Source organism: Carya illinoinensis, chromosome 11 (genome assembly GCF_018687715.1).
Source record: "Carya illinoinensis cultivar Pawnee chromosome 11, C.illinoinensisPawnee_v1, whole genome shotgun sequence".
Classification (NCBI taxonomy): domain Eukaryota; kingdom Viridiplantae; phylum Streptophyta; class Magnoliopsida; order Fagales; family Juglandaceae; genus Carya; species Carya illinoinensis.
The window spans coordinates 2412506-2533170 of NC_056762.1; the positions used below are offsets into that span (position 1 = coordinate 2412506).

Genomic DNA, 120665 nt, shown 5'->3' on the forward strand with positions numbered 1-120665 from the left:
TGTTTGACAATTTTCTTTTCGTCTTAAAGAATTTTGATGGACACATTCAAATCAATAAGATGAACTTTGATCATGTAGATCTGTGGATCCAGATGCATAATTTGCCTCTAGGAGCAATGAACAAGGAGATGGGAGAAGTGATAGGAAATACGATTGGAAAGGTCACTGCATTCTATGTCTAGGAAGATGGATTAGCAAGGGGGAGGATGCTTAGAGTCAAAGTACAGTGTGAGCTTAAAAAACCGTTGGCTAGGGGGAGGACTGTAACAATGGGAGGGGATAGGCTCTAGATTCCCTTCCAATATGAGAAACTCCCGAGGATTTGTTTTGACTGTGGAAGGATAGTGCATGAAGTGCAGGAGTGCAAGAAGGATGGACAGGGGGAGAAGCCATACGATACTTGGCTAAGAGCTAGTGTGGATAATCGCAGAAGGTTATCGAGAAAGGATCTTAATAGACAAGAAATTGTAGGTGAAAATAGTGCTGAGGACTTGTATACTTCAGAGAGTGGGAGGGTGAATAAGGAGGGAGAAGGAGGAGGGATGGAGCTACATAGTGAAGAAGGGGCGAGAGAGGTTAGTGCAGGTAGGGAAGGGGTGGTGATACTTGGTGAGGGGGTTGAGTCTGTAAGGGTAGGGGCTGTCATTGGGAATGAGAAAGAGGATGGAAGTGAGGAGGTAAGCAGCATAGGTGTTTGTAAGAAGGCCTTATTGAGTCCAGAAGCTAGGCTTATCATAGAGATAGTGGAGGGTGAGAAGGAGAATGTTTTGGAAGAGGAGGTGGTTGAGTGTAGGGAACAAAGGGTGGTTAAAGGAAATTATAGGAGAAGTTGGATGAGAAGGGCAAAGGGGAGACCTAGGTGTGATGTGGTTTTACCTATTATGGTGGGTACTAAAAGGGGACTGGTTGGGGAAAGTGTGAATAATGAGAGGAAAAATGGTGAGAAAAAAGCAAAAATTGGAGGTCTTGTTGAAGGAAGTGATGAGTTGGGTATGGCAGAGGCTGCTAGTTAGCCCCGCTAGGTATTATGAAAATGATAAGTTGGAACTGCCGAGAGCTTGGCAACCCTCGGACAGTTCAAGACCTTTGCTTTATGGTAAAGGATAAACAGCCTGATTTGGTGTTCATTATGGAAACAATGGTCAGAGGGAGGAGGTTAGAGAGTTTAAAAAGAAGAGTAAGGATGGAGGGATGTTTTATAGTGGATCCAGTAGGGAAAATGAGGGGATTGGCAGTGCTGTGGAAAAGAGAAGAGGAGGTGGAAGTGGTTAATTTTTCTTAATGGCATGTTCATGCTTTAATCAAAGATGGAAGAACGAGGAGGAAATGGTATTGGACTGGTTTCTATGGTCATCCTGAAACTGGGAAAGGAGAGAGTCTTGGGATTTGTTGGGTAGGTTAAAACCTATGGATGGGCGTGCTTGGTGTGTGGTTGGAAACTTCAAGGAGATTGTTAGAAAAGAAGAGAAAATAGGGGGTAGGCAGAGAGCTGAAGTACAAATGAGTATGTTTCAAGAGGCTCTTGTGGGAAATAATCTGTCTGATTTAGGGTGTCGTGGTTATCCATTCACATGGGGCAATGTAGTGACAGAAGAAAGGTTGGATAGATGTGTTGTTAACAATAAATGGAGGGAGATCTATATGATGTCCAAGGTGGAAGGGATTGTTGCCAGAACCTCTGATCATACCCATTTGGTTGTGTCATTTACTGAATCATTTCAACAGAGGATTTGAAGATCCTATTCTTTTAAGTTTGAAACCTGTTGGACTACTGAGATGGGCTGTGAGGAAGTGGTAAGGAGAAATTCAGCTATAAAGAATAAGCTATCTGAGCCTATTGAGAGAGTGCAGAATCTATTGAGGATATGTGGTGGTGAATTAGGCAGATGGGCTAAGGGGAAGGATAAAGAGAGAGTTAAGAAAATTGATCTGTTAACAAGACAGATTAAAGACTTGCAAGAAGCTGAGGGGTTACTAAATAGTGACAAGATGAGAGACTTGAAGAAGGATGTGGGTCTTCTATTGGAGCAGGAAGATATCAAATGGAAACAAAGGGCCAAGAATGATTGGTACAGGTTGATGGATAAAAATATGAAATATTTTCATGCTTGTGCAAATCAAAGAAGAAAGAGAAACCTGATTAGTTCTGTGTTGGATTCCCAAAATAGAATGCATGTTGAGTATGAGGAAATTGTTAAAGCTTTCTTTGACCATTATTCTGAAGTTTATAAGAGTGCAGAACCTATAAAAGAGGCGATGGACAGATGTTTGGAGGGAATGGATAGGAGGGTTACTGAACCTATGAATATGATGTTGTAGAAAGACTTTACTAGGGAGGAGGTAGAGGTGGCAATGAGGATGATTGGACCCTTCAAGTCCCCAGGTCCAAATGGATTTGGGACTAGTTTCTTTTAGAAATATTGGAGGATTATTGGTGGAGATGTGAGTGAGGCAGCGCTTAACTTCTTAAATGGTGAAGGTATGTTACATTCCATCAATCACACTTTTGTTGCCTTGATCCCAAAGATAAAAGAGCCTAAAACTGTTAATGATTATAGGCCAATAAGTTTGTGCAATGTGATGTATAAAATCATTACTAAAACTTTGGCTAATAGAGTGAAAGGGGTGTTGAATGACTAATAATAACTGATAATATAATTGCTTCCTATGAAGTGTTGCACACGATGAATACTAGATAGAGGGGAAAAGTTGGGAGTATGACACTGAAATTAGATATTTCAAAGGCATATGATAGGGTAGAGTGGTCATTTATGAAAGCTGTTATGGAGAGGCTGGGTTTTGGGGAGAAGTGGGTCAAGCTGATTATGACATGTGTGACTTTAGTTTCTTATGCAATTTTAATTAATGGCCAACATGGGGATATAATTTATCCTACAAGGGGGTTAAGACAAGGGGACCCTTTATCCCCTTACTTATTACTCCTGTGTGCAGATGGGCTAAGTTCTCTGATAAGTAAAGCAATTTCCAGAAACAAATTAAAAGGAGTATCAGTAATGAGGGGTGGGACAAAAATTACCCATCTCCTCTTTGCTGATGATTGTATCATTTTTGGTAGAGCTAATTGGGCTGAATGGTTGAAGATTTGTGGAATTCTTGAGCTGTATGAGAGGGCATCGGGTCAAAGTCTAAACAAACAGAAAACTACTTTGTTCTTTAGCCCAAATGTAAAGCAGGTATTCAAGAACAAGTTAGTATAAGGAAAGGGGGCTCGAGTGCAGTCTGATTGTGAAAAGTACTTGGGTTTGCCTACAATGGTAGGGAGATCCAAATATAATTCTTTTAGAGGGATCAAGGACAGAATTTGGTAGAGGGTCAATAATTGGAAGAACCATTTCTTGCCTCCTGCAGGAAAGGAGATTTTACTAAAAGCAGTAGTTGAAGCAAGTCCTAACTATCATATGAATGTGTTTAAGTTGCCAAGGAGATTGTGTAAGGAGATGGCTTCTGTTATGGCAAGGTTCTGGTGGGGTTACAAGAATAATGACAGGAAAACTCAGTGGTGTAGTTGGTACAAGATGGGAAGATCTAAAGCAGAAGGGGTTTGGGGTTTAGAGAATTTGACAGCTTGAGCAATGCATTGCTAGCAAAGCAGTGTTGGAGAGTTATGACCATGCCTCAATCCATTGCAGCTGTGGTGCTAAAAGAAAAATATTTTAGGCAGGTTGATCTGCTTAAGGTACCTCTAGGTCAAAAGCCTTCTTTGATTTGGAGGAGTTTGTGGGGATCACTTGATTTATTAAGGGAGGGGCTGGTATGGAGAGTAGGGAATGGACACAGTATAAGGATATGGAGGGATAAATGGATACCGAGACCTTCTTCTTTCTCAATTCAATCTCCTATTAAGGGGATGGATGCTGCAGCAAGAGTGAAAGAGTTAATTGAGGGAGTTGGAGGAATATAGAAGGCAGACTTGGTGAAAGCAAGTTTTAATGAAGAAGATGCACAACTGATCTGTAGTCTACCTATAAGTAGAGCAGGTCTACCTGATAAACAAATATGGGCTTTTACTAAGAATGGTATTTTGAGTGTAAAGAGTGCATACCATCTTGACATGTGCAGGAAAAAGAATATAAAGGGGGAAATGTCGAGAAGAGATAAAGACGGGTGGAAGGTGCTATGGAGGCTGAGGGTTCCAGGTGTTGTTAAGATGTTTATGTGGAAAGCCCTCTTGGATTGTCTACCAACAAGAGTGAACTTAGTTAAGAGGAAGATTGCAGTAAAGTCAAGCTGTCCTCTATGTGGAAGGGAAGAGGAATCTGTTGGCCATGTCCTATGGAGTTGTGTAAGTGCTAATGATGTGTGGGCTGGGAAGGAAAGTCCTGTACAGAAATGGTCTAGCAATGGGGAGGACATGTTTGAAGTATGGGACAAAATGGTTAGAAGATTGTCAATGAAAGAGATGGAGGTGGTAGTTTCTGTTATGAGACAACTATGGTTAAGGAGGAACAAATTTGTGTTTGAAAACTTGTTTGTTAATCCTACAGACCTTTTTAAGCAGGCCTTAGCAAGTTTAGAAGACTTCCATAAAGCTAATGAAGAGCCAGTCAAAGAGATTGCAGGGGGTGATGCAGCAAGGAGGATGTGCAGATGGAAGAAACATGTACCTAACCTAGTTAAAGCTACTTGGGATGCAGCTGTTCAAGAAAAGGAAGGGAGGATGGGGATGGGAGTAGTGATAAGAGATGATAAAGGGGATGTGCTTGCTTCACTTTGTAATTCTAAAGAGTGGGTGACAAGTCCAGAAATTGCAGAAATTCATGCATTGTGGAGGGCATTGAAGCTTGGAGCCGAATTGAACTTGGCAAAGGTTGAATTTGAAAGGGAAGCCAACTGGGAGTGGAATGCTCAAATGATAGAAGGAATTAGACTGATCCTAGAAAATAGACCAGATTGGTCTGTCAAGCATACTTACAGAGAGGGTAACAAGGTTGCCTACAATTTAGCTAGATATACACTCAATATACATGAAGAATATGTGTGGATAGAAGAAGTACCAAAGGAGATTTTTAGTTTTGTTATTCAAGATAAACTTTGTAGCAGTGATCAATGAATATAAGGGGAATTTGCCCTGTTCCATTCAAAAAAAAAAAAAAAACGATAGATGAAACTTGACTAGCTAATAGTGAGTCATGTGCCATGTATATAATATATATATATATATATATATTTGTAAGACTACCAATCTATTATCTAGATTCCAATATAGTCGCATGTAACTAGAAAAAAGATTGTGTGTAATTGTGTGTATATAACAATTGTTAATAGTTATAAACTACACATAACTCAATACTAGTAAATTAGTAATTATTAATGATCCATTATCAATTATCAATTATCAATTACTCAATACTAACAACTAAATTCTATTTGGTTTGAAGTGTACTGTGATCAACTCTATTCAGTTTAAATTTAAATTGAGTCTAACATTCAAATACACAACTCTCGAATAACTAAACTTATCTCCATTCGAAACCTTCTTACACATGGGATCCGCAACCTTTTCGGGAGAATACTTTAATTTTTTTTTTCACATAAAATTGTTATTTAGTTTCTTTTTACAACTTTTAAAAGGCTAGCAAAATTCACATTTTATTAAAGTGAAAATATAAAATATGAATTTGTATAGGCCAATAAAATTCAGAACTCTGAGAAACAGAAATGTGAAATCAACCCACACCTAAGTTACATAAATCCAACTGTATTATGCAATGATCATAATAAAACAACTCAATAGGACCAAAATTCATTTGAAAATTTTAAGAGACGTAAATAAGGAAGACTTATAAACTAGATTAATTCTTTTTTTGTTTTTTGTGTGCATACATTATAAAAATAAATAGAAGGTGACTTTTACTTTTGATAGGGCCGGACTTAATTGTTTCCCAATTGACGAATTATATACTATTAACTATTTATATTAAATAGTTTTATCTTATAATTTAAGGACTTTGCTAGACGTAGTCGGCAAATGCAGTCGGCTGTACGGAATAAATAAAAAAAATTATAAAAATATTTTTTTTTCATGGTTGTACAGAATGAATAAAAAAAAGTTATAAAAATAATTTTTTTTATATAGGTCCCATATTAATTCATTTTTTTCAAAGCGACTGCACGCTGACTGCATTTGCCGACTGCAAAAATTATTTCTCATAATTTAATAATCACGAAGGCCAAGACTCCTGCGGGTCCGTTGTTAAATCACTATTTTTCTAAAAACTTTAAATCGAATAGAAGATGTAGATTATTATATAATATGAAATTCGGATCCGGTCATGGCCGGATACTCGGATCCGCATGAGCACCCCTAATTATATTTATAATTGAGTCTAATATATTGAATATTTAGTTCGTAAGTTGAAGCATAGAGTTAAAGCTCAAATTTAGAATTTCTGTTTTAATATCATATGAAATCATTATTAATTTTAAAAATTTAAATTAATAAAAAAAATATAGATTTAATAAATGAATAAAATATTGAGACAGGACTCAAACTCAAAACGTGACTTTGATATTACTATAATTTAACATTTATCCTAAAAATTTAAACTGAAATAGATAAAAGAGAAAAGCTTGTATGCCGCCCATGTTGATCGCTGGTTAGTTTTTTCTTTTTTTACTTAATAATTAAGGAAATAATTTTAAATATATTGGTGTATTTTTTTATTTTTTAAAATATTTAAATATATTAAAAAATATGAAAAGAAAATTAAAATTTTTTTTAAAAAGTAACCAACAATCAAATAAAACGACATTATTCAGGCGGTAGAGTAGCCCGCTCCATGGATAAATTATTGTATTTATTATGGACGGACTACATGCATCAAGGATAGCTATCAAGAAGGTTACCAATCGTTGCTATATTTTTTTTTACTTTTTTTTTTAATGTTTGAAAAGCATTTTTATATGTAATTTTTTTTTTTAAAAAAATACTAAAAAGATAAACCCACAAAAATGTTTTAAAATAAAATAACTAATGAATATATTTTGTCGGTACACTTATCATTTTCCATTTATTATATATCTCAACATTTTAGCTAATAATGTTGATGAAGAGGGGCTAACTCTGTTCCTGATATTTTAGCTAAAAACGCTCTTAGAGCCAGTGAGGATATTGTTGACTTGGAAGTATGTCCCTCATGTATTGTTTCTGTCAATTGAGGTTATCAATGAAATGATTCCTTTTATCAAATAAATTACACTAACGAATTAAAAAAAAAATGATAATATGATTGTCAAATATATTCATTAAATGTGTCTATTTATATTTTTTATTTTTTATTTTTTTCTTAACATTTAAAGAAGTGATTATTAGTTATTTTTTCTTACCATACTCTCTCAATTGTATACAGCTCAAGTTATTCACAATAAAACTTAGAAAAATCATATATTCAATTGCCCAGGGTAAACGCCGCTCAAGCGGCTGCTAATGTGGATTCATTTAATCGAAACGCACCGTTTCAATTTCAGAAATTTCACTCAAAAAATTTTCCTCATCGAAATACACCGTTCCTTTGCAATTTCACAGCCGTCTCTCAAAATTTCTTTCCTTCCACTGCGTTTCCTCTCCTTAGTTTAGAACTCTCTCTCTCTCAATCCTTCCATGATTACCCTTCTGTCGAAGATAGCACGTCTCTTCTCTCGAAGCCGCCGCCCTCCCTCCCTCAATGTCGCAATGGTTCTCTGTGTGGGTACTGTGGGTGTTTATATTTTTCCCTTCGTTGGGTCTGAAGTGCTTTGTGTTCTCTCTAATTTCGCTCCATTTCAAGATTAAGCCAATCAAATCTAATGATGTGGGAGTTTATTGTTGTTGTTGTTGGGTTTGGGAATTAATCATTGGTGGAAAAGAAAGGAGTTGAAGTAGTTCAAAAGACCTAGCCCACCGGATCGTGAAGGATTTGGGTACTGGTGTTTGTTTCTTGATCTATAAACAAGTATGGGGAAATAGCTAGAGCAAAAGTCTGCAACTTACTTGGGAAAGTAGAACATGTTACTCTCCTGTGATCAGAATTGATGTTTCAGCTTTAAATACGAGTTCTAAGAGCATAGAAGCAAACATTGCTACAAGAACTCTTTCTAGTGACATCCATCCTCAGTCTGGTTCAGTTCCGTGTTGCTTGTTCTATGTTGGGTTTTCTGCATTCTTGTTTATTTTTTTAATGCTTTTTTCAAATAAAATATTTTGGAATATGAAAGGTTTTTGAATGCTCTGTTATGAAGTATTCTTTGGACAATAAGCAGATACTCTGGATTACAAAGAATGCTTTGGAGAATATTCTTTTAGAAGAATGAACTAAAAGAAATTCCTTAGCCAAACTGATGAAGAGAAAAGAAAAAGGAAAAAAAGTAAAGCTTTTCTAGATTATTCTAAGATGCTTAAAAGCAGACTATATTTTCTTTTTAGCGATAGAGGGAGTGAGTCTCTTCTGCTAGTTATGCTGTAGTCGCCGAATGAACATGGAACTAAAGACCAAAGAGAGAGAGAGAGAGAGAGAGAGAGAAAGGAGCGAGTAGTAGTAGTGTTCTATTATTGATGAAAACGAGACCCACAAAGATCACCAAAATTATCTCTTGAAGCTCATCTACCCACGAAGATCATGAAGGGAGACCCCTCCCTTTGAAGATGAAGAGCTCGTGCACTTGTCGTTTGTAAATTTTTTTCTTTCAGATGCCTAGTTTTTTCCTTCTATTTTTCTCTGTTTTTCGTTTTCTTTCTTTTTTTTTCAAGTGACAGGTTGATGTGGCAGGCGACTCCCCCGCTATTGCAACTCCCGACTGTACGTGTTTATATAATTTTGTTTTTCCAATCTCCTAATGATTTATTTTTATTGATTTCTTATGATATATAATTTTGTAAGTTTAATCTTTGTTTTATTCTCCTATGAATTGAATTGTTTATTTACTAATGTCACATTTATAATGTTATTTGAGGTGCATTTACAGTTTCAAATGTGGTATAGTTTTTTATTTTTTTTTCTTTTTAACCTAAAAGAAGAGATTTTTTTATTATAATTATAAGATCAAATTATGTAATATTTATCATTGTATTTTTGGATTTTAAAATTTAAGTATTATATGTTTATTCTGTAAATAACAAACATACAACATACGCTTTCGATTTTAGATGTTAAGAGTAGTAATAATAAGTGGAATAGTATATTTACAATTTTTCATAAAAAATAAATTGTAACTTCTTAATATTTTAAACATATAAAATTTGGTTTTTACTATTTTACATAGACATGTGTGAGAATGTTAAATCAATTACTTTTTTAATTTTTAATATTTCTTATACTGTCATAGAAAATTGAAATCATTAAGAAATTTTTGAGGATTTTATTTTTGTGTCTTAATAATGCTAAAAAATGGTTATGAAAATTCTTGAAGTAAATTAAGATGATATGGTTTTTATTATTAAAGTAAGAGTCAAACAGCCTTTGGAGAGATGTAATGATGAAATTATTCTTTGTAGTACTAAATAACATGATGTAGAATATGTTAATATATATATATATATACTATAACATTTTTAATCGTTAATTTCTTTGAAAATTTATATAATGGTGAAATTTATAAATAAATGTTTGATAATTACTGAGAAATTATCTTCTCACAAAGAAGAGAAGATTTAATAACATTCTTCGATAATCTGTTAGTATAGTCCATAATTTAAAAATATTTTCTCCCGTATAAATATGAAATAGATTCATTTTTTTAATATAGAAATATAATAAAATTACCATCAATATTATTTCTAATTGGGCACACGTGCACTACACGTGTACTATTTTTATTGAATTTTTTGCTTTTAAATTTCTTTTCTCACATTCTTATTTACTATTTTATACTATTTTTATTTTTATTTTTTATATTTATAATCTGGGTGCACGTTGTCCTTGTTAGTAAAACTTTAAATACATATACTAGGTACAGAGGCATGTGGTCATGATCACTAGTATATGGTATAAATTATAAGGAGGTGATGGAACCTTATTATTTTTATATAAATAAAAGAAGAAGCCATACGACTTGTTGATGACAATGCTCCCTCCTCTGTGTTTTGTTTTTCTCTCCGATCCTTAGTATAACTTGGACCCACCCATCCAGACGTGAGACGACCATCTTCTTCTAGCCAAACTCAAAAGACCCCCCGACAAAGTTGGGTATAGCACAGACAAAAGTAGTTTTTATCCAAGCTAGTTTCTGTAGTGACAAGATCTCACCAGACTCTGGAGGCCGTTGTGGTACTCACTCCTCTCAGAAATTCTTTTCGGATTTAGCGTATAAGGGAATAAGATCAGGACATCTTCATTCCAACTCCATTCCTATATATAGCTTCTAACTAATTTAGGGTTTGAGTTCATACGAGTTAAAAACAGGCTAAGTTGGATAACAAAACCATCTCAATTCAACTCGTTTAATCATTATAATTTTTATATAAAATATAATAAATAATTTAATTTTTTTAAATCTTAAAATAATAATAATATTAAATAAATATTTTTTCAACTTTTAATTTTCATTTACAACTATTTCATCTCATCTCACTATCCAAATCCTACCTAATACTCTCATTGAAGTTTCCTGCATGGAATTATAGTAAAGTCCTCCTCTTTCCGGTATGCAAATTTGCCTGGTTTGGTTATCAAGACATTTCATTTCATATAATTATTACAACATTCTTAAATTTTTATACAAAATATAATAAATAATTTAACTTTTTCAAATTTTAAAATAAAAATTATATTAAAAATTATATTATAATAATATTTTATTCAATTTTTAACTTTTTATGTCATCTCATCTTATTTTATCTGTATAACTAAACCATACCTTGATTGGATACAAGTCTAGAAAGTATGAATCTCATATCAATTCTTTAAATACAAGTGAGATCTAGAGTAAAAAGGTGAGCTTTATCAAGGGAATTCATTGTTTCTCAAAAGAGTTTGAGCCTTCAGCTTTCTCAAATCATTTTCCTTAACAATTTTTTCCTTATAAAATGAGACTTCATTACTAACCAAGATCTTAGAACAAATAACAAACCAGAAATTAAAATCTAATTAACAATGAGCAGCTACATTAGGTGGATATTGCCTAAATCACATATGACGCATGCAAAAGAGTCTTCTCTCTATCGTCTTCTAGAAGGCAATTCTGGTGAAGTTAGTTTATCTGCTCTATTTCCGAGGGAATATGAGGAAAGTGCGTTCGTTGGTGATGGAGGGAAGGGTGATGGATGATCTAGAAGAGATTTGTGATCGTTTGAACTTGAATGAAGAAGAAACTACACCAACCGTAGTGGATATTGGAGATCTGGAGGAGTTGAAGAAAAAAGGAGATATGAGTGTGGTGGGGAAACTCTGTTCGGAAAGAGCAGTAAGGAAGGATGTAGTGAGATCAATGATGCAGAAGTTGTTGAGAGTTAACAAGAAAATGAAATTCTATGAGATCGAGGTGAACTATTTTGTTTTTACATTTGATACCCAGGCGGATAGAAATAAGGTGCTCGATGGCTGTCTTTGGTCATTTGATAGCTTTTTGTTGGCACTCAAAGTGTTCGATGGAAGTACTCAGCAGCATTTAATTGATTTCTCCAAAGAAAAGTTCTGGATTCAACTGTTCAATTTGCCATTAGGAGGGATGAACCGAAGACTGGGGGAGTTGATTGGAAATTCAATAGGGAGAGTGGTGGATGTGGACACCAAGGAAGGCAGTATGGCATGGGGCGATGCTTAAGAGTAAAGGTTGAATGTGACTTATCGAAAGCCCTGGCCAGAGGTAGAACTATATTGTATGAAGGTAAACAAATGTGGATTCCACTCAAATATGAGAAACTACCAAAAATATGTTTTCATCGTGGATGTATTTGTCACAATAAAAAGGGATGCAATGGTGGTGAACAACTGGGAGGGAAAAACCAATTTGGTTCATGGCTGAGAGCCCTAGCAGCAAATCGAAAAAGAATAGAGAGAAGGGGGGAGGGCAATTCACAGAGTTTTGAATCTAGGTTTGAAGAAGTTGTAATGGTGGAGGGAATGGAAATTACTAAAGTAGTTGAGGAGGGGGAAAGAGCAGAAGAGAAGGGAAAGGGATTGGAAGAAAACACTAAGGGAGGGGGTGAAAGAACAAAGTGGGGGAAGAGGAGGGGTGGAATACTGAAGGGGAGAGACTAGTAGATAGGGTGAATACTCAAAAAATGATCATAAGGGGAATTAGGAGTAGAAAAAAGTATGATGATGGGTAGTGAAGTAAAAAATTATGAGATTAAGGTAGGGGTAACTAAGAGGAGTGTTAAGAAAGAGACAAAACAGCGGGGAAGTGGATGGAAGAGAAGGGCAAGGGGTAGAGGAATAGGAGTTGAACCAACTAGCCTTACTTCCTCATTAAAAAGAGGTGTGGAGAGTTGTAGACTGGAGGAAAGGGAAGATTGTGGCAGAGAGAAAAAAACAAGAGTTGAAAATGAAAAGGAGGGTATGATATTGGTGGAGGTATTGGCGGAGGTTGTGAAGCAGCCCTGCCAGCAGCTATGAATCTATTATGTTGGAACTACCGAAGGCTTGGGAACCTTCGGACAGTTCATGACCTTAGCAGTATTGTTAAGGAAAAGTACCCAAAGTAGTGTTTCTTATTGAGACAAAGGTTAAGGGGAGTAGAGTGGAGAGTTTAAAGCATAGATTAAAGATGGAAGGGTGCTTGGCCATAAATTTAATGGGTAGAAAATGGGGGTTGGTGTTATTCTGGATGGACAAAAAAGCATTGGAGTTGATTAGTTACTCTCAATAGCATGTGAATGTCAAAGTTCATGAGAATGATGGGAGAGTGTGGGTTTTCAATGGCTTTTACGGTCATCCAGATATAGCAAAAAGGAAATACTCTTGGAATTTATTGTCAAGAATTATGCTAGAAGAAGGGTTAGCTTGGTGTGTAGTAGGAGATTTCAATGAAATCCTAACACAAAATGAGAAGGTAGAGGGAAAAATAAGAGCAGAAAGTCAAATGAGAAACTTCAAGGAAGCTTTAGAGGTGAATGAGTTGTTTGATGGGGCTGTGTGGGTTCTGTGTTCACGTGGAGCAATGGTCATTTTGACCATTCTTTCACTAAGGAGAAACTTGACAGATATGTAGTGAATAATGAATGGAGAAACATGTTTAAAGATTTTGTGGTGGAAGGTTTGGTGGCTAGATGCTCTGATCACAAACCAATGCTTATGACTGTTCTGACGGCTGAGATACTAAGAAGGAAGAGAAAGTCTATGTTTCATTTTGAGGCAAGTTGGTTGAAAGAGGAGGATTGTGGGAAAATGGTGGAAAAAGTTTGGTTTGGAAAAAAAAAAAAAACTCATGAACCAATGAGGCAAATTCAAAAGTTACTAAACACTTACAGTGGTACTTGGATAAAGAGCTTCAGAAAAAGAGATAAGGATAAGAATGGTAGCATAGAGAAGTTAACTTTCATAATAAAAGAGTTACAAGATATGGAAGGGCCACAATACATAGCAGAGATCCAAAAGCCACAGGGGGAAGTGGGCAACCTATTAGAACAAGAAGATATAAGGTGGAAACAGAGGGCGAAAAGGAGCTGGTACAACTCAAGAGACAAAAATACAAAACATTTTCATGCCTGTGCCAGCCACTGAAAGAAGAAAAGCCAAATACTTTTTGTAGTTGATGCTCAGTCAGTGTTGAGGAAAAATCATGAAGAGATAGTTGAGACTTTTAGAGGGCATTTTTCTGAGGTGTATAAATATGAAAATCCACCTCAGGAAGTAGTAGAAGAGTGTGTTAAGGAGATGGAGGTTAGGATGACAAGCAGTATGAATGAAGAGTTGATTAAGGCTTTCAATAGAGAAGAGGTAGAGGTAGCTTTGAAGCATATGGGGCCTTATAAATCCCCAAACCCCGATGGATGTAGTGCCTTTTTTACCTAAACATGTGGTGTAAAATTGGGACAAATATTAGTGAAGCTGTTTTGAGCTATTTAAATGGGAGTGGCAGGTTGAAAAACTCTTTGAGTTTTACTTATGTGGCCCTAATTCCTAAGGTTGCCAACTCAAAGAAAGTGGGGGACTATAGACCAATAAATTTGTGCAATGTATTATACAAGTTAATTGCAAAGACTTTGGCCAACAGAATGAAAAAGGTATTGCATGCTATTATCTCCAAAAACCAGAATGCATTTGTGTCGGGGAGATTGATTGTGGACAATATTATAGTGGCTTATGAGACTTTGCATACTATGAAATGTAGACAAAGGGGGAGAGTGGGAAGTATAGCCATAAAACTTGATATTTCAAAAGCTTACAATAAGGTTGAGTGGTCTTTTTTGAAAATGGTAATGGTGAAGATGGAGTTTAGTGAGAGATGGGTAAAGTTAATCATGGATTGTGTTACTTCAGTCACTTACTCAGTGTTGATAAATGGAGAACCAGGGAATGTGATTTGCCCAATTAGAGGTATGAGACAAGGGGATCCTCTGTCCCTTTACCTTTTTCTATTTTGTGCTGAAGGCTTAAGTACTTTAATCAATGGGGCAGAGGCTAGAGGTGAGTTACAAGGTGTAGCTGTGGCAAGAGGAAGAGAAAGAATTACACACTTGCTCTTCGCGGATGATTGCATAATTTTTTAGAGAGCTTGTTGGAAGGAATGAGAAAAAATCAGTAACATCTTGAAGAAGTATGAACAAGCATCCAGCAGTGTTTAAACAAACAAAAGACATCCATAATGTTCAATTCCCCTGGCAGGAATGTAGACTGTGACATAATTGTACAAGAGTTGGGAGGAAGGGTGCATAATAACTATGAAAGGTACCTAGGTCTACCTACAATGGTGGGTAGATCTAAGTACAATACTTTTAGAGGCATCAAAGATCGAGTCTGGCTCAAGATCAACAACTGGAAGAACCATTTTCTCTCGCCTGCAGAAAATGAGGTACTTTTAAAAGCTGTTATACAATCAATCCCTACTTATTATATGAGTGTCTTTTCATTACCAAATAAATTGTGTAAGGAGTTGGCTGTATTAATGTCTAAATTCTGGTGGGGTCAAAAAGAAAATGATAATAAGATAAAATGGATGAGTTGAGGAAAGTTGGGAGCTTCAAAATACAATGAGGGACTAGGGTTTAGAGAGTTAGAGAGCTTTAATCAAGCTCTGCTAGCTAAATAATTATGGAGAGCACTTAAGGATCCTTGTTCTTTAGCTACAATAGTTTTGAAAAACAAGTATTACAAACAGTCTACTGTATTGGAAGCAAGGCTGGGAAACAACCCCTCACTGATATGGAGGAGTTTATGGAGTTCTTTAGAGTTGCTCAAGGAAGGATTAGTGTGGAGGGTGGGTAATGAGAAGAAAATAAAAATTTGGGAGGATCCAAAGCCATCCTCCTACAAAATTCAATCAGGAAAATGGAGGGAGGAGTTAGTGAGGGAAGTTTTTAGTGAAGAAGAAGCTGGTCTGTTTTGTACACTACCCATTAGCCAATTTGGTAGGGAGGGTAGACTGATTTGGGCACCTGCTAAAAAAGGTATTTTTAGTATAAAATCTGCTTATCACTTTCAATTGAGTAGAAAAAGAAGAATCAATGGGGAGTCATCTGTGGGTTCTGAAGGAAGTGAGGGTTGGAAGAAGTTATGGATGCAAAATGTTCAAGGTGTAATAAAGATGTTTGTATGGAGGACACTAAACAATTGCTTACCTATAAAAGGAAACCTATTCAAGAGGAGAGTGGTGGAGGATCCGCTATGTCCCATATGTGAGAAAGAAAATGAAACAAGTTGCCATGCTATCTAGAGTTGTCCTGTTGCAATTGATGTATGGGCTGAGGAGGGTAGCCCGATTAAAAAATGGGCATAAGGTGAAATGGATATAGGGATGATATGGAAGAAAATGGTGGAGAGGCTGAATGAAGAAGAACTGGAATTAATAGTTACTGTGATGAGGTATATCTGATTGAGGAGGAACAAATATGTGTTTGAAAAGGGATTTACTAGTCCAAAGGATATTCTTATACAGGCCAGGCATAGTACTACAGAATTTCAGTAAGATCAAACCAACAAATCAGAGACTATTATGCGAGTCAACAGAGACATGGTAAGATGGAAGGCTCCTAAGGATGCTGTTGTTAAAGTCAACTGGGATGCAGCTTTTGACAAAAACTCTCTACAGATGGGGCAGGGATAGTAATTCGTGATGATGAATGGGAAATCCTGGTGTTTCTTTGCATGTCAAAGTCTCATTTTGGCTCCCCAGCTACAACAGAGATAATAGCATTGTGGAGAGCATTGACTCTATGTACATAATTAAATATCTCTACAACAGCCTTCGAAGGTGATGCTTTGGGAATTATTAAGGCTGTCAATAGCAAGGAGGAGACTTGGAAGTGGAGTGGCCAGTTGGTTGAAGATATCAGAGAGTTGTTAGTAAATAGACCTTTGTGGAAAGTTTAACATATTTACAAAGAAGGAAACGGGTTTGCACATTTTTTAGCAACATTTGCTTACAATGTAAATGAGGAACAAGTTTGGATAGAAGACGGCCCAGAAGGCTATTTTAGTTTCTTTTTACAAGATAAGAATTGTAATGAAAACAACTGATGAATGACAGAGGTATTGTTTTGATTTCAAAGAAAAAAAAGGGGTGGATATTGCCTATGTGAAAACCTAGTGGACATGGTGGGATTTTGATTCAGGCCGGCGGTATGCTTCCGGTTACACTGTTGGATGATGCCCATTGAGCATTGGCATGCGTGCATCAATGTGGAGAACAGTGTATTTTTATCACTTCCCAACTCTCAAAGTTTCGCAACATTAATCTTGTATCTCTTATAATAACTTCTACAATCAACTCTTGAGTTCCTTGATGTTCCTTTAAAGTTGATATAGCTCTTTGAGAGTCTCCCTCTACTATGATATTCTTTAAATACTTGAACTGAAATTCTTTACTCCTATGAACTCTGCTATAACTTCGCATTGATTTGAATTCCAGCTCCTTGTGCTCAACTACTATGAATATAATTTTTCCACCATGTGATTAGTATATTAAAGCAAAGGTGTTGCCATTTGGTCTGACTACTACATAAAATGCGATTGAAAATTTTTCTGTAGGAGGGGACCATCTGATTTTGTTATTCAGCTCTTTCCATTCTCATGCATTATAGTAATCCCTATATGAATGGCTAACTCTTAAAACAAATTGGTCTAAAGATAGGATTTGAGACTCATGGACACTCTAATTTATGTAAAGCCACATATTATCCATTGCAATTACAGCAAAAAGTTAGAATTTGTGGATATTAGCTGCCAAAATTTGAAGGTTATCCCCAAGATCTAAAATACACAAAACCCAATTATTGATATCTTGTATTCCAATGGAGGAGATGTGAAGAGGCCATGTGAATTGTCTCCAAAACAATTTTAGAGTAGGAGCACTCTAAGAAAAGGTGGGAGGAAGTTTCATCTGCAGATTTACAGATTGGACATAGCACTTGATCTTCATTAAGAGAAATGCAACTTTTCAATAAGGATTTTGTTTGAAGGATATTATAAAAGGCTTTCCACATGAAAGAGTTTAAACATGTCTTGAATTTTTAGAGATCGTATTCTTTTTCCAAGTTGAGGTATGCTGGGAAGGGTAGTGCTACTGTTTTTGTTTACTAAGATAGAGTATACAAATTTGATTGATAGTCTAAGGTGAGATTTGGATAATGAGATGAGATGAAATAAGATATTTTTAGATAAAAATTGAATAAAATATTATTAAAATATTATTATTATTTTGAAATTTAAAAAAATTGAATTATTTATTATATTTTATATAAAAATTTAATAAAATTGTAATTATGATATTAATATGAGTTAAGACTATATTTGTATCCAAACCTAGAATGTATCCTTACCTATTATAACGAAAATGTGGGGGCATGATTTTAGCAACAAATGATTTTTGGCATCAGAACTTACAAAAAATTAATGTGATGATCAGTCATCTACCGCCATCGACTCGGAACTTAAATTTGGTCCCCAACAAGTGTAAAGGATTTTTTTTTTCATATATTTTTAAAATATTTTTAAAAAATATAATAAAATTTATAATATCAATAAAAAATACTTCTTTATTATATAAAAAGAATAAAAATAAAAAATCGAGAGAAATGCATCCATCATTTCTCTTTCAAACACTTTCAAATCCAGATGCTTTAAAAGGGATTGTCGAGGATTCCTAGGAACCGACGTTAGCTGACAATAGAAAAGGGTATGGAAGCAATCTAGATTCTAGATTCCAAATGCTATAAAACAAAAAATATATTATATTGGAGATACAAATTTAGAACCGAATGTCTATATTAGTGTAGGAGCTTGCAGCTGCAAATGGGCCAACCGGATTAGAACGTAACATACCAGGTGTCCTACAATTACTCATTAATAGTAAAATTTTATTACATATAAATACAGTTACGTATTAATCTATATATTAATACTGATTTATTCATATTTAAAATTTAAATTAACACTATTTTCAATAAAATTTATTTTTTGACCAATCACATCATATTAGTGTATAGATTAATGCATAATTATACTTGCAACTATATTTTTTCTTAATTATAAATCAAGCAAAGCAAATCCTACATTAATTATTACATGGTAACCCGTATTCCTGCTTCTTTGACTAGAAATGTTTTAACTATAAAAGATTATATAAAATATAAAATAAATCTAACGGATAATAATAAATTCTATTAATTTATAAATATATTTTTATATATCTTCTTATTATACGGAGTGCTCCACTTCCCTTTATTGGACTACACAATATTTAAAAAGCATCAAAGATATGGTACTGCCTAGGTAATATTAAAAGCCAGTGGCTTAGCCACCAGGAGAAGAGGAACCTTTTTGTGCATTGTAATCCCAACTGCTTCTTCCATATCCAGTTCTTCCCTCTTTACCCCATCAGCCATTTCCCAATCAAAACGATGCAGCAGATTTGCCAGTGCAAGTTCAATCAGCTGGGTAGCAAATTGTATTCCAGGACAACCCCTGCGGCCAGCTCCAAATGGTAACAGCTCGAAGTGTTGTCCTCTAAAATCCACTGAGCTATCCAAGAATCTCTCGGGTCTAAACTCTTTTGGATTCTTCCAATATTTTGGGTCTTCTCCTATGGATTTAGCATTGAAAAACACCCTTGTTTTTGCTGGAATATGGTACCCTTCAATTGTGCAACTCTCAGTTGTTTCCCTGGGAACAAGTAATGGGGCTGGAGGATGAAGTCTAAATCCCTCCTTTACAATTGACTTTAGATAAATGAGTTTCAGAAGGTCGCTTTCTTCCACCTTTTGTTTTCCCTTCACAATTTCTCTCACCTCAACTTGCGCTCTTTGCATTACAGATGGGTTCCTTATTAGCTCAGACATTATCCATACTATTGTGGCTGAAGATGTATCTGTGCCTGCAATAAACATGTCCTGTATTGGCCATAAATGGTAAATTCTAGCAAAAGTTTATCAAGCAATTGGATAAATGAAAACAATAGGAAAAAGTAAAGAAAGAAAGAGAAGCTGCATACAGTGAGGACAGCCTTAATTTGGTCAATATGGAGCGGGAGTTCTTGATTTGAGTCTTTCTGAATTCGGAGCAGTACAGCAACAAGATCTTCATCATTTTCAGGTTTAGAGCTTCGGTGCTCCTCAATCACTTTTTCATAAAACTCATCCAGTTGTCTAAAATTCTTTTCCACCCTTTCTTCCAGACCATTAAACTTGTTGAGCCAACCCATCCATGGAAAGAAGTCTGCTATGCAGAATCCTCCCAATAAATCCTGTGTCTCACGAAGAGTCTGATGCACTCCACTCTTGCTGTCACTTTCTCCACCATCATATTTCTTCCCAAAAGCCACACGGCAAACGATGTTATTTGCAAGCGAAAGTGTCAGTTCACTAAGATTGACAGGGCCAGAAGAAAGAGATACAGAATCAAGCATATGTGCAACCTCTTCGTCCCTCACAGACTGAAAAGATTGGACCCTCTTAGCACTAAGTAGCTCCAAAATCACAATCTTCCTGACCTCTCTCCAGTAATTACCATAGGGAGCAAAGGACACAGCGGAGAGATTATAACTAAGGCTCTTTGCAGCGTAAAGAACTGGTCTTCCTGAAAAGACACGATCATGGGTTTTGAAGATCTCTCTTGCCATGTCTGCTGAGGAGACTATTATAGTTGGTATGAAGCCCAGTTGCAAGAACATGAGCGGTCCGTACTCAGCAGAAAGGCGTTGAAGAAATCGATGCGGCATGCCACCAAGCTGGTGCAGGTTCCCAACCAGAGGCAGCTTTCTAGGACCTGGAGGGAGCCTGATCTTTGCCTGATCAGGTTTCTTCCTTTGCCTCAACAATAATAAATACAGAGAGGGTAGAAGGAAAACCAAGAATGGCATCAAGAAAATTTGGGTGCTCATGGTGTTGCAGCTTTGGAACAATGAAAGAGGAGGCACAGTCAGTTCTCAGTATAAATGGATTTGTGTAAAGAATACACCTACACTTATAATTTTAATTACTTTTCTTTTAAAATTTAAATTTTAAATATCAAATTTCATAATTTTGAATATATTTGCCACGTGCAAAATAATTTTTTTTGTTTTTTCTAAGTTTTCTAACTACAAGTATTTTTCTTGTGTAAATGTGGCCTTGGGACCTTATGGAACTGCGCACGCATCCTCCAGCTTTCCCCATTGAATAAAACGTTTTTGTAGCCACATCCTCTATTTATTGACTCTACTAGTAAGGCGCTACGTGCACGGCACGTATGCCCCTTGCACGTGACGCCCGGTTGAAGCAAAAAAAAAAAAAAAAAAACCTGTCAAAAGATAAAATCTTCTCACAAAAATAGATTATAGTAGCAATTTATTTAAAAAAATGAAAAAGTTAAATAAAATATTCTAAATAAAAAAACAGCATCATCTCATAACAACATATATATCAAAAAAATGTCAAAAAACTCCTTAAAAGACAGATTATGAAGAACAGTAAGGCTCTACACCAATGGGTTCAGTGTCAGTATAAGTGCCAAACCGAGACACCACTGACGTATGCCATGTGTCTATTAAACTGGCCGAAACTGAGGATTTAGGAAGAGAAAACCGATTATATAGGTCTCAACGTGCGTCGGTGCGGTCTTCAGTCTACCATCAGCGTCTTCTATGAAGGAGGAGGAACTGAGGAAGAAGGAAAAGGCGTCGTGCCATTGTCTGCCATGAAAGAAGAAGAAAGTTACAGAGATGAAGAAGACGACGCGGAGAAGAAGAAGAGGAATGGGGGGTTATTAATTCATTTTGAGACAGCACCGTTTGACGCCATTCTATTATATATATTTTTTTAACATTCAAACCATAAACAACGTTGTTTCACTTATTTAAGTGAAATAGAGCCATTTTATATACATATATTCCAAAATATATATATATATATATATATAAAGAGATCGGATTGGTCAGTTTAGCAGTTTTCCAGGGGTTCAAACCGGTGCCGAACCGTCAATGTCGGTTTTCTCTCAATTCCTCTTGCCTGCTGACTGGTTCTTTGTTGGTTTTGGTTAGTTCCGTGCTCTAGCAGTCGGTCTAATTGGTTCACTGCTGGTTTGGTCAGTTCCTGTACACCTAGTAGTATATACAAGGCAAAAGATTTTTAAAGAAAATAATTTTTTTTTATAATTCGAGGGAAATATATATCCAAAATTGATGTTCTTTATAAACTTACAAGATGGATAGAGACGATGTTGAATCTCTTGTGCCATTATTGGTAGACTTCATTTAGTTTTGCATCAAAGTTTATCATCTATTCTTCTCTCAAGCCTGCATCACAATGGTTTGTAGGTATGTTAAATATTTCTATATGAAATAAATTTAAAATTTAGAAGATCTTGGAGAAAAATAATACTATCTCAAATATTTATTTTAAATCTAATGGATGATTTTTAAATTGAGCTAAGTGTTTAAAAATATTTCAAATATTTAAAAAGTCTAAAATTATTTTAAATGAGATTTTTTGTGTATTAATGAACCAAGCCTATTTTTAAGTAAGTCTCTTTAAATTTTAGAATCCAAAAATAATATAGTTTTAAATTTTTATTTTATTTAAATGATTTTATTTTTTTAGAAATAAAAAAATCTACTTACTTAGATGAATTTATTTCTCCTAAGCATTATTTATTAAAATTCATTCTTTTATTTTTGAAGAATATTCTTTTTGGATTAAGAATACAAATTTTTGTTTTAAAATTTAGCGTATTTCCCTTCCTTAAATATTTTCTTTATTTCTTATTTTCTTATTTCTCTATGTATTATTTTCACCCTTAGATAAAAAATGGGACACATTTACAGGTAGGATCGGATTGCCCAAAACCCTAATTCCTCCTCTCTTTCTTTTCCTTCTCCATCTCTCTCCCCATGTCATCCTTCTGCCTCACTCCCTTCCCGTCTTCCATTCTCTCACTCTAGCGACCTCTACTGCCGTCAATAGCTCCATCTCAGACTACCGTCACCGCTATGCTCTGTATGTGTGTGTGTGTGTGTATGTGTCAAGGGTTGAATTTTGGGAGATTAATCTGAATGAGTGTAGCTATATGGATGATGACAATCAATTGTAGTTGATTGTATGTGTGAATGTAATGTTGTTTAAGTGTAAATAGCTGGCCATGTCGTTTTGGGTAATACGTATGGTCTCATTAAATAGAACGGCATCGTTTGATGCTTTACTTGTAATCAGTCAATATGGCGTCGTGGTATCCTAACTGTAATAACAGACTCATTTCATGAATAAATAGAGGAATGGAAGGAAGGATCCCATATCCTGAATTTGATGCAAGAATCATCTCTCTCTCTGAATTACTTCTACTTCTCTTCTTCCTCTAGTTTTCTTGGAAAGTGACTTTCTCGAATTAGTCTATAGAAAGGGCCCATTACACACACACACACACTCTCTCTCTCTCTCTCTCTCTCTCTCTCTCTCTCTCTCTCTCTCTCTCTCTCTCTCTCGTCCCCTCTACATCTCACCCCGTTAATTTCTCTATTTTCTCTCTCGGTAGCTCCAGCAACGCCATGCACCACCTACAACCACCACGAGCAGCAGGGGCGTGACCTTGGGCTACGACTGGTTGAAAGAGTATGGGTGTTTGGTCTTTGGCATCCAACAGGGGCGCTTACTTGGCCTACTACTGGTTGAGGGAGTAGGGGCATTTGGCCGAATGGTCGCTTAGCATAACTTGAAATAAAAGCAAACTTTTTTACAAAATTTTTCGACCATATATCAAATAAAATATATTTTTACAAAATAATAATAGTTTAATAAGTTAATTTATGAAAGTTACATTCATTTAAAATATAATGTATAGTGCAAAGTCTTGTGTAGTTATCCTTATTCATCCTAAATTGGATTTGGAATCCAATAGGGCAATCTTGCTAGTACAAATGGGACTACCAATTGAAGGAAGGAAAATACTAAGGCCACCGCTGGGGGCCACCACTGGCCAATTTTTATTTTTTTATTTTCTTTTTCTTTTTCTTAATGATTAAGAAAATTTTTTTTAATATTAATATAAATTTTTTATATATTTTTTAAATATTTAAAATTATTAAAAAATGATTTGAAAAAAAAAAAACAAAAAAAAAGTTTTTTTAAGCCTAACGGTGGATCCAGCGGGAGCCACCAGCGATAAGTGTAGCATTGTCCTTGAAGGAAAAATAAAATAATTTAATCAATAGATTTGAAAAGTAGTGCTCTTTATTTTTTCTTTCTTTTTGGAGGGTTTTAATATGCATTAGACTTATATATGATAATATTATTGTTGTATATGAAAGTATGCACACCATGCAAACTTGAATGAAAGGCAGAACAGAAGGCTACATCACACTCATATCTAGTAAGTATGTACTGTTAGTTATTTCATTCTTATAAATGGGATCCCATAGAGAAATTTCAAGCCTTTAAGAGGAATCAGATAGAGGGACCTCCTTTCCCCTTATTTATTCATTCTTAATTTGTTCAGAAGTTTTAAGTTGTATATTGAACAATGCTAAGGAAAAAGACCATATATCAGGGACACCTTTTGCTCGAGGTTCTTTACAAATTAACCATTTATATTTATATTTTTCCAGATGCCAACCTTCTTTTCTACAAGGCTAATTTCTAGAATGGGGCAAGTTTTTCAGATTTCTTGAAACATGAATATGCATCAGGTAAAATATTGATTCTAAAAAAAAATCAATCTTCTTTAGCAGAAACACCAGACAAGAAATCAAGGATATTATCTTGGCAACAATATGAATTAGAGCTACAAAGTCATGAGAAATATTTGGGTTTATCTTCATATGTGGGCAATACAAATCAAAAGCCTTCAATTCAATACTATACAAGATTAGAAATAAGAGGAGTAATTGGAAGGTGAAATTCTTATCACAAGCAGGTAAAGAGATCTTCCTCAAATCTGTTATTCAGGCTATACCCCCATATAGCATTGGAATTTTCTAGATATCAGCAGTTTTATTGAAGGAGATTAATAGAGTTATGCAAAACTTCTGGGAGAGACAAAAAAATCATTTGTTAAACTGGCAGCAGTTAGGAAAGACTAAGAGTGTAGGTGGCCTTGGTTTTAAGGACTTCGAAAATTTTAATCTAACCTTGCTAGCAAAGTAGGTATGGAGGCTAATTCATCATCCACAGTCATTGGCATCAATGGTTTTAAAGTCTAAATACTTTCTTTGAATAGATTTTCTCAATGCTATTATGGGAGGCAATGTATCCTTTATATGGAAGAGTATAGTGGCAACTAAATAGCTTTTAAAAGAAGGCTTGATATGGAAAATAGAGAATGGAGAATCAGTGAAGATATGACAAGATAAATGGGCTCCTAGACCCCCTTCTTTCAGGATTCAAACTCTAGTGAGGCTATTGGATGAAAATGCAAAGATCAAAGAATTGATAGACAATGACTCAAAGCATTGGAATCTTCCTTTATTGAAAGAACTCTTCTCTGATATTGATTATGAGATTATTAGTAGACTTCCCATAAGTCTATGTAATAGTTCAGATAGGTTGGCTTGGAGGTGTACTATAGATGGTAAATTTTCAATTAAAAGTGCATACCATCTACAAAGAGAAATCATAGAAAGAAGGAAGTGGCAATCATCCAGCAATAACTTTAACTTAGAGATCTAGCAAAAAATATGGAAGCTAAAAGTTCCAAATTCTGTCGAAGTCTTTCTTTGGAGGGTTAGTCATGAGGCTCTTCCCATAAAACTTAACCTGTTTAAAAGAAATGTGGTGAATTCACCTAACTATCCTTTATCTTTGTAGAAACTATAGTACATGCTTTGTGGAGCTGTAGGTCAGTTTAGGATGTGTGGGGCTCATGTTCAAGAAGATTACAGAAGTGTAGTGTTGAGGATATCCCATTCAAGGATTTGCTCACTTATTTCTATTCATCCATGAAAGAAGAGGAACTAGAAAAGATAGTAATAACAACTCATCATATATAAAGAAGAAGGAATATTTGTCTTTGAAGAAAGATTCATAGCTTTTGGAAAACTGGTTCTCCATTCACACCAAGCACATGATGATAATGGAAAATCACTGCAAAAGGTTACCATTAGTGTAGGAGAATAGATCACCAATGGACCGCACCTCCCCCCAACACTTATAAGATTAATTTTGATGTAGCTATTGATAAAACCCAATGCAAAGTTGGAATAGGAGTCATTGTAAGAAACTAGGAAGGTAGAGTACTAGCAACACTAACATCATCTCGGGAGATATTTCTAGATGCACAGTTGGGGGAATCCATTGGAGCTCTAAAACTCATTATTCTTTGCAATGAACTGGGACTGCAACAAGTAATACTCAAAGGAGATGCATTGTTAGCGGTTAATGCTATCAAAAGCTTTGAGTGGAAATGGAATTCAGTGGGGTTGATAATAAAAGATGTCAAAAATTTGTTGGGAAAGGTGAATTACTGGTCTATTAGGCATGTTCCTAGGAGTATTAATAATGTTTCTCATGTGTTAGGAAAGAATGCTTTAGAACCCTTTAAGAAGAGTATTCAATTAGTGGAGATTTCTCCTTCTATACATTTTTTGGTTAATGAGAATCAATAAGATCAGTCCTTTTCTTAAAAAAGAAAAATATTATTTTCAGTTAATTTTTCTTAATTCACCTAAAAGAAAATATTCAATCCCAATATAAAAGAGAGTAATATTAAATACAATATTAGAATTATGTGTAAGTCTCACGTATTGCTTTTCAAAAAAAAGGAGTCCACAATTAAAAATAATATATATTTTTTTTCATTTAGTTTGCTAAACTTGCAAACTTTAGGATTCCAAATATTATTTTTCATATAAAAATAGTATACTCACAAAGTGACGTGCCCTTATGTGATTTGTTAAATCTACTTTAATATAAAAGTCATTTTATAATTTAACCTACTATATCTAACCACATTATTTTATAAATTTAATTTTATACCATTCCTTTATAGTTAAATCATATTTTTACATATAGTCAGTATTAAAAAGAAAGGAAAGATAAAACGTTTTAGCATATAGTGCACTGGCCCAGTTGTTATAAGCCCTATTCCATAAGTTGAAAAAGGAATTATTAGGTAATCTCTAAACGCGGGTATGACAATGATACTCCGGACCCATCACAACAGCCATGGCCCATGACATTAAAGTTTACTTTTTCCATTTCCGGCTTTCCATTCTCATCCAGATCTCATTACCCAGGGTTTGACAATACAACAAAGATTTCCATATTTGAAGGCATAAACTAATTTTTGTCACAAACAGTACTACTACTCCACACACGTTTATACCATTTAATTTGGGTTGGAAAATGATACTATACTTGTTGAGTTTGTCCATTTAGTTTGATGGTTCATGTAATTTATTTTATTTTTTTAATATTTTTTACATAATAATTAAGGAATTGAGTATTAATGTATCAGTTTTTTTTTTAATATTTGGAAAAAAAAACAAAAGAGAAAAGAAAAGTGCAATTTGTACTAGGAGTCTACGAGCACAAGTAAACAAACTTAGGTGGCATAGTAGCACTATCCATTTGGGTTTGCCTTATATTTGACAATGTTAAAGTATATATTTCATCTCAACTCAATAACCACTTTACTTATAATTATTTCAACAGTGGACTTTTTATTTTATTTTTATTTGAAAAAACAACAACTATCACTACTACAGATGAAGTGGACTTATAGATAGGGAGAGTATAAAGATCCCATAAAATTTTCTTTGAGGTATTCCATTGATTTAATGAAAATTTTCTAAAATTTATAAAGTTAGGCGACTTGTGCCATGCACAAAGATAGCTAATTTATTAAATAAAACTTCTATATAACTAATAGAACAATTAAGGGTAGAGAGGGATCAAAGTAATTTTGACAATCAAGAATCATAACTAATTAATTAATTATATGCACTTTTGATTCTACATGCCTTGGCTCATGTCCCGGACATGCAGCAGGCACCCATGGAGGCTACTAGCGGAGCGTAGTCCCTGGGTGTAGGCCTGCACATTCCTTTGCGCTCCCATGCTTACCCCAGTACCACTCAGCGAGGTGATAGGCACGCCATCAGCACATAGCTCGAACTCGTGCCTTGCAGGCAAGGCCAATGGCATACCTACTAGGCATGCCATCCAGCGCACAGGTCCAGCCCGTGCCTTGCAGCCCCAGCGTCCATACCATCAACTTGGGCCATGCATGCCATCGCCCAGGCCACCAGCCCAGGCCGTGTAAGACCAGCGCCCAAGCCACCTGACTGGGTCTCATAGTAGTAGCACGACATCGCTCTGTCCCCACCATTAGGCCTAAGCATGGCACCATACCATGCCCACCATCAGCAGGCCACGCACAGCACCATGTCGTGCCCACCACCAGGCCAACGCATGACACCATGCCATACCATTCAGCCAACCATCGGACCGAACCAGGACTAGCCCAGCCGTGGGCCATGCACCATTCTTACCCACCATGGGCCTTGCATGCCACAGCCACCATAGGGCCTTTTATCCATTATGTTTATTTTATTTATTTGTTTTATTTATCTAATTTAATAATTTGCTAAGGACCTTTTGGGAGTTTTCTATTTGTAAGTTCTATAAATAAGACCCTTAGTCATTTCATTTGCATTTTTTGAACATTTGATATTTGCCTTGTATGGCCGGTCATTGTGCCTAGGATTATCTATTCGGTGCTTAGCACTAGGGTTTCTTGGGGTGCAATTCATGAATCTCCAAGGAGAAAGATCACATCTTGTAATTCATGAATATGTGTGATTCTATTTATCTTTATTTGTCATTTGAGGTTTCTTTTCAATCTTTGTGCAATTCGTGAATCAAAGTTGATTGGATTATCTTTTGTTCTTTGGAATTTATCTTTGTTATTGTTATGGAGTGTTGTTGATTAGAGTGGCATTGTGTGGACTCGAAATCTTCATTGGGATTTTTGGATCTGTGATTGAGTTCTTCAAGTTATTCTTGTGATCATGCATTTTCTTGCATGGTCATAAATTTTCCTTGAGAATTCTTGAAGTTACCCTTTTGCCAAACATAATATTCGGCCAACCCTAGCCCCACCATTTACCTTACACGCCTACACCACTTTCCATAGTCGACCATCAATCAAAATCCTAATTACCATATTGAGCCATTCGGCCATAGCCTAATTGGATTGACCGAAACCCTACTTCCCATATTACCCCCACCATATCTTTCCATATATTATTTGATTAGTCATTATCCCTTAATTGACTCAATATAATTTCATCCCCAACCAAATCAAATCCAACCCTTATCCTTTATCCCTATATTCGATCAACCCATTACAAATCAAAATTCAAATTTCAATCCAAATAATTTAGGAGATCACCATCCATCTAAGCCCTTGCCGAATCCCATCACTACCCTTGGCCAAAACACACATCCAACCCTAGCCTCATTCACCCACCTTCCAACCTTAAACAACTCAAGTGGCGCCTAACACCCAAGAGAGACCTTGCCGTGCCCCATTACCACCATACCCGAGATCACCATAGCCTATACACCGCTATTATTCCCACCACTAAACACTAGCCTCCATTCATCAAAGCTCCCATATTGGGCTACAAGTGGTTAAGACCAAGCAAATAAGTCCATTCGGTCAATCAAGGAGCAACAAGGAGAGGATAGACCCCTTAGTGTGTAAGGGCTTGACCGAGGTCCCCAACACGGTTCCCTGCATTGCCCTTACTCGGACAGGACGGTGGACGCAGGGCGGTGGGGACATTATCCCGCGGCCCACTCCTATTTATTAGGAGATTAGATTTAGCAAGTGAGATGAGATATAAAATTCTTATCTCACTTCATTTCATCATTATAACTTTTTAAAATTTTTACACAAAATATAATAAACAATTCAATTTTTTTAAATTTCAATTTAAGTTTTTAAAATTTTAAAATAAAAATAATATTTTAAATTTTCATCTAAAACTAAAAATTCTAATTTCTAAAACTACCCAGTCTCGAGCAAAATACAATACCGGAAAAAAAAAAAATATCCTTACTTTTTTCAAGTTAGATTTCTAACAGATAAGAGCATCCCCATCCGGGTATGCATATGAGAGTTTTCCCTATAATTTAGGGAATTATTTAGGGTTTTGCTCAAAAAGCCCTCCCCAATCCGATCCCCATTTTGCGATCTCTGTTTCCAGTCTGTACAAGAGTTCTCCATCTTTATTGAAGTACTGTACATTCGTATCGTGTATTTGGCTCCAACATTCTCCCCTTCCGTCCCGTGTCTTCTTCTCTCTCGCTAGGGTAAACGGTTTGCTTCCTCCCTCGCACTTCAAGGACCATCGATTGTAGATTGAATCGCCAATTTTTGTAAGTGAAAAACGTTGAATTTCTCCATCAAGTTGTTTGTCTTCCCCAAATTTTCTTCTATTTCTCTTTTCCTCTCTCTCTCTCTCTCTCTCTCTCTCTCTCTCTCTCTCTCTCTCTCTCTCTCTCTCTCTCTCTCTTTCTCTCTCTTCCCCTTTTTCTTCCTCCTGACGCCATGATCAAGTCTGTGAAAGATGAAAATTCATCAGTAAGCTATGTGGCTTGATGAATTTAAAGTTATATTGATGAAATTTTAGGTCTTGATTATTTCTTTATCGCAGCTCTTGTTATTCTCTAATCTCGGTGTTGGGTGTAATTTGCAGGTAGTTTTTTTCAAGTTCTCTGTGTGTGTGCATGTGCGCGCGTGCGTGCTACTTTCTGATTTAAAAATGTAGCTTTAATGAGATTTGTAGTAGCATAATATACATGTCAGCCCCATTATCTCTCACATGGTGTATTTGGCATGAATAAAATGCATGGATTTATAGTCACTAAACACTCTACTGAAGAAGTTAAAGATGATGTTTTGAGATTCTTGTTTGATTGATTGATAGCAACTACTAGTGGAACCTCTTCATTTTGGATTTTATGGACCTTTGTAATGTTAGATCTTAAGTTTCACTTTGATTGGGATCGTGTACATCTTCTTTACTTAAGTGCTTGCTGCTTGTCAAACGAAAACATGACACTTTTTTAATTCAGTCTTTTGTGTAAAGCAGTTGACTAGCCATAAACTTGTATGTCTATATTACAATAATTTCTAAATGATTAATCAATAGAGATGGTGAGTTTGTAACAATAGGCTTAGCTCACTTATCAAAAGGGGAAAAAAATCTCCAGCTAAGCTATCTTTTTCTCTGTCCTCTCTATTTTTTCCTTCCTCTGTTTCAAGGTTGTATGAGTTCTGCATATCAAAACTCAAGTCTCTTTTAGAATGTTTCAAGGATAACATTCTTGGTCTCCCTACTTTCTAGAATGTAGGCTCTCCCTACTATTTCAAGGATAACTCATGTCTTTTTTGTTTTGTTTTTTTTGTTTTTTTTTTTTTTGAATCTGCAGATTTCTTTAACATTCACAGTGCTTTTCTTTTCCTTGTAGTTCTTGTTTTTTTTTTTTTTTTTTTTAAATCATGGCTGGAGATGCATGCAGTTGGTTTCCTTATTCTTATTGATCATATCTAATTGGCATAATACCGTTGCAAATGTTTTTGAGATATTGATAACGTGACAACCTAGTTTTTATTGGATTTCCAATTTTTCATTGAATTGAATCACTTAGGTTAATCACTCAGGTAATTAAACATCTTTGCTACTCTTCCCCATTTTATGTGTTTGGTTCTTTTACATTGTTATTTACATATGTTTTGTTATTGATTGTAATTTTTTTTTTTCCGGGATCTAGATTGATTTATGGGGTGATATTTGTTGCTTTGTCATGTTTTTTTGTGCATTCCTTTTACATATATATATATATATATATATATGATCTAAGAGATATGTGGTAAAAGAACGAATATATTAGCTATATATTCGATTGAGCATGGTTTCCTTATTCTGGTTTTTAGTTTACAATATCTTTAAATGTTTGGTTTTTACCTGAAATAAAATTTACATCCAATCATATAGCTTAAGCGGTTTCATGAGCAGTAATTTTAACATATATGTGCCTAAATGGCCCAAGGCACAATCACTGATAATGTAACTTGAGAAAAGAAATTTCATCTCAAAGCAATGATCAGTCATATATGCTTATCAAACATGGAAGTGGTTAAACTTATAAACTGGACCCTGGAATGAATTGACTCGTGCATGTATTGCCCCTCTCTTGATTATCATTGGAAGACCCCATTTTTTTTATATAAGTATCATTGGTCAACTGCATTTTTATTTTATTTTAGCTATGTGCACTTTCATTGCTCTTTCCAAAGGGTAATTTGTTCTGTGTTGTTAGGTCATTTGCAATATTTCGTATCTCTTGGGGAAGGGGGCTGTTATTAGGCTGTGATGATGGTGTTATTGTGCTAGTTAATTCATAAGTGTTAATGGGGCCTCATCGATATGGCGGGGTAATCCTCACCTGGATGACCATATTGCAGTTTGTGGTACATTCCAAAAAAGGCAATCGGGGTTTGGGTGGGGTTTTGCAGCCATTCGATGTTGGGCTCCTTTCTTACGCACGCTGTTAATAATTACACCATTCTGAGCCCCATTTATTAATATATTCGATATAAATTGACTAGATGGGGATGCTCTTATTTAGGCTTATTATGATTTGCATGCTGTTTGGTTGTTGTTTTGTGTTATGTTGTGATATAGAAGTAATGTGAAAACTAATGGAACTTGGCTGTGATGATGACAAAGTTTGGTGGGCATATAGGAAATTTATGGTCATTTCCTCAATGGCTAAGTAACCCGGATGGCCAACAAGTATTGACAACCGGTTGTTGCAGCCATGAGTGGGTGACCAAATTTTCAAGATGTCACCATTCGGTTCCTGAGCCGGCGACCCTGACTAAACCCGAAACTTCAAAGTTTCATGTTCTAACATTTCAATGCTTTTTTAGAGATGAGAGAAAAATTTAGAACTCAGAAAGATGAAATATACACTTTTGGAGGAGTCACGCGCTCAAGAGAAAGAGTTTTATCGTCTTCAGGCCAAGAAGATGGAGTATGACAATGAAAAAGAAGAAAAAAATTGCGTCTCAAGGATGACACACTAAGCTTGGAGGCCGAGAAGATGATAATTGATCGGGAAAAAGAGCTAAATAAAATCCGTCAAGAGGACGAAAGACTCAGTTGGAGGCGCAGAAAATAGAGCTCGAATTGAAGGAAGCATATCAGCGCATTATGATAATGGATGTGAGTGTCATGCCAGAAATGCAGCGGTTATATTTCCAGCAACTCCTGAGGGAAATTATGGTGAGACGCAATGCTCCAGTGGTTATATTAGATAAGACACTTTTTTTTTTAAAAAAAAGAGGACAGTACCCTAATTTTATTGATTATCCTCGCTTATGGCGGAGGAATACCTTGTACATATAGCGAAACTTGGGAGCTACAAGGAGAAAAATAAAGGGCCAAACCCAAGTTCCTAAAAAGAAATAAAGACCTTATATAGATATTACAATAAAAGAAGGAAAAACCTATAAAATTTAATGCCTAATAGTAGGAAGACCAACAGTGTCTTATCTAAAATATAAAATTTAGATAAGACATGAGGGATGCAAATCACTACTAAAGAATAAATCCAAGTACTGTTGGTATAACATGGAGAATGGTATTTGTTATCTCCTCCCACTTATCTCATTTTGTAGTTCATTATACTGGCAGGTCTCTAGCTGCTTGTGAGCTACTTTATAACGCCGGATACAGAAACCTTTTCTGGGTGCAAGGTGGCCTGGAAGCTGCAGAAGAGGAGGTATTTGATATGAGAAGGAGAGGCCTTCCCTTTTTATTATCGATTTGTTTCCTGCTCATTTTTGTTCCTTTTCTGTCAACCAAATATGAATAAGGGAAGATACCAACACTCATTTTATGTGGAGCAGGATCTTGTTATCGAAGGTCCTCAACCTCTTAAATTTGCTGGAATTGTTGGGGTTTCTGAGTTTCTTGGGTAACTATTTATTACTTTTCCTATTTTCCTTTGGAATTGTATAATAAACAATCGCTATGAGACAATATAGTACATGCTATAGTCTGTAAGTTACCCAGCTGTGAGAAATTATAGTACGCCTCATTCATATGGAAATATATAAAATTCCATACTACAGGTTAGTACACATTATACTACATGCAAGTTTTCCAGCACCCAGTCTCACCTGGCACTTGTCCTTTGGGTTAGAAAATGATACTGGTACGATCCACTTCTGATCTACTTCATAAAGAAAAATGCATCCACAGCTGATCTCTAGACTGCCATAGATGAATTATCCAGTAGATGCCAGTAGATCCGATTTGGCATTATTATCAGATAATGGTTCTACTTCCTCTGAACAATGAAAAGCAAGGGCTGGTCTTGTTGCTGGTTGATGTCCCATATCTGAGTACAATGGTGCTTCCATAAGAATGGAGAGTGTGGGTTTGGTTGTGGGTTGAAGACCTACTGAGGGCACGTGTTAACCTGTCAATATTTCAGAAACTTAGTTTGAATATTTGATTCAACTAAAAGAGAGCGCGGTTTGCAGTTCTGGATCACCTTTTGGAGACGAGTTTGCCAATGATCGCAAATTTTCCTTGCCGAGTACTTCAAGAAGCCAAAATACATATTTGCTTTTCAATAATGTATACCCCCATATTACATCTTTTCCGATGCGTTTGAATCGTCAAATTTCATCACTTTTTTTTTTTTGGTCTACCATGTGCTGTTTTGGAGCTAATCAAGAGTGATTGTCTATGCAAATTTTGTTGAAATCTTTGTGGAGTTGCTAAAAGTTTACATTTGATTGCCTTGTATTGTATAGCTTCTGTTAGCGCTATTGCCGGATAATTTATCCTTGTTTCCTTTATCTGAGCTCAAGACAATTTATGGACGTGTCCACTAACTCTCGGTTACATATATTTATTCCTGTGGCATCAATAGAAGATGAGAGAGAATAGGTTAGTTACCAATGCTGAGTTTATCTCTGGTGACAAGTGTGTTTATTTGCATTTTCCAATGTTCAACGCATAAGCCTTGTAAATTAGCTCTGGTAGAGTAATATTTTTCCCTTTCATGCTGAGCTCAACGCAGATGAGGTTCAGAACATGTAAATTCGAGCGTTGTCCACACACGCAGCTATTTGGGAGTTGGATATTCCCAAATGTAGGCAAAGGATAGGTAGATTATTATTTGAGATTAAAACATTACACATTCAAACACACCTATATACCTATTTGGGAGATTGGTTATCCCTAAAATATGCAGAGAGAATTGAAGATTCTCAATTGACATTAAACATTAAATGTCTTTATACGAAAATTCAAATAAAAACATCAGAGTTCATTATTCGAAAATGCTCCATGGGACGGCTGTTGATCAAGTATCATCATTTGTTTTGTCCAACTGGAAAGCGCCGTTTGGCATTGACGATTAGGTGAGCTATCCTATGCATTGTGATGCCGAAAACTTCTGACATATCCAGATCTTTAGGTGTAGTGCCAGGAGGTAGCTCCCAATCAAAGCTGTGGAGAAGTTGAGCCAGAGCGAGCTCTATAGTTGCTTCTCCAAATGCGATAGCTGGGCAAATTCTTCGTCCAGCGCCAAATGGTATCAACTCGAAATGCTGCCCCTTGAAGTCGATGGTGCTATCCATAAATCTTTCTGGTTCAAATGCATTTGGATTTTCCCAGGATCCTGGGTCTCTGCCTATTGCCCAGGCATTGACGAAAAACCGTGTTTTGGATGGAATATTGTAGCCATCAATACTAATATCTTCCATGGATTCTCTAGGAACTAGTACTGGAGCAGGAGGATGCAACCGAAAGATTTCTTTGATGACAGCTTTAATGTAGTGCAACTGGGGCAGATCACTCTGTAAAACAACTTCTCTATCTCCGACGACGCTTCGTACTTCGGCTTGTGCTCTTTCCATGACTTTTGGGTTCATGATAAGCTCTGTCATTCCCCAGTCAAGGGTGATGAACGTTGTATCAGTTCCAGCAGCAAACATATCCTGCATAAACAGTAATGATACTAATCTTATTTTAATCTGTATGACAAAAATCATTCATACTCATTAAGTTGGGACTTTTATAGCTGTAAAAGAGAATCTTCACCGACCAAGATGATAGCCTTTATGTTGTCTGTGGTAAGTGGCATTTCATCATATGAATTCTTCTGTAGATCGAGTAACACATCCACAAGGTCCTTGTGCTCCTCTGTCTCTCTTTTGGGATCACGATGTTCAGTCAAAAACAAGTCGAAAAGTTGATCAAAGCGTCGAAAATTATCTTGAAGTCTGGATTTCATGCCTGTTAAACTGTGTAAAAATTCCATGGAAGGGAAGAAATCTCCAAGGCTAAACCCTCCAAGCAATTCCTGAAACTCCTCCAGCATCTTTTGAAACCCATGCTGATCGTATTCTCCTCCTCCCGAGAAATCCCTTCCGAATGCAACCCGACAAAGAACATCATTTGCGTATAGTCCAAGGATCTTGGATAGATCGGTGGTGCCAGGATAGAACTCTGCAATTCGACGAACCAAAGGAGCTACTTCTTCTTCTCTAACAAAGCTATATGATTGAACTCTTCTGACACTAAGTAGTTCAAGTATGCATATTTTTCGAATATGCCTCCAATAAGCACCATAGGGGGAGAAGGCAACGTCGGTGCAATTGTAAAGCAGATGTTTTGCTGAAAAGATTTGTGGACGACTCGACAGCGCAAGATCGTGGGTTTTCATGGCTTCCTTGGCCAGTCGAGCCGATGAAACTACCACTGTTGGGATCTCACCAAGTTTTAAGAAAATTATTGAACCATACTTCTTTGCTAGCTTATGGAGAGAGAGATGAGGCATGTTGCCCAGCTGGTGAAGGTTTCCAATGATGGGCAGCTTTGGAGGGCTTGGTGGGAGGTTGGATCTTTTCCTTGACTTCTGCTTGAAGAAAAACTTGAGCAACACTGCTAGGAAAATGGATGCAAAGAGCAACATGAAGGGTTGGAAGCTTTCCTTTAGCCATTGCAGAGAAGCCATGAGAGTTTTCATAAGCATGAGTATATGGTTGTAGACTGGGGTCATCCATATATCTTTGTAGCTGTGGCTTTGAGATTTTCTCTAGTGATTTTTTTTTTTTGTTTCCCCTTTTTGGTGTTTACTCTTTTCCATGTTTTCCTCTCATGCCATAGGCGAAGTGCAGAGGTGACATAAGTGATCGGGACTGACAGTAACAGATGAGACACTGAAATTTGAGCAATTGAGCCCTTTTCTTCATGGGACGAGCGGCAGCTTGCATTGGGTCTAAAAAATTCCACTGTCATTCATATTTTCCAGCATTCCAGTTCAGCCAAGACTTTTTAATTTCCATAGTTAAGTCAATATTGGAATATTTCCGGTTGCGAATAAGAAGCGGGACCATAAATTGCCTGTAATTTCCAATAAGAGTTGTTTTTCTTTGTAATATTCTAAGAGTTTTCATTATTATAAATAGAGAATGTTTTAGTTGAAAAAAATTTTCAACGTAAACTCATAAATTGACATGATTTTAGGGATGTAAATGATCAATTTGTTCAATAGCTCGTTCGGTACTCATTTAATTAAATTCGAATCGAATTAGACTTGTGAAAAAAAAAACAAAAAAAACTTGCCCATAGAAGCAAATACCCGCTCGATTAATAAATGATACATACCCGACAAAACTTGACTTGACTCGACTCGACTAAGGCTCTTTAAACTCCTAATTTATGCTCAATTTGACTTGATTAAAACACATTCATATATTGATAAATACACACATGTACACACACACACACACACATATATATATATATGTATTAGCTAATAATATAAACATAGCACTTTTATAATTGAATATAAAATACATAACCTAATTACTTATTTCTATATATTAAATATACTTCATAACTATATTTTATGATTTGTACAATAATTAGTCGATAAGATTTAATTATTTCATATATTAGTATGTAGGAACCATATATGAAATTGGGAACCATAAATGAAATAAATATATGCTATCATATTATGTGTATGTATTAATAATTTATGTAGGCATATAATATATTGTTATTATGATCAACTAATTAGATATTAATTATTTATAATATTTTAAAATCTTATAATTTAATAGATGTTTTACTTATTAACTGTACAAATTCAATATTAGATTTTTTATTTTTTCTATTTATCTAATGTATTTATTATTAAATCTTATTAAAAAAATAAACAATTTGAACCGAGACATATGTACCCTGGACATATGTACTTCACCAACCTCCTTAGTCAAGATCATCAACTCAACCCCACTTAAGGTGGGCAAAGTGGAACCTCTCCGGTGAGCCTTGATAACTCTCCACCCCTACCCCCTAACAAGCCTATCGGCGTTAGGAAATCAGTCAAGGGTCCGAACTTCATCCCCGAAGAAGACAAGTTACTTGTTTTTGAATGCCTGAATTATAGTCTTGATGCCGTCTAGGGAATAGATCAAAAACACTCCCAAGTGAAGGAGGATCCAAAGCGAAGGAAGACGATGTCCCCGTCCCTGACCCCGACTCGATGTTCGAGTGCTGCAGTAGATTCAGTCTTTGATCTTGAGGCGGATAATGTGATGGAGAATGAGGTGATCAAATTGGACCGACCAATGGGAAGGAAAGTTGAGAAAGGAAAATGAAATGCCCAAGGCAGGCAGGCAGAGGAAAATTTAGAACTCAGAAAGATGAAATATACGCTTTTGGAGGATTCACGCGCTCAAGAGAAAGAGTTTTATCGTCTTAAGGCCAAGAAGATGGAGTATGACAAGGAAAAAGAGGAAAAAAATTATGTCTCAAGGATAACAGACTGAGATTGGAGGCCGAGAAGATGATAATTGATCGGGAAAAAAAGCTAAATAAAATCTGTCAAGAGAACGAAAGACTCAGGTTGGAGGCGCAGAAAGTAGAGCTTGAATTGAAGGAAGCAGATCAACGCATTATGATGATGGATGTGAGTGCCATGCCAGAAATGCAGCGGTTATATTTGAGACGCAATGCTACAGCAGATTTGAATTGATTGAATATATTTTTGAAAAAAGTTGTATTTCTTATTTTATATTTCGGACAATGATAGATGAGTAAAAAGTAATGTGAATATTTTTTTGTATTTTTATTGTGGTGTAAATTGATATTTTTGTGTAAGAAAATTGGCCATTATAATTTCAGAAACAATTACAAATTACCTCAAATATAGTCCACTATTATACTCAAGAAAATACGAGGCCAAATTTGATTACCATTAATATAGTCACTACCAACAATAAGGAAATACAAATGCAAAGCAGATTAACTAAAATATAGTAAAAAATAACATGAAGGAAATACCATACTATAATGCGACATGCCTAATGTTAGGAATATAATAGCTATTGATGTTAAATTAGATCTTCTTGGAGCTGATAATGTGCCGAGCTGTCTCTAATATCATGATGACGCTTGATGAAGTCCGTAAACTCAGTTGTATGATTGTGCGACAATTCCGAGAGATCATCATCAAGTTGATCATACTCAATGTTTGGACCCTCACTATCATCACGCTCGTCTTCAATGATCATATTATGTAGAATAACATATGTTTTCATTATATTTATTAGTTCCTTCACTTTAAACATTCGGGAAGGTCCACGAATGATAGCAAATCGTTGTTGAAGTACCCCGAATGCATACTTGACATCTTTTCTTGCGGATTCTTGTGCTTTCACAAAATTTTTCTTCTTATTCCCTAAGGGTGATGAAATCCTCTTCAAAAAAGTTTGCCACTTGGGATAAATATCGTTTGCAAGGTAATACCTCATAATATAGTCATTGCTATTGATTGTGTAATTGACTGGGGGAGCACGCCCTGGGACAAGTTCCGTGAAAATAAAATATCTCTCTAGCACATTAATGTCGTTATGTGAACCGCGTATGCCAAAAAATACATACCATATCCAGAGATCATATGAAGCAACTGCTTTTAAAATAATAGTTGGTTCACGAATGTGGTTGGAGTACATACCTTTCGAGGTTGCGGGACAATTTTTTCACTTCCAATGCATGCAGTCAATGCTTTCCAGCATTCCTGGGAATCCCTGTTGTTCCGTAACAGCAAGCAATCGGGTAATATCATTGGCATTTGGAGACTGCAGATATTCATTTGAAAAAATACTTACTATTGTCTTAGAAAATTTTTTTAGGCTCTCCATTGCGGTGCTTTCACCAATACGTATGTATTCATTCATAAAATCTCCAGTCACCCCATACACTAGCATTCTAAGTGTTGTGGTTATCTTTTGCATAGAAGATAAACTGAGTCTTCCGGCATTATCTCTTATCTGGACGAAGTACGGCTCGTAAGACTCTACCTCATTTAGAATACGGAGAAATAGGGGACGGATCATCCGAAATCTCCCTCGAAATAGATTCGAGGGATATACTGGATTTTCTATAAAATAATCGCGAAATAGACACACATGCCCTTGAATATGATCACGTAGAATAAATTTACGACGTTGGCGATTGTCACAATGCCTCGATGACTGTCTATCAGCCTCGTCATTAAGAACAACATCGCAATCATCTTCAGATGATACGTATGTCAGCAATTTGCAAAAGAAGGTACGAGTCATTTGATCAAGGGAGTGGCAGATTAGGGGAGACTATTGAATTTCGGTTCTATAGATCAAATAAGACTTGAGTTTGTAAGAATGTAAATGCTAGCAATATGCGTATTTATAGAAGAAAAAGTTATCGTTACATATAGGACAAAAAATGTTACTGTTTGAAAGAATATAAAAAAAGTTACCGTTAGAGAAAAGACAAAAAATGTTACCATTGGAGAAATGACAAAAAATATTACTGTTATAGAAATGAAAAAAAAAATTATTTTCAATATGTGACTATATATTACGATTAGAGAAAATGATAAAAAGTACTAAATAAAAAATAGCCATCACATTAGAAAATGCACATATTAACAAAAAAAAATTACTATTTTTATTATAGGAATTTCGGTTTGAAAAATAATACTGTATTGGATAGTCAAGATTGTATAAATATTTAGTAGAAAGTGATATTTGAAAAGAAGATAATAAGATAAAAGAGTTAGAAGTTAAGATTATATATGGAAGAGAGAGAAAAAGGTAGGGGTGTACAGGAACCAACCAAACCGGCCGTGAACCGATTAGACCGACGGCCGGAACTAGCAAAGAACCGGTCGGCGGGCGAGAGGAATTGAAGGAAAACCGACATCGGCGGTTCGGCACCAGTTTGAACCCTTGGGAAACCGCTGAACCGACCGATCCGGTCTATTTATATTTTTTTAAAAATATATGTATATAAAACGCCGCCGTTTCACTTAAATAAGTGAAACAACGTTGTTTAGGACATGAATGTTAAAAAAAAAAATAATAGAACGGCGCAAACGATGCCATTTCAAAATGAGTTAATAACCCCCCCCCCCCCCACCCCTCTTCTTCTTCCCTGCGCCATCTTCTTCCGTTCTTCCTCTATGCAACCTCTTTCTTCATCCATAGCAGACGACGGCACGAGTCTTTATCACTCTTCCTCAGTTCTTCCTCCTTCAGAAAAGACGCCGACGGTAGACCGACCACAGCGCCAACGCAAATCGAGACCGATATGATTGGTTTTCTCTCTCCAAACCTTCGGTTTCGGCCGGTTTAATAAAGACATGGAAGAGGTCGGTAGTGTCTCGGGGTGGCGCCAAAACAGATGCCAAACCCATCGATGTACAGCCCTAGAAAAAAGTAATAAAAAAATAATAAAGAAATATTATTTAATAGAATAAAGATAGAGATGAGAAATGAGATGTAGGAAGTTTTTAGAAGATAAATAAAATTTAGAGATAAATTTTAAAAAATATAATTTTGAGTTAAATTATAGTAAAATTTTACTGGGATGGATGGGATGCTCTAAACAATTCCAAATCCGTACTTTCAGTTTCACAGTCTCCCCCAAGATAATGGAAGCTCTGGGACTTCCCATTCTCAATTCTCTTAACATTTCATTCTCCAATTTTCAAGTCCAAAATGTTTCCAAAAGTTTGAAAAGAACACATTATTTCAGTTCCTTAGAGCTATCTTCTCTGAAACCCAGACCCTTTTGTTACAGTTCGTCAGAGCTGTCTTCTCTAAAACTCAGACCCTCAAGCGGAGGAACACACCTTTTGGCATGTAAAGATTCTAAATTTTCCAAGCCCTAATGAACGGGCTTCATTTGATTATTTGTTGGTGTTTTGCTTCTCTGTAGTTTGGTCGAGAGAGAGAGTAAAAAATGATTTTTTTTCCCATTTATATGTCTTTAACATTTTATTTTTATTTTTTTAAAATGAATTTTCGACTTGAGAAGAGAGTTTGTGGTGGCAACAATTTTATGAAATATGAAAAATTTTCTAGGATCCATTTTCGGGGTTTCTTTTCATAGAAACCAATGTAGCTTCTATGATTGATCACTCTTCGCTCCATAGTTCTAATGTGAGGGGGCTTTATGGCTCATTTAGCACTGGACTGCTGTTCGAATGCAAGTTGATGGAGAAGATTATGAATTGAATGCAAGTTGGTGTTTTGCTTCTCTCTAGTTTGGTTGAGAGAGAGAGAGAGAGACGATTTTTTCCTATTTATATGTCTTTAACATTTTATTTTTATAGAATGACTGACATTTGTTGTTTAGATTTACTTGTCTATACAATGACTAACATTTGTTGTTTTTTTCTTTCTTCGACAACCAATTCTTACCAAAAGTTCTGGAGAATTATCCAAAAGATACAGACCTTATTGTTGCATGCCAGAAGGGGTTGAGGTGAGGAGAATTTTGAAAAGTTCTTATCATTGTCTATACCAGTTGGAGGGAATTACAACTTTGATGGGCAGCATTCCATTTTTCTGTTTAAGTGAATTTATTTATGTTAAGCTGCAAAGAAGTACATTCAAGATGTAACACTTGCATTTATGTTGTCAGTTTTGCTATGACTGCAAGCTCTTTACATGGGCCTTTTCTCTCTCTTTACTCTCTTCTGTGGTAGATTTCTTTGCCTTAGTTTTTATGAAATATAAATATGTGGAATTGATGGGACCATTTGAGAGTCAAGAGATATCCAGAGAAACAATAGGCAAAGAAGGCTTTAAGTAACAGTTATGAAAGTTAATTTCCTCGAAAAATCTATGATATGGAGGGATCTTCATGATTCTTTAAGCCATGAGATGCTTGAGTCAACACTGAGCATGAAGCACTAATATGAGGGATAAACAAGAATAAAGAAATACTGCTTTAGTTTTGCAGATTTTAGCCAATTTGGTCTTAAACATGTGATATCTCTCTCCAGATAGTGGCTGTCCCGTGGCCTGTCCCGTGGCCGGGATCCATATGGCATACCCCTGTTGTTTGTTCAGGATGGAGTTTATGTTCTTGGATTCACTCCAATCATTTATCACTACAATGAAGCATGTGTTCCATTTTGGGTAGGAAAGAGAAGGGTGCCACTTGGAGGCCTGCCTGAGACAGTCATAGCTTGTGTTGGCATCCTGCATATACTGATTAAATAAGACACCTTTTTTTTTTTTACCCTAATTTTATTGATTATCCTCGCTTATGGTGGAGGAATACCTTGTACATATAGCGAAACTTAAGGGCTACAAGGAGAAAAATAAAGGGCCAAACCCAAGTTCCTAAAAAGAAATAAAGACCTTATATAGATATTACAATAAAAGAAGGAAAAACCTATAAAATTTAATGCCTAATAGTAGGAAGACCAACAGTGTCTTATCTAAAATATAAAATTTAGATAAGACACTGAGGGATGCAAATCACTACTAAAGAATAAATCCAAGTACTGTTGGTATAACATGGAGAATGGTATTTGTTATCTCCTCCCACTTATCTCATTTTGTAGTTCATTATACTGGTAGGTCTCTAGCTGCTTGTGAGCTACTTTATAATGCCGGATACAGAAACCTTTTCTGGGTGCAAGGGGGCCTGGAAGCTGCAGAAGAGGAGGTACTTGATATGAGAAGTCGAGGCCTTCCCTTTTTATTATCGATTTGTTTCCTGCTCTTTTTTTGTTCCTTTCCTGTCAATCAAATATGAATAAGGGAAGATACCAACACTCATTTTTTGTGGAGCAGGATCTTGTTATCGAAGGTCCTCAACCTCTTGAATTTGTTGGAATTGGTGGGGTTTCTGAGTTTCTTGGGTAACTATTTATTACTTTTCCTATTTTCCTTTGGGATTATATCATAAACAATCACTATGAGACAATATAGTACATGCTATAGTCTGTAAGTTACCCAGCTGTGAGAAATTATAGTACGCCTCGTTGTAACATATGAACCTAGAATAAGACCTTAGATTAATTCAGTTAGAATTTATTTATTTATGTTATTATTTTATTTATTCATTTTATTATTTTAAGTAGGTTGATTTTATAATTAGCATACTATTTAATGTGAGTTGATGATGTCTCACGAGGAACTGTATTAGTGTTTTGAGTGGGCTGTTTTACTTAAATAAATATATTAGTCATAGACTTGTTTTTATAGAAAATATTTAATTTAAGCATACCCTCAAAATATTCTTTTATATTGTTTCAGCTTATTATCTTAGTTCATATTCCAATTAACCTTTAAATAGTTTTTATAAAATTATTAGGTTATATTCTGCACAAAATATTAAGTAGTATGATAGGAGTTTTGGAATAATATTATTTTATGTAACCTTTTTATATTTGAATATTTATTAAATTATCTCTATAGTAAGATTTTAAGTAATTAGATTGCTACGACACGTTTTCTAGAAAGTTTAGTAACGTCTAGTGCCTCGTATAGGTCACGAGCTACGACGTGAGATTTTGAAAGTAGCGCTAAAAGGTAAATAGTATGATCATATAAATGTATGCGTTATGTAAATATTATAATTGGGTATGATAACATAATATGGTTTTGATGGTTATCTACGTTGCGCTAAGAGCCAAATCAAGGTTAGATCGCTTTCACGAACTTTTATGAATTACGATGATTTACATGAAAGTAAGCTTATATATGTTATGCTATTAGGAATTGTTGATTGATGGATTGAATGTTACAAAAATCACATGGAAGCCATGTTATGATCATATAATAATTTAAGATAAGTATGCTATGAATAAAAATAGCCAGATCATGCATGCTATATTCATGTAGTACTTAGACCATGTATACCATGTATTTTTCATGCAATAACTTAAGGCAAGCAGCATGCCATGTAATAAAAAGCCAGATCATGTATGCGATGTTCATGTAGTTCTCAGATCATGCATGCCATGAAATGTTATAAAATGTTTAAATCATGTTAGGACATGTCATGTTATGCTACGCTAAGTACAAGAAAATACCATGTACAAGTTACACAAGTTAAGTGAACATGGATTCAAGCGTGTTTCACTCCATGTTGTGCAAGTTAAGTAAAACACGGACTCAAGCTTGTTTTACTCCATGTTATACAAGTTAGGTGAAACACGGACCTAAGCGTGTTTCACTCCATGTTATATAAGATAAGTAAAACACAGATTCAAGCGTGTTTTACTCCATGCCATGCAAGTTATGTGAAATACTAACTCAAGCGTGTTTCACTCCACGTTATGCAAGATAAGTGAAACACAGACTCAAGCGAGTTTCACTCCACGTTATACAAGATAAGTAAAACACGGACTCAAGCATGTTTCACTCCAAGTTATGCAAGTTAAGTGAAACACATACTCAAGTGTGTTTCACTACATGACAAGTTATGTGGTGCCATGGACTCAAGAATGGTTCACCATGTAATAAGTAAAATTCAAGATAACAAAGTTACTCATGCATTCACGTTTCATGTTGCCATGATTTTGTATGTTTCCGCTCATGTTAAATAGCATGTTATGAGAATCTATGAATGTTATATGAAAGTTTTGATAAGGCTTTAAAAATCAAATTTATGCTGATATGATGTGCTATTTACTGAGTATTCAACTCACTTTTTGTTTTTGTTTTTCTTTTTTTTTTCTTCTATGTTGATTTCCACAGATGGTGATTATGATGATGTAGAGCTAGATGGCCTTAGTTTTAGTAGTTTTAGTAGTTTTAGTATAAAGGCTTAGAGATGAATAAGTGTCTTTTACACAAGGATTAAGTTTAGGATAGAAATTACCTAGCTCATGAATAAGTGTCTTGTTTAAGACTAGCTCATGTTCTGCTTTATTCAGTTTCAAGACTATTTAAATCCTTTCAATTAAGTATTTTTTAATAAATGAGGTATTTCAGAATAATGAGTCTCTTTATCGAGCATTTTGTCATGTATGTTAGTAACGTCTATATCCTACGGGAACGGGGTGTTACAATTGGCATCAGAGCCAGGTTGAAAGATTCTGTAGACTCTTTTTTTAAAAGAAATAAGTTTAGGATAGAAATTACCTAGGACGGCTCCTGGCCAGCTCGAGGTTCATGAGGATCTTTATGATTATGTTTTAATTATTGCTTTGTTTGATTGAGTGCATGATTGTTGAATGATTGTATTAGTTATACTCATTGCATGAACGATGTTGTTAGAATGGCACCGGTTACTAGGCGTAATGAGCACCCTGAAGGCTCCACAGAACCACCACCAAATGAGCTTGAGATGTTGGCTGCTGCTGCTACCAGACTTCTTTAGTACCTTGCTGATGATTAGGGTTTAGGAGTTAGGAATCCCAGGGTCGGTTGCACCCTAAACCAGTCTATGCAACAACACCCTCCGACTTTTGAAGGCAAAGTAGAAGCACTTGATGCAGAAAGTTGGATAAAAAGAATGGAAAAGATTTTCAGAGCTCTGTTCTATACTGATGAACAGAAGGTAGAGTATGCCACTTATGTGCTGGCTGATGAGGCACATAAGTGGTGGACCTCTACCCGAGAGCTACTGCAGCTTGAACTTGGTGAAGGGGTACCCATCACTTGGGACCTCTTCAAAAAGGCCTTTTTGGACTGATTCTTTTCTCCTGCACTCCAGGAGGCAAGAGCTAGGCAGTTTATTGACATAGCTCAGGGAACCATGACAGTGGACCGCTATGCAGCCACTTTCATGGCATTATCGAGGTTTGCAAGTTATCTGATTCCTGATGAGGAAAAGAAGTGCGAAAAGTTTGAGCGAGGCTTGCATCCGAGGATCTGAAGTCGTCTGATACCCCTGAGGATTTGTAACTTCACCGATTTAGTTACACGGGCCACTTTAGTTGAAGAAGACATGAGGGTGAATGTAGAAATCTTCAATCAAAGGAAACGCCAACAACCACTTCCTGAGCCCAATAAGAACAAGAAGCCTACCCCCAGCCACCGGCCACAGTCACTTCAAACTATTCCAACAAACCCAGTCTGCAAGATTTGCAGGAAAAGACATCAAGGAAATTGCTTAGTGGGTCAGAACGCTTGCTTCAGATGCGAGCAACCAAATCATATGGCTCGAGATTGTCCAAGAAGGAATGTGTCACCTCCAGCTGTAGGGGGTGGCTAGAGGGCTAGGGCACTAGCTAGAGTTTTTGCCCTTACACCAGGAGATGCTGAGGCATCCAACGACGTGGTTACAGGTACCCTTCCACTATTCTCTTGTTTTGCTACTGTTTTGTTTGACCCGGGTGCCATGCACTCGTTTATAGCAAGTGCTTATGCATGCTTGGATGTGAAAGTACCTAAGGGGCTTGATTGTCCCCTATCCGTTGTGACACCTACCGGTGAGCACGTAGTTTGCGACACCATACTTAAGAATTGCCTATAGATATTAGTGGGAGGCACCTTCTAGCAGACTTGGTAGTTTTTGATATGATGGGTTTTGATGTAATTCTGGGAATGGATTGGTTATCCCGAAATCACGCCTGTGTAGACTGTTTTAAAAAGGAAGTAGTTTTCAAAACCCTAGGCAAAGAGGAATTCAGCTTTTGTGTAAAGAGAGGAAACTCCCCACTCCGACTGATCTCAACTTTGCAAGCAACCAGATTACTAAGATAGGGATGCTCTGGGTTTCTGGCTAGTCTTGTAGTACCACTTGTAGAGGGACCCAAGATTGAAGATATCCCCGTTGTCAGGGAATTTCCGGATGTGTTTCCGGAGGATCTTCCAGGGTTGCCCCCAGACCGGGAGGTTGACTTTTCAATTGATCTCCTACCTGGGACGGCACCTATATCGAAGGCACCTTACCGTATGGCTCCAGTGGAGCTTAAGGAGCAATTGAAGGAGCTGTTGGAGAAGGGTTACATCCGCCCTAGTGTGTCACCATGGGGTGCACCAGTTCTTTTTGTGAAAAAGAAGGACGATTCAATGAGACTCTGCATTGATTATCGAGAATTGAATCGGGTGATAGTGAAGAACAAATACCCCTTACCAAGAATTGATGATTTGTTTGACCAGTTACAAGGGGCCCAAGTTTTTTCCAAGATTGATCTACGATCAGGCTACCACCAGCTCAAGATCAAGTCAGAAGATGTTTCCAAGACGGCGTTCAGAACTCGTTAGGGACACTATGAGTTTTTAGTCATGCCATTCAGTTTGACGAATGCCCCAGCAGCCTTTATGGACATGATGAATAGAATGTTCAGGGAGTATGTAGATTAGTTTGTTGTTGTGTTTATTGATGACATTCTAATCTACTCTAAAAGCCCAGCAGATCATGAAGGACATTTGAGGGTTGTGTTACAGATATTAAGGAAGTAGCAGTTGTTCGCAAAATTCAAGAAGTGTGATTTCTAGTTGAAAGAGATTACCTTTTTGGGGCATGTTGTGTCAAAAGAAGGAATTTCGATAGACCCGATGAAAATTGAAGCAGTTTTGAACTGGGCCACACCAACCAATGTTAATGAAGTCAGAAGCTTCTTAGGTCTTGTAGGGTACTACAGGAGGTTCGTCGAGGGGTTCTCTAGTATCGCAGCCCCGATGACTAAGCTGACGAGGAAAAATGAGAAATTTATATGGACTGAAGACTGTGAAAGAAGCTTTCAGGAGCTGAAGAAGAGACTAGTCACAGCACCTGTACTCACTATTCCCTCGGGAAATACAGGATTTATCATTTACAGTGATGCTTCTCTCAAGGGTTTGGGTTGTGTCTTAATGTAGCATGGGAAGGTTATTGCCTACGCTTCTCGACAACTCAAGAGTTATGAAGAGAATTATCCGACGCATGACCTAGAGCTTGCAGCAGTTGTGTTTGCCTTGAAGTTATGGAGACACTATCTCTACGGGGAGAAATGCGAGATTTATACCGACCATAAGAGCTTAAAGTATTTCTTTACTCAGAAAGACTTGAATATGAGACAACGCAGATGGTTAGAACTTTTAAAGGATTATGACTGCAACATCAACTATCATCCGAGTAAAGCTAATGTAGTGGCAGATGCCTTGAGTCAGAAATCGTCCTCTAGTACCCTCGCTTCTATGTACACCCCTCAGAAGCATATTCTTTTGGATATGGAGAGAGTAGGGATAGAGATGATTATGGACACACAGGCCTGGTTGAGCAATCTGACTTTGGGATCATCATTAATAGATCGGATAAAAGTTGCCCAAAATAGTGATTCAAACTTAGTGAAGATCAAAGGAGAGGTACGAGAAGACAAAAGGCCTGAATTTTCAATATCTGAGGATGGCACTCTGAGTTTTAAAGGAAGAATTTGTGTTCTGAATGTTAAAGAGATTAGAGATGTGATTTTGAGCGAGGCTCACCGCTTACTCTATACAGTTCACCCTGGTAGCACTAAGATGTATAGAGATTTGAAGCAACAATTCTAGTGGAGCGGCATGAAACGTGAGATAGCTAATTATGTGGCTCAGTGTCTAACTTGTCAACAGGTCAAGGCGGAGCATCAGAGGCCATCCGAGCTATTACAACCACTCCCTATACTGGTTTGGACCTGGGATGAAATTGGTATGGATTTTGTTTCAGGATTTCCTAAGGCACCAGGGGGTCAGGATGCTGCATGGGTAATTATCAACAGATTGTCAAAGTCAGAGTTGTATGTACGCGAAATTGTCAGGGTGCATGGAATCCCTTCAAACAATGTATCAGACTGGGATACTTGTTTCACTTCAGTGTTCTGGAAAAATGTACAGAAAGAGCTAGGGACATAATTGACCTATAGCACAGCCTTTCATCCGCAAACAGATGGGCAATCAGAGAGGACAGTGCAAATTTTGGAGGATATGCTTGGAGCTTGCGTGATGGACTTCAAGGGCAGTTGGATTAAATACTTACCCCTGATCGAGTTTGCATACTTACCCCTGATCGAGTTTGCATACAATAACAGTTACCAAGAGAGCATTCAGGCGGCCCCATATGAGGTTCTTTTTGGTCGCAAGTGTCGGTCGCCCCTTTATTGGGATGAAGTTGGAGAACGTAGAATCCTTGGGTAGGAAATTATTCAAGATATGCGTGAAAAGATAGTTGTCATTCGGAAAAGGCTCGCCATTGCGCAAGATCGACAGAAAAAGTATGCAAATCAAAGGCGTCGAGAGCTGTAATTTGAGGTAGGAAGCAAAGTATTCTTGAAAATTGCGTCGATGAAGGAAATCATGAGGTTTGGAAAGAAGGGCAAGTTGAGTCCTAAATATTTAGGCCCCTTTGATGTACTGGAGAGGATTGGAGCTGCAGCTTATAGGTTGGCTCTTCCACCGTAGTTGTCTACCATTCACAACAATGTTTTCCACATCTTCATGCTACGGGAGTATATACCAGATCCAACACACATATTAGAGTACGAACCCCTTCAAGTTTGCGAGGATCTCACCTACGAGGAGTTTCCAGTTGGGATCCTTGCACAAAAGACTCAAGTCCTCTGTAAGAAGACCATTCCGATGGTCAAAGTACTTTGGAGTAACCACACGGAAAAAGAGGCTACATGGGAGCTAGAGGAGGACATGAAGAACAAGTACCCATACTTGTTTGATTGAGGTACGTAATCTCGAGGATGAGATTTTTCTTACGGGGGGAGATTGTAACATACGAACCTAAAATAAGACCTTAGATTAATTCAGGTAGAATTTATTTATTTATATTATTATTTTATTTATTCATTTTATTATTTTAAGTAGGTTGATTTTATAATTAGCATACTGTTTAATGTGAGTTGATGGTGTCTCACGCGGAACTGTATTAGTGTTTTGAGTGGGATGTTTTACTTAAATAAATATATTAGTCATAGACTTGTTTTTATAGAAAATATTTAATTTAAGCATACCCTCAAAGTATTCTTTTATATTGTTTCAGCTTATTATCTTAGTTCATATTCCAATTAACCTTTAAATAGTTTTTATAAAATTATTAGGTTATATGTTGCACAAAATGTTAAGTAGTATGATAGGAGTTTTGAAATAATATTATTTTATGTAACCTTTTTATATTTGAATATTTATTAAATTATCTCTATAGTAAGATTTTAAGTAATTAGATTGCTACGACACGTTTTCTAGAAAGTTTAGTAACGTCTAGTGCCTCGTATAGGTCACAAGCTACGGCGTGAGATTTCGGAAGCAGCGCTAAGATGTAAATAGTATGATCCTATAAATGTATGCGTGATGTAAATATTATAATTGGGTATGATAACAAGATATGGATTTGATGGTTATCTACGTTGCGCTAAGAGCCAAATCAAGGTTAGATCGCTTTCACGAACTTCTATGAATTACGATGATTTACATGAAAGTAAGCTTATATATGTTATGCTATTATGGATTGTTGATTAATGGATTGAATGTTACAAGAATCACATGGAAGCCATGTTATCATCATATAATAATTTAAGATAAGTATGCTATGAATTAAAATAGCCAGATCACGCATGCTATATTCATGTAGTACTTAGACCATGTATGCCATGTATTGTTCATGCAATAACTTAAGGCAAGCATGCCATGTAATAAAAAGCCAGATCATGTATGCGATGTTCATGTAGTTCTCAGATCATGCATGCCATGAAATGTTATAAAATGTTTAGATCATGTTAGGACATGTCATGTTATGCTACACTAAGTACAAGAAAATACCATGTACAAGTTACACAAGTTAAGTGAAACTCGGACTCAAGCGTGCTTCACTCCATGTTGTGCAAGTTAAGTAAAACATAGACTCAAGCATGTTTTACTCCATATTATACAAGTTAGGTGAAACCAGACCCGAGCGTGTTTCACTCCATATTATATAAGATAAGTAAAACACGGATTCAAGCGTTTTTTACTCCATGCCATGCAAGTTATGTGAAACACGGACTTTGGCGTGTTTCACTCCATGTTATGCAAGATAAGTGAAACACGGACTCAAGCGTGTTTCACTCCAAGTTATGCAAGTTAAGTGAAACACAGACTCAAGTGTGTTTCACTACATGACAAGTTATGTGGTGCCATGGACTCAAGCATGGTTCACCATGTAATAAGTAAAATTCAAGATAACAAAGTTACTCATGCATTCACGTTTCATGTTGCCATGATTTTGTATGTTTCCGCTCATGTTAAATAGCATGTTATGAGAATCTATGAATGTTACGATAAGGCTTTAAAAAGCAAATTTATACTAAGCTAGATAATATTTTACGGTATGATGTGCTATTTACTGAGTATTCAACTCATTTTTTGTTGTTTTTTGTCTTTTTGTTTTCTTCTATGTTGATTGCTACAGATGGTGATTATGATAATGTAGAGCCGGATGGCCAGGAGTAGTTTTAGTATAAAGACTTAGAGACAAATAAGTGTCTTTTACACAAGGATTAAGTTTTCTTTTATGTCATTTCAATAACTAGTCTTGTTTAAGACTAGCTCATGTTCTGCTTTATTCAGTTTCAAGTTTCAAGACTATTTATATCCTTTCAATTAAGTATTTTTTTCAATAAATGAGGTATTTCAAAATAACGAGTCTCTTTACCGGGCAATTTGTCATGTATGTTAGTAACGTCTCTATCCTACAAGAACGGGATGTTACACTCATTCATATGGAAATATATAGAATTCCATACTACAGATTAGTACACATTATACTACATGCCAGTTTTCCAGCACCCAGTCTCACCTGGCACTTGTCCTTTGGGTTAGAAAATGATACTGGTACGATCCACTTCTGATCTACTTCATAAAGAAAAATGCATCCACAGCTGATCTCTAGACTGCCATAGATGAATTATCCAGTAGATGCCTGTAGATCAGATTTGGCACTATTATCAGACAATGGTTCTACTTCCTCTGAACAACGAAAAGCAAGGGCTGGTCTTGTTGCTGGTTGATGTCCCATATCTGAATACAATGGTGCTTCCATAAGAATGGAGTGTGTGGGTTTGGTTGTGGGTTGAAGACCTACTGAGGGCACGTGTTAACCTGTCTATATAAAGGGGAAAATAATATTTCCTGATTTCTTCATCAAAAAGATTTCCTGATGTGTAACATGTTTTTTAACCTATTTTTTGTGGCACACTTTATTGTTGAACTGATTTGTTCTACCAACATTTATAAATGAGTGAATCCAGCAAATTTGACATTTTTATTTCCAGTTTTACTGATCAACAAAGAGATGCAGCTTCCAGAGAAGGTTGGAGTTACCGACTAGTGTTCTCTGCCCGGCTGGTAATTATTCTCTTTCTGACGTTGTTGAACTTTAAACTACTTAGTCTTTACTCTGTTACCTTGGAAAGAGTATATGACGTTTGATTGTGGGTGGCACAGGTGGGGATCTTTCTCGTTGCTGATGGCTTATTTTTTGGTGCTCAGCAATTGGGCCATTATCTTCAGGATCTAAGGTCTCACTGATGTTCAGAAACTTAGTTTGAATATTTGATTCAACTAATAGAGAGCGCGGTTTGCAGTTCTGGATCACCTTATGAAGACAAGTTTGCAAATCGCAAATTTTCCTTGCCAGAGTACTTGAAGAAGCCAAAATACATATTTGCTTTTCAATAATGAATACCCCATATTACATCTTTTCCGATGCTTTTGAATCGTCAAATTTCATCATTTTTTTTTTTTTTTGGTCTACCATGTGCTGTTTTGGAGCTAATCAAGAGTGATTGTCTATGCAAATTTTGTTGAAATCTTTGTGGAGTTGCTAAAAGTTTACATTTGATTTGCCTTGTATTGTATAGCTTCTGTTAGCGCTATTGCCGGATAATTTATCCTTGTTTCCTTTATCTGGGTTCAAGACAACTTATGGACGTGTCCATTAACTCTCGGTTACATTTATTTATTCCTGTGGCATCAATAGAAGATGAGGGAGAATAGGTTAGTTACCAATGCTGAGTTTATCTCTGGTGACAAGTGTGTTTATTTGCATTTTCCAATGTTCATAAGCCTTGTAAATTAGCTCTGGTAGAGTAATATTTCTCCTTTTCATGCTGAGCTAAACGCAGATGAGGTTCACAACAGAAGTAAATTTGAGATTAGAACATTACACACACAAAACACACCTATATATCTATTTGGGAGATTGGTTATCCCTAAAATATGCAGAGAGAGTTGAAGATTCTCAACTGACATTAAACATTAGATGTCTTTATACGAAAATTCAAATATAAACATCAGAGTTCATTATTCGAAAATGCTCCATGGGACAGCTGTTGATCAAGTACCATCATTTGTTTTGTCCAACTGGAAAGCGCGGTTTGGCAATGACGATTAGATGAGCTATCCTATGCATTGAGATGCCGAAAACTTCTGACTTATCCAGATCTTTAGGTGTAGTGCCAGGAGGTAGCTCCCAATCAAAGCTGTGGAGAAGTTGAGCCAGAGCGAGCTCTATAGTTGCTTCTCCAAATGCGATAGCTGGGCAAATTCTTCGTCCAGCGCCAAATGGTATTAACTCGAAATGCTGCCCCTTGAAGTCGATGGTGCTATCCATAAATCTTTGTGGTTCAAATGCATTTGGATTTTCCCAAGATTCTGGATCTCTGCCTATTGCCCAGGCATTGACGAAAAAACGTGTTTTGGATGGAATATTGTAGCCATCAATACTAATATCTTCCATGGATTCTCTAGGAAGTAGTACTGGAGCAGGAGGATGCAGCCGAAAGATTTCTTTGATGACAGCTTTAATGTAGTGCAACTGGGGCAGATGACTCTGTAAAACAACTTCTCTATCTCCGACGACGCTTCGTACTTCGGCTTGTGCTCTTTCCATGACTTTTGGGTTCATGATAAGCTCTGTCATTCCCCAGTCAAGGGTGATGAACGTTGTATCAGTTCCAGCAGCAAACATATCCTGCATAAACAGTAATGATACTAATCTTATTTTAATCTGTATGACAAAAATCATTCATACTCATTAAGTTGGGACTTTTATAGCTGTAAAAGAGAATCTTCACCGACCAAGATGATAGCCTTTATGTTGTCTGTGGTAAGTGGCATTTCATCATATGAATTCTTCTGTAGATCGAGTAACACATCCACAAGGTCCTTGTGCTCCTCTGTCTCTCTTTTGGGATCACGATGTTCAGTCAAAAACAAGTCGAAAAGTTGATCAAAGCGTCGAAAAGTATCTTGAAGTCTGGATTTCATGCCTGTTAAACTGTGTAAAAATTCGATGGAAGGGAAGAAATCTCCAAGGCTAAACCCTCCAAGCAATTCCTGAAACTCCTCCAGCATCTTTTGAAACCCATGCTGATCGTATTCTCCTCCTCCCGAGAAATCCCTTCCAAATGCAACCCGACAAAGAACATCATTTGCGTATCGTCCAAGGATCTTGGATAGATCGGTGGTGCCAGGAAAGAACTCTGCAATTCGACGAACCAAACGAGCTACTTCTTCTTCTCTAACAAAGCTATATGATTGAACTCTTCTGACACTAAGTAGTTCAAGTATGCATATTTTTCGAATATGCCTCCAATAAGCACCATAGGGGGAGAAGGCAACGTCGGTGCAATTGTAAAGCAGATGTTTTGCTGAAAAGATTTGTGGACGACTCGACAGCGCAAGATCATTGGTTTTCATGACTTCCTTGGCCAGTCGAGCCGATGAAACTACCACTGTTGGGATCTCACCAAGTTTTAAGAAAATTATTGAACCATACTTCTTTGCTAGCTTATGGAGAGAGAGATGAGGCATGTTGCCCAGCTGGTGAAGGTTTCCAATGATGGGCAGCTTTGGAGGGCTTGGTGGGAGGTTGGATCTTTTCCTTGACTTCTCCTTGAAGAAAAACTTGAGCAACACCGCTAGGAAAATGGATGCAAAGAGCAACATGAAGGGTTGGAAGCTTTCCTTTAGCCATTGCAGAGAAGCCATGAGAGTTTTCATAAGCATGAGTATATGGTTGTAGACTGGGGTCATCCATATATCTTTGTAGCTGTGGCTTTGAGATTTTCTCTAGTGATTTTTTTTTTTTTGTTTCCCCTTTTTGGTGTTTACTTTTTTCCATGTTTTCCTCTCATGCCATAGGCGAAGTGCAGAGGTGACATAAGTGATCGGGACTGACAGTAACAGATGAGACACTGAAATTTGAGCAATTGACCCCTTTTCTTCATGTGGAGAGCGGCAGCTTGCATTGGGTCTAAAAAATTCCACTGTCATTCATATTTCCAACATTCCAGTACAGCCAAGACTTTTTAATTTCCATAGTTAAGTCAATATTGGAATATTTCCGGTTGCGAATAAGAAGCGGGACCATATATTGCCTGTAATTTCCAATAAGAGTTGTTTTTCTTTGTAATATTCTAAGAGTTTTCATTATTATAAATAGAGAATGTTTTAGTTGAAAATTTTTTTTAATGTAAACTCATAAATTGACCTAATTTTAGGAATGTAAATGATTAATTTGTTCAATAACTCGTTCGGTACTCACTTATTATGAGATTAAAAATGAGTTCTGCTGCCCGGTTAAACTAAGATTTTGTAAACTGCATAGGACTTGAATCACCTTAAAGAAAGCAAGATATTCGTGCCTTAATTCAAACTGTCTTCGTTTTAATTTTAATTTTACTGTAATTTTTATTATATTATTGTGTATTTCACTAATATATTGTAAATTAGATCTAATATATCATATGAAATAATGTCAGTTTCTTAATTTACTTTTATGAAATCTTTTTATAACCATAATACTTCTCTAATAATGTTACAAACTTGTAAACAATGTTAAAATCAATCCTAAAGATTAATATAGAGAGGAAAATTCTATACTTCACAATATCATCTCATTTTTATTCAATTATCTAAGATGTAACACATTCATCGCCATTAAATAATTTTTTATTAGATGATTATTTAACATTTAATATTAATAAATGTATCATATCTTACATATTACTGGAATGAGAATGTATTGTATAACATTATTTATATAAAAAATAAAAATTCTATACGCTATATTCTCATATCATAATATAAAATATGATATATTTATTATTATTAAATGATCATTTATTATATAATTTTTTATTATTTAAAGATAACAAACGTGTCACCTCTTCTACGATTAAAAAAAAAAAAAAAGATAACCGTATGGTGTTTAAGATTATTCTACAGAAAATATGTCACAGCTCACTAATGGTTTGTCATCCTGTCATTTTGAAGCATAGATTATCTTTAAAATATATATATATATATATATATAGCATAGACCGCTTGGTCCTTCGATATGACTTCTTTCCGAATGCTGACAATCAAAACGTCAATCAAATCCATATTGTTGCATCATCCGGCTACTATGCGTGCCAGGAATTCTCTCCTGCATGCTCTTCTTTCCGAATGCTGACAAATTATTAATAAATTATCATCATTGAGATACAGATATTATCTAGCAATAATAAAGCTATCCCCCAATCGAGAATCTTGAAGATTTGCAGCCTGATGGACACTAGGCAATTACTCTCTAATATCTTTACTTTATTTTATTTTATTTTTGGTTACGGACCCTAGGCAATCAATCTTTATTTTACTTTTGGACAATAGGGAATCACTTTCTTTTACGTTATTATTTTTTTGGTTACTTTTTTTTTTTTTTTTTTTTTTTTATGGCTGCCTGATTGTTTCAGTGATTGAAGATACTAATAAAAGCAAGCGTTATATATAATATACTAGTAGTAGAGCAACGTTGCTTGCTTAGTTTAGATATTTACAAAAAAATATATGATTTTTTTAAAAAAATATTAATAAATTATGTAACAATTTTTAACAAATATCTTTAGATAATGATATGTTAGTAAAATATAATAGTTACATGTTTGGATAGATTAGAAAACAAAAAAAATTAGTTCAAAATATACCATAGCTTAATACAAATTTTACAAATTGATCATTTTGCTAAATTTGTTTATTCCAAGTTTAACAAAAAGATTAGTTCAAAATGCTGGTTGGTTGGTTTGTCACAGACCATGCAATGCATGACACCTCTTTATGATCATCTTGTAAATTATTAAGTCAAGAAAGATGCACATATATATATATATATATATATTGTGATCAAGCAATGTGTCACAAGTACATATTAATTTGAATATTAAGTACCTAGAATTCATTTTTTTTAATCATGTTACGTCCATTACATTTTTTTTTTTTTTTTATCATAAGATTAGCTTGTAATTTATCGAGTCTGAAGAAGTCCAAGTGCAACATGTTTCCGAACATAATGATAGTCAATCTTAATGTGTTTGTTGTGGACATGGAAGACTGGACTGCAAGCTAGATGAAGAGCACTCATATTGTCACAAAATAATGTAGGTTGTTTTTGGAGTAGAACACCAAGATTACGTAGGAGGGATGCGAGCCATGTTAGTTCAACAGTAGCTTGAGCCATGACACGATATTCTGCTTCAGTGTTGGATCTAGACACAGTATTTTGTTATTTTTGCACACCAAGAGATGTAATTGGTACCCAAAAAGGTACAAAATCCAGTCGTAGAGCGGTGAATCGAAGGACAACCTTTCCGGTCAGCATTAGCGAAGGCAAACAATTTCAAGGAGGAGATGGAGTGAATCACAATGCCTAAATTTTCAATGCCTTGAATGTAGCGCAGTATGTGTTTAACCATCTGGTAGTGAGCTTCTGTTGCACTATGCATAAACTAAGAGATGAAATTGACACTGAAAGCTAAGTCTGGCTTTGTAAGAGTGAGATATTATAATGCTCCAACAATACTGTGATAATGTGAGGGATTAGAGTAAAGAACATTGCTAGTGGAGTCCTTGGTTTCTGAGTCATTAGAGTGGGCATAGGTTGACAGTCTTTCGTCTTTACTCAATTAAGAATATCTAAAGCATATTTGGTTTGTGAAAGCACTAAACCATTAGCAATATGAGATACTTGAATGCCAATAAAATAGGGTAAGGGTCCTAAATATTTCATATGAAATTCACGATGAGAAGAAATAATAAAATCATTAACCAATATTGTATTAGAACCAATGAGAATAATATCATCCATATAAAGTAATAAAAAAATCGAACCATGAGATAAGTGACAAATAAAAAGGGAGGGATTAGATAGGATGCAAAAGAAGCCAAATTCTAATAGGAAATCAAACCAAGCACGAGAGGCTTGTTTAAGACCACAAAGTGCCCGATTCAATTTACAAACATGATTAGGGAGGTCAGTTTGAATTAAACCAGGGGCTGATCCATAAAAACTTATTCATTCAATAACCCATGTAAAAAGGTATTTTTGACATCTAATTGATGAATATTCCATTTACGAGCTAAAGCTACAGTGAGACCTGTTCTTATTGTTCTAGGTTTAATGACAGTGGAGAATGTTTCTAAGGTAGCCTTTCGTCACTAATCGTGCCTTAAGGTGATCAAGTGGCCATTGGCAATAACATGCATGCTAAGGGTGTGAGGTACTAGGGTCCATGTGTTGTTTTTCTGAAGAGCCTCTAGCTCTTCATGCGTGACACAAGCCCAACCTTCATGTTTTAAAGCAAAGCGAATACTTTTTGGTTATTGGGGAATGGGTATCACATCACAAAGGTTAACATATTTTGGATTTGGTTTATAGATACCAACTTTGGATCGAGTAAGGATAAGATGATGGGAGGGCTTGGGATAGAGATGTAAGAGCATTCTCACCGGATTAGCCATTTCCAAAATTTATTGTACTTTTTGACTATTAGATATAAAACACAGCTGCAATGGATTATCTATTAACAAAATTTGTAGCTTTTAGCTACATTATCGGTAAAGAAAAACTCAAATTTGGTTTACACTGTACATATAGCAAATCTTATTTTATTATTTTTATATAACACTCTCTCTTTTCTCTTTCTACATCCATAAACTTCCACAAGTTTCTTTAAATTAAATAACAAAATGTAATAAAATAAAATAAACTAATAATTAATAATTAAAAAATGATAAAATAAAATAAATTAATAATTAAAATTTTTTTTTTTAAATTATTAATTACTCATTATTATATAATAAATAAATAGATATCCAATATAGAGATTTGATATAAATAACTAAAGTTAAATTTATCTTATATTATTTTATTATTATATAATAAAAAAATAACTATTCTAATATGAGAACTTATATAAATAAAATAATTAAAATCTAAATTTATTTTACATTCATCAAAATTTATTAATAATGCTTTAATATTAGTGGATGTCGCGAGAGATGAGATGCAAATCGGTGTTTATGTTGAAACGTAATGCTGACGGTAGCATTCAGGGCACAAGGCCCAGTTGGTGGCCGAAACACTTTTCAAGTTGGCCAACGTTGACACCTTATTGCAATTCCATCTTATTTAGTAATAATTTATATATATATATATATATATATATAAAAGATATATGAGTGTTCTTAAAATGCTGACATGATTGGGACAAGTCTAAATTGGAAGAAAAGTAAAATTTATAATATTTTATAAAATTTATGCATCAAGTTTCGGCGTGTTTATGATTTTAAAAATAAAATAAATATATCAATAAAAATGTTTTTAATATATATATATATATATATATATATTTTTAAGATTTGTATTAAAAAATATTATTAAGTTTTTCAGTATGTAAATTTTTAAAACTTATATTAATGTTATTTTGAAATATAGTTTATATATATAATTTGTCTATTTAATATTTATCTTGAAACAGTTAATTGAAATATACTGATATCGAAATATTTCATTCCAGTACTTCAATCAGAACTATGAACGAACATTCCAAAACTTTGGTATAAAATACATATTCAAAGCACTTTTCCACTCTAAGTGTGAAACAGGTTTCACATTATCCGCAACCTGATACCAAAACACATAGGATATTTAGATTTTAATTATTCAATTGTTTTCGAAAGATTGAGGTGGAAAAAACGAAGGACAGCTTTTGCTTGCAATTAGAGCTATTATTGAAAGGGAATATTCAATAATATTTTTACAAATTGAATACTACACTGTTTTATACCTTGCTCACTTTAGAAGAACAATTCGACCATCAGAAGGAAATAATAAATATAGATGCTTTTCCTCAAGTATATATAGCAACTTTATCACATCATTCTCAATTTTTTTATATTTGCATTGAATCCAAACTAGTGAAAAAAATGGGCAACCATCAAGGTCCACTTTCAGAAGAGAATATCTTCAGCCTGCTGTGACACCCCCAATAAACTCTATATTAAAAGCGTACACAAGAATTTGCAGTAGTCATACATAGCAACAAATCAAATTTTTTGTTCTGTAAGATAACTTTTGCTTTCCAACAGATAATATTCTAATGAGCACGATGCACAAAATTGTAAGAAGTTCAAGATCAATACTTGTAGATGGCTACTACTCTTCTCTGTATTACTCCTTCTACTTCTTCAACCAGTATATGATAATATTGAACCATGGACAATTAATATTGCTTTGATTTGGTTTTGTATATTGTTCTGCACCATGCACAAGTCAAGACAAACCACCATGCCTTCCCTTTTGTTTTAAAAAAATAAACAAAATTCTCTATAAGTTTAAAGCATATCTCCAACCAACGGTTCATGAATCTCTAATCCATTTTCATTCATCACTATAGCAGACTCAAATTTCCAAACACATGCAATTACAAACATTGATCCTTAGATAAAATATAGTATACAGATCAACCCATGCAGTTCACCATAAGCTGCTTTTTGACAGATCCACTTTGTATCTTCTCTGTTCCATTCCCTCCCATCGCCTACTTCCATGAGAGATAACACAAGAAAATCCCATTTGACGAGTTCCAAGCACAAAGAAGAGACTAAGTTCAACGAATCACCAGATCTACCTAAATTTAAATTCATTGTACACAGATCGAGAGAGAGACTTACCGAAAGGTTGCCGGTGAGACAGACACAACAGCAAGAGAGAGACAACGGCCGATTGTTGTGATCCATATACTTAATGAAAATAAAAAGAATAAAAGAATACGTGAATGGCAAGTCAAGGAGCCAAATTCCTCCAGCAACACAATAATTTTGGGATACAAAAGATATTTCATTTATGCTAATTCATATGTTTAAATAGTCATCGTTACCAACTGACATTTAACTGACCACGAACATAATGTCAAAACCAACCCACTAACCCACTAACATAATTGGTGATCTCACGTAACCAACAAACACACCCCACTAACATAAGACTCAATCAAACACCAAGGTCGAGTCCGTACAAATTAAATAGAGCTAACAATACAAAAACCCCCTTAGACATTTTAACAATGATCATGCCTACGTTGCCCTTGACATAAAGCTGAAACTTTCTAGAATCATAACACGGAAGCTTGAAATAGAGAGAGAAGGAGGCTAGGGTTTCACGGTTTCGCTAGAGAGAGAGGACTGAGCAGAGAGAGAGAAAGTGCCATAGAAACTCGAATGCTAGGGCTTATGTGAGAGAGAGAGAGAGAGCCGAGGGGGTGAGAAGAAAGTTTGAAACCCTACCTGAAAGATAGAGAGAATCAGGGTGGGGGAGTTTATTTTAAGAAGATATTTTATTTTAAATATAAATTTGGGTACCAGATTTTAAATCTGGAACCCGGGTTCATACCTAGACCTGAACCTAGTCCATGTTTTACATTGCAGATTCCGACCCGAATTTAATCCGAGCTAGAAACCATAACAGGAATCCGGTTATCTAGGTTCTGGACCAGGTTTAGAAAACTCGATCCGGATGAACAGTCTTGCTTAACTATTAAGTAAAAAAAAAAACTCAATTGATGGCCAACATCGGTGACCACCTTATGTGTGGGAGAAGCATTTCCGTTAACTTTTGTCAATTGTCACTTATAGGGTGTTTTGAGTTTGGCTAGAAGGAGATGGTCATCTAGATGGGTGGGTCCAAGATAAACTAAGAATCGGAGAGAAAAGAAGAAGGAAAAAAAAATAAAAAAACAGAGGCAGGAATGCATTGTCATTAATAAGTAATATGGCTTCTTCTTTTATATAATTATATAGGAAATGCTTCTCCCACTAAAGTCGGTCATCATACATAATTCGGCAGTTACGTAAACAAGCTGGACATAGCGCAGAAAAAGTACTGCAATGCATACCTGCAAAATGGTTCCGAAGCATTTTTAATATATTTGCCTTTTTTTATCCTAGCTAGTTTCGTTAGTGACAAATATCTCAGCAGACTCTGGAGTTTGGGGTACCCAGTGAGTAGTACTACTCACTCCTGCATGGAATTGTTGTAAAGTCCTCTTTCCGGTATACAACATTGCATGGTTTGGTTACCAAGATATCTCCTCTCCTATAATTATTATAATTTTTTTTAATTTTTATATAAAATATAATAAATAATTTAATTTTTTTAAATCTCAAAATAAAAATTATATTCTAACAATATTTTATTCAACTTTTAAATTTTACTTTATCTCATTTTATATGTATGACCAAACGACACCTCCATAGGATACAAGTCAAAGTATGAATCTCATTTCAATTCTTTAAAAACAAGAGAGATCTACAGTAAAATGGTGAACTTTATCGAGGGAAACCACTTTTTCTCAAAAGAGTTTGAGCCTTCAGTTTTCTCAAATCATTTTCCTTTAACATTTTCCTTCTTATAAAAATAGACTTCGTAAATAACTGAAATTACTCAAGTATCTGTTCGGCTAGGGCATGTAGAGAAAGTACTGAGTCAATGTAATATGTCTAAGTACATCACAAGTCCAAGCATCCTATCACTCACACAGCCAAAAAAATAAAATAATAATGCACTCTCTTATTTGCAACAATTACAATGGTTGGTCACATCTCATAAGACCATTAATAACGAAGTTCATGTGAGTGTGTGAGTGAGAATGCTTATTTCAATTATATATTTATACATATATATATTTTTCCCATTTTTTTTAATGTTTATTTCTTTCCATAGATACTCCCAAAAGATTGTCCATCATCTTAAAAGTCAAATTTTATGCTAAGGCTAGATACTTGAAAGAGTATCTCCCTCGAACACAAGATTGCACAACCCTTAACATATTTATTTTTTATTGCTCATATTTTTCTGCAATAATTAGAACAACATATAAGGACTTAAGGGACAAACCTTGCATGGTGTTTATCTTTTCTATAATGAATAAATACCGATTTTTTCTATATGGATCAAATATTTATATTTGACAATGGGAGATCTCTTGCTTTTCGCACTAGGTTCAACTAGTATTAGTCAATTTAAAACATGGACTCCCCCTTTTAGTGAGCACCTCTTAAACAATTATGAAACATAATAATAAAGAATATGAAAGTAAGTTCCTCACATTGCATTATAATTTGACTTTGTTAAGGTGATAAGGTTAATATATACAAAGTTGACTGCATAAAATAGAGAGATGCTTCAGCTCAAGAAATGGACTATGTGAGAATCCAAAACTTAGTAAACCAAGTATGGACTTTCCTTGACTGAAAAAAAAATTAAAAAAAAAATGTAAAATGTATATCCTAGACTAATGATGTGTAGAAAATAAAAGGCAAGTGTGTAGTGTGTCTCTCATTTTATGTCACACACTCCGATGACTTTTCTTGAGAATTCAAACCTTAACCCATCTAAAGGTTTATTAAACAAGTCATCTAGTTGATGCTCTGTAGACACATGATCTAAAGGCACTATTTTAGACTCGACCAAGTCTATAATGAAATAATGTCTAATATCTATATACTTAGTTCTAAAATACTGAACATGATTCTTTGATATACTAATAGCACTAAAATTATTATAATAAATAGCAAAAAGCATCTTTTTCATCCAAAGCGGATGTCTGCAACAACTTCTTGCTGCTATGTACGCGGCTTCAGCTGTAGACAAAGAAATTGAATTTTACTTTTTGCTCATCCAGGTTACAAGATTGCCACCTACTTAGAAGCACCCTCCAGAAGTACTCTTTCTATCATCAACATTCTCAGCCTAATTAGTTTCCAAATAGCCCAAGTTTGTGTCCTTAGAATACCAAATCCAATAGTCAACAGTTGCACTTTGATATTTAATTCTTCTTTTTATTATTGTGAGATGAGATTTCTTAAGATTAACTTGAAACCTAGCATACACACCAACACTAAAAGTTATATCGGGTCTATTAGCTGCAATGTAAAATAGACTTTTTATCATGCTTCTATAAAGAGTCTGATATAGGAGCAGCATGACGCCGAGCTGAGCCTCTCCCTGTGCAATGCTCCGACGGTGTGTGGTCATGTCGATAGGGCTCATCTGGTTTAGTATCATCTCCTCCGCCTGGAGTGGCACTCCCCGGGCTAGTAATAAGCGACTGATGATGACTCCGTACAGGAGATTATCCGTTGTAACAATGCTGGCCTCGTAATGGATTCGCTCAAATATAACGAGTGGAAAGTCAATGGGATCTCCACGTGCCAAGCCACTAAGGAACTGTGCGCAAGCCCGACTGAATGTGGTCTTATGTGCCACAGGGTCTACATTTGTTGCAACAAAAATTTGCAACATGCGAAAGAAAGGCAGCAGTTGATTCTAGTTGAAGGAGTTCAGCGTATCCAACTTCGTGCGGTCTGTGCCAATGAGGATGTAGAAATCCTGATCCTGCTCGTCATCACCAACCTCAGGAGCAATATCATCGCCCTCGGGCCGATCTCCCTGTTCACTCGGCATAGTGTGAACAGGGCTCGTAGATGAAGCAGAAGTGGCTGGATTTGCCTCAAAGGTGCCGGGAGCAAATGCAGCTGCTGTGTCACCAGCTTAAGCAGCTATCGCCTCAGGCAGTATCCGAGGAATCTGGAGTAACTTGGCTATAACATCCGCCGAGAACTCAAACTGTATACTGCATACAACGAGGGTATGGGATGATGCATCGTTAGGCATGGCCGTCATCCCAATGTAAAACTCCCGAACTATTGAGGGGTAAATCTTTCCCCTCAATATGCAAATTGGGCCCCAGCCTCTCATGACGAAGACGTCTCTGAGCATCTTCCACTCCCAACTGAGCTCATCGAACTGATGAATAAGAATTTCTCGTTCACCCATAACAGTTCGTGGCCCCAATCGAGCAATGTCCGAATTGCCTCCATCCCTCCCTCGTTTCCTGATTGTCATAAAGTGAGCCATATCCGGAGAAAAAAAAATACAAGTTAAAATATATAAAAAGAATTCCTAAATTTACATATATATACATATTACGACATATATCATGGATTATACACAATTAAAATATCATCATTATAAATTTACATAATTTCGACAGTAAATATATTAAAAAGTTTCACTATTTAAATACCCAAAATAATAATAATAAGATGAGAAAATAGAAATTAAATTAAATGGAGATACGTTCGAACGTTACTCAATTGACGTTTGAACTATAAAATTATGATAATTAGAATCAAATTATGTCCGAATGTACAATATTTTATGTTTGAACGCACATTAAGATAGTCAAACGTAAACCATTAACATTCGAACGATGATACCCAAACTAATGTTACAAATTTACGTTCAAATGTATTAAGATAAAATTCTAATGTAAATATGATCTGAACGTCTTATACATACGTTCGAATGTTTTATTAACGTACAACGTATTATCCAATGTCATCTTTAAATGTTCGATAGTACATATATTAAATTCGCTTGATTACGTCCGAACGTTACATCATAACGTTCAGACGTAATGAATTTCAAACGTCACACGTTCGGACGTATTTGCTAACGGAACAATACGAATGGTTAACGTTTGACCGTTTAATCCAACGTTCTCTAAAAACGTTGGATAAAAACGTTTGAATGTTAATATTTACGTTCGCACGTTATAACGTAACGTTCAGACGTAAATAAACTATAACGTCACACGTTCGGACGTTGATTTTTAACGTCCGAACGTTACTAGACAGAATGGCTGGTCAACTTAGCCATTTTCGAAAGCTTCGAAACGTGCATTTCGAAGGAAAAAGAAACCATAAAACTACTCTATAGGCTATGGGGAATGTTTCTACGGTGGTTGTTTACCGTTTAACAACCAATGGTGGCCGGAAAATCAAGAAGAAAATCCGGCCTTGGTGGGTTTCGAATTTTTGAAACCCACCGATAAAACTGAAAGCCTCTATATGAGACCGCCGGGGGGGGGGGGGGGCACATTACCTTTTAGTAACGGTTGCGGTGGCGTAGGGCAGCGGATGCGGTGGCGTGCGTGGCGGAGAGAAGGACGTTCGGATTGTTTTTGGACAAAATGAGTCTTCCACTGCCGTCGGGGAAGACTTTATATACAGTTAACATTCGAATGTATACATACATACGTTTGAACGTTATTAAACATTCAAACATATTGTGTTTAACGTTCGAACGTTTCACATTAACGTTCGCACGTATAACAAATGACATTCGAACGTATCCAATAAATTATATTTTTTTATATAGTTATATATATTATAATACATAATATATTATGTATTACAATAACTATAAAATATATATTATATATAATACGTATATAGTAATATATATATATATATATTATATAATAGTACTAATATATATATCAGCGGATAGTATAGTATATATATATATATATAATTTATTAAATATCAGTATATGATATATTATATAGATAATAACTATATAATATATAACTATAGTATAGTATAGTTTATATAATATTTATTAAACAAAATATTATATTTAATAGTATATAATTTATTAAATATTATAATATATAGTATATATTATATAGTATATATTATATGCTCATATATTATATAGATATATACTGTATTATAGTATATATTATATACTATATATTAAGTGAGATATATTATAGTATATATATTATAACTATATTATTACTAATATAATATGCTATAGTAGTATAATATATTAGAGTACTATAATATATAATATATATTATATAATATAGTATATATATAGTATAGTTACTAATATATAATCTAGTGTATATATAATAGTATATTATATTAATATATATACTATCTATATATATAGTATAGATACTATCTATATCATATAGTATATATAATAGTATAAATATATATACTATCTAGTATATAGTATATATACTATATATAGACTATAGTATGTATTATATATTATATAATGAGAAATGATTTTTGCAATCGGCAAATGCAAGCGGCGTGCAGTCGCTTGCAAAAAAGTGAATTAATATGGGACCTACATGAAAAAAAAATTATTTTTATAATTTTTTTTTATTCATTCCGTACAACCATGAAAAAAAAAATTTTATAACTTTTTTTTATTCATTCCGTACAGCCGTTTGCATCCCGCTTGTATTTGCCGACTGCATCTAGCAAAGCCCTTATATAATATAGTATATATTATACTATTAATATATATATCATATTTGTTTGTATAATAGTATTAATATATAGTAGTATAATATAATATGTCCATATTTACTACTATATATATACTACATTTACTATAGTAGTATATAGTATATATATTATATATAGATTATAGTAGTATATTATATAAGACTACTATAGTATGTAATATATATTATATAATATAGTATATGTAATACTATTAATATATATATATATATCATATTTGTTTGTAAAATAGTATTAATATATAATAACGTATAATATAATATATATATAATATTTAATATAATATAATAACTATATACTACTATATATATACTACATTTACTATAGTAGTATCTGGTAGTATAGTATAGAATATATATAGTACATATACTACTATATGTACTATAGTATATGTAGTATATATACTATATATAGACTATAGTAGTATAATATACTACTATATTATGAATATATATATTATATAATATATATCAACTATATATATAAATGATATATAATATACAATTAATAAAGGTTATTTTTTCATTTAATCAATGAAAATTGAGTTTACATGAAATTATATATTATTATATATAATATATATATATTTATCCCAATACGTTCGAACATACATGTTATACGTTCGAACGTATTAGAAAAATGGGCGGGATTTTTCCCGCTTTAAGGTGGAACCCTAAAACATTCGAACGTTTTATTTTTACGTTCGAACATTAAATTGACGTCGTGGGCGGGATTATAAATACGTTCGAACGTATTGTTCACAATCTGGGCAGGATAACTTAGCGTTCGAACGTAAAATATATTATGTTAGCAAGAGTGTGAAACGTTCGAACGTTCATTAATGAACGTCCGAACATTTATTGTATTAGAAGCAGAATATAAAAATTTCACGCATGGGAAAGCAGATCGATTCTACTTCATCCCGTGCGTGAATTAAGGAGACTCAGACAGATTTTTAGAGAGAGAGAGAGGAAGAAGAGGAGTGTTAGAGTGAGAGAGGATAGAGAGAGTGTTAGAGTGAGAGAGAGTTAGAGTGAGATAGATTGAGTTAGGGAGAGATTTTGTGTTTATTTTTTTTGTGTATATTTTTTTCCTCCCAAAGGAGAATGTAAGGTAAATTTTTCAACTGTAAATGTATTTACAATTTATATTATATTTGTCAATTTGTTTTATATGTATTTAACTACCTAGTTTTGTGAATTTTTTGAAGGATTGTTTGTTGTGAATTGTTGAAAACTTGTGATTTGCAAGATGAGGATATTGTGAGCACAAGGTATATTATACTAAACTCTATTGTTAAATTTTGTTGTCAATTTTGTTGAAGGATTATTGTTGTGAAATTTTTGATATATAGTTTATTGTGGATTATTTGTGTAATATGTGTGAAGGATTGTTTATTGTGTAATATGTGTGATTAAAGAATTTATATATATATTATAGTATTTATGTAGTGTGATTATTTGTTGTGCAATATATGCAATATATTTATTATATTTGAAATTATATAATAACATTAAGATTTTTTAGATTAAGAATCCCTAATACAAATTATAATCTAATATATAGTACTATTAGTAAATATAATATAAATAAGTACTATATAGTATAATATAATTATACTATAACAATTAAAATTTATTAGATTAAAAATAATATAATACAAATTATAATAAAATATATAGTATAATATTAGCAAATAAGAAATAAATAAGTACTATAATATATAATAGTACTTATATAATAACATTAAAATTTATTAGATTAAGAATCCCTAAGTATAATAAAAAAAATATATAGTATTTATCTATAATAAATATAGTAAGCCAATAGTTGTGTTATTTTGTTAAACTAGAGAGAGAGATTGTAAATATGCTCATAAGCTTCCCCGTCTTGTAGAGAAGGGTTAAGAATTATCTTGAAGAAATGTCTGTCAAGTTACTTAACTCTCAAAGTCTATCCGGCCTTGAGGGTTATAAAGGTCGAATAGTTTGTGACAGTTAAGTAATTGGACATTCTTGTTAGGCATGTTCTTTAAGGTAATTCTCAACCATTCTCTACAAGAAAGGTAGTGTGTGAGTATATTCTTCTATCTAAACTTTTGTTTAACAATATATAACACATGGGAATTCTTGTTTGTAGTTTTTAATTCAATGAACATGGTTGAGAATTTGTTTGTAGTGTTTTTTATAAAATATTGTATGACATTGCATAAATAACCTTAGACCCATTTGGGAATTAGTGTACATTTAGGTGTATACTAATTCCTGAATTGTCCAGTGTGGACAGTTTGAGATTATATTATCTGTATTGCACATTCTTGTTATTCCTACTGAACACGTTTAGTATGAAGTTTCGGTGTCCTCCTTTATTGTTCTTCGGGTATACTGTTCATAGGGTCACAATCCCTATATGTGAACATGTATACTTGGAGAACTATGGAAAGGTGCTGCCGAAATTTCTACTGATGTGGAAAGTAGTAGAGTGACGGAACTTGTGCAATATGGATAATATAATCTCTAATGGGATAGGACCAACTACCTTGAGAAAGAGTAATTTGAATGGGAGCATGACATGCATGTGTATTATAGTATATTACGTGTTACTAATAATTAGATGTTTATAGAAATGGATAAAAGTTGGATGCGGCTAGGCGATAGACTTGGAAAGGATTACATACCCTATGCATGTGGAGTAAGAACCTTTATTAATTTTGCAAGGGCCTCTGCTGATAGTCGTGGTTACATTAAGTGTCCATGTTGAGGTTGTAAAAATTTGTGTGCGATAGGGTTGGATAAAGTTGAAAGTCATATATTTGTGAATGGTATGGATTTGGGGTATACTCGATGGGTACTGCATGGTGAGCCGTATGCACAATCAGCGGATGGATTATTCGGTCATCCGAATTATTCGGGGCACGTGGATGACGATTATGAGAGAGATGAGATGGAGGAGATGTTGAGTGATATTGGAGCTGGGATGTTTATGGATGAGGTTGACGACAATGCCTCAAGTGGCCGAGGGAATGATTCTGGGAATTTTCCTGCAATGTGGGAAGATGCAAAGCGCAAGCTGTATCCAGGCTGTACAAAACATTCCAAAATGTCGTTTATTGTATGGTTGCTTTACATTAAGTCATTGTGTGGGATGTCAACCAAAACAATAAACATGGTATTAGACTTATTTAACGAAGTGCTTCCTGAAGGGTCCACATTGCCGAGAACTTTTATGAAGCGAAACAGTTAAGAAAGGGATTAGGGTTTGAGTATAAGTCCATACATGCATGCAAGAATGACTGTGTTTTATTTTAGAAGGAGAACGAGGAGAAACAAAAATGTTCTGTATGCGGAGAGTCGAGGTGGAAGGGTAAGAAAAGCCTGCCAGTTAAAGTCTTACGATATTTTCCATTAAGACCTAGGTTGCAAAGATTATATATGTGTAAGAAAATAGCTCACGATATGAAATGGCACAAGGAGAAGAGAGTTAATAATGAGGGATTTATGAGGCACCCAGCTGACTCACTTGCGTTTGGGACTCACAACCGATGGATTCAACCCTTTTGGGAATATGAGTACAAGTTATAGCACTTGGCCTATAGTGTTGATTCCGTACAACCTTCCACCATGGAGGTGCATGAAGGCACCCAACTTTTTGTTAATTTTACTTATCCCCAGCCTGAGATCACCTGAGAATGACATTGACGTATATATGCAGCTATTGATTGAAGAGCTGAAAGAGTTATGGGAAACAGGCGTCAAAACTTATGATGCATCGACGTCAACAACTTTTTAGATGCATACTGCGGTAATGTGGACGATAAATGACTTTCCGGCATATGAGAATCTTTCCGGCTGGAGTACTAAAGGGAAGTTAGCGTGTTCGACGTGTAATAAAGAAACTACTAGTGAGTGGTTAAAATATTCTCAAAAGTTGCGTTTCATGGGTCATCGACATTATCTACCAACAAATCATGCATGGAGAATAGAATCCGCTAAGTTTGATGGGCAAGTAGAGGATAGAATTGCGCCAAATGAGTTGTCTGGGGAAGAGATACTGGAACAATTGATACATGTGGTAGTGAACAATTTTGGCAAAGGTCGGGGAAAAAACAAGAGAAAACGAGGTGCAGCAAAATTGAATTAGACAAAGCGTAGTATTTTTTTTTGACTTGTCGTATTGGTTATCCTGCAATAGTTTAGATGTAATGCACATAAAGAAGAATATTTGTGATAATATACTGGATACATTGATGAGCATTAGTAAAAAGACAAAAGATACGATTAAGACGAGGAAAGATCTTGAGAGAATGAGAATTAAACATAATTTACATTTATGGGTGGAAGGTGATAGGGTGGTCATGCCGCATGCATGTTTTACGATGACAAGGGAGGAGAGGATGGAATTCTGCAAGTGGTTGCAAGGTGTGAAGCTGCCAGATGGTTATGCTTCAAATATCAGTAGATGTGTAAACCCTGATGATTGGAAAATTGGTGGATTGAAAAGTCATGATTGTCAACTATTTTTGCAGAAGTTATTACCAGTGGGAATTCGTGGGAAGCTAACATCTGCCGTACGTGTTGCCATAACCAAACTATGTATATTTTTTAAGGATTTGTGTGCTTGGGTAGTAAAGCGAGATATGCTGCAGAAACTGGAAGATGACATTGCTACTATATTATGTAAATTCGAACATATCTTTCCACCATCATTTTTTGATGTCATGGTCCATTTAGCAGTACGTTTACCCCGAGAGATAATGTTGGGTGGACCGGTGCAGTTCCGTTGGATGTATCCAGTTGAAAGATATTTGGGTCGACTGAAGCGCACTGTTGGGAATAAAGCCAGAGCTGAGGGTTCAATAGCAGATGCCTGTATACACGATGAATGGTTAACATTTTGCTATTTATATCTTTGTGGTGTTGAGACACGATTTAATAGTCAAGAGCGAAATGCTGATCTTACTGCTCCACCTCCTCGTGAGCTATCAGTGTTTTTTCAGAATGTACAACCCTTGGGTGCACAAACGGGTTACGATTTACTTGATACATAGTTGGGTAAAGTTCAGTGGTACGTGCTAAATAATTGTCGGGAGATTGATCACTATCTTAGGTATGTCGTTGTAAAAGGTTTAAATATTTCTAGATTCAATGAGGTTAACTATAACTTTTGTGACATAAAATAATATGATTTTGCATATATATACAGTGAACACATGGACAAACTTAAGACGGAAGGCGTAGATAATATAGTGGCAAGACACGAAGAAGAATTTTCTGGATGGTTTGAACAATGTGTATGAACTAAACTCTACTTGATATGTTAGATCATAAAAGTTTTAACTCTAGGTAATATTTAATTAATAACATTATTTCAATTGTTAGATTTTGGAACAACGTGCTCGTGATCCCGAATCTGTCTCTTTTGAATTATATGCATTGGCCTGTGGTTCTTCAAATAGAGCACTTCCATACACTGCATGCACGGTTCGAGGTTATAGATTCCATACTCTAGACCGTGAACGTAATAGAAAGACTCAAAACTATGGTGTGTTGGTCGAGGGGAGTCATGGAACAAATGATATTGATTATTATGATGCCATTCGTGATATTATCGGATTGAAATATTTGGGTGGGTCTATAACATATGTCTTTAAATGTGATTGATGGGATCTAGGCGGTGGTCAGGTTTCGATATATAGGGATAATCATTTTACGAGTGTAAATACTGCATATAAATGGTACGAAGATGATCCGTTCGTATTGGCTTGTCAAGCTACTCAAATCTATTACTTGATTGATCCAATGAAAAGTGCTGATGAAGATAGTGGAGAGATAACTTGGCGAGTCGTACAAAAATTTGTCCCTCGAAATATATATGAAGTAGGAACGAATGCAGATTACGATACTAGTGGAGATGAAGATGACACTTCGAATGTAGAGGCCTACCCGGAAGATGGAGGGGGTATTAACTTATTTGTTGACTTTGGTGCACTCGAGTTGCTCCCCTTATGTAGAGATGACGTCCCACTCATCCATCTCGATCCGTCTGTATTAAATGATCATTCAGTTCAAGAAAGTGAGAAAGAAGTAGAAGAGTCAGAAGAAGAAGACAAAGAAGAATCTGGAGGAGAAGTGGATAAGGAGGACGAAGAAGAGGTTGATGATGATGATGAAGATGTTAAAGAGAGAGATTCTGAAACAAGCATAGAAAATACATCCGAAGATGAACACTAAAAATACTAAAAACTTTATTCATATATGAGAATAGAATTTTACAATAATAATTAATTTCATCTAATTAAATTTTTTTGGTATATATAATTAATTTCAAGTATGCCGCCAAAAAGACAAAGAAGAAATGTGCCTCCTCCACCAAGTCCAAGTCCCGAACCCGTTGAGGACTCCTCACCTGAAGAGTCCGTTCCTGAAGATGAAGTTAACACTACAGGGAATGATGCCCAGTCGACACCTTCTAGTAAGGAAATGTCGTTGAAAATTATTTATATATTTAATATTTTTGTCTCGATAACTATATTAGTATAAAAATTATACACATTATCTATATTAGTTGATGCATTCGCTCGTTGCAGCCATGGTTATACACGCGGCATCTCACTTGAGAAAAACTGAAGGCATGGCAAACTGAAAGTCACAATTCCTGATAATTCCACTGGAAGAGTAGATGATAGTGCAGCAGCGGTTTCCTCCTATATTGGTATAGTAGTCCGAGCTTATGCTCTATTTTATGTGCGCTCCTAGCGAGATGTGTCGAATGAGATTAAAGAACACATTCGGAGTCGTGTGCTGGTGAGTTTACTTTAACAGTTCATTTCTTTCACCTACATTAGTATATCATATTTTTTTACCTAATTAATTTATAATTAGGATGAATTTGACCTCTACTTTGATCGTACCGAGGATTTGAGAACTGTGAATGAGTTAATGGCTATACTATTCTAACGTCACAAGGGATGATGTCACGACCACTTCAAGAAGTTTGAGTCTTTTGAAGAGGCTACACAGTCACCTTTCCAGCAGATGAAGTTAGACGACTAGATAAAGTGTTGTGATCTTTTTGCATCTCCAGAATATCAGGTATTCTAGATTTATTTCCATTAATTATTTACATTAATATTTGTTGTTTATCTTATATGTATACATATTACAATTAACATTCTTAATGTGCATTTATAGCACTTAAGTTCTACAAATACACATAATAGATCCGCTCTGACTATTCACCATCCTGCTGGTTCAAGATCATTCCATCGTCTTCCTCAAAAAATAGTAATTAATGAACTATATAATTCATTTATTTTTCTGTTATTCTTTTATATAAGTTCTAACACTATCTTTTTAAATTTTCTAATGTCGTTTTGTTAGAAACATAATGATCCTGAAAACTTATCCCTTGTTAATGTTTATGCTGCTGCTCACACTAATGAGCATAGTGAGTGGATGGATCCTGCCGCTGTAATTAATTATGTAAGTGGTGTTTCTTTTGTTAAATAAATTATACAACATATGGTTAAATTATTTTTTATTTGTATTTCTTTTAATACGTTACCTATTGTGTGTTATCATCTTTCAAACTGCAGGGAAAAATGATGGAGTTGCAGTCAACTTCTGGGGAATCCTCTACTAGTGACATAGACATTTTCACACAAGTGCTCGGGCCTAACTCTAGTATGGCAAGAGGTTTGGGATGATCTTTCAAGCATTCCGGTTCATCCTCCTCAACCTCATCGACTTCACAAATTAATAATCTTAGCAAAGAGTTAGAAGCTGCACGACGCGAGTATGAGTATATGAGGTCCAGATAGCAAGAGTTAGAGTCCCTTTTAGAGTGACAGTCTCATTTAGAGACGCGTTTGTAGGATCAACAAAGAGACCAGGAGGAAATAATACGTAGTGAGGTCTAAGAGCAAGTGCAGCGGGAGATGATGCTGCAAATGGAGCGTGTTATGTCATTGCAACAGAATCATGGTGGACGAGGAAAGAAAAAGAAATGAATTTTATTAGTGTATTAAATTTTTAATATCTACTTGGAAAATAATTACAAACATTGTTGGTTGTGAAATATGTTATGTAATATGATACAATTGGTATGTTTATTAATGGGATGAGTTTAGTATTTTTGATATGTACGTTCGAATGTAAATAAAAACATTTGAATAGTATTCCACATTCGAACACACGTTCGAACGTAATCACACAAAATTGTAACATAACGTTCGAACGTTTACACTGACAAATGAAACTTACGTTCGAATGTTTAAACTTTTAACATTCCAAACCTCCGAACGTACTTCTTGCATTCAAACTCTAGTTTCTTAACATTGGAAAGAACGTCCGAACGTTATGATTCGAACGTTTGGACATTGTTTCCTTTACGTTGGAATCTAAATTTAAACGTAACGTTCGAACAGATAAACGTTCGAATATAAATATGATACGTTCGAACGATAATCAACAAATGTTACCTGCTCTCATTCGGATGTCAATTTGTCTACTTTACGTTCGAACATTATTTTTTTCATTCGAACGTAATATTCTGTGACAGATTCTAACCATCACAGAAAAGTAAACGTTCAAACGTTATATAAAACGGCACATCACAAACCGTCACTAAAAATATTTTTAGTGACGCTTGTATAGTAAACTGTCACCATATGTATTTTGTGACGCACATTTCGTGACAGTGGGGGTGACGGTTTATAACCTTCACCTAATGTATTTCGTGACGTTTTTTCCATTTCTTGTGACAATTTTATCTGTCACTAAATCTAATTTTTGTTGTAGTATGTAAATCCTACTGATTTGCTTGAAAATTAATTTTTTAATAAGAAATAATATTTATAGTCTAAAAATATGCAAATATCGCGTAATCTCTTTAAAACAATTGAGTAAATACGAGACTCACTGATGTGGATTAATGCAATATGTTATATTATAAAATTATTTTTATTATAAAATAGATTTAACATATCACAATAAACTACATCAATTTATCGATTTATTTTTATACATTCTCTACACTTTCTCTTCTCTTATTGGACTACAAAATATTTCAACAACATCAAAGATATAGTAATGCTTAGGTAATATTAAAAAGTCAGTGGCTTAGCCACCAGGAGAAGAGGAACATTTTTGTGCGTTGTAAGCCCAACTGCTTCTTCCATATCCAGTTCTTCCCTTCTTACCCCATCAGCCATTTCCCAATCAAAACGATGCAGCAGATTTGCCAGTGCAAGTTCAATCAGCTGGGTAGCAAATTGTATTCCAGGACAACCCCTGCGGCCAGCTCCAAATGGTAACAGTTCGAAGTGTTGTCCTCTAAAATCCACTGAGCTATCCAAGAATCTCTCGGGTCTAAACTCTTTTGGATTCTTCCAATATTTTGGGTCTTCTCCTATGGATTTGGCATTGAAAATACCCTTGTTTTTGCTGGAATATGGTACCCTTCAATCGTGCAACTCTCAGTTGTTTCCCTGGGAACAAGTAATGGGGCTGGAGGATGAAGTCTAAATCCCTCCTTTACAATTGACTTTAGGTAAATGAGTTTCAGAAGGTCGCTTTCTTCCACCTTTTGTTTTCCCTTCACAATTTCTCTCACCTCAACTTTCGCTCTTTGCATTACAGATGGGTTCCTTATTAGCTCAGACATTATCCATACTATTGTGGCTGAAGATGTATCTGTGCCTGCAATAAACATGTCCTGTATTGGCCATAAATGGCAAATTCTAGCAAAAGTTTATCAAGCAATTGGATAAATGAAAACAATAGGAAAAAGTAAAGAAAGAAAGAGAAGCTGCATACAGTGAGGACAGCCTTAATTTGGTCAATATGGAGCGGGAGTTCTTGATTTGAGTCTTTCTGAATTCGGAGCAGTACACCAACAAGATCTTCATCAGTTTCAGGTTTAGAGCTTCGGTGCTCCTCAATCACTTTTTCATAAAACTCATCCAGTTGTCTAACATTCTTTTCCACCCTTTCTTCCAGACCATTAAACTTGTTGAGCCAACCCATCCATGGAAAGAAGTCTGCTATGCAGAATCCTCCCAATAAATCCTGTGTCTCACGAAGAGTCTGATGCACTCCACTCTTGCTGTCACTTTCTCCACCATCATATTTCTTCCCAAAAGCCACACGGCAAACGATGTTATTTGCAAGCGAAAGTGTCAATTCACTAAGATTGACAGGGCCAGAAGAAAGAGATACAGAATCAAGCATATGTGCAACCTCTTCGTCCCTCACAGACTGAAAAGATTGGACCCTCTTAGCACTAAGTAGCTCCAAAATCACAATCTTCCTGACCTCTCTCCAGTAATTACCATAGGGAGCAAAGGACACAGCGGAGAGATTATAACTAAGGCTCTTTGCAGCGTAAAGAACTGGTCTTCCTGAAAAGACATGATCATGGGTTTTGAAGATCTCTCTTGCCATGTCTGCTGAGGAGACTATTAAAGTTGGTATGAAGCCCAGTTGCAAGAACATGAGCGGTCCGTACTCAGCAGAAAGGCGTTGAAGAGATCGATGCGGCATGCCACCAAGCTGGTGCAGGTTCCCAACCAGAGGCAGCTTTCTAGGACCTGGAGGAAGCCTGATCTTTGCCTGATCAGGTTTCTTCCTTTGCCTCAACAATAATAAATACAGAGAGGGTAGAAGGAAAACCAAGAATGGCATCAAGAAAATTTGGGTGCTCATGGTGTTGTAGCTTTGGAACAATGAAAGAGGAGGCACGGTCAGTTCTCAGTATAAATGGATTTGTGTAAAGAATACACCTACACTTATAATTTTAATTACTTTTCTTTTAAAATTTAAATTTTAAATATCAAATTTCATAATTTTCAATATATTTTCCACATGCAAAATAATTTTTTTTTTAAGTTTTCTAACTCCGAGTATTTTTCATGTGTAAATGTGGCCTTGGGACCTTATGGAACGTCACACGCATCCTCCAGCTTTCGCCATTGAATAAAACATGTTTTTGTAGGCACATCCTCTATTTATTGACTCTACTAGTAAGGCGCTACGTGCACGGCACGTATGCCCCTTGCACGTGGCGCCCGGTTGAAGGAAAAAAAAAAAAAAAAATCTGTCAAAAGATAAAATCTTTTTACAAAAATAGATTATAGTAGCAATTTATTTTTTAAAAAAAAAGAATAAGTTAAATAAAATATTCTCAATAAAAAAACAGCATCATCTCATAACAACATATATATAAAAAAAATGTCAAAAAACTCCTTAAAAGATAGATTATGAAGAACAGTAAGGCTGTACACCGATGGGTTCGGTATCGATATCAGTGCCAAACCGAGACACCACTGACATCTACCACGTGTCTATTAAATTGACCAAAACCGAGGGTTTAGGAAGAGAAAAATGATCATATAGGTCTCAATGTGCGTTGGTGCGGTCTTCGGTCTACTATCGGCGTCTTCTATGAAGGAGGAGGAACTGAGAAAGAAGGAAAATGCGTCGTGCCATTATCTGCCATGGAAGAAGAAGAAAGTTATAGATATGAAGAAGACGACGCGGAGAAGAAGAAGAGGGGTGGGGGGTTATTAATTCATTTTGAGACAGTGCTGTTTGACGCCGTTCTATTATATATATATTTTTAACATTCAAACCATAAACAACGCTGTTTCACTTATTTAAGTGAAACAGAGTCGTTTTATATACATATATTCTAATATATATATATATATATATATAAAGAGACCGGATTGGTTAGCTCAACGGTTTCCCAGGGGTTCAAACCGGTGTCAAACCGCCGATGTTGGTTTTCCCTCAATTCCTCTTGCCTGCCGACCGGTTCTTTGTCGGTTTCGGCTAGTTTCATACTCCAATAGTCGGTCTGATTGGTTCACGGCTGGTTTGGTCAGTTCCTGTACACCCAGTAGCATATACAAGGCAAAAGATTTTTAAAGAAATTTTTTTTTTTATAATTCGAGGGAAATATATATCCAAAATTGATGTTCTTTATAAACTTACAAGATGGATAGAGACGATGTTGAATCTTTTGTGCCAATATTGGTAGACTTCATTTAGTTTTGCATCAAAGTTTGTCATCCATTCTTCTCTCAAGCTTGCATCGCAATGGTTTATAGATACGTTAAATATTTCTATATGAAATAAATTTAAAATTTAGAAGATCTTGGAGAAAAATAATACTATCTCAAATATTTATTTTAAATCTAATGGATGATTTTTAAATTGAGCCAAGTGTTTAAAAATCTTTCAAATATTTTAAAAGTCTAAAATTATTTTAAATGAGAATTTTTGTGTATTAATGAACCAAGCCTATTTTTAAGTAAGTCTCTTTAAATTTTAGAATCCGAAAATAATATAGTTTTAAATTTTTATTTTATTTAAATGATTTTATTTTTTTAGAAATAAAAAAATCTACTTAATTAGATGAATTTATTTCTCCTAAGCATTATTTATTAAAATTCGTTCTTTTATTTTTGAAGAATATTATTTTTGGATTAAGAATACAAATTTTTGTTTTAAAATTTAGTGTATTTCCCTTCCTTAAATATTTTCTTTATTTCTTATTTTCTTATTTCTCTATGTATTATTTTCACCCTTAGATAAAAAATGGGACACATTTACAGGTAGGATCGGATTGCCCAAAACCCTAATTCCTCCTCTCTTTCTTTTCCTTCGCCCTCTCTCTCCCCATGTCATCCTTCTGCCCCACTCCCTTCCCGTCTTCCATTCTCTCACTCTAGTGACCTCTACCGCCGTTAATAGCTCCATCTCAAACTGCCGTCACCGCTATGCTCTCTCTCTCTCTCTCTCTCTCTCTCTCTCTCTCTCTCTGTGTCAAGGGTTGAATTTTGGGAGATTAATCTGAATGAGTGCAGCTATATGGATGATGACAGTCAATGGTAGTTGATTGTATGTGTGAATGTAATGTTGTTTAAGTGTAAAGAGCTGGCCATGTCATTTTGGGTAATACGTATGGTCTCATTAAATAGAATAGCATCGTTTGATGCTTTACTTGTAATCAGTCAATATGGCGTCGTGGTATCCTAATTGAAATAACATACTCATTTCATGAATAAATAGAGGAATGGAAGGAAGGATCCCATATCCCGAATTTGATGCAAGAATCATCTCTCTCTCTGAATTACTTCTACTTCTCTTTTTCCTCTAGTTTTCTTGGAGAGTGACTCTCTCAAATCAGTCTATAGAAAGGGCCCATTACACACACACACACACACACACTCTCTCTCTCTCTCTCTCTCTCTCTCTCTCTCTCTCTCTCTCTCTCTCTCTCTCTCTCTCTCTCTCTCTCTCGTCCCCTCTGCATCTCACCCCGTTAATTTCTCTATTTTCTCTCTCGGTAGCTCCAGCGACGCCATGCATGCACCACCTACAGCCACCACGAGCAGCAGGGGCGTGACCTTGGGCTAAACCCAGCAAGACCGTGTTTCCATTAAGCTCTTCTCTCTGGGCCTCTGAAGTTGTTCGTTGTGAGGGACATAGGGTGGTTTCTCGTTGTGCATGGAGGATTTGCCTTCTCGCCGACGACCACTAAGTCACTATAACTCTGCTCTTCCATCTCTCTCTCTCTCTCTCTCTCTCTCTCTCTCTCTCTCTCTCTCTCTATGTGTCTCTCTCACTCTGTGACACTCCCTCTTCTCTTGTCTCCATTTCCTCTATACATAGCAATCAAATTCCATTGTGATTTGATTTGATTATTTTATGGATGTATGCTAGGAAAAATTTTGAAGATTTCCTTGTTGAATTTAAATTTCTATGAATTCAAAAATTGTTGGTTAAAGAGAGGGAGTTACGATGTATGTTAGGAAAAATTTTGAAGATTTCATTGTTGAATTTAAATTTCTATGAATTCAGAAATTGTTGGTTAAAGAGAGACACTTACCGAGAGCGTAGGAGTAGAGGAAGACGAGGTAGTTTGACATAGTAGAGGATGAAATTTAGAAAGTAGAAATGTGATTTAGACAAGATACGAAGGTGGTGGAAGTGTTTGATCTTCTAGAAAGTGAGTAAAGCAATGAATCAATGAGGGAGGAAACCGTGATTTAGAAATGCATGTAGGGGCAAAATGGGAAGAATAATATCAGAACAAAAAACACTGTTGCTTTATGCATATATAAGAATATATAAATTAAGGAGAAATACTTCTTCCACGAAAATATTTCATGAAGTAAATTTATATACTCGCTTAGCATAACTTGAAATAAAAGCAAACTTTTTTACAAATTTTTCCGACCATATATCAAATAAAATATATTTTTACAAAATAATAATAGTTTAATAAGTTATTTTTTGAAAGTTACATTCATTTAAAATATAATGTATAGTGCAAAGTCTTGTGTATTTATCCTTATTCATCCTAAATTGGATTCGGAATCCAATAGGGCAATCTTGCTAGTACAAATGGGACTACCAATTGAAGGAAGGAAAATACTACGGCCACCGCTGGTGGCTCCCGCTGGGGACCACCACTGGCTAATTTTTATTTTTTTTCTTTTTCTTAATGATTAAGAAAATTTTTTTTAATATTAATATAAATTTTTTTTATATATTTTTAAAATATTTAAAAGTATTAAAAAATGATTTAAAAAAAAAACAAAAAAACTTTTTTTAAGCCTAACGGTGGCTCCTAGGGCTGTAAATGAACCAGTCTGTTCGATAGCTCGCTCGGTACTCGCTCGGTTAAACTCGAATCGAGTTCGACTCGTGAAAAAAAAAAAGCTTGTTCGTTAAAGCAGATGCTCGCTCGATTTGTAAATGACACATACTCGACTCGACTCGACTAAGGCTCGTTTAGGCTCGCTCGTTTATGCTCGAGTCGACTCGTTAGCTCGACTCGATTAAAACTCATTCATATATTAATAAATATATACATACACCTATGCATGTATATATGTATTAGCTAATAATATAAGCATACCACTTTTATAATTAAATATATAATATGTATTCTAATTACTTATGTCTATATAGTAAATATACTTCATAGGTATATTTTATAATTTGTATAATAATTAGTTGATAAAATTTAATAATTTCATATACTAGTATGTGGAAACCATATATGAAATAGATATATTCTATCATATTAAGTATATGTATTAATAATATATGTAGGCATATAATATATTGTTATTTTGGATAAATATCAACTAGTTAGATATTAATTATTTATAAATTTTTTAAAATTTTATAATTTAATAGAGGTTCTACTTGTTAATTGTATAAATTCAATATTAATTCTTTTTTATTTATTTATTTAATTTATTAATTATTAAATCTTATTAAAAAATAATAATTCGAGCTCGAGCTCGAGCTCGAGCTCAACTCGAACTCGTTTGTGGGACGAACTCGAGCTCGAGCTCGAGTTGAGATTTCAACTTATCGAGTCGAGCTCGAACAAAGAATTAAAAAAAAATCTCGAGCTCGGGCTCGAGCTTGAGCTCGAGTATTTTGAGTCGAGCTCGAGTTCGGCAAGCCAAAGCTCGGCTCGACTCGGCTCGATTACAGCCCTAGTGGCTCCAGCGGGAGCCACCAGCAGTAAGTGTAGCATTGTCCTTGAAGGAAAAACAAAATAATTTAATCGATAGATTTGAAAAGTAGTGCTGTTTCTTTTTTTCTTTCTTTTTGGACGGTTTTAATATGCATTAGACTTATATATGATAATATTATTGTTGCATATGAAACTATGCACACCATGCAAACTTGAATGAAAGGCAGAAAAGAAGGCTGCATGACACTCATATCTAGTAAGTGTGTACTGTTAGTTATTTCATTCTTATAAATGGGATCCCATAGAGAAATTTCAAGCCTTCAAGAGGAATTAGATAGAGGGACCCCCTTTCACCCCCTTTCACCTTATTTATTCATTCTTAATTTGTTCAGAAGTTTTAAGTTCTATATTGAACAATGCTGAGGAAAAAGGCCATATATCAGGCACACCTTTTGCTCGAGGTTCTTTACAAATTAACCATTTATATTTATATATTTGCAGATGCCAACCTTCTTTTCTACAAGGCTAATTTCTAGAATGGGGCAAGTTTTTCAGATTTCTTGAAACATATGAATATGCATCAGGTAAAAGATTGATTCTGAAAAAAACATCAATCTTCTTTAGCAGAAACACCAGACAAGAAATCAAGAATATTGTCTTGGCAACAATATGAATTAGAGCTACAAATTCATGAGAAATATTTGGGTTTATCTTCGTATGTGGGCAGTATAAATCAGAAGCCTTCAATTCAATACTATACAAGATTAGAAATAAGAGGAGTAATTGGAAGGTGAAATTCTTATCACAAGCAGGTAAGGAGATCTTCCTCAAATTTGTTATTCAGGCTATACCCCCATATAGCATTGGCATTTTCAAGATACCAGCAGTTTTATTGAAGGAGATTAATAGAGTTATGCAAAACTTCTGGGAGAGGCAAAAAAATCATTTGTTAAACTGGCAGCAGTTAGGAAAGACTAAGAGTGCAGGTGGCCTTGGTTTTAAGGACTTCGAAAATTTTAATCTAACCTTGCTAGCAAAGTAGGTATGGAGGCTAATTCATCATCCACAGTTGTGACGCCCCCAAATTCCGTTTGGGATCGGACGGACATTTGAAGCATCGAGACATGCAACACAAGGTTACCTGCCCCCGTTCATGACATATAAGATGCAATGTTCCTAACATGTATCTAATATTATGCAATATTCGCAGCGGATAATTTTTTCTTTAGCAATACTATGCACCAAATTAAAAATATCCCAAATGCTTAAAACATACTTCATACAAAAAGACCCATTGAACAACTAAGATCACAACACTAGTCCAAAATGGTTATGATCCAAAAAGTATTAGAGATGCAACTCCATCGTACAAGTAGTAATTTACGTTAACTACTATATTAACATTGACGTCGCACCGTCGCTTAGTCAACTGTGTCTAGTTGGTCAGCTCCTGATTATCCTTCAGATCCTGTAACAAAATCTACCATTCGGGAGGAATGGTAGTTGGGACTACCAACGTGAGATTTGATTACAAATCTCAGTAAGTTAATAAAAAACTTCCACAAGCTAATGATGCATGGATGACAGTAAAAGCATGAATGCATAATCAAATTCATAAGTAATTGAAACGTGAACTGAACTTGACTTGACATGAACTTGATCTGAAACTTGACTTAACATGAACTTGCTATGAAACTTGACTTAACATGAACGTGATCTGAAACTTATTCATTAACTGCTTAAATACATACTCCACAGTTGTTGTGGCCCCATGTATTCTACGTGTCACAATTGCTGTGTCTCACGTAGTGTATGCGTCACAATTGCTGTGACCCCATACTTCGTGTGCCACAGTTGTTGTGGACCCCACAAAATTGAATGTAACTCAATATGAAACGTGACTGGAATACGAAAGGACTGAAACCCTGATGTAACATAACATGACTTAAACATAACTTGAAATACATGATCAACTTGAGATAGAAACATTTCGTAACATGGCATAACATATAATAGACAACATATTTAACATGACATACTTGCAACAGTGAATATTACATGACTTGACATAAATGTAATAGATGGCATACTTAGGGTGATGTACTTGTAATGTACAACAATACATGACAGAATAAATTCTGTATAACAGACAATTACGTGATAACTTGGCATGGCAAGACATATATGATAACACACATACATACACTGTAATTCCTTTACTTAGCACACATACACAGTAGACTGCTAGTAAGTTAAAAACTAACTTACCTCGATCTCCGCGTTTCTTATAAAACCTCAAGCGTGATCACGAGGAACTGTAATTAGTGATTCTAAAAGTTAGCACTAAATCAATAATAATTTGTAATATAGAAAATACTAACTTAAAGAGTAAAATTTTCATTTTACTCTCTACAAGTAGGAAAATGACCGTTTTACCCATAACTTAAGGATTTTGCATACTAACTCCAAAAGTCACCAAAATTTACATGCCTCATGTAAATTTTATCCTCAACTCAAATATCAATTTAGAAAAATTTAAAACTAATCACAACTATTAAAACTCCATAGGGCCGAAATTCCCATATGCTATTTCCATTGATTTTTATTTCCAACTTGTTTGATCAACCTTTTGATCTATGACTTACAAATATGTGATCTTCAAACCAAACCATCACATGATTTAAAAAGATGTCCTAAAATATATATAAGCTTCTAATTCAAGATCACATGGTTAAACATTAACCAAAACATAAATTGAGCCAAGAACATCCACACTTTGGCTTATCTGAATATCTCTTTGCATAAAATTTCATATCTTTGAAACTAACATAAAATATCTTCAAAATAAAAATATAACATGTATATAAGATGCTTAGGATCCTCCAATAAAATTATCAAAGTCATTGGAATAGGTTTAGACCACCAAAGAGTTAAACTTTCTCAAAACAGAAACTGTTTTTCCTCTTCCAGTTTCTAAGTTTGTATATCTAAGAAAATCTTTCATCAAAACCTTTAATCATGCAAAAATCCTCAACCAATAATCATATACACATGTTAACAATACTCCATAAAACTTTCGGACTAATATCTATCCATTAGCTTGGTCAAAAACTCCAAACTATAACATATTCTCCAGTTTATCTCCCAGAATGACCTTTCTATAGTTTACACAATATTTGACTAACCAAATGATCTTCAAATGGGAAAAATAATATATCCACGTAAACTAGACTAAAAATGGAACAACTTATATTAAGGATACTTTATGATAAAACACTTACAAAAGCTTCAAAATGGGCATGCAAAAGAACACCTAAAAGCTGTCCGAGAGAGTGTTTGGTATTCTTTCAATGGAAAGTGTAAATGAAGATAATTTCGTGGGGGGTGGCTGGAGATACTTATGGATGAGATATGGAAGAGATGAGGCTGGAGTGAGAGTTGAGTGTAGGTCTCTCTTACCCGGAGTGAGAGTTAAGTATAGGTCTCTCTTACCCGGAGTGAGAGTTAAGTGTAGGACTCTCTTACCCGATAATATCTACAAAAATCATCTCAAGATATTTTTTACCCAATAATATCCACGAAATTAGCTTAAGATATTTTTATCCAATAATATCCACAAAATTAACTTAAGATATTTTTATCCAATAATAACCACAATTTTGAACCGACATTTCGTCCAAAAATATGAAAAAATGTTATTGCGCCATAAGACCTTAAATGACCCTCCGAGTCTAATGGCACAAACCATAATACATTTAGACACTTCTAACTATCTCCAATAATTAAAAACACACTTCTGATACCATAATGAGTAATAACACTAACTATGTAGTTAGACTAAAACCTATATGATTAATGGATTCATGAAAACTTATAGAGTCTTCACGAGGTTCCTAAAGTCAATAGAAATTTCACAATTGAATTTCTAGCAGGCTGTTACAACAGTCATTGGCATCAATGGTTTTAAAGTCTAAATACTTTCTTTGAATAGATTTTCTCAATGCTATTATGGGAGGCAATGTATCCTTTATATGGAAGATTATAGTGGTAGCTAAATAGCTTTTAAAAGAAGGCTTGATATGGAAAATAGAGAATGGAGAATCAATGAAGATAAGATAAATGGGCTCCTAGACCCCCTTCTTTCAGGATTCAAACTCTAGTGAGGCTATTGGATGGAAATGCAAAGATCAAAGAATTGATAGACAATGACTCAAAGCATTGGAATTTACCTTTACTGAAAGAACTCTTCTCTGATATTGATTATGAGATTATTAGTAGGCTTCCCATAAGTCTATGTAATAGTTCAGATAGGTTGGCTTGGAGGTGTACTATAGATGGTAAATTTTCAATTAAAAGTGCATACCATCTACAAAGAGAAATCATGGAAAGAAGGAAGTGACGATCATCCAGCAACAACTTTAACTCAGAGATCTAGCAAAAAATATGGAAGCTAAAAGTTCCAAATTCTGTCGAAGTCTTTCTTTGGAGGGCTAGTCATGAGGCTCTTCCCATAAAACTTAACCTGTTTAAAAGAAATATGGTGAATTCACCTAACTGTCCTTTATCTTTGAAAGATCTAGACTCTATAGTACATGCTTTGTGGAGCTGTAGGTCAGTTTAGGATGTGTGGGGCTCATGTTCAAGAAGATTATAGAAGTGTAGTGTTGAGGACATCCCATTCAAGGATTTGCTCACTTATTTCTATTCATCCATGAAAGAAGAGGAACTAGAAAAGATAGCAATAACAACTCATCATATATAAAGAAGAAGGAATATTAGTCTTTGAAGAAAGATTCATAGCTTTTGGCAAACAGGTTCACCAATTACACCAAGCACATGATGATAATGGAAAATCACTGCAAAAGGTTACCATTAGTGTAGGAGAATAGATCACCAATGGACCGCACCTCCCCCCGACACTTATAAGATTAATTGTGATGCAGCTATTGATAAAACCCAATGCAAAGTTGGAATAGGAGTCATCGTAAGAAACTGGGAAGGTAGAGTACGAGCAACACTAACATCATCTTGGGAGATATTTCTAGATGCACAGTTGGGGGAATCCATTGGAGCTCTAAAAGTCATTATTCTTTGCAATGAACTGGTACTGCAACAAGTAATACTCGAAGGAGATGCATTGTTAGCGGTTAATGCTATCAAAAGCTTTGAGTAGAAATGGAATTCAGTGGGGTTGATAATCAAAGATGTCAAAATTTGTTGGGAAAGGTGAATTACTGGTCTATTAGGCATGTTCCTAGGAGTATTAATAATGTTTCTCATGTGTTCACAAAGAATGCTTTAGAACTCTTTAAGAAGAGTATTCAATTAGTGGAGATTCCTCATTCTATACATTTTTTGGTTAACGATAATCAATAAGATCAGTCCTTTTCTTAAAAAAGAAAAATATTATTTTCAGTTAATTTTTCTTAATTCACCCAAAAGAAAATCTTCAATCCCAATATAAAAAAGAGTAATATTAGATACAATATTAGAATCATGTGTAAGTCTCACGTATTGCTTTTCAAAAAAATGGAGTCCACAATTAAAAATAATATTTTTTTTTTTTCCATTTAGTTTGCTAAACTTGCAAACTTTGGGATTACAAATATTATTTTTCATATAAAAATAGTATACTCACAAAATGACGTGCCCTCATGTGATCTGTTAAATCTATTTGATAATAAAAGTCATTTTATAATTTAACGTACTATATCTAACCACATTATTTTATAAATTTAATTTTATACCATTCCTTTATAGTTAAAGCATTTCTTTACATATAGTCAATATTAAGAAGAAAGGAAAGATAAAACGTTTTAGCATATAGTGCACTAGCCCAATCGTTATAAGCCCTATTCCATAAGTTGAAAAAGGAATTATTAGGTAATCTCTAAACGCGGCTATGACAATGATACTCTGGACCTATCACAACAGCCATGGCCCATGACATTAAAATTTACTTTTTCCATTTCCGGCTTTCCATTCTCATCTAGATCGCATTACCCAGGTTTTAACTATACAGAAAAGATTTCCATATTTGAAGGCATAAACCAATTTTTGTCACAACCAGTACTACTACTCCACACACGTTTATACCATTTAATTTGGGTTGGAAAATGATACTATACTTGTTGAGTTTGTCCATTCAATTTGATTGTTCATGTAATTTATTTTATTTTTTTAATATTTTTTACTTAATAATTAAGAAATTGACTATTAATATAATCGTTTTTTTTTAAATGTTTGAAAAAAAAAAAACAGAAAAGAAAAGTACAATTTATACTAGGAGTCTACTAGCACAAGAAGTAAGCAAACTTAGGTGGCATAGTAGCACTATCCATTTGGGTTTGCCTTATATTTGACATGTTAAAGTATATATTTCATCTCAATTCAATAACCACTTTACTTATAATTATTTCAACAATGGACTTTTTATTTTATTTTTATTTGAAAAAACAACAACTACCACTACTACAGATGAAGTGGACTTATAGATAGGGAGAGTATACAGATCCCATAAAATTTTCTTTGAGGTATTCCATTGATTTAATGAAAATTTTCTAAAATTTATAAAGTTAGTCGACTTGTGCCATGCACAAAGATAGCTAATTTATTAAATAAAACTTCTGTATAACTAATAGAACAATTAAGGGTATAGAGGGATCAAAGTAATTTTGACAATCAAGAATCATAACTAACTAATTAATTATATGCACTTTTGATTCTATTTTCTTATTGTTTTCTTTATACAATGTAAAAAGAAAGTTATTTTGCAAAAAATATCTTTTATTTAAAACATAATTATATAAATAGTAGAAAAATAATTGTGCTTGTATCATTTGGATCACTCACGACTGTCATAGCTAGAAAAATTAAAAAAAATAAAGAAAAGAGAAAATTAACAATAAAATATAAAATCACAACAAAATCCACAATAATGAACAAAATACAATTCAAATGCACAATACAATACACATAAAATTGGAAACAACAAGAAAAAAAAAATTTTAACTAGTAAAAAAAACCTCACAACCACTAGCCCGCAGCAACTGTAAGAGGGACTCAAGGAGAGAGAGTTTGAGAAGAAAATGATGAGTTGAAGAGGAGGATGAGAAGAGAGAATGTGTGTTGTGCCGCCGCTAACAACTGTGAGAGGGAGAGAAGGTTTGAGAGGCAGCAACACGATGAGGAAAAAGAGAGACGGGGAAGAGAGACAAGGGGAGAGGAGTTAGGTTTAACTAAATCCCAATGCGACATAATTTCGTTGTTAAATATAAAAATAATAATTTCATTACCGAAATGAAGTTGTTTTGATAATGAATATATTAATTTTTTTTTTTTTCCGTAGACAGGATCTCCACCCCAACATCGTGCAGGAGGGGTTTATCACAACCCCTATGAGGATTGCCCTAGACCATACCTCGACACAGCTCTTAGAGGGTTAGGACAGTCACATGGCTAGCCTGCATGCATGCCTTGGCTCATGTCCCGGACATGCAGCAGGCACCCATGGAGGCTACTAGCGAAGTCCAGTCCCTGGGTATAGGCTTGCACATTTCCCTGCGCTCGCATGCGCAACCCAGTACCACTCAGCGAGGTTAGTGGCATGCTTATGAAGGCACGCCATCCAGCGCACAGCTCCAGCTCGTACCTTGCAGGCAAGGCCAATGGCATACCCACCAGGTATGCCATCTAGCGCACAGCTCCAGCCCGTGCCTTGCAGCCCTAGCACCCATACCATCAGCTTGAACCATGCATGCCATTGCCCATGCCGTGTAAGACCAGCGCCCAAGCCACCTGACTGGGCCTCATAGCAGCAGCACGACGTCACTCTATGCCCACCATCAAGCCTAGGCATGGCTGTATACCATGCCCACCATCAACAGGCCACGTAAAGCGCCATGTCGTGCCCACCACCAGGCCAACGCATGGCACCATGCCATACCATGCAGTCAACCATCGGACCGGACCAGGACTAGCCCAGCCGTGGGCCATGCACCATTCGTGACCACCATGGGACTTGCATGCCACAGCCACCATAGGGCCTTTTATCTATTATGTTTATTTTATTTATTTATTTTATTTATTTAATTTAATAATTTGCTAAGGATCTTTTGAGAGTTTTCAATTTGTAAGCTCTATAAATAGGACCCTTAGTCATTTCATTTGCATCTTTTGAACATTTAACATTTGCCTTGTGTGGCCGGCCATTGTGCCTAGGATTATCTATTCGATGCTTAGCATTTGGGCTCTTGGGGTGTAATTCGTGAATCTCCAAGGAGAATGATCACATCTTGCAATTCGTGAATATGTGTGATTCTATTTATCTTTATTTATCATTTGAGGTTTCTTTTCAATCTTTGTACAATTTGTGAATCAAAGCTGATTGGATTATCTTTTGTTCTTTGGAATTTATCTTTGTTATTGTTATGGAGTGTTGTTGATTAGAGTGGCATTGTGTGGAGTCGAAATCTTCATTGGGATTTTCGGATCTGTGATTGAGTTCTTCAAGTTATTCTTGTGATCATGCATTTTCTTGCATGTTCATAAGTTTTCCTTGAGAATTCTTGAAGTTACCCTTTTGCCAAACATAATATTCGGCCAACCCTAGCCCCACCACTTACCTTACATGCCCACACCACTTTCCATAGTCGTCATCAATCAAAATCTTAATTACCATATTGAGCCATTCGGCCATAGCCTAATTGGATTGACCGAAACCCTACTTTCCATATTACCCCCACCATATCTTTCCATATATTATTTGATTAGTCATTATCCCTTAATTGACTCAATAAAATTTCATCCCCAACCAAATCAAATCCAACCATTATCCTTTATCCCTATATTCGGCCAACCCATTACAAATCAAACTTCAAATTTCAATCCAAATAATTTAGGAGATCACCATCCACCTAAGCCCTAACCGAATCCCATCACTACGCTTGGCCAAAACACACATCCAACCCTAGCCTCATTCACCCACCTTCCAACCCTAAAAAACTCAAGTGGTGCCTAACACCCAAGAGGGACCTTGTCGTGCCCCATTACCACTATACCCGAGATCATCATAGCCTATACACCACCATTATTCCCACCACTAAACACTAGCCTCCATTCATCAAAGCTCCCATATTGGGTTACATGTGATTAAGACCAAGAAAATAAGTCCATCCGGTCAATCAAGGAGCAACAAGGAGAGGATAGACCCCTTAGTGTGTAAGGGCTTGACCGAGGTCCCCAACAGGGTTCCCTGCATTGCCCTTACTCGGACAGGACGGTGGACGCGGGGCGATGGGGACACTATCCTGCAGCCCACTTCCTATTTATTAGGAGATTAGATTTAGCAAGTGAGATGAGATACAAAATTCTTATCTCATTTCATTTCATCATTATAACTTTTTAAAAATTTTCACACAAAATATAATAAACAATTCAATTTTTCAAATTCTAATTTAATTTTTTTAAATTTTAAAATAAAAATAATATTTTAAATTTTCATCTAAAACTAAAAATTCAAATTTCCAAAACTACCCAGTCCCGAGCAAATTACAATACCGGAAAAAACATATCCTTACTTTTTTCGAGTCAGATTTCTAACGGATAAGAGCATCCTCATCCGGGTCTGCATATGATAGTTTTCCCTATAATTTAGGGAATTATTTAGGGTTTTGCTCAAAAAGCTCTCCCCAACCCGATCCCCATTTTGCGATCTTCGTTTCCGGTCTGTACAAGAATTCTCCATCTTTGTTGAAGTATTGTACATCCGCATCATGTATTTGACTCCAGCATTCTCCCCTTCCGTCCCGTGTCTTCTTCTCTCTCGCTAGGGTAAACGGTTTGCTTCCTCCCTCGCACTTCAAGCCCCCTCGATTGTAGACTGAAACGCCAATTTTCGTAAGTGAAAAACGTTGAATTTCCCATCAAGTTGTTTGTCTTCCCCGAATTTTCTTCTATTTCTCTTTTCCTCTCTCTCTCTCTCCTTCTCTGTTTCTCTCTTCCCCTTTTTCTTCCTCCTGCCGCCATGATCAAGTCTGTGAGAAATGAAAATTCATCAATAAGGTACGCGGCTTGATGAATGTAAAGTTATATTGATGAAATTTGAGGTCTTGATTATTTCTTTATCGTAGCTCTTGTTATTCTCTGATCTCGGTGTTGGGGACAATTTGCAGGTAACTTTTTCAAGTTCTATGTGTGTGTGCGCGCGCACGCGCTACTTTGTGATTTGAAAATGTAGCTTTAATGAGATTTGTAGTAGCATAATCTACATGCCAGCCCCATTATCTCTCACGTGGTGTATTTTGGCATGAATAAAATGCATGGATTTATAGTCACTAAACACTCTACTGAAGAAGTTAAAGATGATGTTTTGAGATTCTTGTTTGATTGATTGATAGCAACTACTGGTGGAACCTCTTCATTTTGGATTTTATGGACCTTTGTAATGTTAGATCTTAAGTTTCACTTTGATTGGGATCGTGTACATCTTATTTACTTAAGTGCTTGCTGCTTGTCAAACGAAAACATGACACTTTTTTAATTCAGTCTTTTGTGTAAAGCAGTTGACTAGCCATAAACTTGTATGTCTACATTACAATAATTTCTAAATGATTAATCAATAGAGACGGTGAGTTTGTAACAATAGGCTTAGCTCACTTATCAAAAGGGGCAAAAAATCTCCAGCTTAGCTATCTTTTTCTCTATCCTCTCTATTTTTTCCTTCCTCTCTTTCAAGGTTGTATGAGTTCTAGATATCAAAACTCAAGTCTCTTTTAGAATGTTTCAAGGATAACATTCTTGGTCTCCCTACTTTCTAGAATGTAGGCTCTCCCTATTGTTTCAAGGATAACTCATGTCTTTTTTGTTTTTTTTTTTTAATCTGCAGATTCCTTTAACATTCACAGTGCTTTTCTTTTCCTTGTAGTTCTTGTTCTATTTTTTTTTTTTTAAATCGTGGCTAGAGATGCATGCAGTTGGTTTCCTTATTCTTATTGATCAGATCTAATTGACATAATACCGTTGCAAATGTTTTTGAGATGTTGATAACGTGACAACCTAGTTTTTATTGGATTTCCACTTTTTCATTGAATTGAATCACTTAGGTAATTAAACATCTTTGCTACTCTTCCCCATTTTATGTGTTTAGTTCTTTTACATTGTTATTTACATATGTTTTGTTATTTATTGTAATTTTTTTTTTCCAGGATCCAGATTGATTTATGGGGTGATATTTGTTGCTTTGTCATGTTTTTTTGTGCATTTCTTTTACATATATATATTTATATCTGATCTAAGAGATATGTGGTAAAAGAACAAATATATCAGCTATATATTCGACTGAGCATGGTTTCCTTATTCTGGTTTTTAGTTTACAATATCTTTAAATGTTTGGTTTTTACTTGAAATAAAATTTACATCCAATCATATAGCTTAAACGGTTTCATGAGCAGTAATTTATTTAACAAATATGTGCCTAAATGGCCCAAGGTACAATCACTGATAATGTAACTTGAGAAATGAAATTTCATCTCAAAGCAATGATCAGTCATATATGCTTATCAAACATGGAAGTGGTTAAACTTATGAACTGGACCCTGGAATGAATTGACTCATGCATGTATTGACCCTCTCTTGATTATCATTGGTCAATCCCATTTTTTTTATATAAGTATCATTGGTCAGCTGCATTTTTATTTTATTTTAGCTATGTGCACTTTCATTGCTCTTTCCAAAGGGTAATTTGTTTTGTGTTGTTGGGTCATTTGCAATGTTTTGTATCTCTTGGGGGAAGGGAGCTGTTATTAGGCTGTGATGATGATGTTATTGTGCGGGTTAATTCATAAGTGTTAATGGGGCCTCATCAATATGGCGGGATAATCCTCACCTGGATGGCCATATTGCAGTTTGTAGTACTTTCCAAAAAAGGCAATCGGGGTTTGGGTGGGGTTTTGCAGCTATTCGATGTTGGGCTTCTTTCTTACGCATGCTGTTAATAGTTACACCATTCTGAGCCCCATTTATTAATATATTCGATATAAATTGACTGGATGGGGATGCTCTTATTTAGGCTTATTATGATTTGCATGTTGTTTGGTTGTTGTTTTGTATTATGTTTTGATATAGAAGTAATGTGAAAACTAATGGAACTCAGCTGTGATGATGACAAAGCTTGGTGAGCATACACGAAATTTATGGTCATTTCCTCAATGGCGAAGTAACCCAGACGGCCAACAAGTACTGGCAACCGGTTGTTGCAGCTATGAGTGGGTGGCCAAATTTCCAATATGTCACCATTCGGTTCCTGAGCCGACGACCCTAACTAAACTCCAAACTTCAAAGTTTCATATTCTAACATTTCAATGCTTTTTCAGAGATGGATTCACAAGACCCTATATGTACTTCACCAACCTCCTTAGTCAAGATCATTAACTCAACCCCACTTACGGTGGGAAAGTGGATCCTCTTCGGTGACCCTTGATGACTCTCCACCCCTACCCTCTAACAAGCCTATCGGCGTTAGGAAATCAGTCAGGAGTGCGAACTTCATCCCCGAAGAAGACAAGTTACTTGTTTTCGCATGGCTGAATTATAGTTTTGATGCCGTCTAGAGAACAGATCAAAAACACTCCCAAGCAAAGGAGGATCCAAAGCGAAGGAAGACCATGTCCCCGTCCCCGACCCCGACTCGATGTTTGAGTGCTGCAGTAGATTCAATCTTTGATCTTGAGGCGAATAATGTGATGGAGAATGAGGTGATCGAATTGGACCGACCAATGGGAAGGAAAGTTGAGAAAGGAAAATGAAATGCCCAAGGCAAGCAGGCAAAGGAAAATTTAGAACTCAGAAAGATGAAATATATGCTTTTGGAGGAGTCACGCGCTCAAGAGAAAGAGTTTTATCCTCTTAAGGCCAAGAAGATGGAGTATGACAAGGAAAAAGAGGAAAAAAATTGCGTCTCAAGGATGATAGAGTAAGGTTGGAGGCCGAGAAGATGATAATTGATCAGGAAAAAGAGTTAAATAAAATCCGTCAAGAGGACGAAAGACTCAGGTTGGAGGCGCAGAAAGTAGAGCTCGAATTGAAGGAAGCAGATCAGGGCATTATGATGATGGATGTGAGTGCCATGCCAGAAATGAAGCGATTATATTTCCAGCAACTCCAGAGGGAAATCATGGCGAGACACAATGCTGCAGTAGATTGGGATTGATTGAATATATTTTTGAAAAAAGTTGTATTTCTTATTTTATATTTCGGACAATGATAGATGAGTAAAAAGTAATGTGAATATTTTTTTAAAATTTTTGTTGTAGTGTAAATTGATATTTTTGTGTAAGGAAATTGGCCATTACAATTTCAGAAACAATTACAAATTACCTCAAATGTAGTCCACTATTATACTCAAGAAAATACGAGGCCAAATTTGATTACCATTAATATAGTCACTACTAACATTAAGGAAATACAAATGCAAAGCAGATTAACTAAAATATAGTAAAAAATAACATGAAGGAAATACCATACTATAATGCGACATGCCTAATGTTGGGAATATAATAGCTATTGATGTTCAATTAGATCTTGTTGGAACTGATAATGTGCCGAGCTATCTCTAATATGATGATGACGCTTGATGAAGTCCATAAGCTCAGTTGTATGATTGCGCGACAATTCCAGGAGATCATCATCGAGTTGATCATACTCAATGTTTGGACCCTCACTATCATCACACTCGTCTTCAATGATCATATTATGTAGAATAACATATGTTTTCATTATATTTGTTAGTTTCTTCACTTTGAACATTCGGGAAGGTCCACGAATGATAGTAAATCGTTGTTGAAGTACCCCGAATGCACACTTGACATCTTTTCTTGCGGATTCTTGTGTTTTTACAAAATTTTTCTTCTTATTCTCTCGTGGTGATGAAATTCTCTTCACAAAAGTTCGTCACTTGGGATAAATATCGTCTGCAAGGTAATACCTCATAATGTAGTCATTGCCATTGATTATGTAATTGATTGGACGAGCACGCCCTGAGGCAAGTTCCGTGAAAATAAAATATCTCTCTAGCACATTAATGTCATTATGTGAACCAGGTATACCAAAAAATGCATGCCATATCCAGATATCATATGAAGTAACTGTTTTTAAAATAATAGTTGGTTCACGAATGTGGCTGGAGTACATACCTTTCGAGGCTGCGGGACAATTTTTTCACTTCTAATGCATGCAGTCAATGCTTCCCAGCATTCTTGAGAATCCCTGTTGTTCCGCAACAGCAAGCAATCGGGCAATATCATTGGCATTTGGAGACTACAGATATTCATTTGAAAAAACACTTACTATTGCCTAAGAGAATTTTTTGAGGCTCTCCATTGCGGTGCTTTTATCAATACATATGTATTCATTCATAAAATCTCCAGTAACCCCATACACTAGCATTCTAAGTGTTGTGGTTATCTTTTGCATAGAAGATAAACCGAGTCTTCCGAGATTATCTCTTATCTGGACGAAATACGATTCGTAAGACTCTACCTCATTTAGAATACAGAGAAATAGGGAACGGATCATCCGAAATCTCCTTCGAAATAGATTCGAGGGATATACAGAATTTTCTATAAAATAATCGCGAAATAAGCGCACGTGCCCCTGAATATGATCACGCAGAATAAATTTACGATGTTGGCGATTGCCACAATGCCTCGATGACTGTCCATCAGGCTCGTCATTAAGAACAACATCGTTATCATCTTCAGAGGATACGTATGTCAGCAATTTACAAAAGAAGGTACGAGCCATTTGATCAAGGGAGTGGGAGATCAGGGGAGACTATTGAATTTCGGTTCTATAGATCAAATAAGACTTGAGTTTGTAAGAATGTGAATGCTAGCAATATGCGTATTTATAGAGGAAAAAGTTACCGTTACATATTACCGTTACATATTACCGTTTGAGAGAAGACAAAAAAAGTTACCATTTGAGAGAAGACAAAAAAAGTTACCGTTAGAGAAAAGACAAAAAATGTTAGCATTGGATAAATGACAAAAACTATTACCGTTACAGAAATGAAAAAAAATTATTATCAATATGTGACTATATATTACGATTAGAGAAACTGATAAAGAGTACTAAATAAAAAAATAGTCATCACATTAGAAAATGCACATATTAACAAAAAAAATTACTATTTTTATAATACGAATTTCGGTTTGAAAAATAATATTGTATTGGATAGTCAAGATTGTATAAATATTTAGTAGAAAGTGATATTTGAAAAAAAGATAATAAGATAAAAGAGTTAATAGTTAAGATTATAAATGGAAGAGAGAGAAAAAAATAGGGGTGTACAGGAACCGACCAAACCAGCCGTGAACCGATCAGACCGACGATCGGAGTACGGAACTGGCCGGAACCAGCAAAGAACCGGTCGATGGGCGAGAGGAATTGAAGGAAAACCGACATCGGCGGTTTGGCACCGATTTGAACCCCTGGGAAACTGCTAAACCGATCGATCCGGTCTATTTATATTTTTTTAAAAATATATATATATAAAACGCTGCCGTTTCACTTATATAAGTGAAACAACATTGTTTAGGACATGAATGTTAAAAAAAATATAATAGAACGGCGCAAACGGCGCCGTTTCAAAATGAGTTAATAACCACCCCACCCCTCTTCTTCTTCCTCGCGCCATCTTCTTTTGTTCTTCCTCTTTGCAACCTCTTTCTTCATCCATGGCAGACGACGGCACGAGTCTTCATCACTCTTCTTCAGTTCCTCCTCCTTCACAGAAGACGCCGACGGTAGATCGACCACCGCGCTGACGCAAATCGAGACCGATATGATCGGTTTTCTCTCTCCAAACTCTCGATTTCAGCCGATTTAATAGAGACATAGAAGAGGTCGGTGGTGTCTCGGGATGGCGCCAAAACCGACGCCAAACCTCTCGGTGTATAGCCCTAGAAAAAAGTAATAAATAAATAATAAATAAATATTATTTAATAAAATAGAAATAGAGATGAAAAATGAGATGTATGAGATTTTTAGAAGATGAATAAAATTTAGAAATAAATTTTAAGAAATATGGTTTTGAGTTAAATTATAATAAAATTTTACGGGGATAGGATGGGATGCTATAAACAATTCCAAATCCGTACTTTCCGTTTCACAGTCTTCCCCAAGATAATGGAAGCTCTGGGACTTCCCCCTCTCAATTCTCTTAACATTTCATGCTCCAATTTTCAAGTCCAAAATGTTTCCAAAAGTCCGAAAAGAACACATTATTTCAGTTCCTTAGAGCTATCTTCTCTGAAACCCAGACCCTTTTGTTACAGTTCGTCAGAGCTGTCTTCTCTGAAATTCAGACCCTCAAGCGGAGGAACACACCTTTTGGTACGTAAAGATTCTAAATTTTCCAAGCCCTAATGAACGGGCTTCATTTGATTATTTGTTGATGTCTTGCTTCTCTCTAGTTTGGTTGAGAGAGAGAGAGAGAGAGTAAGAGACGATTTTTTTTTTTTCCCATTTATATGTCTTCAACATTTTATTTTTATTTTTTTAAAATGAATTTTCAACTTGAAAAGAGAGTTTGTGTTGGCATACAATTTTGTGAAATATGAAAAATTTTCTAGGATCCATTTTCGGGGTTTCTTTTCGTAGAAACCAATGTAGCTTCTGTGATTGATCACTCTTCGCTCCATAGTTCTAATGTGAGGGGTCTTTATGGCTCATTTAGCACTGGACTGCTGTTCGAATGCGAGTTGATGGAGAAGATTATGAATTGAATGCAAGTTGGTGTTTTGCTTCTCTCTAGTTTGGTTGAGAGAGATAGAGAGTAAAAGACGATTTTTTTCCTATTTATATGTCTTTTAACATTTTATTTTTATACAATGACTGACATTTGTTGTTTAGATTTACTTGTCTATACAATGACTGACATTTGTTGTTTTTTCTTTCTTCGACAGCCAATTCTTACCAAAAGTTCAGGAGAATTATCCAAAAGATACAGACCTTATTGTTGCATGCCAGAAGGGGTTGAGGTGAGGAGAATTTTGAAAAGCTCTTATCATTGTCTGTACCAGTTGGAGGGAATTATAACTTTGATGGGCAGCATTCCATTTTTCTGTTTAAGTGAGTTTATTTATGTTAAGCTGCAAAGAAGTAGATCCAAGATGTAACACTTGCATTTATGTTGTCAGTTTTGCTATGACTGCAAGCTCTTTACATGGGCCTTTTCTCTCTCTTTACTCTCTTCTGTGGTAGATTTCTTTGCCTTAGCTTTTATGAAATATAAATATGTGGAATTGATGGGACCATTTGAGAGTCAAGAGATATCCAGAGAAACAATAGGCAAAGAAGGCTTTAACTAACAGTAATGAAAGTTAATTTCCTTGAAAAATCTATGATATGGAGAGATCTTCATGATTCTTTAAGCCATGAGATGCTTGAGTCAACACTGAGCATGAAGCACTAATATGAGGGATAAACAGAATAAAGAAATACTGCTTCAGTTTTGCAGATTTTAGCCAATTTGGTCTTAAACATGTGATATCTCTCTCCAGACAGTGGCTGTCCCGTGGCCGGGATCTATATGGCATACCCCTGTTGTTTGTTCAGGATGGAGTTTATGTTCTTGGATTCACTCCAATCATTTATCACTACAATGAAGCATGTGTTCCATCTTGGGTAAGAAACAGAAGGGTGCCACTTGGAGGCCTGCCTGAGACAGTCATAGCTTGTGTTGGCATCCTGCATATACTGATTAGATAAGACACTTTTTTTTTTTTTTAAAGAGGACAGTACCCTAATTTTATTGATTATCCTCGCTTATGGCGGAGGAATACCTTGTACATATAGCGAAACTTGGGGGCTACAAGGAGAAAAATAAAGGGCCAAACCCAAGTTCCTAAAAAGAACTAAAGACCTTATATAGATATTACAATAAAAGAAGGAAAAACCTATAAAATTTAATGCCTAATAGTAGGAAGACCAACAGTGTCTTATCTAAAATATAAAATTTAGATAAGACACTGAGGGATGCAAATCACTACTAAAGAATAAATCCAAGTACAGTTGGTATAACATGGAGAATGGTATTTGTTATCTCCTCCCACTTATCTCATTTTGTAGTTCATTATACTGGCAGGTCTCTAGCTGCTTGTGAGCTACTTTATAACGCTGGATACAGAAACCTTTTCTGGGTTCAAGGTGGCCTGGAAGCTGCAGAAGAGGAGGTATTTAATATGAGAAGTTGAGACCTTCCCTTTTTATTATCGATTTGTTTCCTGCTCATTTTTGTTCCTTTTCTGTCAATCAAATATGAATAAGGGAAGATACCAACACTCATTTTATGTGTAGCAGGATCTTATTATCGAAGGTCCTCAACCTCTTAAATTTGCTGGAATTGTTGGGGTTTCTTAGTTTCTTGGGTAACGATTTATTACTTTTCCTATTTTCCTTTGGAATTGTATAATAAACAATCGCTATGAGACAATATAGTACATGCTATAGTCTGTAAGTTACCCAGCTGTGAGAAATTATAGTACGCCTCATTCTTATGGAAATATATAAAATTCCATACTACAGATTAGTACACATTATACTACATGCAAGTTTTCCAGCACCCAGTCTCACCTGGCACTTGTCCTTTGCGTTAGAAAATGATACTGGTACGATCCACTTCTGCCACTTCTGATCTACTTCATAAAGAAAAATGCATCCACAGCTGATCTCTAGACTGCCATAGATGAATTATCCAGTAGATGCCAGTACATCAGATTTGGCATTATTATCAGACAATGGTTCTACTTCCTCTGAACAATGAAAAGCAAGGGCTGGTCTTGTTGCTGGTTGATGTCCCATATCTGAGTACAATGGTGCTTCCATAAGAATGGAGCGTGTGGGTTTGGTTGTGGGTTGAAGACCTACTGAGGGGACGTGTTAACCTGTCAATATAAAGGGGAAAATAATATTTCCTGATTTCTTCATCAAAAAGATTTCCTGAGTCTCTCTGTCATCTCTAGCTTGAAAGACAAACTTGATTGTGTAACATGTTTTTTAACGTATTTTCTGTGGCGCACTTTATTGTTGAACTGATATGTTCTACCAACATTTATAAATGAGTGAATCGAGCAAATTTGACATTTTTATTTCCAGTTTTACTGATCAACAAAGAGATGCAGCTTCGAGAGAAGGTTGGAGTTACCGACTAGTGTTCTCTGCCCGGCTGGTAATTATTCTCTTTCTGACATTGTTAAACTTTAAACTACTTAGTCTTTACTCTGTTACCTTGGAAAGAGTATATGATATTTGATTGTGGATGGCACAGGTGGGGATCTTTCTCGTTGCTGATGCCTTGTTTTTTGGTGCTCAGCAAGTGGGCCATTATCTTCAGGATCTAAGGTCTCACTGATGTTCAGAAACTTAGTTTGAATATTTGATTCAACTAATAGAGGGTGCGGTTTGCAGTTCCTGATCACCTTATGAAGACAAGTTTGCCAATGATCGCAAATTATCGTTGCCAGAGTACTTCAAGAAGCCAAAATACATATTTGCTTTTCAATAATGAATACCCCATATTACATCTTTTCCGATGCTTTTGAATCGACAAATTTCATCATTTTTTATTTTTTTTCTACCATGTGCTGTTTTGAAGCTAATCAAGAGTGATTGTCTATGTAAATTTTGTTGAAATCTTTGTGGAGTTGCTAAAAGTTTACATTTGATTGCCTTGTACTGTATAGCTTCTGTAAGCCCTATTGCCGGATAATTTATCCTTGTTTCCTTTGTCTGAGTTCTAGACAACTTAGGGACGTGTCCATTAACTCTAGCTTACATATATTTATTCCTGTGGCATCAATAGAAGAAGAGATGAGGGAGAATAGGTTAGTTATCAATGCTGAGTTTAGCTCTGGTGACAAGTGTGTATATTTGCATTTTCCAATATTCAACGCATAAGCCTTGTAAATTAGCTCTGGTAGAGTAATATTTCTCCCTTTCATGCTGAGCTCAACGCTGATGAGGTTCAGGACGTAAGTAAATTCGAGCGTTGTCCACACACACACAGCTATTTGGGAGTTGGATATCCCCAAATGTAGGCAAAGGATAGGTAGATTATTATTTGAGATTAAAACATTACACTCAAACACACCTATATACCTATTTGGGAGATTGGTTATCCCTAAAATATGCAGAGAGAGTTGAAGATTCTCGATTGACATTAAACATTAGATGTCTTTATACGAAAATTCAAATAAAAACATCAGAGTTCATTATTCGAAAATGCTCCATGGGACAGCTGTTGATCAAGTATCATCATTTGTTTTGTCCAACTGGAAAGCGCGGTTTGGCAATGACGATTAGATGAGCTATCCTATGCATTGTGATGCCAAAAGCTTCTGACATATCCAGATCTTTAGGTGTAGTGCCAGGAGGTAGCTCCCAATCAAAGCTGTGGAGAAGTTGAGCCAGAGCGAGCTCAATGGTTGCTTCTCCAAATGCGATAGCTGGGCAAATTCTTCGTCCAGCGCCGAAAGGTATTAACTCGAAATGCTGCCCCTTGAAGTCGATAGTGCTATCCATAAATCTTTCTGGTTCAAATGCATTTGGATTTTCCCAAGATTCTGGGTCTCTGCCTATTGCCCAGGCATTGACGAAAAAACGTGTTTTGGATGGAATATTGTAGCCATCAATACTAATATCTTCCATGGATTCTCTAGGAACTAGTACTGGAGCAGGAGGATGCAGCCGAAAGATTTCTTTGATGACAGCTTTAATGTAGTGCAACTGGGGCAGATCACTCTGTAAAACAACTTCTCTATCTCCGACGAGGCTTCGCACTTCGGCTTGTGCTCTTTCCATGACTTTAGGGTTCATGATAAGCTCTGTCATTCCCCAGTCAAGGGTGATGAACGTTGTATCAGTTCCAGCAGCAAACATATCCTGCATAAACAGTAATGATACTAATCTTATTATAATCTGTTTGACCAAAATCATTCATACTCATTAAGTGGGGACTTTTATAGCTGTAAAAGAGAGTCTTCACTGACCAAGATGATAGCCTTTATGTTGTCTGTGGTAAGTGGCATGTCATCATATGAATTCTTCTGTAGATCGAGTAACACATCCACAAGGTCCTTGTGCTCCTCTGTCTCTCTTTTGGGATCACGATGTTCAGTCAAAAACAAGTCGAAAAGTTGATCAAAGCGTCGAAAAGTATCTTGAAGTCTGGATTTCATGCCTGTTAAGCTGTGTACAAATTCCATGGAAGGGAAGAAATCTCCAAGGCTAAACCCTCCAAGCAATTCCTGATACTCCTCCAGCATCTTTTGAAACCCATGCTGATCGTATTCTCCTCCTCCCGAGAAATCCCTTCCGAATGCAACCCGACAAAGAACATCATTTGCGTATAGTCCAAGGATCTTGGATAGATCGGTGGTGCCAGGATAGAACTCTGCAATTCGACGAACCAAACGAGCTACTTCTTCTTCTCTAACAAAGCTATATGATTGAACTCTTCTGACACTAAGTAGTTCAAGTATGCATATTTTTCGAATATGCCTCCAATAAGCACCATAGGGGGAGAAGGCAACGTCGGTGCAATTGTAAAACAGATGTTTTGCTGAAAAGATTTGTGGACGACTCGCCAGCGCAAGATCATGGGTTTTCATGGCTTCCTTGGCCAGTCGAGCCGATGAAACTACCACTGTTGGGATCTCACCAAGTTGTAAGAAAATTATTGAACCATACTTCTTTGCTAGCTTATGGAGAGAGAGATGAGGCATGTTGCCTAGCTGGTGAAGGTTTCCAATGATGGGCAGCTTTGGAGGGCTTGGTGGGAGGTTGGATCTTTTCCTTGACTTCTCCTTGAAGAAAAACTTGAGCAACGCCGCAAGGAAAATGGATGCAAAGAGCAACATGAAGGGTTGGAAGCTTTCCTTTAGCCATTGCAGAGAAGCCATGAGAGTTTTCATAAGCATGAGGGAGTATATGGTTGTAGACGGGTCATCCATATATCTTTGTAGATGTGGCTTTGAGATTTCCTCTAGTGATTTTTTTTTTTTTTTTCCCCCTTTTTGGTGTCTACTTTTCCAAGTTTTCCTCATGCCATAGGCGAAGTGCAGAGGGGACAAAAGTGATCAGGATTGCCAGTAACAGATGAGACACTGAAATTTGAGCAATTGACCCCTTTTCTTCATGTGACGAGCGGCAGCTTGCAATTGGTCTAAAAAATTCCACTGTACTCATTCATATTTTCCAACATTCCAGCACAGCAAAGACGTTTTAATCTCCGAAGTTAAGTCAATATTATAATGGATGGTGCTACAGGCACAGTTGATGGCTCCCGCTGGGAGGTACCGTTGGGTAAAAACAATTTTTTATTTTTTTGTTTTTATTTTTTAAATTATTTTTTATTACTTTTAAATATTTTATAATAATATTAAAAAAAATTTCTTAATCATTAAAAAAAAAATTAAAAAAAAAATTTGGGCCAGCGGTGGCCCCCAGCGGGAGCCATCAGTGGTGGCCTTAGTGTTTTCTTATTGAAATATTTCCGGTTGCGAATAAGAAGCGGGACCATATATTGCCTGTAATTTCCAATAAGAGTTGTTTCTCTTTGTAATATTCTAAGAGTTTTCATTATTATAAATAGAGAATGTTTTAGTTTAAAAAAATTTTCAATGTAAACTCATAAGTTGACCTGATTTTAGGATTGTAAATGATCAGTTTGTTCAATAGTCTGGTACTCACCTAATTAAACTTGAATCGAATTAGACTTGTAAAAAAAAAAAAAAAAAACTTGTCCGTGGAAGTAAATATCCGCTCGATTAGTAAGTGATACATATCTGACAAAACTTGACTTGACTCGACTCAGTTAAAGTTTGTTAAACCCCATCATTTATGCCCAATTTGACTTGATTAAAGCTCATTCATACATTAATAAATATATACAAACACACACACACACACACATGTATTAGCTAATAATATAAACATAGCACTTTTATAGTTGAATATAAAATACATAACCTAATTACTTATTTCTATATATTGAATATACTTCATAACTATATTTTATAATTTGTATAATAATTAATCGATAAGATTTAATTATTTCATATACTAGCATGTAGGAACCATATATGAAATTGGGAGCCATATACGAAATAAATATATGCTATCATATTATATGTATGTATAAATAGCTTATGTAGGCACATAATATATTGTTATTATGATCAACTAGTTAGATATTAATTATTTATAAAATTTTAAAATCTTATAATTTAATAGAGGTTCTATTTGTTAGTTGTACAAATTCAATATTAGATTTTTTTATTTTTTCTATTTATCTAATGTATTTATTATTAAATCTTATTAAAAAAAATAAACAATTCGAACTAAGTTCGAGCTCGGCTTAACTCAAGCTTGTTTCTAAAGAGAAGATATTAATCTTGTCTTATTTAATTCTAAATGATACATAGCATTATACAAGTAAATGCTGAAAGTAGAAAAGGAAACTAATAGAGGAAATGAATCCTAGAGATCAACTAAATATACATACAGTAATTACAGAGCAAATAAAGACCGTTTCCATATATTTGGAGCCAAGAATCAATGAGAGAATTGTGGCTTGACTTGAGGAGCCATGGATGTCAAGGAAAGGTATTGTAACAACCCAAGAGTTTAGCGATACAAGGTAGCATCAGTTGATGGAGAGCCATCAAACAATTTGAGAGCTTCAGTAGTGGCAAGAGGGGTAGAAACAGGCTTGGCATCTACCATGTTAACTCGATGAAAGAGATCATTGATATATTTCCTTTGAGATAAAAACAAACCATTAGAGGTAAAATGAGCTTCAACGCCAAGAAAATATGAGAGATTACCAAGGTCCTCGAGGGAGAATCGTTTGGCGAGAACAATGATAAAGGCATTCACATGAGCAGCGGAGGATCCAGTGATGATGATATCATCAACATAAATCAAGAGATAAATTATTGAGTTGGAAGAATGGAACATAAACAAGGAGGTATTCGACTGAGAGTTGATGAAGCCTTCCAAGGCAAGAAACTTGTGAAGCTCATGGTACCATACACGAGGGGCTTGTCGAAGTCCATATATAGCCTTGTGTAAGCAACAAACATGATCAGGAAGATCAGAGTGGGTGAAGCCAAGTAGTTGGTCCATGAAAACTTCATCAGATAAAGAGCCCTGCAAGAATGCATTATTCACATCAAGTTGGCGAAGGGACCAACAGTTAGTCACAACAAGAGTAAGTAATAACCAAACAGTTGCAGGGTTGACAACATGACTGTAGGTTTCAAAAAAGTCTATCTTAGGTCGTTGACGAAAACCTTTTGCCACTAAGTGAGCTTTATAACTAGCTATGGACCCATTAGGATTCCTCTTAATCCTATAGACCCGCTTACACCCAATAACATTTTGTGTGGTGTTTTGGAGAACAAGAGACCATGTGTGATTGGAGAGTAATGCATTGTATTCATCGCTCATGGCTTGACGCCATGAGTGATGTTGGTGGGCCGGTTTATAGGTGGAGGGTTTGGTGATGGGAGGGGTGGCGGTGGTGTGATGATCAAGAATACATTTTGGCTTTGTAATGTGATTATGTAGCTTGGTATTATAAGGGTGAGGTTCAGCTAGAATAGAAGATGAGGGAGAGGATTTAGGAGATGAGATACTTACCTATGAAGGATTGGATGCATCCCAAGATGGAGGCGTAGAGAAGGAACTCGAGAATGAGATGTCCTGGTTCAGAGAGTCAGTCTTGCAAGAAGCCTCACCACACGGATTAGAAATAAGAGGAGAAGATATATGCTCGACTAGAGGGGTATAGGGGATGGGCAACTTGGAGATATTAGGAGAAGATACAAGTATGGACACATGGGTAGAATCATGAGTTGGTTTGGATAACGAAGTGGCAGAGGAAGGCAAGATCGAGAGTGACTCGGTATGAGATGTGTTATTATGGAAAGGAAATGTATTTTCCACAAAAACTACATCTCTAGAGATGAAGAGTTTGTTTGTGGAGGGATCAAGACACATATAGGAATGATGTGGAGTTGAGTAGCCAACGACACATGGACGGGATTGTGGTTGGAGTTTGTGAGAGGAGTAGGGTTGTAACTATGGGTAACACAGACAACTAAATATTTTTAAGGATAAATAATTAGGTGACTGTTTAAAGAGATGAGAAAAGGGAGATTTGTTACAAGTTACCAGAGAGGGCATTTGGTTGATGAGGTAAACAACATCTTGAAATGCTAAGGACCAATATTTAAGTGGAATAGACGCATGATGTAGCAAAGTAAGCGTAGTTTCAACAACGTGGCGATGTTTATGCTCAGCTATGCCAACATGTTCAGGGGTATGAGGAGATGATTTAAGATGTTGAATTCCAGCCCGAAAGAGAAAATGATCGAGACTAGTGGTCTCACCACTTCCATCTATATAAACAGTTTTAATCGTTGTAGAGAAATAATTTTCAACAAGAGATTTAAACCGTTTAAATACAGAAGTAACATTTGATTTATTTTTTATTGGACAAAGCTAAGTATATTTGGTAAATTAATCCATCAAGATGACAAAATAGTAAAAACTATCAAACGAAAGGAGAGGAGCAGGTCCCCAGACATCCATAAATAGAATTTCTAGAGGTCTAGTGATTGAGTTAAAATATTGCATATTTTTATACATTTAGAACCAATATATTTTAATTTTTTATTACATTATTATTGGTTTTAGATGAAAAAATTGTTAAGATGCATAAATCTAAGTTGTGATTTAAATTGGTTAATAGCATGATTTTATGCTTAATTTTATAACTTATGATTTAATTGGGTAATTTTTTTTACATACATAACACAATTTTGATATTCTACCCTTTCTTTTTATTTTATTTCATTTTTCTTATTTCCTTTTCTTTTTATGTCCAAGGAGTACAAAAATTAAGAAAGGAGAAAAGTCAAAAAAGTCAAAAACCAAAAAGGGGATTTCAATTGGAAATTGAGTGGGACTTCAAGTGTTACACGCAAGACTTTTATTTTTCCTCGGTGGAGTTTGACCTACAGAACACTTTTATTTTTTCTTGGGGAGTTCAAGACCAGACAGCACACTTTTATTCTTCTTGGCACCGCACACTTATTTTCTTTTTGGAGTATATTTCAAGCCGCACACAAGAGGATCTTTTGGGGGGCATTTTTAGCACAGAATTTTCTTTCACTTGGGTCTTTAATTCACGCCGCAACACATAAATTCTTCTGGGGCACTTACTCACACTGCAGCGCTTTGAAGAGCTCCTGAGGGGTCCAATTGCTGCTATAATCTAGCCTCCTCCACTGCATTCAATCTCTATCTCTGTTCAAATTGGCCTGATCTTTTCGTTCCCTACTTTTTATTTAATTTCAATTTGAAGTTTATGGTGTATTCTTGATATTTTTGGATTAAAAGTTTGGGTATTTTATTTACTATTTATTTTATTTTATGTCAGTTATTTTTCTTGTTTCTTTAAGTTTTCATTAAATATACATTACAATTACATTTTATATTAATTTCAGTTTATTATTTAATTTTCAGATTAATTAAAATTTTTTAGCATAGTTGAATATTTAATTGTTAATTTCAATTTTTTAGTCTTTTATGTTCCATTTCAACACTAAAAAAAAAATCCAAAAGTATGAATCTAGTTTATGACTAGTGCATTTTTTTTTTATTTCCATTGCATCCTTTCATTCATTGTACATACCGCCACTTTTGTTTGTGAAACTTTTCACCATTTTATACAAGTTTGGATTTAAGCAACTTTTTCCAAGGAGACAATCTAAAAATTTTATTCTTAATTATTACACGACATCCTCCTGCACTTGGGATAGTCTTTGTACTACTCATTTTTTACTGAGTCATCTAGAGCAAGTTAATGAAGAAATGCCAAAAGGGAGTTTATGGCTTTTATTACATAAACATGCATTACAAGAATGAGAAAAGGAACTGGACTTAGATGAAGGTAATTTATGAGACGCAATGATTTGATGAAGAATTTTGGAGGACAGATGACCAAGACAATTGTGCCAGAGGCTGATGGTTGGAAGGGAAGGACTGGACCAAGTTGATGTGAGAGCCAAATGTTGTGGTGAAGAAGATGGTCTTTGAAGTCGGACACTCATATACGTTTCCTCTACTCCAGACTTGCACCAAGGATGCTTCTGTGGTTAGATCCTTCACAAGAAAGAAGCTAGGAAAAAAAATTCAATAGAGGTATTATTGTGAGTACAAAATTGAGAAATAGAAAGAAGATTTTTCTTGATGTTGGGTGCACACAAAACATTGTTGAGTTTGAAAGTGGAATCATAGGAATTAAGAGTGGTAAATCCTATATGAGTAATAGGGACGTTATTACCATCTCCAACCATGATATCTTCATTGCCACCATACTTAGAGTGAATAGAGAGATGTTCCATATCTGAGGTGATGTGATAAGATGCCCCAGAGTCAACTATCCAACTCGACTGATTACTTGGAGTCTTTTGAGCTGTGAAGTTGGCTTGCGACTGGATGGAAGGTAAGGGACGTGACCTGCATACTTTGGAAACATGGTCAGGTTTGTCACACAATTGACAAACGACTCGAGGTTGATTCTCGTTGAATTTAGGCTGCCAATTTTGATTTCAGTGGTTGGATGAAAGTCCTTGAGTGTATGGACTGTTTGAAAAGTTTTGGTTGCCATGGTTTCCTTAGGAATTCTGTTTGAATTGATTGCTATTGTTCCCTGGATAGCCATTATTGTTTCCTCCATATCTTGATTGTTTTTTAGAGGTATTGAAGTTGTCCTTTCTGCCTTTCTTGTTGTGTTGCTTCTATGAATATTGAGCAGTGGTGACAGAGTCTTCTTTTGTCGAGTCTAATTGCTTGAGACTTGTTTCATAGTCTATAAGTTTTTCCACTAATTCTTCGAAGGAGATGGTGATTCTCTCGCATGTAAAACAACTTTGAGCTCTTTGTAATCATTGGCAAGACCATTGAGCATATGCACCACTACTTCTCCATCACTCAAATCGTGCCCAATCATAGCAAAATCATCAATAATAGTTTTAACAGATTGCATAAATTCATAAATGTTCTTTCCTTCTTGACTAACCTTGGTGAGGCCGTCAATGAGACCAACCATCCAAGATTTATTGGCATAGGTAGTTTTGAATTTGTGCCAAGCCTCCTTAGCATTTTTACATCGAGATACAATCAGCCCTACTGGTTCAGTGACAGCTATTTGGATAGCAAGAAGCAGTAGTCAATCTTGACGAATCCAAGTTTTGTACTCTAGATCGTCAGTTGGTGGGCATGGATGAGTTCCATCTACAAATCCTATGAGATCATACCCAAGAAGAAGGTTTGTCATCTGTAAGTTCCACATTGAATAGTTTTCTTCTTTGGAAAGTTTATGAGAAATAAGTGTGGTAGTGTTGATCGAGACAACATGTGAGGGGAGAGGATTTCCACTATTGGACATAACTGTGACTTCACTTGATTCAGTCATGGTTGAAGAACTAGAGCAAGATGAAGACAGAGCCTAGGGCTCTGATACCATAAAGAGAAGGTATTAATCTTGTCTTATTTGATTTTAAATGATACGTAACTTTATACAAGTAAATGCCAAAAGTAGAAAAGAAAACTAACAAAGAAAATGAATTTTGGAGATCAACTAAATATACACAGAAATTACAGAGCAAATCAAGATTGTTTTCATAGATTTGGAGCAAAGAATCAATGAGAGAATTGTGGCTTGACTTGAGGAGCAATGGATAGCTTGAATGGAGGAGCAATGGACGTAACAAACGTTGTTGACTTATTAGTTTTTTGGACGAGCTCGAGCTCAAGGTGGGAGTTTAGCTTACCGAGTCGAGCTTGAACAAAAAATAAATAAAAATATCGAGCTCGAGTTCGAGTATTTTGAATCAAGTCAAGCTCGGCAAACCAAAGATCGGCTTGGTTCAACTTGATTATAGCCTACTTGATTTGATGTGGCACATCAAATTACAAAATTATTTTTATTGTGTTGGTATTTTTTAATTAATAATATTTTTTTTTTTTTACCGTTGCTTATATTTACCATTGCTCTGTGCCTAATATGTTATTGCTTTAGTTAATTGGCCAACGTCCTTATTAGCACCATTGATGGCCAACGTCCTTTTTATCAATTTATCTTCTTTATTGCCCACATGCCATATGTACAAATAGCCAGCGCTACTTTTTACATGCATAATTGAATTTTCTACATAATGGGGGCGAACGCATGTCTTTAAGGTTTTAAAATATGTTGTTATCTTTCTATACAATATAAAGAAAATTCTATAGAGAGATAAAAAGAGGATTATATGTAGATATTTTTTAGAATATTTTTAGATAAAAGAAATGTGTTCTTTCGGTGAAGTTTTGAGCTCAAACAGTACTTGCACTATAACAAATTGAGGTTTTTTCCACGAGGGAATTTGGTGGACATATCTGGGGGTTATGTGGGAAAAACATGTTTTCCCACCAACTCTGTTCATGACTTGTTGGTGGCATATAATTCATGAGCAATAACCTTTTAGCATAAATGAATTAAGTGGTAGGAAAAAATCACTTTTTGTCACGACATGGGAGTGGAAAAACCTGTTTCCCTCCATGGCAAATTGACTTGCTACATAGTCCTTTGTGGTGAGAGGAATATCAGTTGTCACCAGAGCTATAGTCCGAAAAAGTTGTATAGCCATGAATGTCACCGTCACTCGTTTAGTCGTATAAACGTTTTAGCCACTCCCTTGATCGTGAGTATAAATCATTTGGGATTAGGTGATCTAGTGATAAATACCATTTAGTTACCAGCATCCTTGTCAAAAAAATGAATTATGCTGCCTGTTCTTCCATTGCAAATAAGTATTCCCCGTCATATGTATCATTGCTATACGACGATCAGTTGAGTTGTTATATCCTGGAAGAGTCAAGTCAAAATGAGTTCTACTGCACCAGTTAATTAAAGATTTTGTACACTGCATAGGACTTGAATCTACTTAAAGAAAGCAAGATATTCATGCCTTAGTCCAAACTGTCTTTGTTTTAATTTTATTGTAATTTTTATTATATTATTGTGTATTTCACTAACATATTGTAAATTAGATCTAACATATTATATGAAATAATGTCAATTTCTTAATTTACTTTTATGAAATCTCTTTATAACTATAATACTTCTCTAATAATGTTACAAACTTGTAAACAATGTTAAAATCAATCCTAGAGGAAAATTCTATACTTCACAATATCATCTCATTTTTATTCCATTATTTAAGATGTAGCACATTCATCGTCATTAGATAATTTTTTATTAGATGATTATTTAACATCTAATATTGATAAATGTATCTCATCTTACATATTACTAGAATGAGAATGTATTGTATAACATTATTTAGATAGAAAATAAAAATTATATACACTATATTCTCATCTCATAATATAAGATATGATATATTTATTACTATTAGATGATCATTTATTATATGATTTTTTATTATTTAAAAATAATAAATGTGTCACCTCTTTTATGATTAAAAAAATAATAATAATCGTACGGTGTTTAAGATTATTTTACAGAAAATATGTCACAGCTCACTAATGGTTTGTCATCCTGTCATTTTGAAGCATAGACTATCTTTAAAAAAAGAAAAATATAGCATAGGCCACTTGGTCCTTCGATATGACTTCACCAAGAATAAATACAAATCTCGATTATAAAACGTCAATCAAATCCATATTGTTGCATCATCCGGCTGCTATGCATGCATGGATTCTCCCCTGCATGGTCTTCTTTCCGAATGCTGACAAATTATCAATAAATTATCATTATTGAGATACAGATATTATCTAGCAATAATAAAGCTATCCCCGATCAGGAATCTTGAAGATTTGCAGCCGGATGGGCACTAGGCAATTACTGTCTAGCATTTTTACTTTATTTTATTTTATTTTTGGATATGGACACTAGGCAATCAATCTTTATTTTAATTTTTAATTTTATTTTTCGTTATGGACAATAGGCAATCACTTTTTTTTTTTATGTTATTATTATTATTATTATTATTTTTGTTTTGCCTGCCTGATTGTTTCGGTGATTGAAGATACTAATAATAGCTAGCGTTATATATAATATACTAGTAGTAGAGCAACATTGCTTGCTTAGTTTAGATATTTAAAAAAATATATATGATTTTTTTAAAAAAATATTAATAAATTATCTAACAAATTTTAACAAATATCTTTAGATAATGATATGTTAGTAAAGTATAATAGTTACATATTTGTATAGATTAGAAAACAAAAAAATTAGTTCAAAATATACCATAGTTTAATACAAATTTTACAAATTGATCATTTTGCTAAATTTGTTTATTCCAAGTTTAACAAAAAGATTAGTTCAAAATGCTGGTTGGTTGGTTTGTTACAGACCATGCAATGCATGACACCTCTTTATGATCATCTTGTAAATTATTAAGTCAAGAAAGATGCACATATATATATATATATATATATCTATCTATATATTGTGATCAAGCAATGTGTCACGAGTACATATTAATTTGAACATTAAGTACCTAGAATTCTTTTTTTTTAATCATGTTACGTCCATTACATTTCGTTTTTTTTTTTTATCATAATATTAGCTAGTAATTTATCAAGTCTGAAGAAGTCCAAGTGCAACATGTTCCCGAACATAGTGATAGTCAATCTTAATGTGTTTGCTGTAGACATGGAAGACTGGATTGCAAGCTAGATGAAGAGCACTCATATTGTCACAAAATAATGTAGGTTGTTTTTGGAGTAGAATACCAAGATTATGTAGGAGGGATGCGAGCCATGTTAGTTCAGTAGTAGCTTGAGCCATGGCACGATATTCTGCTTCAATGTTGGATCTAGAGATAGTATTTTGTTGTTTTTGCACACTAAGAGATGTAGTTGGTACCAAAAAAGGTACAAAATCCAATGGTAGAGCGGTGAATTTGAGGACAAGCTGTCCAATCAGCATTAGCGAAGGCAAATAATTTCAAGGAGGAGGTGGAGTGAATCGCAATGCCTTGAATGTAGCTCAGTATGTGTTTAACCATCTGGTAGTAAGCTTCTATTGGACTATGCATAAACTGAGAGACGAAATTGACACTGAAAGCTAAGTCTGGCCTGGTAAGAGTGAGATATTGTAATGCTCCAACAATATTGTGATAATGTGAGGGATCAGAGTAAAGAACATTGCTAGTGGAGTTCTTGGTTTTCGAGTCATTAGAGTGGGCATAGGTTGACAGTCTTTCGTCTTTGCTCGATCAAGAATATCTAAAGCATATTTGGTTTGCGAAAGCACTAAACCATTAGCAGTATGAGATACTTGAATGCTAAGAAAATAGTGTAAGGGTCCTAAATCTTTCATATGAAATTCACGATGAGGAGAAATAATAAAATAATTAACTAACATTGTATTAGAATCGATGAAAATAATATCATCCATATACAATAATAAAAAAATCAAACCATGATATAAGTGACAAATAAAAAGGGAGGGATCAGATAGGTTGCAAAAGAAGCCAAATTCTAACAGGAAAGTACTGAAGCAATCAAGCCAAGCATGAGGGGCTTGTTTAAGACCACAGAGTGCCCGATTCAATTTACAAACACGATTAGGGAGGTCAGTTTGAATGAAACCAGAGACTAATCCATAAAAATTGATTCATTCGAGAACCCATGTAAAAAGGTATTTTTGACATCTAATTGACGAATATCCCATTTACGAGCTAAAGCTACAGTAAGACTCGTTCTTATTGTTCCAGGTTTAATGACAGGGGAGAATGTTTCTAAGGTAGCCTTTCGCCACTAATCGTGCCTTAAGGCGATCAAGTGGCCATTGGCAATAACATGCATGCTAAGGGTGTGAGGTACTAGGATCCATGTGTTGTTTTTCTAAAGAGCCTCTAGCTCTTCATGCATAACACAAGCCCAACCTTCATGTTTTAAAGCTAAGAGAATACTTTTTTGTTCTTGGGGAATGGGTATCACATTATGAAGGTTAACATATTTTGGATTTGGTTTATGGGTACCAACTTTGGATCGAGTAAGGATAAGATGATGTGGGGTTTGGGATAGAGATGTAATATTAGGGGATGTTGCGAGAGATGGGATGCAAATTGGTGTATATGTTGAAACGTAATGGTGACGGTAGCATTAAGTGGCACAAGGCTCAGTTGGTGGCTAAAACACTTTTCAAGTTAGCCAATGCCTAACACCTTATTGCAATTCCATCTTGTCTAATAATAATTTATATATATCTATCTATAATAATAAGTATCTACATTGCTATAGGAATGAACAGTAAAAATTTTCATTCCGTTTTTGTTTCCGTGTACATAGAAGATTTACACTACTCCGTTTACATTCCGTACAAAAACAAAAATAAAATAAACCGATTGGCAACCCAATGAAGCATGGATTGCAGGACTTTGTGTAGGCAATCATCACACAACAATTAATTTCGCATGCAAGCAGCTGAAAAACCAAATTTCGCATCCAGAAGAACAACAAATTTCACACGCAGCTGAAAAACCAACAATTTCACGAACACAGAACCCCAACGCCGCTCCAGATTTGCGAAGAAATTAGAAAAAAAAAATCTTAGCTTTTGGAAGGTTTTTACAAAACACTAGAGTTAAAAATCAATCACTCATGCCGCGAAGAACAGTGCCCCGATGCTCCAAATTTACTATCAAATTAAAAAAAAAAAAAATCTTAGCTTTCGAAAGGTTTTTATGAAAAACTAAAGTTAGAAATCAATAACTCATGCCGCGAAAAGCAACGTTGGTGATCTATACATGATTTACATCCAAATCTACCTGTAAGAAAGAAAAAAAATAATAATACCTTTGCGAACAATCTGTGGTTGCAGATGGTGAAGAGGATGATGCAAACGGTACCGACTTTGGAATTAAGTAAAGAAAAAAAAATTGTTGATGGTGAAGATGGGGGTTTATCACCGTTGCGCTTCATCTTGGTGTTTGTAGGGCTGAGAGGAGAGAGAGGTAGTGTGATTCAGTAATGGAGAAAAAAATAGGGAGAAGGTGAGAGACATCTAGAAGATCATGACTCTGTCGGCATAGAGAGTAAAAAGGAGAGAGAATAAAATGTCAAAAAGAAAGGGTTTTTATGTTTGTTTAAATGGTGTCAGAAGAATCAATATATGGGTTGAATTTTTACAATTGTTTTTTACTTTATAAAGCAATACATTTTAGGAAGCAACACTAATTTTTTTTTTAAAAAAAAGAAAAGAAATATCTGATAGAAATAAAAAATTAAAAGATAAAATTAATGATGCATAAAATTTTATTTATTTTTATTTTGAGTTTGTTATACATTGTTTTTTCTTTTAATAATTATTTCCATTTAATGATTTATTTAAATATATAATTTCAAAATATAACTATTTTTTTTTCTTGAATAAAATTATTCCTTTAATAACAAATGTGATACTAATAGGAAATTTGATATTTAGAAAATATGATTTTAATTGTTCAATAATAAATTTTATATTGATAAGAAATTTGATATTGATAATACCATTAATAGCATTACTATTATTTATTTATTTTATTTTGTGGTGATAATTGTTTACCTATCAGGTAGACAAAATTGGAAAAGACCCAAATCAAAAATTACCACAGTCAAATAAGGCTAAAAATGTAAAAAAATGTGAATATAATCTTCGATGGACAAGGTGAGCACGAACAAATTGACAAAGCATAGCCACATAGTCTACAAATAAGGAAGTTGTTACAGCCACCACTCTAGCATTCAGCTACCGTTATTATTTTTGTGATTTTTTTAATGTAATATATATTAAAGTCAGTTGATGGTTGGAGATATACTGAAAACAAAGACGAATGGTTTGGAAAAGAGTGATGTTAGAATCACCGAAAGACTTTTATCGAATATCAATTGAATCAATATATTTTCTTGTGATTTTTTATTTTTTTATTCATTTTTTTATATTTTCAAATATATTTTTTTTAAATAAATTCACATCATTACTAAAAAAAACTTTATCTGATCACTAAGGAAAAAAAAGTCAATTCGAGACACTTTTTGAGTCCGAAAGAGAAATGATTGGGATCTCGATAATGGGTCCTGATCATTTCTCCTGATAGTGTATTTTTGCTGCAGATCCAAAAATATTCAATCAATAACAACACAAAAATTTTAATATTCTCTTTATTGGTCCTGTGCAATATGGCCGAGAACTACAATGATCATGAAAACAAAAAAAAAAACAAAATTCTATTTGTATTTTTTTTTTTCAAATTTACTCTGAACAAATTTTTATATAAGACAATAAAAAAACACTATGCAAACATGCAGATCACGTTTGGCCTCCACTAGTATATATATATATATATATAAAAGATATATGAGTGTTTTTAAAATGCTGACATGATTGGACCAAGTCTAAATCGAAAGAAAAGTTAAATTTATAATACTTTATAAAATTTATGCATCAAGTCAATTTGGTGTGTTTATGATTTTAAAAATAAAATAAATATATCAATAAAAATATTTTCAATATATACATATATATATATATAAGATTTGTATTAAAAAGTATTATTAAGTTGCATATTTTTTAAACTTGTATTGATATTATTTTGAAATATAGTTTATATATATAATTTGCCTATTTAATGTTTATCCCAAAACAGTTTACTGAAATATACTAGTATCGAAATATTCAATTTCAATACTTTAATCAGAACGGTGAACGAACAGATTCCAAAACTTTAGTATAAAATACATATTCAAAGCACTTTTCCACTCCAAGTGTGAAACAGGTTTCACATTATTCGCAACCTGATACCAAAACACATAAGATATTTAGATTTTAATTATTCAATGGAGGTGGAAAAAACAAAGGACAGCTTTTGCTTGCAATTAGAGCAAGCAAAATTGTAAGAAGTTCAACATCAATACTTGTAGATGGCTACTACTCTTCTCTGTGTTACTCCTTCTACTTCTTCAACCAGTATATGATAATATTGAACCAAGGATAATTAATATTGTTTTGATTTGGTTTTGTATATTGTTCTGCAGCATGCACAAGTCAAGACAAACCACCATGCCTTCCCTTTTGTTTTAAAAAAATAAACAAAAATTCTCCATAAGTTTAAAGCATATCTCCAACCAACGGTTCATGAATCTCCAATCCACTTTCATTCATCACTATAGCATACTCAAATTTCCAAACACATGCAATTACAAGCATTGATCCTTAGATAAAATATAGTATACAGATCAACCCAGTTCACCATACGCTGCTTTTTGACAAATCCACTTCGTATCTTCTCTGTTCCTTTCCCTCCCATTGCCTACTTCCATGAGAGAACACAAGAAAATCCCATTCAACAAGTCCCAAGCACAAAGAAGAGACTAAGTTCAACGAATCACCAGATCTACCTAAAGTTAAATTCATTGTTCACAAATCGAGAGAGAGACCTACCGAAAGGTCACCGGCGAGACAGACATGGCAGCAAGAGAGAGATAGCGGCCGAATGTTTTGATCCATGTACTTAATGAAAATAAAAAGAACAAAAGAATACGTGAATGAAAATTCTAGGAGCCAGATTCCTCCAGCAACACAATAATTTTGGGATTCAAAAGATATTTCATTTATGCTAATTCAAATGTTTAAATAGACATCGTTACCAACTGACATTTAACTGACCATGAACATAACGTCAAAACCAACCCACTAACCCC

At 35.2% G+C, this 120665-nt stretch overlaps 5 protein-coding genes, 1 long non-coding RNA gene and 1 pseudogene across 6 annotated transcripts; 2 read left to right on the forward strand and 5 right to left on the reverse strand.

Annotated features, from left to right (window-relative positions):
- Window positions 1-18735: 18735 nt before the first annotated feature.
- LOC122280598 (cytochrome P450 71A9-like) lies at window positions 18736-20543 on the reverse strand. Its single transcript, XM_043091563.1, has 2 exons — window positions 19585-20543; window positions 18736-19483 (listed from the first exon to the last, which is right to left on the reverse strand). The coding sequence occupies exons 1-2, from the start codon at window positions 20470-20472 to the stop codon at window positions 18863-18865; spliced, it is 1509 nt and encodes a 502-aa protein (XP_042947497.1). The 5' UTR covers window positions 20473-20543; the 3' UTR covers window positions 18736-18862.
- Window positions 20544-33196: 12653 nt separating this feature from the next.
- On the forward strand, window positions 33197-103644 carry LOC122281253 (rhodanese-like domain-containing protein 11, chloroplastic). Its single transcript, XM_043092607.1, has 4 exons — window positions 33197-33355; window positions 33483-33550; window positions 102993-103065; window positions 103165-103644. Exons 1-4 carry the CDS (start codon window positions 33212-33214, stop codon window positions 103246-103248), a joined length of 369 nt encoding a protein of 122 aa, XP_042948541.1. The 5' UTR covers window positions 33197-33211; the 3' UTR covers window positions 103249-103644.
- On the reverse strand, window positions 34769-36851 carry LOC122281247 (cytochrome P450 71AP13-like). Its single transcript, XM_043092602.1, has 2 exons — window positions 35696-36851; window positions 34769-35588 (listed from the first exon to the last, which is right to left on the reverse strand). Exons 1-2 carry the CDS (start codon window positions 36650-36652, stop codon window positions 34962-34964), a joined length of 1584 nt encoding a protein of 527 aa, XP_042948536.1. The 5' UTR covers window positions 36653-36851; the 3' UTR covers window positions 34769-34961.
- Window positions 37840-38810, forward strand: LOC122281254. The gene is made up of 2 exons (XR_006230189.1): window positions 37840-37925; window positions 38067-38810. It is a non-coding gene; the product is annotated as an uncharacterized LOC122281254 (long non-coding RNA).
- Window positions 54075-55953, reverse strand: LOC122281248 (cytochrome P450 71AP13-like). Its single transcript, XM_043092603.1, has 2 exons — window positions 54924-55953; window positions 54075-54816 (listed from the first exon to the last, which is right to left on the reverse strand). The coding sequence occupies exons 1-2, from the start codon at window positions 55878-55880 to the stop codon at window positions 54190-54192; spliced, it is 1584 nt and encodes a 527-aa protein (XP_042948537.1). The 5' UTR covers window positions 55881-55953; the 3' UTR covers window positions 54075-54189.
- LOC122281250 lies at window positions 77312-79112 on the reverse strand (annotated as a pseudogene).
- Window positions 103645-103930: 286 nt separating the features above from the next.
- Window positions 103931-105935, reverse strand: LOC122281245 (cytochrome P450 71AP13-like). The gene is made up of 2 exons (XM_043092600.1): window positions 104885-105935; window positions 103931-104777 (listed from the first exon to the last, which is right to left on the reverse strand). The coding sequence occupies exons 1-2, from the start codon at window positions 105845-105847 to the stop codon at window positions 104151-104153; spliced, it is 1590 nt and encodes a 529-aa protein (XP_042948534.1). The 5' UTR covers window positions 105848-105935; the 3' UTR covers window positions 103931-104150.
- Between the last annotated feature and the right edge of the window lie 14730 nt (window positions 105936-120665).

What these genes read in the sequence shown, in the direction of transcription:
- LOC122281247 (XM_043092602.1), bottom strand. Translation starts at nt 36,652, where the DNA reads ATGACCCCAGTCTACAACCATATACTCATGCTTATGAAAACTCTCATG. An exon ending in ACATAAAGGCTATCATCTTG is followed by an intron (nt 35,589 to 35,695) that starts GTCGGTGAAGAT and finishes CTGTTTATGCAG; the next exon opens with GATATGTTTGCTGCTGGAAC.
- LOC122281248 (XM_043092603.1), bottom strand. Translation starts at nt 55,880, where the DNA reads ATGACCCCAGTCTACAACCATATACTCATGCTTATGAAAACTCTCATG. An exon ending in ACATAAAGGCTATCATCTTG is followed by an intron (nt 54,817 to 54,923) that starts GTCGGTGAAGAT and finishes CTGTTTATGCAG; the next exon opens with GATATGTTTGCTGCTGGAAC.
- LOC122281245 (XM_043092600.1), bottom strand. Translation starts at nt 105,847, where the DNA reads ATGGATGACCCGTCTACAACCATATACTCCCTCATGCTTATGAAAACT. An exon ending in ACATAAAGGCTATCATCTTG is followed by an intron (nt 104,778 to 104,884) that starts GTCAGTGAAGAC and finishes CTGTTTATGCAG; the next exon opens with GATATGTTTGCTGCTGGAAC.
- LOC122281253 (XM_043092607.1), top strand. Translation starts at nt 33,212, where the DNA reads ATGGTATTTGTTATCTCCTCCCACTTATCTCATTTTGTAGTTCATTAT. An exon ending in TGGAAGCTGCAGAAGAGGAG is followed by an intron (nt 33,356 to 33,482) that starts GTATTTGATATG and finishes TATGTGGAGCAG; the next exon opens with GATCTTGTTATCGAAGGTCC. An exon ending in TAGTGTTCTCTGCCCGGCTG is followed by an intron (nt 103,066 to 103,164) that starts GTAATTATTCTC and finishes TGGATGGCACAG; the next exon opens with GTGGGGATCTTTCTCGTTGC.
- LOC122280598 (XM_043091563.1), bottom strand. Translation starts at nt 20,472, where the DNA reads ATGAGCACCCAAATTTTCTTGATGCCATTCTTGGTTTTCCTTCTACCC. An exon ending in AAATTAAGGCTGTCCTCACT is followed by an intron (nt 19,484 to 19,584) that starts GTATGCAGCTTC and finishes TGGCCAATACAG; the next exon opens with GACATGTTTATTGCAGGCAC.